The sequence below is a fragment of the Xyrauchen texanus genome, chromosome 7 (assembly GCF_025860055.1).
Source record: "Xyrauchen texanus isolate HMW12.3.18 chromosome 7, RBS_HiC_50CHRs, whole genome shotgun sequence".
Classification (NCBI taxonomy): Eukaryota; Metazoa; Chordata; class Actinopteri; order Cypriniformes; family Catostomidae; genus Xyrauchen; species Xyrauchen texanus.
This window is the reverse complement of record NC_068282.1, coordinates 29298325-29442503: the sequence shown is the minus strand read 5'-3', so window position 1 is coordinate 29442503 and position 144179 is coordinate 29298325. Positions and strand designations below refer to the sequence as shown.

At 38.9% G+C, this 144179-nt stretch overlaps 1 protein-coding gene across 1 annotated transcript; it reads right to left on the bottom strand.

The window, feature by feature from the left end:
* Positions 1-64908: 64908 nt before the first annotated feature.
* On the bottom strand, positions 64909-134612 carry pkn2b (protein kinase N2b). The gene is made up of 22 exons (XM_052130220.1): positions 134229-134612; positions 105450-105750; positions 86722-86876; positions 84020-84143; positions 83772-83926; positions 81839-82052; positions 80138-80323; positions 78160-78269; positions 76149-76292; positions 75959-76034; positions 75545-75710; positions 73987-74113; positions 73493-73620; positions 73331-73406; positions 72441-72532; positions 70341-70517; positions 70165-70227; positions 70000-70076; positions 69689-69831; positions 68487-68594; positions 68206-68286; positions 64909-66031 (listed from the first exon to the last, which is right to left on the bottom strand). The coding sequence occupies exons 1-22, from the start codon at positions 134247-134249 to the stop codon at positions 65828-65830; spliced, it is 2928 nt and encodes a 975-aa protein (XP_051986180.1). The 5' UTR covers positions 134250-134612; the 3' UTR covers positions 64909-65827.
* Positions 134613-144179: the final 9567 nt, after the last annotated feature.

The window sequence follows — 144179 nt, the reverse complement described above, 5'->3', positions numbered from 1 at the left end:
CCTTTGGAATTTCATGATTGGCAGCTGCCAAGCCACTCCCTAGCAACTACACATAGTACCCTAGCAACCGAGTAACAAATCACATATCTCTACACCAGAAAATAGTACAGACTACTGGGTTGATTTATTTCACTCAGGATGGCAAGGAAACTTGATTACTATCACTATGGAAACTGCCTAGCAACCAGATGGGGTTACCCTAGCAACCGAGTAACAAATCACATATCTCTGCACCAGAAAATATTAGAGACTTCCGGGTTGACTTATTTCAATAAGGATGGCAAGGACACTTCATTACTATCACTATGGTAACTGCCTAGCAACCAGATGGGTTTACCCTAGCAACCGAGTAACAAATCACATATCTCTGCATCAGAAAAACGTACAGACTTCTGGGTTGATTTATTTATGACCATGATTTTTGTTCTTTTCAAGCATGCTATTTGACGAGTTTTGCCACGGCAAGCACCACTCACATTTTCTTCAGGAAATGTACCTATCTAGTTATACTTTTTATTAGTGGTGCTTGCAAAGCATCACTATTGTAATCTCACATACTTATTTTTATTTTTCTTTTTAGTGGTGCTTGCAAAGCATCACTATTGTAATCTCACATACTTATTTTTATTTTTCTTCTTTTTATTATTATTCTATCTCCGTACAAAACTTCGGCACCTAACTCGTCCCGCACCGTTTGGCGTAGACCCACAAATGAGGTGTCAAATCGAACGGCCTATTGAGGACACGTGTGCTATGACTTTTATAAGCGATCGGAGTACGGTATTTGCCCCAGGGGCAAAAAAGCGGCCGAAAAATCCCATAGACTTAACATTGTGACAAACTTTGAGGCGTCACAGCTCCGAGCGAGGATTTCACAGAAACGTGTGATTTGCCACATTTGAAGAGGCTGGCAGGCTCTGTAAGAGCATACCTCAATATGGGGTAAAAGTTGCACCCCTGGGGGCAGGAGCTGCCCAAAAATGCCCCAATTGACTTATAATGGTGTAGGACGGCCCATGAAATGAAAAGGCATAGGGATTTGTATTGAACATAGCTCTGGATCACAGTGTCATAGAGACCAGGGGGTGGGCTCATTTTACTCAGACGACCAATCAGTCTCTCAGGATCATTGTGAAGCTATCAAGCCACGCCCTAGCAACCATTAAGAGCACCTTAGCAACAAGTCCCATAGACTTCTATTGAAACAGATCAAAGGGATATCTCCGGATAGAAGTGTCATAGAAACACAAGGGTGGTCTCGTTTGACTCGGGACAGCAAACAGCCAATCATGCATCAAATCAACACTTCCTAGCCCCTCCCTAGCAACCATTGTCGAGCACCTTAACAACCAAAATCCATAGAGGGATATCTTCCATTCTGAATGTCACAGAGGCATGGGAGTTGGTTTATATCATTCATACTGACAAGCAGCCTTTGGAGATTCATGATTGGCAGCTGCCAAGCCACTCCCTAGCAACTAAACAGAGTACCCTAGCAACCGTTTAGCAGTAACTATATCTCTGCACCACAAAATCAGAGAGACTTCTGGGTTGATTTATTTCAATCAGGATGGCAAGGAGACTTGATTAGTATCACTATGGTAACTGCCTAGCAACCAGATGGGGTTACCCTAGCAACCGAGTAACAAATCACATATCTCTGCATCAGAAAAACGTAGAGACTTCCGGGTTGACTTATTTCAATCAGGATGGAAAGGACACTTCATTAGTATCACTATGGTAACTGCCTAGCAACCAGATGGGCTTACCCTAGCAACCGAGTAACAAATCACATATCTCTGCATCACAAAAACATAGAGACTTCCGGGTTGACTTATTTCAATCAGGATGGCAAGGACACTTCATTAGTATCACTATGGTAACTGCCTAGCAACCAGATGAGCTTACCCTAGCAACCGAGTAACAAATCACATATCTCTGCATCAGAAAAACGTAGAGACTTCCGGGTTGACTTATTTCAATCAGGATGGCAAGGACACTTGATTAGTATCACTATGGTATCTGCCTAGCAACCAGATGGGCTTACCCTAGCAACCGAGTAACAAATCACATATCTCTGCATCACAAAAACATAGAGACTTCCGGGTTGACTTATTTCAATCAGGATGGCAAGGAGACTTCATAAGTATCACTATGTTAACTGCCTAGCAACCAGATGGGGTTACCCTAGCAACCGAGAAACAAATCACATATCTCGGCACCAGAAAAGAGTACAGACTTCCGGGTTGATTTATTTCAATCAGGATGGCAAGGACACTTGATTACTATCACTATGGTAACTGCCTAGCAACCAGATGGGGTTACCCTAGCAACCGAGAAACAAATCACATATCTCGGCACCAGAAAAGAGTACAGACTTCCGGGTTGATTTATTTCAATCAGGATGGCAAGGACACTTGATTACTATCACTATGTTAACTGCCTAGCAACCAGATGGGGTTACCCTAGCAACCGAGAAACAAATCACATATCTCGGCACCAGAAAAGAGTACAGACTTCCGGGTTGATTTATTTCAATCAGGATGGCAAGGACACTTGATTACTATCACTATGGTAACTGCCTAGCAACCAGATGGGGTTACCCTAGCAACCGAGAAACAAATCACATATCTCGGCACCAGAAAAGAGTACAGACTTCCGGGTTGATTTATTTCACTCAGCATCGCAAGGACACTTGATTACTATCACTATGGTAACTGCCTAGCAACCAGATGGGGTTACCCTAGCAACCGAGTAACAAATCACATATCTCTGCACCACAAAATAGTACTGACTTCCGGGTTGATTTATTTCACTCAGGATCGCAAGGACACTTGATTACTATCACTATGGTAACTGCCTAGCAACCAGATGGGGTTACCCTAGCAACCGAGAAACAAATCACATATCTCGGCACCAGAAAAGAGTACAGACTTCCGGGTTGATTTATTTCACTCAGCATCGCAAGGACACTTGATTACTATCACTATGGTAACTGCCTAGCAACCAGATGGGGTTACCCTAGCAACCGAGAAACAAATCACATATCTCGGCACCAGAAAACAGTACAGACTTCTGGGTTGATTTATTTCAACCAGGATGGCAAGGACACTTCATTAGTATCAATATGGTAACTGCCTAGCAACCAGATGGGGTTACCCTAGCAACCGAGTAACAAATCACATATCTCTGCACCAGAAAACACTACAGACTTCTGGGTTGACTTATTTCACTCAGGATGGAAAGGAGCCATGTATTGTATTACCTTGGTAACTGCATAGCAACCACATGGGCTTACCCTAGCAACCGAGTAAAAAATCACATATTTCTGCACCAGAAAATCGTACAGACTTCTGGGCTGATTTATTTATGACCATAATTTTTTTCTTTTCCAGTTACAACATGCTGTTTGACGAGTTTTGCCACGGCAAGCACCACTCACATTTTCTTCAGGAAATGTACCCATCTAGTTTTTTATTATTATTCTATCTCCGTACAAAACTTCGGCACCTAACTCGTCCCGCACCGTTTGGCGTAGACCCACGAATGAGGTGTCAAATCGAACGGCCTATTGAGGACACGTGTGCTATGACTTTTATAAGCGATCGGGGGTACGGTAATTGCCCCAGGGGCAAAAAAGCGGCCGAAAAATCCCATAGACTTAACATTGCGACAAACTTTGACGCGTCACAGCTCCGAGCGAGGATTTCGCAGAAACGTGTGATTTGCCATATTTGAAGAGGCTGGCAGGCTCTGTAAGAGCATACCTCAAAATGGGGTAAAAGTTGCACCCCTGGGGGCAGGAGCTGCCCAAAAATGCCCCAATTGACTTACAATGGTGTAGGACGGCCCATGAAATGAAATGGCATTGGGATTTGTATTCAACATAGCTCTGGATCACAGTGTCATAGAGACAATGGGGCGGGCTCATTTTACTCAGACGACCAATCAGTATCTCAGGATCATTTTGAATCTATCAAGCCACGCCCTAGCAACAATTTAGAGCACCTTAGCAACAAGTCCCATAGACTTCTAATGAAAGACATCAAAGGGATATCTCCGGATAGAAGTGTCATAGAAACACAAGGGTGGTCTCGTTTCACTCGGGGCAGCAAACAGCCAATCATGAATCACCTCAACACTTCCTAGCCCCTCCCTAGCAACCATTGTCGAGCACCTTAGCAACCAAAATCCATAGAGGATATCTTCCATTCTGAATGTCACAGAGGCATGGGAGTTGGTTTATATCATTCATACTGACAAGCAGCCTTTGGAGATTAATGATTGGCAGCTGCCAAGCCACTCCCTAGCAACTAAACAGAGTACCCTAGCAACCCTTTAGCAGTAACTATATCTCTGCACCAGAAAATCAGAGAAACTTCTGGGTTGATTTATTTCAATCAGGATGGCAAGGACACTTCATTAGTATCACTATGGTAACTGCCTAGCAACCAGATGGGGTTACCCTAGCGACCGAGTAACAAATCACATATCTCTGCATCAGAAAAGCGTAGAGACTTCCGGGTTGACTTATTTCAATCAGGATGGCAAGGACACTTGATTAGTATCACTATGGTAACTGCCTAGCAACCAGATGGGGTTACCCTAGCAACCGAGTAACAAATCACATATCTCTGCATCAGAAAACAGTAGAGACTTCGGGTTGACTTATTTCAATCAGGATGGCAAGGACACTTGATTACTATCACTATGGTAACTGCCTAGCAACCAGATGGGGTTACCCTAGCAACCGAGTAACAAATCACATATCTCTGCACCAGAAAAGAGTACAGACTTCCGGGTTGATTTATTTCAATCAGGATGGCAAGGACACTTCATTAGTATCACTATGGTAACTGCCTAGCAACCACATGGGGTTACCCTAGCAACCGAGTAACAAATCACATATCTCTGCATCAGAAAAACGTAGAGACTTCTGGGTTGACTTATTTCAATCAGGATGGCAAGGACACTTGATTACTATCACTATGGTAACTGCCTAGCAACCAGATGGGGTTACCCTAGCAACCGAGTAACAAATCACATATCTCTGCACCAGAAAATAGTACTGACTTCCGGGTTGATTTATTTCACTCAGGATGGCAAGGACACTTGATTACTATCACTATGGTAACTGCCTAGCAACCAGATGGGGTTACCCTAGCAACCGAGAAACAAATCACATATCTCGGCACCAGAAAAGAGTACAGACTTCCGGGTTGATTTATTTCAACCAGGATGGCAAGGACACTTCATTAGTATCAATATGGTAACTGCCTAGCAACCAGATGGGGTTACCCTAGCAACCGAGTAACAAATCACATATCTCTGCATCAGAAAAGCGTAGAGACTTCCGGGTTGACTTATTTCAATCAGGATGGCAAGGACACTTGATTAGTATCACTATGGTAACTGCCTAGCAACCAGATGGGGTTACCCTAGCAACCGAGTAACAAATCACATATCTCTGCACCAGAAAACAGTAGTGACTTCCGGGTTGACTTATTTCACTCAGGATGGCAAGGAGACTTCATTAGTATCACTATGGTAACTGCCTAGCAACCAGATGGGGTTACCCTAGCAACCGAGTAACAAATCACATATCTCTGCATCAGAAAAGCGTAGAGACTTCCGGGTTGATTTATTTCAATCAGGATGGCAAGGACACTTGATTAGTATCACTATGGTAACTGCCTAGCAACCAGATGGGGTTACCCTAGCAACCGAGTAACAAATCACATATCTCTGCATCACGAAAACAGTAGAGACTTCCGGGTTGATTTATTTTAATCAGGATGGCAAGGAGACTTGATTAGTATCACTATGGTAACTGCCTAGCAACCAGATGGGGTTACCCTAGCAACCGAGTAACAAATCACATATCTCTGCACCAGAAAACACTACAGACTTCCGGGTTGACTTATTTCACTCAGGATGGAAAGGAGCCATGTATTGTATTACCTTGGTAACTGCATAGCAACCACATGGGCTTACCCTAGCAACCGAGTAACAAATCACATATTTCTGCACCAGAAAATCATACAGACTTCTGGGTTGATTTATTTATGACCATAATTTTTGTTCTTTTCAAGTTACAACATGCTGTTTGACGAGTTTTGCCACGGCAAGCACCACTCACATTTTCTTCAGGAAATGTACCTATCTAGTTTTTATTTTTATTATATCTCTTAACAAAACTTCGGCACCTAACTCGTCCCGCACCGTTTGGCGTAGACCCACGAATGAGGTATCAAATCGAACGGCCTATTGAGGACACGTGTGCTATGACTTTTATAAGCTGATCGGGTACGGTATTTGCCCCAGGGGCAAAAAGCGGCCGAAAAATCCCATAGACTTAACATTGAGACAAACTTTGACGCGTCACAGCTCCAAGCGAGGAATTCGTAGAAACGTGTCATTTGCCACATTTGAAGAGGCTGGCAGGCTCTGTAAGAGCATACCTCAATATGGGGTAAAAGTTGCACCCCTGGGGGGCAGGAGCTGCCCAAAAATGCCCCAATTGACTTATAATGGTGTAGGACGGCCCATGAAATGAAAAGGCATAGGGATTTGTATTGAACATAGCTCTGGATCACAGTGTCATAGAGACGAGGGGGTGGGCTCATTTTACTCAGACAACCAATCAGTCTCTCGGGATCATTGTGAAGCTATCAAGCCACGCCCTAGCAACCATTAAGAGCACCTTAGCAACAAGTCCCATAGACTTCTATTGAAAAAGATCAAAGGGATATCTCCGGATAGAAGTGTCATAGAAACACAAGGGTGGTCTCGTTTGACTCGGGACAGCAAACAGCCAATCATGCATCACTTCAACACTTCCTAGCCCCTCCCTAGCAACCATTGTCGAGCACCTTAACAACCAAAATCCATAGAGGGATATCTTCCATTCTGAATGTCACAGAGGCATGGGAGTTGGTTTATATCATTCATACTGACAAGCAGCCTTTGGAGATTCATGATTGGCAGCTGCCAAGCCACTCCCTAGCAACTACACAGAGTACCCTAGCAACCGTTTAGCAGTAACTATATCTCTGCACCAGAAAATCAGAGAGACTTATGGGTTCATTTATTTCAATCAGGATGGCAAGGAGACTTGATAAGTATCACTATGTTAACTGCCTAGCAACCAGATGGGGTTACCCTAGCAACCGAGTAACAAAACACATATCTCTGCATCAGAAAAACGTAGAGACTTCCGGGTTGACTTATTTCAATCAGGATGGCAAGGACACTTCATTAGTATCACTATGGTAACTGCCTAGCAACCAGATGGGCTTACCCTAGCAACCGAGTAACAAATCACATATCTCTGCATCACAAAAACATAGAGACTTCCGGGTTGACTTACTTCAATCAGGATGGCAAGGAGACTTCATTAGTATCACTATGGTAACTGCCTACCAACCACATGGGCTTACCCTAGCAACCGAGTAACAAATCACATATCTCTGCATCAGAAAAACGTAGAGACTTCCGGGTTGACTTATTTCAATAAGGATGGCAAGGACACTTGATTAGTATCACTATGGTATCTGCCTAGCAACCAGATGGGGTTACCCTAGCAACCGAGTAAAAAATCACATATCTCTGCATCACAAAAACATAGAGACTTCCGGGTTGACTTATTTCAATCAGGATGGCAAGGAGACTTCATTAGTATCACTATGGTAACTGCCTAGCAACCAGATGGGCTTACCCTAGCAACCGTGTAACAAATCACATATCTCTGCATCAGAAAAGCGTAGAGACTTCCGGGTTGACTTATTTCAATAAGGATGGCAAGGACACTTGATTAGTATCACTATGGTATCTGCCTAGCAACCAGATGGGGTTACCCTAGCAACCGAGTAAAAAATCACATATCTCTGCATCACAAAAACATAGAGACTTCCGGGTTGATTTATTTTAATCAGGATGGCCAGGAGACTTGATTAGTATCACTATGGTAACTGCCTAGCAACCAGATGGAGTTACCCTAGCAACCGAGCAACATATCACATATCTCTGCACCAGAACACACTACAGACTTCGGGTTGACTTATTTCACTCAGGATGGAAAGGAGCCATGTATTGTATTACCTTGGTAACTGCATAGCAACCACACGGGCTTACCCTAGCAACCGAGTAACAAATCACATATTTCTGCACCAGAAAATCGTACAGACTTCTGGGTTGATTTATTTATGACCATAATTTTTGTTCTTTTCCACTTACAACATGCTGTTTGACGAGTTTTGCCACGGCAAGCACCACTCACATTTTCTGCAGGAAATGTACCTATCTAGTTATTATTATTCTTCTGAGACTAAAATTACCAAGACTAACTCCTCCTAGAGCTTTTAAGCTACAGGCACCAAACTCATCACAGACCTTCAGACTAATCCCGAATAGTGTGCTATATCTTTTCTAACTGATCGGACTTACTGTTTTCTCAAAGCGGATGATCAAACACTTGAAAAATCCCATTGACTTACATTGACGGAATGTTCAGATGAGCCAACACCAACTGTCAAAATTCAAATATGAGCCACCAACAGAAGGCTTTAACATGCTTCAGGCTTCGTTTCTATCAAATCTCTATTTCTATCTGTCTCTTAAAGTGAAGAGGGCCACTCTGTTCAATCTTTATTTCTAACAAATTCAATCAAACTTTATTTAAATCACTGTTTTTACAATATTGCTATGTCAATACAATGTTTATATATATCTCTCTCTATCTATTTCTTTCTATTCATCCTTTTTCCTCATATCTGTCTATCTGTCTGTCTGTCTGTCTATCATTTAGTGCAACCTAGCAACCAGAACCCATTGACTGCCATTCAAAATTGCTTAGATGGATATCACCTGATCAGTATGTCCTACAGACATGAGAGTTGGCTTGTTTGAATTGGGTGAGCAGTCAGTCTTTAAGTATCATCATGAAAAATACTAAGCCATGCCCTAGCAACCATTTAGAGCACCCTAGCAACCAAATCCCTTTAACTTCCATTCTATCTATCTATCTATCTATCTATCTATCTATCTATCTATCTATCTATCTATCTATCTATCTGTGGGTAAATATCTATCTCTCTCTCTCTATCTATCTATATCTATCTCTCTATATATCTAAGGGTAAATATCTATCTATCTATCTATCTATCTAGCAACTAAGTTAAACTTTTTTAACACTACACTGTAGAACTGGCTCATTACAGTCATTCATTTGGGAATCAGACTACACTGGTCACACTGTATGTTTCACACTGTACAGTCAAAAGAACTGGCTCATTAGAGTCATTCATTTGGGAATCAGACTACACTGGTCACACTGTATGTTTCACATTGTAGAGTCAAAAGAACTGGCTCATTAGACTCATTCATTTGGGAATCAGACTACACTGGTCACACTGCATGTTTCACACTGTAGATTCAAAAGAACTGGCTCATTAGAGTCATTAATTTGGGAATCAGACTACACTGGTCACACTGTATGTTTCACACTGTAGATTCAAAAGAACTGGCTCATTAGAGTCATTAATTTGGGAATCAGACTACACTGGTCACACTGTATGTTTCACATTGTAGAGTCAAAAGAACCGGCTCATTAGAGTCATTAATTTGGGAACACACACAGACAAAAAGGGCCTATCAGCCCTGGATTTTGTATTGAACATAGCTCTGGATCACAGTGTCATAGAGACAAGGGGGCGGGCTCATTTTACTCAGACGACCAATCAGTCTCTCGGGATCATTGTGAAGCTATCAAACCACGCCCTAGCAACAATTTAAAGCACCTTAGCAACAACTCCCATAGACTTCTAATGAAAGATATCAAAGGGATATCTCCGGATAGAAGTGTCATAGAAACACAAGGGTGGTCTCGTTTGACTCGGGGCAGCAAACAGCCAATCATGAATCACCTCAACACTTCCTAGCCCCTCCTTAGCAACCATTGTCGAGCACCTTAACAACCAAAATCCATAGAGGGATATCTTCCATTCTGAATGTCACAGAGGCATGGGAGTTGGTTTATATCATTCATACTGACAAGCAGCCTTTGGAGTTTCATGATTGGCAGCTATCAAGCCACTCCCTAGCAACTAAACAGAGTACCCTAGCAACCGCTTAGCAATAACTATATCTCTGCACCAGAAAATCAGAGAGACTTCTGGGTTCATTTATTTCAATCAGGATGGCAAGGAGACTTGATAAGTATCACTATGGTAACTGCCTAGAAACCACATGGGGTTACCCTAGCAACCGAGTAACAAATCACATATCTCTGCACCAGAAAATCAGAGAGACTTCTGGGTTGATTTATTTCAATCAGGATGGCAAGGAGACTTGATAAGTATCACTATGGTAACTGCCTAGCAACCACATGGGGTTACCTTAGCAACCGAGTAACAAATCAAATATCTCTGCATCAGAAAAACGTAGAGACTTCCAGATTGAATTATTTCAATCAGGATGGCAAAGAGACTTCATTAGTATCACTATGGTAACTGCCTAGCAACCAGATGTGGTTACCCTAGCAACCAAGTAACAAATCACATATCTCTGCACCAGAAAATCAGAGAGACTTTTGGGTTGATTTATTTCAATCAGGATGGCAAGGAGACTTGATAAGTATCACTATGGTAACTGCCTAGCAACCACATGGGGTTACCTTAGCAACCGAGTAACAAATCACATATCTCTGCATCAGAAAAACGTAGAGACTTCCGGATTGACTTATTTCAATCAGGATGGCAAGGACACTTCATTAGTATCACTATGGTAACTGCCTAGCAACCAGATGGGGTTACCCTAGCAACCGAGTAACAAATCACATATCTATGCACCAGAAAATCATAGAGACTTCTGGGTTGGTTTATTTCAATAAGGATGTCAAGAACACTTGATAAGTATCACTATGGTGACTGCCTAACAACCAGATGGGGTTACCCTAGCAACCGAGTAACAAATCACATATCTCTGCAACAGAAAATCGTAGAGACGTCTGGGTTGATTTATTTCAATCAGGATGGCAAGAAGACTTGATAAGTATCACTATGGTAACTGCCTAGCAACCATATGGGGTTACCCTAGCAACCGAGTAACAAATCACAAATCTCTGCAACAGAACAACATAAAGACTTCTGGCTTTGTTCTTGGGACTCAGGGTAGCAAGGATCAATCAATCAATCAATCAATCAATCAATCAATCCATCTATCTATCTATCTATCTGAGGGTCAATATCTATCTATCTATCTATCTATCTATCTATCTATCTATCTATCTATCTATCTATCTATCTATCTATCTATCTGTCTGTCTGTTGTCTATCTATCTATCTGAGGGTAAATATCTATCTATCTATCTCTCTATCTATCTGAGTGTCTGTCTATCTATCTATCTATCTATCTATCTATCTATCTATCTATCTATCTATCTATCTATCTATCTATCTATCTATCTATCTAGCAACTAATTTAAACTTTAAACTACTTTAAACTAATTTAAACTAAACTGATTTAAACTATAAACTACTTTAAACTATAAACTACTTTAAACTAATTTAAACTTCAAACTAATTTAAACTACAAACTAATTTATACTTCAAACTAATTTAAACTACAAACTAATTGAAACTATAAACTACTTTAAACTTTAAAATAATTTAAACTAATTTAAACTTCAAACTACTTTAAACTTCTTCAAACTTTCTGGTCCAAACTTTCACAAGCCAACTTAAAGTTTGTCTCGACGAACTTTTTTTTCTAGTTATAAAATGTGATGCATATGAAAGAGCAAGATTACATCTAACTCAAGCTTTAAGATCTTTGGGAGTAAATGACGTATCTCTTCAGGTTTTGCTAGGAAATGGCCCAAAGCAATCAAGAATTTATCAAGAATTATTTTATTTCTTAAAAGATACAAGATTGATTAATAGAATATAAGAATATATATATATATATATATTTTCCTCTCCCTTTTCTCCAACTTTCCAACCATTTAGCGCTCCACACTCCAATCCAGTAGGTGGCGGGAATGCACCATTTAAGTTGGATTGCCAAACGCCATAAAACAACAGAAGAAGAAGAAGAAGAAGCAGCAGCAGCAGCAGCAGCAAGCTGGGGACAACTACAAAAACTTGAGTAACTGCAAAATTCCTCATGACCTGTTTGTTCTTTCTTTCTGCTGTGTTTGATATCAGCACTCCATCCTTCTGAATACTTTTTAAATTTAAAACATACTGACTTTGATCTTGGTATATTTCTTCAGCACCTGTAAAACATGTGGCACAGTAGTCAGTGCACCATGCCTTTGTTCTCTGAAGATCAAAAGATTGCCAGTTCAAAACGAACTTGCAAGATTTTTAGTATTTTCAAAATACATTATGACAGGACTTTTCTTTCTTTCTGCTGTTTGAAATCAGCTTTCCACCATTTTGAATACTTTTTTTTTTATTTAAAAACCTGCTGACTCTCAGCTTGGTATATTTCTTTGGCAATGTGGTCCAGCGTTGTGGTGCACCATACCTGTGTGCTTTGGAGATCAAAAGGTTGCAGGTTTGAGACCAACTTGAAGCAAATGGATAAACTTTTAGTTATTGCAAAATACATAATGAATAGTTTATTACTTTTTGTTTTGATATAAGCCATATCATCACACCACCATTTTAAATACAAGTTTTATTTAAAACTTGCTGACTCTCAGCTTGCTATGTCTTTTTAGAACCTGTGAAACTTTTCTGTTTCTGTAGTTGTTTTTGGTGACTTGTGAAGTAGTGTGGGTTGCTTTGTATGTCACATTCATGCAATGTGTTTGGGTTGTGCATCGGTTGCCATGCTTGGCCCTGTCATTGCTTTTTGCAGCTATATTTATTATTAGTAGTAGTATTCCTCTCAAATGGGAGTCTATTGCAGCCCATAGAAAAGTACATGGGGAAATTATGAAATTTGGCACACTGATAGGGGTGGGCATGAGATGTATTGTTTTTCAGCTACTGTTGTTTGAAATTGTGTCTGATTTGCCCAAACAATGGCTCAAAATAATGTCCAGACCAAGCTGCATAGTAATGACTTCATTTTGATTTTTGCTATTGTTGAAATGTTATGTCATCGTGAGTTTAATGAGGTTGATGCAAAATAGGTTGTAAGGTTAAATCTCAGCAGCACTTTGTCCTATCAAAACGAAACTTGATATGCTTCATCAGAACCATGATCTGAGGGTACTTTGGAGACAGCACCACCTATGAGTCAAGAAATGTAACAAATTAATACATTTGCCCATAACTTTTGAACTGTATGTTCTAAAATCATGAGGATTATGTGGGTCATGAGGATTTCAACGATACCCCTATCAAATATACTGTCTTTCCACCATATTGAAATGTATTATACAAAATGTTATATCTTTAAAATACATTGTTGGATTTCAAAGTAAATTTGTATGCATCATCGACATCATGTCCTGATGATACTTGAGCAGTTTGGAAACAGTGCCACCTATAGTTCAAAAGATAATCTACAGTACACTTACATGCTGACCCAGGAAGTCTCTTTGCCACTTAATAGGCCGGTCAACTGAGTGGCTCAGTGTGTTAAAGCACTGGTTTATAGTTCTAAGGGTCATGGGTTTGATTTCCATGTGAACCACCTGTGTTCGAGTTGATGTTATATTTATACTGGAGGTCTTTGTATTGTTTACCGAATAGTTTACAAGGCTTATCACAGATAATTTCCATTTGCAGGTATAATTGTTGTTCTTCTTTGTCTTTTTAGTGTTGTTCTGATATAAATCAGAGTGATATCTTTTGAATGGATTGAGAAGTTTGAAGACAGCATCACCTGAAGTTGGTCTGAAAAGCATGGTCCGTTTATCATGCTACATACTATAGCTTAGCATGCTAATTGGTTAGCATGCTAACTGTTGGGGTTTTTGTCTTACAAAGCTATTTGATCACAATGTCATACGTAAGGCAACATTACCCTAGCATGCTAATTAGTTAGTATGCTAACCAATACATTGGTGTGCTCGCTCTAAACTTGTCAAGCCTCTTTGCCATTAAGTATCTTAACTGAGTGGCCAAGTGTTTAAAGTGTTGGACCACTGCTCAAAAGGGTGTTTAGTTTTTAACTTAAATTTTAGTTCTGTTGACCTTTGTTTCTTCATGTTTTGCTTACAGGCCAAATTCCTGCTTCAGTTCAAACCAATATGATGCAGGCCCGTCTCCACAGGGGGGCCTGGCCCACCCAATCATGAACCCACCTTGAGAAATACACATATACCCACCCCTCCAACTGTTCGGCCCACCCAGAGGGTCCTATGACCCATCTTACATCTTAGAGCTGGAGCCAGGCCTGCTTTGATGTATCAAAAACATAATCTCTGAAACTTTTTTTTTTTTACTCTTAACTTTTAATGCAAATACATAGCTGATTCTGGCAACTGTGGTTGTGCTAATTCTCAGCCTGTTATTTCCCATTGGTGAATGTCAGTGTTGTGCCTCTGTGGTACAGTCAATTGGATTGTTGTACAGAAAGTTACAGATCCAAACCCATCCTAGGGCACCTTTTAAATTGTTTTTTTTTCTTTGTCATTTGATCTCTATATGTTCATTGGGTTGTGCTGTGGCCCAATAATTGCTGCTTGCAGCTATGTTTTTACGATTGTTTCTATTTAAGATCATTTTCTGCAGGTTTTTCAGACTATCTATGAAACTTCAAATTCATTGTGAGCGACATTTTAAAGCTTCAAGCAGGTTAGATGTGACAAATTTAAGTTCCAGTAAACTGCAGTTCCCTAATTTTCCCACTGATTTTTTTTAAGATAGTAGAAGGTAGATAGTGAATTTGTGGAACACTTTACAAAGAGAACCAGCAATTTTTGTTTGTTTTATTCAATTTATGGATGTCATTGATAAATGTTCTGGTTATTTTCAGATAAGATGTTTCCATATAAGTAGTGCTCTCATATGTTCTTCAGGCTAAATATTTGCTTTGGGACTTGTTCAGTTCAGTACACTTCAGCTTTTAAGGCTTCCAGATATTTAGCAAGAAAGCCAAGCCATTTGAGTCTACAGATGCAGGTGTAGTCTAGCCATAACTCAATTGTATATAGATAACTTGTACTTGAACTTAGAACCTATAGGTCCCATAGTTAAAGCACCTGAGAAACCACTTAGGCGCATAAGTTGGACCCTTCTTACCTCTTAGCATTTCTTACCACATTCTGAATCAATTTATTGAGCTCAAGATTTGTCAAAGAAATACTAGTCTAAGGGGGGAGTTTCTGATCATCATAACATTTCGGTATCTTTATTGTCTCAAATATGGCTTTTTTCTGCACATCCTATCTCTTGCAGCTGCACCTCAAATTAATGTATTTTTTTTTTTACTTGTGGATGTTCTATCTATGAACAAATGGGTGGAGCCTTGCTTAGCCATTGTCTCTGACAATGCTCTTATAGTCCAATATGAGTCACAGAGTTTTTACAGATGTACTGTAGGATGGAGACAATTTGGCCAGAACTGATTTAGAGCTGGTGCTTGGTTAACTTAACTAAAACTGCTCAAATTTACTAACGTCAGAAACATCAACCAATTTAGCTGATGTTCATAAAATTTATGAGCATATTGCTGTAAACCAAGCTTATAAACCCTTGGAAAGAGGTATCCATTGCTTTAATTCTGGTGATATTTGGATATGTGCTACTAAAGGGACAGTTTGCTTTTACAAAGCTTGTTTGGAGACCAGGGTGATTTTTACCCTCTCAGTCAAAAGAATATTTCTCTGGTTATGTCCCCCCCCCCAACAAAAGATACATTTAATTGACATATATGGTGATTGCAAAGTTGACATTGAGAGGTAATGAGAGAACACATACCACCCGGGCTAAACATATTGTTTACTGACAATTGTCAAAGGCTCACATGTTCTAGGAGCATAGACACCATTACATTCACAATTTTTCAGATTTACAAGGTATATGAAAATGTCTCCATTACTGATGAAACATTGGTTTGTGGGCGATCCTCCTAGAGGCGATGACCTTGAAACCATATACCATTATACTAATTTGATTGGCTGGTGATGCTTGCCGCTCCGCCCTATGCCAGCATCGCGGGCATATAAACTGGAGCCCAGCGCCACACCATTAGTTTTTTTTTTTACAACTGAAGGGAGAAAAGCTCATCTCTCTGTCCCTTAACAGCGAAAAATCAGTAGTGAGGAACACCCACGCATTGTCTCATTTCCTCTTTTCAGGGAACCAAGGTTGCATTCGTAACATAGTACACACAAAGTGGCTGTGACCACTCACCATTCACACACACATACACGCATTAATTCATAATACTCCAAGAAATAGAATTAACACTTACTGCAAGCAGAACACAAACACACATTACTGATTGTCCTGGTTATGTTTATTGTTTGTTTCATTATATTTTTGATCATTTATGTGGCATGTCTTGTGTGTTGCCTGTGTGTATGTTTTTGTCTTCCGGGTTTGCAGCGACATCGGCCAAATGGTGTGTCAGCAGATGGGATGGCTAAAACATACCAGATCCACACTGCGCAACCACACTGTGTTCTGAGAGATAAAAAGAAGATAGTTAGGAATATTCCATTAAATGTTATTTTGTTAAGTATTGAAATGGGTACAGAGTTATAATGTCTGTTGTTATAAGTACGTATGTGGAAGAACGTGGTTTAAAAAAAATACATGTCATACCTGCTTAACCTTTCAGAGTGGTATGATCCGAAGTGTTTGTGGCCTTGGGTATTTAAAGAGAGCTTCATTCACTAAAGAGGATAGACTCTTGATCCTGGATGTAGAAGGAAATCATTTTGAATGCAGAAAAAAACAAAGTGTGTGTTTTGTGTAAATATTAATTTAAATTTAATCATCTCTGTGTTGTTGTGAGTACGTCTATGTATGTATATATGTATGTGTGTGTGTGTGTGTGTGTGTGTGTGTGTGTGTGTATATATATATATATATATATATATATATATATACATACACAAATGTATACATATATATATACACACACATATATACACTCACCTAAAGGATTATTAGGAACACCTGTTCAATTTCTCATTAATGCAATTATCTAATCAACCAATCACATGGCAGTTGCTTCAATGCATTTAGGGGTGTGGTCCTGGTCAAGACAATCTCTTGAACTCCAAACTGAATGTCAGAATGGGAAAGAAAGGTGATTTAAGCAATTTTGAGCGTGGCATGGTTGTTGGTGCCAGACGGGCCGGTCTGAGTATTTCACAATCTGCTCAGTTACTGGGATTTTCACGCACAACCATTTCTAGGGTTTACAAAGAATGGTGTGAAAAGGGAAAAACAACCAGTATGCGGCAGTCCTGTGGGCGAAAATGCCTTGTTGATGCTAGAGGTCAGAGGAGAATGGGCCGACTGATTCAAGCTGATAGAAGAGCAACTTTGCCTCGTTACAACCGAGGTATGCAGCAAAGCATTTGTGAAGCCACAACATGCACAACCTTGAGGCGGATGGGCTACAACAGCAGAAGACCCCACCGGGTACCACTCACCTCCACTACAAATAGGAAAAAGAGGCTACAATTTGCAAGAGCTCACCAAAATTGGACAGCTGAAGACTGGAAAACTGTTGCCTGGTCTGATGAGTCTCGATTTCTGTTGAGAAATTCAGATGGTAGAGTAAGAATTTGGCGTAAACAGAATGAGAACATGGATCCATCATGCCTTGTTACCACTGTGCAGGCTGGTGGTGGTGGTGTAATGGTGTGGGGGATGTTTTCATGGCACACTTTAGGCCCCTTAGTGCCAATTAGGCATCGCTTAAATGCCACGGCCTACCTGAGCATTGTTTCTGACCATGTCCTTTCTTAAAAAAGTGTGGGCACCCCTGACCTACATGATTAATTTAGTTCATACCTTGTATCACCATGTCTACACCGGAGGCGAGCGGTGTGTCGCTGATACGAAGGCTGTTTCACAATACTCGCATCACAGGCTTCAGGGCTTCAACACACCACTCTAGGCAAGCATCATGCAGAGCTTTGTTTTTGTTCATTGGTGTGCATGATAAACATTGAAAAAAATTTTGCAGTTTAGAGTAGAAAAAATAAGGTAACTATTAATGAATAAATAGATTGTGAGCCATCGAATTTCTATTTTTATTTGTACTTTAAAACCATAACCAGTGATGCAAACACTTGTGTGAAAAATCACAATCTGGTGCAAACTTCGACCAGTTATTGCACAGAAACATTTACATTTAGTAACCATGCTTCCAGTATTCTGATAAATGTTAGATTGCTAACGTTATGGGTTGATATCTTTCTTTAACCTTTGTCTTTTTGCATGTTGGAACAAATATGGTTGAGTACCTCCAGCAGGTCTTATCCCCCCCACATCCTACACTCAGCAAAACATGACTGTACATACAGAAGATACGTTTTTAATTCTTATTTTAATTTATAAACCTTACATAGAGTTTTCTAATAATTGTCTATTACTAGAAAACTCTATGTAAGGTTTATAAATTAAAATAAGATTTATAAACTGATATTAAGTAACATTTAAAGGGAAAGTTCACCCCATGAATATCATAATTTACTCTGATGCCATCCCAGATGGTATGTCTTACTTTCTTCTGCAGAACACAAATGAAGATTTTAGAAAAATATTTTAGCTCTTTGGGTCCTTTCAACGCAAGTGAATGGTGACCAAAACTTTGAAGTTCCAAACAGCACATAAATGCAGCAAGAATAATCCATATGTTTCCAGTGGTTAAAAGACTGAAAGTGAGAAATGCATCAATATTTAAGTCCTGTTTTTACTATAAATCTTCACTTTCACATCTGTCACACGTGGCACCGGTTTAGTTTATATTTCAGATGTGAACGTGTGGATTTAGAGTAAAAAAGGTCTTAAATATTGATCTGTTTGTCTACATGTCCACATCTATTATATCAATGCTGAAGACATGGATTTAACCACTAGAGTTTAATTGATTACTTTCATGCTGCCCTTATGTACTTTTCGGAGCATCAAAATTCTGGCCACTATTCACTTGCATAGAATGGACCAAACGGTGCTGAGATATTCTGAACAAAAAACAAATAATTTTAGATGCAGAAGACGGCATTCACATATGGGATGAGGGTGAGAAAATGAGACATTTTCATTTGAAGGATGAACTATCCATTTAATAATACAATGTTTGTTTAATGTTTTTAATGCCTAGTGTATTGAACAATAAAGTAACATTTTAAACACATTGTTTAAAATACTTGTAAAATTGTTTAAATGTACTTATTGCATGTATTTATATTCATCCTAATACAAAGGAGCTACCATGTTTAAATATTTGTTTATGGTGTGGTTTATTGTACAATATTTAAGGATAAAACCATCTGAAAATATTAACCCTCTTATGAGATCAAATTAACCCAGCATTCCTGTAAAAATTAACCAGCATTTAGGTTGAATAAATAACTAATTTGCTGGATTAAAATTAACAACCGTGCTTGTAGTTTCCACAGCTCAGAAAAAGCAGCTGTGCCGCCACGCAGGATATTTTTTGACAAACGTCGCCATTACATCACACCAAGTCGGACAGATTTCTAACCGGCATGCACCTGCTGGTGATCACTGGTTCTGTGCATAACCTTTGTCAAGTTGCGAGTCTGGCCAATCGCAAATAAGCTGTGTCGTCATTCAGAGCTCATGCAGCTGCTCTGAAAAAAAATGCACCGGTTGAGCTAGACGGCTGCTCTCGAATCTCTCTCGCGGTACTTTGATGGCATAAGTCACTGTGATGCCGTGATGGTGCCTTCACAAATCTGACAAAAATTCGAACTGACATGCATTGCTTCAAGTCCAGCACTGATCGGTCTGCACAGCGTTGCATGAAGTTGAACACACCTAATATTTTTACACGTAACATACAGACGACATGCATGTTAGCGTAATTGCATCTAAACATACAATTTGTGTACTGGCGTCCGTATTTTGGCCAATAGCGAGCTATAAAACTTGAACATTTGCATAAAATTGACATGTAACGATGATCTAAACAACTACAAGGCAAGGCAAGTTTATTTATATAGCACATTTCATACACAATGGTAATTCAAAGTGCTTTACATAGAAGAGATTAAAATAAGAATAAAAAAAATAAGAATAATTGAAACAGTTTAGAATATAAAATAAAATACAGTACAAACAGTCGGACACACAGTGGCACAGTGCTCATTCAGTAAATGCACAGCTAAACAGATGTGTTTTGAGTCTGGATTTGAATGTGACTACTGTAGGAGCACATCTGATCTCTTCTGGAAGCTGGTTCCAGCTGCGGCTGGCATAATAGCTAAAAGCAGACTCTCCTTGCTTAGAGTTAACCCTTGGTATTTCTAGCTGATGTGATCCTAATGATCTGAGTGATCTGTTGGGTTTATATTCAGTGAGCATATATGCAATATATTGAGGTCCTAACCCATTGAGTGATTTATATACCAGTAATAATACTTTAAAATCAATCCTAAATGTAACTGGGAGCCAGTGTAAAGACCTGAGGACTGGTGTGATATGTTCATATTCTCTGGTTCTGCTCAGAATCCTGGCAGCAGCGTTCTGTATGAGCTGCAACTGCCTTATGGTATTTTTGGGAAGGCCAGTGAGGAGTCCATTACAATAATCCACCCTGCTGGTGATGAAAGCATGCACAAGTTTCTCTAGGTCTTGACTGGAAACAAAGCATCTAATTCTTGCAATATTTTTCATATGATAGTATGCTGATTTAGTTATTGCCTTGACATGACTACTGAAACTAAGGTCTGACTCTAGAGAGACACCAATATTCCTGACTTGATTTTTAGTTGTTTGACCCCTAGCGTCAAGGTATGCATTCACCTTGAGAACATCATCTTTGTTTCCAAACGCAATGACTTCAGTTTTGTCTTTGTTTAACTGAAGAAAGTTTTGGCACATCCAACTGTTTACTTCATCAATGCATTGGCACAGGGAGTCAATGGGGCTGTAATCGTTAGGTGATAGGGCTAAGTAGATCTGTGTCGTCTGCATAGCTGTGGTAAGCAATTTGGTTCTTTCTCATTATTTGGCTCATTGGAAGCATATACAGGTTGAACAGGAGTGGCGCAAGAATTGAGCCTTGAGGGACTCCGCATGTCATGGATGTCCACTCAGACTTATGGTCTCCTATACTCACATAATAACCTCTCCCTTCTAAGTATGACCTGAACCATTTTAGGACCATCCCAGAAAGCCCCACCCAGTTTTCCAGCCTGTCAAGAAGTATGTTGTGATCGACAGTGTCAAATGCAGCACTGAGGTCGAGTAGTACCAGTACTGATAATTTGCCTGTATCAGTATTTAAGCAAATATCGTTTATTATCTTTATGAGCGCTGTCTCTGTGCTGTGATGCGATCGGAAACCAGATTGAAAATGGTCAAAGTATCCATTTGAGCTCAAGAATTTGTTCAGCTGATTGAAGACAACTTTTTCAATGATCTTGCCTATGAAAGGAAGATTTGAGATCGGTCTATAGTTGCTTAATATGGTCTTATCCAGATTGCTCTTTTTCAAGAGGGGCTTGACAACTGCAGGTTTCAGGGAGTTTGGAAAACTCCCAGAGAGAAGTGAGGAGTTTATCACTTCTAGGAGATCTGCTTCTAAACAGCTGAACACACTTTTGAAAAAAGATGTGGGAAGTGCATCAAGGGCGCAGGCTGATGTTTTAAGGTGCTGTACAGTTTCTTCCAAAATGTTGCCATCAATTTCTTTGAAATCAGACATAGTAACTACTTTCTCAGGTTGTGGTTTGATTTGTCTGACCCCAGCACAACTCAAGGATGTGCTGATCTCCTTTCTGATATTATTGACTTTTTCAGAGAAGAAAGAAGCAAACTCACTGCACATGCTGTCTGAGAGCATTTCACTGGGAATCTGGCTTGGGGGGTTTGTCAGTCTCTCTACAGTCGCAAAAAGAGTGCGTGTGTTGTTTAAGTTGCTGTTTATAATATTCGAGAAGAAAGTCTGTCTAGCTTTGCCTAGTTCCATATTAAAAGCATGGATGCTGTCTTTGTAGATGTTATAATGGACTACAAGTTTTGTCTTCCGTCACATGCGCTCTGCTTTTCTGCATTGTCTTTTCATATTTTGCACTGCTGTTGAGTTTCTCCAAGGTGCTTTTTGTCTGCCACTCTTCTTCCTGACTTTCACAGGAGCAATATCATCAATTACACTTTTAACTTTTGAGTTAAAAGAATCAAGGAGAAAATCAACAGTGTCAGCAGATATACTTGGTGTTAAAGATATAGCCTTCATAAATAGTACACTAGTGTTCTCACTTAAGCATCTCTTCTTGACAGACACAGATCTAGCTTCAATGGCAGGAGAGATCAATATATCAAAGAAAATACAGAAATGATCAGACAGTGCTACATCCTTAACAATCGATGAAATGTTTAGACCCTTACTGATAAGTAAATCTAGAGTGTGTCCATGATTGTGTGTGGGTCCATGTACATGCTGAGTCAGATCAAAAGTTTTTAAAACAGGTTTGATTTGTCATATTGGTTTCTGCATTATCTATGTGAATGTTAAAATCTCCAGCAATGACAAGACAGTCAAACTCTGAGGTAATTGTTGAAAACAGTTCTGTAAAGTCCTCAGCAAAGGCTGGAGAGTATTTTGGAGGCCTGTAAATAATGATAAGTAAAATGCGTGGAGCACCTTTTAACACACTACCCAGATATTCGAAAGACGGGTAATTCTCAAATTATATTTGCTTACATTGACCGACATCTTTAAAAAGAGCAGCTAAACCCCCACCTCTCCTACCTTCTCTCCAGACACTCAAAAAAGTAAAGTTAGGAGGGGATGTTTCATTAAGGACTGTTGCACTACAGCTGTCTTCTAGCCAAGTTTCATTTAGAAACATAAAATCCAGGTTGTATGTGCTTATTAAGTCGTTGACTAGAAGTGATTTATTTTTCAGTGAGCGGATGTTTAAAAGTGCTAACTTAACATTTTTTGTCCCCATAGCAATCTTAGTTTGGTGTGTAATAGGCACCAGATTAGATGGGTTTGCTGTACGGCTTTTGAAGGCCTTAGACTTTCTATCATGTAATCGAACAGCAATAGAGAAAGATACAGGCACACTGGGTTCCCGCTTGTTTTGTAAACATTTGAGAAAGTTACTTTTATCATAGCGGGGACCCGACACATATCACTGAGAGCTGGTATCAGTTGTTTTTGGTTCACCTCGAGCAGATGGAGGAGGGTGTGAGCCCTGGCATTGTGGCAGAGGTCGAAGAGCTCTCACAGGAGGAGGGGGAGGGTGAGCTGGGCCCGCAGGTGGTTGAGTGCCTGCCGTTTTTTGCTTGATATCTGGGGGCTTGCAGCAAAAGAGTGGGATAGTTTGGTTCAGCATACACCAGTTCTTCCATTTTCTCTGAGAAGCACAGATGTGGAGATGCTGGAGAGAGGGATAACGTGTCTGGTGAGAGGGTGCTGTTGCTCTGGTGTTATCGGAGGCTGTAATATGCTGTCCTGGTTTCCCTGGGTGTTTTCCAGAAAGTCGTCCTTGGGTGCTGAATCTTGGAGCAGTTCTAATATTTCACAGTCTGTCTGTGTTGAGCTTTGTGGGCAGGGCTCAGCTGAGATTGTGTCCGTGAGCAGAAATTGTTGTGGCTGAGTGGTGTTATCATTGTCCTTGTGTGATTTGTCAACCGCATGTCCATTCAGGTGCTGAAGTGAAGTCCTGTTGTCATTCATACTGTGTCCAGGTGTGTGTGTGCCATTCAGATTGAGTGGATTGGCACACACTGCAGAAGGATGATTGAGGGAGAAGTAGATATTGTCCTTTAGCACTCTTGAACCAAGTTTGTTTGAGTGGTGGCCATCCTGTCGAAACAGTTGCCTCTGACTCCAGAAAAGATTGAAATTGTCAATGAAGTTCACTCCTTTTATATTGCAGGTTTTTTGCAGTCATGTATTAAGCCCAAGCAACCGTGAAAACCTGGTTGTTCCTCTTGCTGGAAGTGGTCCACTGATGAATGTTTGAATTTTTAGTCTTTTAAGTGTTTCAAAAAGTTAATTGAAATCCTTCTTAAGGAGTTCTGACTGCTCTTTATGAATATCATTCTTCCCCACATGAATGATGAGTCGATTTGCAGTCTTATGTTTCATCAGAATGTTCTGAAGTTCCCTGTTTACATCCGAGGTTGTTGCTTGTGGAAGGCAGCATGTAGTTGTATCCCTGCTGCTAATGTTTCTGATTATGGAGTCACACACTATCAGAGTCCTGAGCCTGGCTGCGCTCTGAGCTGAATACAGCTGTCTGCTCGACCTTGAGCGCCAGTTGGCATCAGTATTAGCTACTGGCTGATTCAGTCTGTGTTCGATCACATTCATCACGTTTGGGGATTCCTCATTCATTAATACTTCAAATCTGTTCTCAAGATGTATAGGCGGTGGTAGAAACCAGTGTTTGCAATCCTTGTCAGAGCCGTATCTGGGGTAGAGGATGCTAATGCGGCAATATGTGATGCTCGTGACAATCTGATGTCTCGAGTGCCTTTTGGTCTTGCTCCCTGTTTGTGCCATCGATTTGTAAGTTGATCAGCTTGTTTCTCTACACTCAGTATGGCCTGTCGAGGAGCACTAGATTCATGGGACTCACTGGCTACATGCTGAGGGCGTCCATGACGAAGCTCTGTTGTGTGTTCCATCTGGTTTGGTGGTCCCGTAATTAACTTTGTTTCAAGAACTGCAATCCTATGTAAAAGTCTGTGGCAGTTAGTGCAGCAAGTATATTCCAGAATAGGCATTTTCCCTTATCCTTTTGAATGTAGGCAGTTGTGTTTTCCCTTCCATGGAATTAAAACTTTCAGTGGGAGGCTGGTCGGATAAAAGAATTATGCTTTTTTTGTAGTAGTAGTCCAAGCTTTTGAGCACTGTGCTGATTTGCTTAAGTTAAAATTAGTTGATAAAAGGAGATCAAATATAAAAATATAAAAGTGATAGAGCAAAGCGCGGAGCAGTAAGCAAGAGCGTCCGAACAGTAGCTGAGCAGGAAATAAAAACATTTAATTCATGAATAATATGTGTTAAATTGAGGTATTGTCCCACGGATTCCTATATCATAGAGATATCCTGAATACGTCATTGATGTGCGAGGTCACATGATGAAGTTGTATTTCGACCAGGAAGAAAGAAAAATACCAACAGCGGCATTGTGAAAATGGCATTGGGGGCTTTCTCAGCTACAAAACACAATTTCCCCAGAATCCTCCTATGTACAGTTCATGTGCAGGGTTACTTTTAAAATGTATTCCACTACAGATTACAGAATACATGTAATTTGTAACATATTCACTCAAAGTCAGTAACATAATCTAATTTTAAGCAATGCCCCAAGGGAGCTACTTCACGGGCTCCATAAAAGTGGTCGTTTTCGCACCAGCAAGTCACATTTTTTGTTCTTCAGTGCACGATCTCATCTGGCCCGTGTTGTACCAACAACTCACATCAAAGCAAGACATTCGATACCGAATGTAATTTAATAAGTGCTTACCTCGGTGCATGCGGCTCATCGCCGGTGAAGATTCCATTACACGTGTGACCTGTCAAGGGTTTTGCCACACAGAGGCCACATTGGAGGGTTCAGATTGCCCACAGTACGATTAAATGAATGTCAGGACTCTCCGTGAAAGGCTTGCCTCTTTCGGAAATTCGGTCAAGACCCATGTTGGTCCATTTGGCTCGTGGGAGGCCCGTGTGGACGGCGAGATGATGGGAGCTGAGCAGCAGGCCGACTGACTTACGCTCACAGATATTCCTGACAAGGACAAGGCCTTTCTAATGAACACCCTCGAGTCAAAATCCGAACTGTTCGTTGATGCAGTCCAGTCGGTGAAGGAAAAAGTCTGTGAAACAGTAGACTGCCACATTCAAGCAAATGCGTCCTCGCAGAGAGAGAGTATCTTCCACATATAGCACCGGAAACAAATTCTGCACCCCCTCAGAAGTCTCTGCTGTAGATACATTTCAGGGCGCTGCTCTTTTATGCCTAAATACAATAAAGGCAAACACATGAAGCGAAGGCTTCCCTCTACTGTGCCGCTGGTTCTGGGGCAGTCGTCAAAAGTAAGCCAAAATACGCCATCTAGTGGTTACAGGTCACACTGCATTAATGCATTAATCCCTCCATCCCATCTGTCAGCTTGGAAGCAGCTGAAGGACATTTCGAACTGGGTACTTCGAAAGATAAAGCATGGCTATTGAATTCAATTCAGGCAAACTCTGCAGGTGTTCAATAGAGTTGTTACAAAAGATGTTTCTGTTCAGGAAGCCCAGTTTTTGATTCAGGAAAGGTATTGCCACTTAGAAAAAGGTGCAATAGAGGACATTCCCCCTTCTCATAGAGAATGAAGTTTTTACAGCCGTTATTTTCTGGTACTGAAAAAAGACAACAGCTTGCGTTCCATTCTGGATTTGAAACGATTGAATTCCACTCTGATGAAAAGTCAATTCAGAATGCTGATGCAGAAGCAAATAATGTCACAAGTGCAGCCAGGGTACTGGTTAATGACAATAGATATGAAGGACGCTTATTTCCATATTCAGATTGCACCAAAGCACAGGTGATTTCTCAGATTCGTTTTCGGGGGCAAAGAGTATCATTTTTGCATCTTTCCGTTCTGACTTTCAAAAAATGCATGAATGCAGTTTTGGTTCCCCAACACAGATATGTCATTCTCAGCCTAACCATTTGAGCAATCTAGGGCTGTGTGTAAACCTAGACAAGAGTGTCCCAAGTTGCCAAGGCAGCAGACTCTGTTTCTAGGGGTGGAGCTGGTTTTGCGGGCGATGCAGGCACATCTGTCTCCAGTTGGCATATGGTTATTCTGGCGGTGTCTAGCATTTAGAGTGGGATGCATTTGGGGCTCATGATCATGGCTTGTGCTGTCATTCCCCTGAGCTTGTTGCATGCGAGACCTCATCAGTGCTGGATGAACTCCTAAAAGACACATGCGTTCTGTCTCTTCAAAATGATGCGTGGGTGCTACCGATCTCTGTTACCATGGAATCAGACTCGCCTTTTGAAGATGGGCATTCCGTTAGGACAGGTGTTTCACTGAAAAGATATAAGGACAGATGTTTCCTCAACGGGTTGTGGCGCTGTATGCAATTGTCGACCAGCCTACGGGGTTTGGATGGGCCAGGAGCAATATTGGCACATAAACTGTCTGGAGGTGTTGACGTTGCTGCTGGAGATTGTCCTCATCTGGTCAGACAAAAGGATGGTGGTGTCCTACCTAAATCGCAACGAATGAGTGCTTTCTCATGCCATGCTGAGGCAGGCACTTCACATACTTCTTTTGGCATGGGGACAATGTGCTCTGCCTACGAGCTATTTATGTCCCAGGCCGGTTGAATTTGGGTCAGATCTCCTGTCCAGACAGGTCTTGAAGCCAGGACAATCGACATTACATCCTCAGATTATGGAACAATCTGGAGAAGGTTCGGCAGAGCGGAAGTTCGCTTCGAGCGAGACGTCACACTGTCTTTACGCGTTCCCACTGACCTCTCCTGGAGGAAATTCCAGTCAGAACAAACATGTTGTCTCAGGCACAGGGCAGCATTTGCCACCCCAGCCAGAAGTTATGGATATGATCCTTCAACGGGGCACTCTTTTGAATGATGGGTTATCCCCCGATGTGGCTGACATTTATTCTGAACCATTCTGAATGCTAGAGCTCCATCAACTAGGAAGCTTTATATGTTCAAGTGCCATACTTTTGCTTCTTGGTGTAAAGCAAGAGGTGAGAATCCAGTTCACAGCCCTGTCAGTACAGTGCTGGATTTTTTGCAAGAGTGTTTTGGAGCCAGGGTTGCCAATGCTTAAAGTCTATGTTGCCGCTATAGCGGCTGAGCATGCACTTATCAGTGGAGTCTCTGTCAGTAGACATTCTCTTAACTCTCGTTTTATGCACGGGGTATGCAGGCTTAAACCTTTTGGTCCCATCTGCATACCCTTATGCGATTTATCTGTTGTTTTAAGGCATTCTCTGGTGCCAAGTTTGACCAATAAAATGGCCCTACTAGCAGCATTGGCATCGTTTACAAGGGTTAGTGATATACATGTACTGTCAATCAATCCTTTATGTATGGATTTTGTGCCAGGGTGTTCTTACCTTGTTTGTGCTATTTGCCCAAGGTCGTTTCTACATCAATTCACTCGCAGACTATTCATTTTCAGGCTCTCTATCCTCTTTTGAGGCAGAGGAGCATGAAAGATTGTATATGATTTGCCCAAACCGGGTGCTTGGAGTTTAAAATATGTTGACTGTACTAGTCAGTGGCGTATGTCAGAGCAGTTGTCTGTGTGCTTTGGTGGCCGCAACAGGGGTGTTTCAGTGTCCAACAAAAACTGTCTCACTGGCATACTGATGCAATTTAAGGTGCTTACGATGCACACAGTTTACCTTTGCCTTTGGGTATTCAAGCCAATTCTATGAGGATAATTGCATCCTCATGGGCTTTGGCAAGAGCTGCATCCTTGGAGGATATTTGTATGGCAGCAGGGAGGTCCTCTCCACATACTTCTGTTCAAAAAGTGAGAACCTGGGAAGCAGAAATGAAATCCTCATCCAGATTATAAAATCTAACAGGAGTAAACTGATAATTTTCTCTCTTTTATTCAGATGCTTTAGCTCGTTTGTGCACAGCTACATGCACATGGGCAGAGACAGTTGGCAGCTACTGTTCGCATGGCGTGAATGTATATCGTAAGCGAATGCCTCAGTTACGTGAAACCGCAACCAGACAATAAATTGTGATTATATAAGAGCTTCAGACCACCCGACAATCATGGCTTGTCTTAATCCGATTATGCAGTGTCTCGTTCCCACTCAGGGTACCAGGGTTACATTTCACATAACCGAGACGATTTTCTTGATAGAAAAAATATAATTGCGCCTGGTAACATGTGCATGTAAAAGGGCTATAAATAGCATTTTGTCTTAGCATAAAGCTAAATGTTCACATGGCAATTTACACAAGGTTAACTATTTCTGCTGCTCCAAACTTCAAAACCCCAGAGAGTGTACACAACAAAATATTTTTCTGATCTTATGTGGATTCTATTTATTAATCTCCCAAAGGAAAAGTTACTCATCCTCACTGATGTCACATTCACCATTTCACTGATAACCGAGTGAGAGCGCCCTCTGTCTGCTAGCATGAATGTAACATCATAAGAAAGCATTTCAATGCTGTTCAAATATTAGTTGGATCACAAATGTTTTCCAACTGAATAGAATATTGAATTAAACAAATGAAAATAAAATGCAGAAAAAAGTAATCTCTTCAGAAAAACTAAATACTTTTTGAATGTAACTGTATTCTGATTACCAACTATTAAAATTGTAACTGTGGAGAAAAACAGTTAAAAATATTTTGAATTTAAAATACATAATCCTGTTACATGTATTCCTATAACTGGTTCTGCTTGACCTGCTTCAAGCTGGATTTGAACCAGGGTCTCTGGCATGGAAGTGGGGTGGTCTATCGAGGAGGCTAAAGGCTATATAGCCTGTTAGGGAAGTGAGGTTTACACACTGCAAAGATACTGTAACTATCAGCTGGCTACCGTTACAATCCGTTACTCCCCAACCCTGTTCATGTGAAAAAGGACTTGGGTTGCCACCTGCCCAGGCTTTTCCAGGATTGAAAGAAAAAGTGCATTTCAAGAGTTATGGGTTTCAATTTCATAACACATTTCCATTAAATTTTATTGTGTGATCTTTAAATTAAATTAGTAAAACTTAATTTTGCTAAGATTACTCAATTTAATTTTATGGAAATTTGTTATGAAACTGAAACATGTAAATCTTGAGCTGTTAATTTTGAAAATATTTTTTAAGTGAATGTGTATGTAACATTTATTTGTTTTCCTTTGGTTTAAATGTATGAATGTTTTTTCAAACCTTATACATAATTTAATTCTTCATTCATACGGACACATCATATGCCATTGCATGGACCTTGGATTTAGGATAGTCCTCAACGAAATTACCGTCCGGTTGAACTATATCCCAATTACACTAATTATTCATGTATAATATTCATAAAGGATAACCGTTTACCTATGACGAATTGTCACACTTTAACATTACAGTTTCACCAGGTGAATTATTGTGCAGTTCCTTGTGATACTCACGAGCTGTTTTGAAATATTGTTGAAAAGCTATGCGTAACAATAGATTTTACTTAAATTATAAAAAATTTAATAACAGTAATTTTTGCTCTTTCACAGAAAGAAAGCTGTTAGTATACCATAAATTGTCATACTGTGACATTATTATTAGCCTAGAAATATCTCATCCAAAATAAGATTTGAAGAACATATACTGTAGCTCTTAAACTTTATATATTTTATCCAGCACTTCTGCAAAAAAAAATAAAAAATAATCCCAAAAAAAGTATCAATCTGATTGAGATCTGGGGAATTGAGGCTAGGGCAACACCTTGAACTCTTCACCATGTTCCTCAAACCATTCCCGAACAATGTGTGCAGAGTGCATTATCCTGCTGAAAGAGACTACTGCCATCAGGGAATACCATTGCCATGAAGTGGTGTACCTGGCCTGCAAATGTTTAGGTAGGTGGCACATGTCAAATTGACGTCCACATGAATGGCCACAGCCAGGGTTTCCCAGAAGAACATTGGTCACATCATCACACCCCCTCCACCAGCTGGTCGTCGTCCCACAGTGCATCCTGGTGCCATCACTTCCCCAGCTAAACGGTGCACATGTACACGTTCATGCGATGTAGAAGAAAACGGAACTCATCAAACCAGACCTTCTACGCAGCTCAATAGTACACAGCAGGGTCTCTTGCAAAAATCGAGAGTTCATGGCACATTTTCCGCAAACTTGTCGCAAACTCGCCACTGATCATTTTCACATTCAAATGGTGCGACATGTTGTCTGTTGTTGCCAAAGGTTCACCACTACCGGCGAAGAGCTGCAAACTTCTGGTAAACATTTTAAGCGAATAAAATGCTAATTTGCATTTAAAAATAAAAAGCGGCAAATTCGCAGCTAGTTTTGATTTTCTGTAAGGGATGCGATCCACTGTGTGTGACACATTCCTCCCGTAACCATCATGATCATTTCCCCTCATCACGGCTGACCAGAAGCACCCAACAAGCCTGCTATTTAAGAGATGCTCCGACGTCTGTCCATAACAATTTTACACGTCAAGTCTTTACTCCTGCTCATTTCTCCAGCATGCGAGAACTGATTGTTCGCTTACAATCTAATCTACCCTTGACGTGTCCTTGTTAGGAGATGATCAACGTTATTTGCTTCACCTGTGAGTGGTCATAATGTTTTCACTGTTCCTTAAATAAAAAGCGATGCAATACCGCCACCTTTCGGACTACTGGCATACACAGGCACACGAGTAAAAAGTCACTATGAAATGCCTGATTAAAAATTATTGAATGTTCTTAAATGTTCAGTGACAAAATGTTGTATGTAAAATAAAAAATAAGTCTTGTTAAAATAAAACGTGGTTTAAATGTTGTGTTGTCTATTGCATACGCCTTGTGCCCATCTATCTTTCTTAGGATTTTGCATATCCCCACCTAATATCAGTGATACACGTATCGTGCATGGCCGCCAGAACAACGAGTAGGCTTTTGACCCGGCATTTTTTCAATCTGCTAACGCGATGCCACAGCACCGTTGAGTGAACTGTTTTTTTTTATTATTTTATTTTAAAAAGGGTACAGAGATTCTCTCTAAACACGCACGGAGCAGCGGGAGCATGACGTGACTGGCAAGATATATATATACACACACATTCAAATTTAAAATATGAAATTGGTCCTTCATTAATTCACAGTAGGCCCACCTACCTCTTCAGACACTACTACACCCCTAAATGTACCTGGATTATGGAAATTCAACCTCTTGAAACAAATGTGTATTAAATGGTTAAATTCAGTGGTGGGCTGTGCATTTAAAGTCTAGGCCTTCAGTGTGATTCATGCCATTAAGAAACCATAGTTTCACAATGAATAAGACACCCTATGCCTTTGGGCATCATACATTATTGTTGCAACTAACTAATAATACCAACTGACATTTTAAAAACAAGTCCACGCACGAAAGCCAGAACTTGAATATCTGCCTAAAATAGTTTACAGACCTTAATTTTAGGCCACAAACATCTAATAAGAAATCTATAAACAAAATCTGAGTTTGTGCAGCAGCACCCCTATCTGTTTTGAGCCCTTACGGTGAACTGTTTTCCTCATTTATAAGTCAAAGCTGCACTTTAACTTTGTGCTCTCTAAAGACATCTGTGGTTGAAACTTAAAATTGCAAGCAATTTGCAGAACACTTTACATCAGTCGTGTTTTGTAACTGCTCTTCTGGTGGATGAATCTCATGATTTGAGCTTGCCTGTACATCGAATGTGAGTTATTGTGACGGGGAGATACTCTGGGACTGGGAAAGCCAGAGTCATGACATGCTATTTTCATGTTTATATTATGTTATACAATTTAACATTTAAAACTGAAGTATTATTTGCTTTAATGCAGATAAAACACTCTTATTTATTTATTTATTTATTTATTATTTTCTCCACAGTTTGGCATGCCCAATTCCCAATGCACTCTAGGTTCTCATGGTGATGTAGTGACTCACTTCAATCCGGGTGGTGGAGGACGAATCTCAGTTGCGTCTGCATCGGAGACCGTCAATCTGCACATCTTCTAAAATGGCTTGTTGAGTGCGTAACCGTGGAGACCTTGTGCGTGTGGAGGCTTCACGCTATTCTCTGCAGCATCCATGCACAACTCACCACGTACCCCAACGGGACCGAGAACCATATTATAGTGACCATGACGAGGTTACCCCATGTGAGACTACCCTCCCTAGCAACCTGGTCAACTGGCTGCATAGGAAGCTTGACAGGAGTCACTCAGAATGCCTTGGATTTGACCTTGCAACTCCAGGTGTGGTGTTCAGTGTCTTTACTTGCTGAGCTACCAAGGCCCCCTAAAAACATTATTTACATATATTGAATGAATGAATTTGACACTTATAGCACTGTTCTACACTCAAAGCACTTTACATTGAAAACAGGGGACTCTCAACCACCACCAGCTACCAGTATATTTTAATTTGATTATTCAAGTGTTTTATCAAATATTAATGTTTGTATTGTACAACACTCATCAATTAAAGAGCTAAACAACTTAGCCAAATGGAAAACAGATAAACATCCATCCAGACTGCAGCGAAGAGGTTCTGAACTGTGTGAATGTGACTGAACTGAAAAGCATAGTTTCCTTAGCCAGAATACGAGACAGCCGGTACTTCTTTCCTGTGTTTACGGACATGCTCTAATGACACAAGAATGAACAACATAAGCCAGCTATTTCAAAAGTTTGGAATAATGTACAGATATTGCTCTTATGGAAAGAAATTGGTACTTTTATTCACCAAAGTGGCATTCAACTGATCACAATGTATCGTCAGGACAAAAAAAATTATGACAGCTTTGCAGATCCTTGGAATTCTAGCTGTCAGTTTGTCCAGATACTCAGATGACATTTCACCCCACACTTATATATACACAGAGTTGGGAGGGTTACTTTTGAAATGTATTCCACTACAGATTACAGAATACATGTTGTAAAATGTAATTTGTAATGTATTCTGTTAATATTCCCAGCAAATTTGTGTGATTTAGTTAGTTAATTTTGACCGCTTAATAAAACGTTTTTCGAGCGATGTGGGCAGGTGAGCTTCATTATATTTATCTATGATTGGGAAGGTTAATGTTTTTAAAATGATTTGTATTACAAAATTCATCTACATGCTACAATATCTCCCTGTAGATGTCCCCCTCTCTTATTTCAAGCAATTTGATAGCATAGCGAAGTCCTTCATTTGGAATGGTAAGCGTCCCAGATTACATTTCAATAAGCTCCATAGGCCGATTGACAAAGGTGGGCTAGGCCTACTCAAGATTTTGTTTTATTATTATTCATACAGTCTAAGACATTTGGCTCATTGGTCGCTTTCTCCTGAAAGAGCCCCTATCTAGTTTTGTATTGAACAGGAATTTGTTGCCCCTATTTTGCCATTGCAAATCCTTTCTATCAAACTAATTGGAGAAGTTAAGGTACACCCAAATGCATTATCTTGCATTTGCACTCAGTATGGACACTTACAGTATATAATTCTGACATTTATTTAAATGTAGCTTCGAGCATATGACTGAACCCCAAATTATGTATTAATAAGTCCTCTTTCTGCTGGTCAGAGTGGATTGTGATGGAGTTTAATACACTCAGTGTCCTATATGAGAGTGGAGTGTTGAGATCCTTTGAAAATTTGGTTCAACATTTTGGGATTACCAGATCTCAGTTCTTTAGGTATTTACAGTTGCGCCACCTGCTCTGAACTATTTTTGGGAGTAGCATACACCCCCCTAAAGCAGCAGATATTCTGGGAGAGGTGAGTACTGCTTTTGGAAAAGGTCATGAGGAATCAGTGTATTACTCCCGGCTAATTACGTGTCTGGAGGACAGAGCTTTAACTTCTATCAAAAGATTAAACTTGGTATTAGAGGAGGGAGTGTGTGCTAGGATTCTAAAAAATGTCAAGTCTATCTAGAGATGCAAGGGTCTTAAAAGACACACCCATCTGCTGGCGGTGCCCTTCAGAAGATGGAGACACAACCCATGTTTTTTGGTGGTGTGCTAAGATCCAAGAATTTAGTTTGAAGGTTCAGTTTTATGTGTGACGTATTGGGCACTTAAATTTAATTTAGTCCCAGACTATGTATTTTGGGTGATGGGGCGGTCATCAATATGGAGGATAAACACATAAAAAAATTGGGTTCTGACCAGTGTTATGATAGGCAGACAGCTTATTTTAAGGGGAAGGAAGTCATCTGGAGTGCCCTCATTTCGGGAGTTGTGTGCTGATTTGAGTTGGGGAGGGTGGCAGCTTTCAAAGAGGTGTCATGTAGAAAGCTGGGGATTTGGGGGGACTCTCTGAGAGGGGTTGTGGAGAGAGAGGTATAGTTTAGATGCATATGAGATATATATATATATATAATTTCTTTATTTTTGTGTATTCTTATGTGTGACCACAGGGGTGTTCATTGAGGGTCAGGGTGGGGTTGGTGATTGGGTAGGGTTAATAGAGGGGATAAATGTTGATTCAATGTGTGTGTATATATATATATATAGTGTTTTTCTGTGTTATATCTACGAATCAGTAAAAAATGTCAATCGTAAAAAAAAGCTGGAGTGACTGATGAAAAGGTAAACATGCTAGCTGGGTTAAGTGCAAAATAAAGCTACTGATTATTTGAGTTGCCACTTCACTTTCAGAAAAAAAAAGAACAAAACTGTACCTTTTAGGGTACAAGTGCCTATCACTGGAGTGGTACCTCTAATTGAGAAACAAATTTGTACCTTATAACTTTGTACCATTTAAGAGGCAACTTTGTATCTGAAGGTACAATCGTGCACTCTACGTAGAAGGTACAAAAATGGACCTTATTAAAAAAGTACAACTTTGTATTTTTAGGGAACCACCCCAGTGACAGAGCACATCTCTCAACAGCAGGTGTGGATCAGTAAGTATTATGACATACATTAAACAGCAACTACACTTCATACAATACAATATAAAGCAGTCAATTAAAATGGGCATTAAATGACAAACATTTAAACAAGAGTTATGTTAAAATGTGAAGAACACAAACATTGTAATATAACTCATCAAAGTCAATAAAGTCAATTTCAAAATTAAATCTCAACATACAGAAAATAAAAACCAATGTTTAATATTGACATACATCTAGCTTATTAAAAAGGCTACATTTGGGACCTGGGTAGCTCAGCAAGTAAAGACACTGACTACCACACCTGGAGTCGCAAGTTTGAATCCAGGGCATGTTGAGTGACTCCAGTCAGGCTTCCTAAGCAACCAATTGGCCCAGTTGCAAGGGTGGGTAAAGTCACATTGGTAACCTCCTCGTGGTCGCTATAATGTGGTTCTCGCTCTTGGTGGGACACATAGTGTATTGTGTGTGGATGCAGTAAAGAATAGCGTGAAGCCTCCACAAGCGCTGCAGTAACATGCTCAAGCCACGTGATAAGATGTGTGGATTGACTGTAGATTCGTCCTCTGCCACCCGGATTGAAGCGAGTCACTAGGCCACCATGAGGACTTTGAGCACATTGGCAAATTAGGGACAAAAAAAAAAGGCTACATTAATACAAGTACTGCACCTACAGTATAGTGCAGTTTATTTCTTCAGCAGGAATACCAAGTGCTAATAAACAATTTGTCATCAACAATAATAGAAATACATTGCCTATATTTAGATATACAGTTGTAAATATACTAAACTGGCTAGATAAGCATAAGTGAACCAAAAATAACATTCATGAGGCCCACTTGCCCGCCAAAACAGCAAAGTGAAATTAAAGAGCAACATGCAGGTCGGACACCCCTATATAGCATAGTGTATGTTGATGATAAAACAACTAGATTTTCTGAACTGGAGTAATATATATTTAGCCATTAACAATATTTTGAGATAAATTGTGATAAAATAACTTCCGCGTCTATAAAGCACTAACCGGAAGTGACGATGGCCGAGGGAGTCTGGTCAAGCTCAAGCTCAGGTTACAATGGATGCGAAGGAAGAAACAGAGTTCTCCGGTGTGGACGAACATGCCTATGATGGCATTGTGCAAACTACTAAATTCATTTCAGAAGGCAGACAATTACGTTACGACAACCTGTCCTAAAGCTCAGTCTCTCTCCCTCTCTCTGTATTATTATACTAAATAAATATTAAATATTATAAAAAATATATTATATAAAAATATTATACTATTATTATTACGAAATTACACAAATTAAGAGTTAAAATAATTAAAAGGAAGACTTACTCTGCTAAGTGCTCGTTTTCGTTGCACAGAATGTCTGCTAACGTTAGCACTTGATCCTCCAGTCCCGCCCGCACCAAAATCCGGTGTAAACTTTGACGGTGGACTTGATTCCATCGAGTGAACCGAGGGAACAGCATCAGTAATCAGCCTCACGTGGTCCTTACTCCGAAATCCCATCCGAGACTCCAACAAATATCCAGGTCGATAATTCCCCGGAGTGAAATGTGCGCCACAAACGACCGAGTGTGTGGTAACAGACGCGGCAGTGAAGTCTGCTCTCTTCACCTGCACAAAACGCACCCAAGACCGAAAAGCCTTGTTTTTCCTAGAAGGAAAATGATGGACACGATGTCCTGACAAGCTGGAATTCGTGCAACCAGCACAAACACAATAATTTACCATTATGGCTTCTCTAAAACTCGATCTAAAACTTTCTGTCTCTCACTACTGCTCTAACTAAATCAACACCCAACAATGAGAGAGCTGACCATGAGCTCTTTTATTTGCCTCAGCCCTACGTCATATGACGCTGCTATAGCGGGAAAGGCGTATTCCAGAGCCTAGCACATTTTCATCAAAATCTCTACATCAAATGAGCTTTCATTAGTAATTTCTACATATGTGTTTTTAAAAGACCTCTGCAGACAATATAAATATTAATTCAGTTATAAATTCAACCTGCATGTTGCTCTTTAAACAACACTTTCATTTCAGCGTCTCTCTTATTTGACGAATAAAGTCATTTTATTTGAGACAAAAATTGCTATAACTGATTTTTTTTTTCTGTTGGCCTTCGTTTTAAGTTCAAGGTTATGTGTCGTTAACTATTTGGTTGAGTTAAAAAGTGGTCAACACTTTAATTTTCCAAGGACGTTTCAGCTTCTAACTTTCATACCCTCAAATGTCTTCCTCACCTCTTCCGTGAATTAGCTCCTTCAGTGTGTGAGCTGTAGATAATGACTCGGTTACTAACGTAACCTCGGTTCCCTGAGAGGAGGGAACGATTATTGCGTAAGTAGCTTACGCTATGGGAAAACTCAGTTTCTCGAGAAATATTGAAGTCTTTATGTAAAACGCATTGCAGCTGCACAGCAGACAGCAATGAGCGAGGCAGCTCGGTCATTGGCTGTGCTGCAGCAACTTGCTCGAACCAATGACGGGGCGACTCTGAGCGCACATTTAAGCGCCCGCGCGCTCAGAGCCAGCCAAGATTAGCATGGCTAAGGCTATATATTAGGCGCCCAGTCATGAGAGTTCTTTAGGTTCAATCGACTGAAGCGAACTGACCAAGCACAAGCACGGCAGCTTACGCAATACTCGTTCCCTCCTCTCAGGGAGCGGAGGTTACGTTAGTAACCGAGTCGTTCCCTATCGAGAGGTCTCTCCTATTGCGTAAGTAGCTTACGCTATGGGAACACCATGCAAAATGCCGTGCGTGCTGACTTCGCTCTATAAAGCCAGAGGCAGATGCCTGAGCCTTAAAGCAAAGTGATTATTCCACGAGCCGGCCAACGGAGAGCTACATAATGGGATAGTATAGAGCGCCTTCGAAGGTGGTCCATGGTGGGGCACTCATAGTACAAACACAAGCACATATCTTATGTACTGAGTTTTCTATGTACTGATATGCATAAAAAAATTCTTTAAGTCAGTCAGAGACGGACCTATAAGGGAGGAGATAATGCACAGCATATACATACTCTAGTCCATTCTATAGTCAGGCTGATAGAATGTTGGAATGCAATGAGGGGACCTGTAGGTTATAAAACCTGATAAATGTCGAAGGTGAGGCCCAGCCTGCCGCCGCACAAATATCTTCAATGGGTATCCCACTCGACCACGCCCACGAGGAGGCCATGCTCCTCGTAGAGTGGTTCATCCTCCTAGCGCCTCTTAGGAAACGAATGATTAGATCGGTTTTCCCTAATGAATGTCCTTGTCCTTATATCAGTATTGTGTGACGCCGCTATGGCAGCCACATAGACTTTGAGCGTGGAGGGTGTGCGGCCCGCCTCCAGCAGCTCCTGCAAAAAGGCGAGTACACTTGGTATCTCGCACGATTTGGGGTTCAAGCTCTTGGTATCACACCAGTCGCTGAACACTTTCCACTTTTGGGCATATAAGCGCCTCGTAGAGGGCACTCGCGCCTCAGTGATGGTTCTCAAAACTCCACTGGGGAGGTTCTCGGGAACCCGTTGAGGGGCCATGCATGGAGGGCCCACAGATCGGGGCGGGGATGAAAAATCATCCCGTTGGCCTGCCTGAGGAGGTGTAGCCTCAATGGAATCGGCCATGGGGCAGATTGCATCATCTGCATCAGTTCTGGAAACCACGTCTGGTTTTTCCAGAGTGGGGCTACCAGGAGCACTGCACATTTCACTTCCCTGATCCGACTGATGACCTGAGGTAGCATCGCGATTGGGGGAAAGCATACAAGGGCGGCTCGGCCAGACCTGGGCGAAGCGTCCGTGCTCTTTGAGAAGAAAAGGGGCAGTGCGCATTTTCCCTGGAGGCTGAAGAGGTCGACCTCTGCCTCGCCAAGGGTTTGCCATAACCACTGAACCGTCAGGGGTGGAGAGACCATTCCCCTGGGAGAACCTTGTCTCTGGACAGCATGTCCGCCCCTGGTTCAGGGCGCTGGCACATGCGCTGCTCTTAGCGAGCGCAGGTGGTGCTGTGACCATAGGATGAGCTCCCTGGCCATAGAGTGCAGGGAGCTCGACCTGAGTCCACCCTGGCGATTTATATACGAAACTACCGTCATGTTGTCCATTCGGACCAGGACGTGTTCGCTTTTCAGGTACGGAAGCAGGGCTCTGAGAGCCAAGGCGACCGCTTTCATTTCCAGACAGTTTATGTGTAGGCGCTTTTCGGGTTTGACCAAAAGCCGGAGACAGGCCTGCCCTCGTAAAGGGCCCCCCATCCTATTTTGGAGGCATCTGTCGTGATCATTTTTCTCCGCGTATTCACGCCCAAACTCACGCCAGTTTGATACCAGTTGATGGCTTTCCAGGGCGTCAGGGCTTTTATACAGCCGTGATTCGCTCTGATCAAAAAGTGGCCCGAGCGCCACGCGTGAGTGGGGACACGGCTCTTGAGCCAGCGCTGGAGAGGACGCATGTGCAACAATCCTAGCTGGAGTACAGCTGATGCCGAGGCCATGAGACCGAGTATTCTTTGAAATCGTTTGACAGGGGCGTGCGCGCCCGTTCTGAATGATGTTGCAAGGCGTCGAATAGAGAGCGCGCGCTCTGATGAGAGGCCCGCTGTCATCTGCACTGAGTCTAGCACTATTCCCAGAAAAGAGATATTCTGGCTGGGGGATAGCACGCTCTTTGCAAAATTGATAATCCAAGATCTGTGCGTCGTTAACTGATCCTCTGATTGTGCTATGATTAGCCAATCGTCGAGGTAATTCAGTATTCGCACTCCTCGCTGTCTCAGGGGGGAAAGTGCCGCGTCCATACATTTCGTGAATGTACGGGGGGCCAATGATAGGCCGAATGGTAGTACTGTGTACTGGTATGACTGTCCCTCGAAGGCGAATCTCAGAAAAGGCCTGTGATGAGTCGCTATCGGAATGTGAAAGTAAGCATCTTTCAAATCCACTGATATAAACCAATCCTCGGGGCGAACTTGCGCGAGGATATGTTTGGTCGTTAACATTCTGAACGTACATGTTTGATAGAGAGTGGTCCGGCTTTTGCGAGACACGTACTCTCTCTTTTTCTTCCTATTGCTAGGAAGACTTACGAGGCTCCGAGTTCAGTGTGATCTTGGGCCGAGGACCTCGTTGCTCATCGCGGCTTTCTTCGGCCAGCGGAACACGAGCGCCGTCGAGCGTCCTTTTCAGGTCTGCACCTTGGCTGGGAGACGGGAGGCGCCGCCCTGGCTCGCTGCTGCTGCTGAGGCGGTTTCTGAGACGAGCTGGAGCGCTTGGGCAGGAAGTGATGCATAGCCTGCGAATCCTTCCGGGCCTCAGTGAAGTGCTCAGCGAATTCTTTCAACGCCGGTCCGAACAGGCCGCTCGGAGTGATAGGCGCGTCAAGGAATGGCGCCTTATCCGCGTCCTTCATCTCCGTTAGCGTCAACCACAGATGGCGCTCAAGGACAGTCAAGTTAGCCATGGCCCGGCCGATGGATTGGGCGGTGGCCTTTGTGGCTCGCAGGGCTACGTCCGTGGCGCTGCGCAGGTCCTTGAAAGCCTCAGGTTCAGATCCAGACTCATCCATGGTGTGGAGAAGTTTGGCCTGATAGACTTGTAAAACCGCCATTGAGTGAAGCGCTGACGCAGCTTGGCCGGCGGCGGCGTATGCGCGACCGGCGAGAGCTGAGGTGGATCTGCAGGGCTTCGAGGGATGAGAAGCTTTGGCCTTCCATCCAGCGGTGGAGGGTGGGCACAGATGGTTGGCCACGGCCTCCTCGAGGGACGGAGTTGCCTCGTAGCCTCTTTCTCTCGCACCGTCCACTGAGGAGAGCGAGGAAGAGAAAGAAGGCTTTAGGCGAGCAGAGTGCGGGGCTTTCCACGACTTCATGAGTTCGTCATGGACTTCGGGGAAGAAAGGAGAGGGTCTCTGTCCGGGGGCCTGCCGGCGCCCCTGCAGGAACCACTCGTCCAGCCGGCTGCGGGCGGGTTCTTCTGGAGAAGACCAGTCAAGCCCGAGGTCTTCCACGGCCTTGGACAGGATATGGACGATCTCAGAGTCCATGCTGGTGCCCGCGCTCGTGTCCGCTGATGTCGATGGCGCAGGGTCGAATGAGCCCGGCCAGTCGTCGGATGCAGCGTTAATAGAAAGGCTGTCATCCTTTTCATCGTCGTCCCCTGACGTGCCAAACGAGACGAGACCCACTGCTCTGTTGGAGGGGTGCAGGTCCGCTCTCGTGAAATGGACTGGCGGCGGGGAGATCTCTGGTAGCGGTGACGCACGCGGGGACTGGGCCGGCGTGACGTCACCGAAGTCTACGTGCTCCGGCAGCCTCTGTGAGCGGCGCTTTTTCTTGCGCGGCTCGAACAGAGGTAGCAGCACGGTGGAAGCAGGCTCGTTTACGGCGAAAGCGGCAAAGCGAGCGCGCAGCTCGGCGAGGCCCAGGGAGTCGCATTCGGGGCATCCGCCCTGAATGAGTGCAGCTTCTGCGTGGTCCGGTCCCAGGCAGCGAGTGCAAATGACGTGCCGATCTCCGTCAGGATGAGGGCCTCTGCACGAGGTGCAGGCTGAAGGCATTTGAAACAACGCCTTGAAAAATTACTCTTTTACTTTAAAAAGCGTCGCGGGGGCGAGCGCTTGCAGTAAAGGATATGCGATGTGCGCCGGATTGCGTAGCAGAAGGCTTCGAAGGCGGCTGAAGGCGCCGGCGTCCTCTTAGTGGTCCTGCTGTAGGCTTTTCGACGGCGGGCGAAAGACTTCAACAATCCAGAGGATCCAGCGAAGAGAAGGTCTTCGCTGAAGGAGATTAAATCTAAAGGAACTCGCATGACGGGGTGCCCATTATATAGCCTGGCTATGCTAATTTCGGCGGGCTCTGAGCGCGCGAACGCGAGGCGCGCGCCCATTGGTCACGCGTTCAGAGTCGCACCGTCATTGGTTCGAGCAGTTGCCGCAGCACAGCCAATGACCGAGCTGCCTCGCTCATTACTGTCTGCTGTGCAGCTGCAATGCGTTTTACATAAAGACTTCAATATTTCTCGAGAAACTGAGTTTTACCATAGCGTAAGCTACTTACGCAATAGGAGAGACCTCTCGATAGGGAACTATATAGACAGTGTTTACGGGTGGGGGTGCATACATTGTAATAGGCACGCACGCCACTTTCATAAAGCTTCCCGCTCATAGCGGGGAGTTTCTTGGCTCGCGCGTCGCATCTGTGATGCTCGTGGCATGAGCTAGAGAACTGTCTGGAACTGTATGGGCAGTGCTTATGGGTGGGGGTGCATATACTGTAGTAGGCACGCGCACCACTTTCATAAAGCCTCCCGCTCGCAGGGGTTTTTGGCCATGCATACAGTGTTTGTGTGTAGGGGTGCATGCATCACAGCAGGCACGCTCGCTACCTTTATAGTATTTCCCGCTTTTACTGGGGAAGTGTGTATAACTGTGGGAACAGTGCTTGTGTGTAGTGGTGCATACATGACAATAGGCACACAATCTACATTTATGGGGCGTCCAGCTCGAGCTGGGGAAGTATTTGGCACTGTTTGGACAGTATTGATATGTGGGAATGCGCACTTTAGTGTGGACACGTGACCCCTTAGTGACACAGGCAGAAAATGTGATTTCTGTGTGTTGCCGTTAAAACGGCGTTTGATTGCAGGTGAGCGAGTTCTGTGACTGGCCCATTGACTGCTGTACAGACATTTCCAGCCACCTGTAAGGGGACTGGGTAATGAGACGGGAGGCGCCGCCCTGTCTCACTGCTGCTGCTGAGGCGGTCTCTGGCGGCTCTGTGACGAGCTGGAGCGCTTGGGCAGGAAGCGCATAGCCTGCGAATCCTTCCGAGCTTCAGTGAAGCTTTCAGTGAACTCTCTTACCATTTTAGACAGGATGCGGACGATCTCTGAGTCCTGGTGCCCGTGCTCGTGTCCGCTAATGTCGACGGCGCGGGGTCGAAGGCCGAGCCTGGCCAGTCGTCGGATGCAGCGTCAACGGAAAGGCTGTCATCCTTTTCACCGTCGTCCCCTGACGCGCCGAACGAGACGTGACCCACCGCTCTGTAGGAGGGGTGCTGGTCCGCCTGTGTTGAAATGGACTGGCGGCGGGGAGTTCTCGGGTAGTGGTGAAGCACGCAGGGACTGGCCCGGAGTGACGTCACTGAAGTCCGCGTGCTCTGGCGAAGGCCGAGCCCGGCCAGTCGTCGGATGCAGCGTCAATGGAAAGGCTGTCATCCTTTTCACCGTCGTCCCCTGACGCGCCGAACGAGACGAGACCCACCGCTCTGTTGGAGGGGTGCTGGTCTGCCTGCGTTGAAATGGACTGGCGGCGGGGAGTTCTCGGGTAGTGGTGAAGCACGCGGGGACTGGCCCGGCGTGACGTCACTGAAGTCCGCGTGCTCTGGCGGCCTCTGTGAGCGGCGCTTTTTCTTGCGTGGCTCGAACAGAGGGGACAGCAGCACGGTGGTAGCAGGCTTGTTCGCGGCAAAGGCGGCAAAGCCAGCGCGCAGCTCGGTGAGGCCCAGGGAGTCACATTCGGGGCATCCGCCTCGAGTGAGAGCAGCTTCTGCGTGGTCAGGTCCCAGGCAGCGAGTGCAAATGATGTGACAATCCCCGTCAGGAAGAGAGCCTCTGCATGAGGCGCAGGCTGAAGGCATTTGCAACAACGCCTTGAAAAATTACTCTTTTACTCAATCAAAAAGCGTCGCAGAGGCGAGCGCTTGCAGTAAAAGGATATAGCAATGCGCGCCGGATGGCGTAGCAGAAGGCTTCGAAGGCGGCTGAAGGCGCCGGCGTCCTCTTAGTGGTCCTGCTGTAGGCTTTTCGACGGCAGGCGAAAGACTTCAACAAGCCGGAGGATCCAGCGAAGAGAAGGTCTTTGCTGAAGGAGATTAAATCTAAAGAACTCTCATGATGGGGCGCCTAATATATAGCCTTAGCCATGCTAATCTTGACTGGCTCTGAGCGCGCGGGCGCGGAGCGAGCACTCATTGGTCGCGCGTTCAGAGTCGCCCCGTCATTGGTTCGAGCAAGTTGCTGCAGCACAGCCAATGACCGAGCTGCCTCGCTCATTGCTGTCTGCTGTGCAGCTGCAATGCGTTTTACATAAAGACTTCAATATTTCTCGAGAAACGGAGTTTTCCTACAGCGTAAGCTACTTACGCAATAGGAGAGACCTCTCGATAGGGAACCCCAACTCCATTCTAGAGTGATAAAGAGATGCCAATGCTGTCGGGACTCGGCTGACGGAACCATGAAGTGCGAATCTCTGACTGAACGGACAGGCGAGCCAGATACATTTTCTTAACGAGACCGCAACCACATGAATTATTATTATTAATATTATTAAATATATAATACATTTTTGTCCTTTTTATATTCATACTGTTGGCTATTTATGTACTTTGTTTAATTATGTTTTTTTTTTTGTAAATGGTATATAAATAAAATATACTTAATTACATATTCTAGATTTTTTTTTAACAAAAGGTACAAATATGGACCTTTAACATTAAAAACCAAAAAAAGTGTACCTTTCAACCTCATCTGGGTACAAAATTGTACTTTTAAGGACTTAAAGTGTACCTTCATAGGCAAAATTATTTATTTTGTTCCTCTGGGAACAAAAATGTACATCTGCAGTACCTTTTTTTCCTGACAGTGTTGGATTAATGCTGTTCTGAGATTATTTTTGGAAAGCTTGTAATGGTAAAATTATAATACTCTGTCTTGCCTGCTGAATATAGATCAGGACCAGGAGATTACGACCCATATGACTACAAGTTTGTTAAATGGAACATAAAAGAGTACTGTAATGGGATTCTGTTTGATGTTTGAAATATTTTTTTTTTTTTTTCAAGACTGAATTACCCTTAAAATGTTTAATTATTTTCTTAGAAACTGGCTGCCATTGCTGTAACAGCATTTGTGGGGGAAGATTCAGTAAAGCAGTTTAAAAAAAAATCAATTTGTTTGTGTGTTATCAAGATAAGAAATTGGTTCACTCTAGGCTTATACAGGAAATCCGTGGAAAAAGAAAGAATAAAAAGAAAATATTTGTAAAATGTTTAACCAGTGCAGCTTTTATTTTATGGATTTTTTTGTCATTTCAGCAAGACAGCACTTTGGATGCAGCAGAGGCTATTCTGAAGATTTGGAACAAAGGCTGATTGCTGAAAATCTGATAATGTTGTGAAACACTGAACAAAATTTGGAGTGGGGTTTACTTGAAAAAACCTAGGAAACAATTTACACGCAGACATTTCTAGTAAATTTAACAGAGCTTAATTTCAAGTAAAGGTTACACACAATTCTTTGAGGCTTTTAATTAGAAATTCTCAAGTAAATGTAACTTTTTAATACTCTGCTTCAAGTAAATTTTACTGACTCTTAGTTTGTACGCTTTACTCAAGCCATGTAGCATTGAATTAAGCCATGAAGACAGCTAAATGTACTAGCAATTCAATGTATTTTTTACTAACAAATCATATTTATCTTTTTGAAATGCCTAAGTAATATTAACTTAATTTTTAACATTAGTTGTATTCATTTGTTTAGTATTAATAATTATACTGTGTTTAATAATATCTGAACAAAAGCAAATAGCAATAATTGACAGACAACATTTTACATAAAAATATTTTTAATTCATTTTTTAAAACTGTGTAAAAAACAGTAATAAATGTATCTTTAAAATACATTAATAGTTTGTTCAACGGATAAAAGAGAAAGAGTAGAATAAAACAACCCCCAAACAACCATCTGTCCACATCTCTTTTAAATCTGTTCAGAGAACCTATATCTGGATTTATCTGCCTTTACATCTCCCTGTCAATTTAGTTTTGTCTCTTTTTCACTATAATACTTGAAGTAAAACTTTTCAGAACACAATTACTTTCTGCACAAAGAAACAAATACAAAGTGTAAAAGTGCAGATATTGAGTGTCCACAACTAACAGACTTACATTAGTAACTTAGTGTGCAAAGAGTGAACTTTTGGAGAAAATCTTAGAACATCCAGCTCAAGAAAGATCTATTGAAACACTTCAAATGTGCTTCTCAGCTTTGAGGGATAGCTGAAGTTCAAGGAGTAAATTAAACCCATGAGATTTTTACATCCAACCAGCACCTCAGTTCCCTCAATGACAATGATCACATCGGCTGCAGTGGAGACTTCTGCTGCAGTGCTGCCAAGTACAATGATCTTCATCACGTGTTTGGCGAAGCCATCTTTGATTATGTCTTTGCTGACATCCTGTCAAATACACATCAGTGTGAAGCGGTCAATATACTGTCCAATATATTGCATGTTGTCTTTGAGCATGAAGTGATTCAGTGGGTGAAACTTACAGTCTCCACAGACAACCTGTTCAGAATGTACACAACTATTTTTGAAATCATAGAAGAAATAAGAAGAAATTTTAAAATGTACCTGGTAGTCTTTGATGAGCTCCTCAGATGATTCTCCCAGAAAGATAATGAGGCAGCGGATAATAGCATCTTGTCTACCTTCGTGTTGCTGTTAAAAACCTAAGTCAGTTAATGTCATGAATAACTGTTTGTATCTACAGAGACAGGAAGCAGCAAGATGTCAGAGCACTCAGATGGTCCATTAATTAGGAATGTTGATGAATAATCGATGATTGATTATTTGTTGTTAATGATTTGATCGATAAAGCTTAGTGATCTAGCCAACAGTTAGAGACATGACTGTCTCTGCACATCATTCACTTAGTTTGTCTATTGATGAACATTATATAAACAGCATATACCATAATAGTGTGTAAAACATGAAAAAAAAGCACTGCTGATCTGACATTCTTCCTGTACCATCAACACCAACAATCATGTTAGTTCTCACAGAGAGTGCACGATGTTAATTCCCCATCACCAATGTAGAGCTGTTCTCCACCTACAGTTTATTCTTGTTAATAAATACAAATTGATTAATTATTATTAATGATTGTTGATTAAGTAAATTTCCTAAAATGTGTATCCCTATACATAACATATGTTCCCTATCGAGAGGTCTCTCCTATTGCGTAAGTAGCTTACGCTATGGGAAAACGCAGTTTCTCGAGAAATATTGAAGTCTTTATGTAAAACGCATTGCAGCTGCACAGCTCAGTCATTGGCTGTGCTGCGGCAACTGCTCGAACCAATGACCGGGCGACTCTGAACGCGCGACCAATGGGCGCGCGCGCGCGCGCGTCGCGTTCGCGTGCTCAGAGCCCGCCCGAAATTAGCATAGCCAGGCTATATAATGGGCACCCCATCATACGAGTTCCTTTAGATTTAATCTCCTTCAGCGAAGACCTCCTCTTCGCTGGATCCTCCGGATTGATGGAGTCTTTCGCCCGCCGTTGACAAGCCTACAGCAGGACTGCTAAGAGGACGCCGGCGCCTTCAGCCGCCTTTGAAGCCTTCTGCTACGCCATCCGGCGCGCATCACTATATACTTTTTACTAAGCTACTTTGCAAGTGTTCGCCTTTGCGACACTTTTTGTATTTAGTAAAAGATCAAATTCGAGGCGTTGTTCCAAATGCCTTCGACCTGCGCCTCGTGCAGAGGCATTCTTCCTGACAGGGACCGTCACATTATCTGCACTCGCTGCCTGGGACCTGACCACGCAGAAGCTGCTTTCACTCGAGGCGGATGCCCCGAATGTGACTCCCTGGGCCTCAACGAGCAGCGCTCGCCGCGCCAAGCGAGCCTGCTACCACCGTGCTGCCGTCCCTCTGTTCGAGCCGCGCAAGAAAAAGCGCCGCTCACTGAGGCCGCCAGAGCACGCGGACTTCAGTGACGTCACGCCGGGCCAGTCCCCGCATGCTTCACCACCACCCGAGAACTCCCCGCCGCCAGTCCAGTTCACGCAGACGGACCAGCACCCCTCCAACAGAGTGGTGGGTCTCATCTCGTTCGGCGCGCCAGGGGACGACGGTGAAAAGGATGACAGCCTTTCCAATTGCCGCTGCATCCGACGACTCGCCGGGCTCGGCCTTCGACCCCGCGCCGTCGACATTAGCGGACACGAGCACGGGCACCAGCACGGTAAGAGAGTTCGCTGAACGCTTCACTGCAGCGAGCAAAACGTGTAAAACATTACCCAGTCCCCTTACAGGCGGCTGGAAATGTCTGTACAGCAGTCATTGGGCCAGTCACAGAACTCGCTCACCTGCAATCAAACGCCGTTTTAACGGCAACACACAGAAAGAGTCATTTTCTGCCTGTGTCACTAAGGGGTCACGTGTCCACACTAAAGTGCGCACTCCCACATATCAATACTGTCTAAACAGTGCCGAATACTCTCCCAGCTCGAGCTGGACGCCCCATAAATGTAGATCGTGTGCCTATTGTCATGTATGCACCACTACGCACAAGCACTGTTCCCACAGTTATAAACACTTCCCCAGTAAAAGCGGGAAATACTATAAATGTAGCGTGCATGCCTGCTGTCCTGCACGCACCCCTACACACAAACACTGTATGCATGGCCAAAAACCCCGCCGCTATCGGGAGGCTTTATGAAAGTGGCGCGCATGCCTACCACAGTAGATGCACCCCCACCCATAAGCGCTGCCCATACAGTTCCAAACGAATCTCTGGCTCACGCCGCGAGCATCACAGATGCGACGCGCGAGCCAAGAAACTCCCCGCTAAGAGCGGGAAGCTTTATGGAAGTGGCGCGCGTGCCTATTACAATGTATGCACCCCCACCCGTAAACACTGTCGTTTCAAACATTTCTCCGGCTCTTGCTGCGAGCATTACGGAGATAGCGCGCGTGCCTGTAATCTCACACGCACCCCTGCACTCAACAAAGCTGCTCAGCGCGCGCCTGTGCCTCTGAGAGCTGTAAGCTCAGTGTTAGCACATTTTCTGCCTGTGTCACTAAGGGGTCACGTGTCCACACTAAAGTGCGCACTCCCACAGTTACAAACACTGTATGCATGACCAAAAACACCCCGCGTGCCTACTACAGTATATGCACCCCCACCCATAAGCGCTGCCCAACACAGCTGCTCAGCACGCGCCCGCGCCTCTGAGAGCTGTAAGCTCAGTGTTAGCACATTTTCTGCCTGTGTTACTAAGGGGTCACATGTCCACACTAAAGTGCGCATTCCTGCAGTTACAAACACTGTATGCATGGCCAAAAACACCCCGCCGCGAGCGGGAGGCTTTATGAAAGTTGCGCGCGTGCCTACTACAGTAGATACACCCCCATCCATAAGAGCTCCACATACAGTTTCAAACAGTTCTGTGTCATGCTGCAAGCATCACAGATGCGACGCGCGAGCCAAGAAACTCCCCGCTAAGAGCGGAAAGCTTTATGAAAGTGACGCGCGTGCCTATTACAATGTATGCACCCCCACCTGTAAACACTGTCTATACAGTTTCAAACATTTCTCCAGCTCACGATGCGAGCATTACGGAGATAGCGTGCGTGCCTGTAAGCTCACACGCACCCCTGCACTCGGCACTCAACAAGGCTGCTCAGCGCGCACCTGCGCCTCTGGGAGCTGTAAACTCAGTGTTAGCACAAGGCAATTTACCGGTGGGCCCATACGTCACTGCGACACGCCCCCAGCCAACATTCAGCCCATATCTGTGCGAGCAAAAGCCTGGGAAAAAATCCCCGACATGCCAAAATGGGTTTTGAACATAATAAAACAAGGTTACTCACTTCAATTCACTCGCAGACCACCCCGCTTTTCAGCGGTGGTCGAGACGAAAGTGAGGAAAGATGTGTCACATGTTCTACGCACCGAGGTGCTCAAACTGATAGAGAAGGGCGCTATAGAAACTGTTCCTCCCTCTATGAGCTAGGCGGGTTTTACAGCCGCTATTTTCTCGTCCCGAAAAGGACGGTGGCCTCCGCCCCATCCTAGATCTCAGACATCTGAACAAAGCTTTAATGATTCGCTCGTTCAGAATGTTAACAACCAAACATATCCTCGCGCAAGTTCAGCCCGGGATTGGTTTCTATCAGTGGATTTGAAAGACGCTTACTTTCACATTCGATAGCGCCTCATCACAGGCCTTTTCTGAGATTCGCTTTCGAGGGACAGTCATACCAGTACACAGTACTACCATTCGGCCTATCATTGGCCGAATCAAGAGTCAAGAGTGCCCCGTTCGAACCTCTCCGAACCGTGCACCTTAAACAGCTCTCGCTCAAAACTGCGCTCTTGCTGGCGCTCGCCTCAGTCAAGAGAGTGGGCGACCTGCACGCTGTCATCAACGCTGCTTGCCTGGAATTTGGACCTAACGACTGCAGAGTTGTCCTTAGGCCAAAGCACGGGTATATTCCTAAAGTGCTCTCCACACCCTTCAGAGCACAGGTGATATCTCTGGCAGCGCTATCGTACCCAGCAGACGAAAGCGACGCTAATTTACTCTGTCCGGTCAGGGCGCTCAGAGTATATTTGGAACGTTCTGCCACAGATTTTGGATTATCAGCCATCTAGAATGCCTGGGTCTGAGAATCAATTTTGCAAAGAGCGTGCTATCCCCCAGCCAGAATATCTCTTTTCTGGGAATAGTGCTAGACTCAGTGCAGATGACAGCGGGCCTCTCATCAGAGCGCGTGCTCGCTATTCGACGCCTTGCGTATAAGTATATAGCCATCATTCAGAACAGGCGCACACGCCCCCGTCAAACAATTTCAAAGAATGCTCGGTCTCATGGCCTCAGCATCAGCGGTACTCCGATATATTTGGAACGTTCTGCCCTGTTCAGACAGACGGAACAATTATTCGTATGTTTGGTGGCCGCACTAAAGGTCTCGCAGTCTCAAAGCAAAGAATATCGCGCTGGATAGTGGATGCTATAGCACTAGCTTATGAAGCCAAGGGCCTTCAATGCCCCTCTACGATGAGCATGGCCTCCTCGTGGGCTTGGTCGAGTGGGATACCCATTGAAGATATTTGTGCGGTGGCGGGCTGGGCCTTGCCTTCGACATTTATCAGGTTTTATAACCTACAGGTCCCCTCATTGCATTCCAACATTCTATCAGCCTGACTGTAGAATGGACTGGAGTATGTATATGCTGAGCATTATCTCCTCCCTTATAAGGTCTGTCTCTGACCGACTTAGAGGATTTTTTATGCATATCGGTACATAGAAAGATGCATTCCAACATTCTATCAGCCTGACTGTAGAATGGACTGGAGAATGTATATGCTGAGCATTATATCCTCCCTTATAAGGTCCGTCTCTGACTGACTTAGAGGATTTTTTATGCATATCAGTACATAGAAAACTCAGTACTACCTCTTAAGATCCTTGCCATTTTTGGGGATTTCCGCCTGGATTTGGCCTACCCAAATTAAAAAGCTTCCCATTCCCACATACTTTGGCCTAAATACACAGTTTTGGTGTCATTTTACAGGAAACCCTTTGAAGTTGCATAAAACACTGCTAAAAATTAAATATATGTTGTCTGAACAGTAATAACCCTCCTAAAAAAAGAGGCGCTTTTTGATTTTTTTTATATAAATTCATTTTTGAAAGTGTATAACTCAAGCCCTGTAAACCCTAGCAGCAAGTAGACAGTTTTGGCTGTTTCCACTAGATGTCAGCAAATACCTGAAAAAGGAATTTTGTCTGTATCATGTTTTATTTAATATCTATTTCAATTTATTTGATGGGAGGAATATTACCTTTTTTTTGGTGTACTTTACACCTACCCAAATCTAAAGTCTCCCCATACCCATATACAGTGCTATAAATGCAAAATCCCAGTGTAATTTTACAGAAAACCCTTTGTCATTACATAAAACACTGTTGAAAGTGGTAAATATGCGCTCTGGTGTCTGGTGAGACGCGTCTGTGTGTTTTGGGCACGTAACCTACCCAGTGATCACTTCACAGTCTGGATGCAATATCACAGCCCCTGATTGGTCTATTTGATCTTGAGGGGGCTTTCACACTAGCACTTTTGGTGCGCACCCCGGTTCGAATGACGTCAGAGTTCGGTTCGTTTGGATGATGTGAACGCTGTCTTCCGAACTCGGGTGCGCACCCGCGAACCGTACTCAAGTCCGCTTAAAAAGGTGGTCTGGGGTACGGTTCATGTGAACTCCAGTACGGTTCGCTGCTGATATGAACGCAATCGAACCAAACCGCGGAAGTGAACCGCTATTGATGACGTATAATGTGGTCGTCCAGTCTCACACGCGTCACTTTCAAAATGAGCGCAAAGGGTTTACTGTCGTGCGCGTGCGCGTGTGTGTGTAAATACACTTACCTTGACGAAAAGCGGGATTGACGCATCACGCGCTGCAAGCAGAGAGATGATTTCTGCTTGCCTTCGCAAAAATTGTCTTCGGCGGACAGCCCGCTGTCTTTGAACGATTTCAGTATTTTTGCGGCAGACAGACGCAAGTGTGTTTCTGTATCTTGATGTTGAAAACAAAACCAAAGGTTAAAAAAAAGAAGAACAAATGTGAACCGAGCAAGTCTATTCATTGAATTTTGACGCCTTTTCATTTCGCGGTTATCAAGCAACACGATTACGCACCAGCTTCAGCTTGATGACGCAAGCGTACCGTGGTTCGGAATCAAATATATAATGTGAACACAGTCCATCGGGGGCAGGGGGGAGGGGGGAGCAATCGAACTCGGGTTCGGAACAGGCAATCGAACCAAGTGTGAAAGCCCCCTGAGAGACATTGCCGGAAAGCGGAGGGTCTAAGCTTTACGGCAATATATGCTTTATCCGGATCGGATGTTTACATATTTTCCTGGATTGTTGAATATCATATAACATTACTTTGTGGTGTTTCTGCACTCGTGTGACATATCGAGGGATTACTTGGGCACACAACCACAGAAAACACTGAAAAACGGCTCATTTTGCAGAGAATAACCTAAGGTAAAGGATTATGTAGCATTTGTGGCTAACTGTGCTGTCTAGTGCGAGTAGCACGGCAAATATTCAATAATTTCACTTGTATGTTTACAAATGTTGAATGTATACTTCATGATTCATTCGAAGTGTTTTAGATATGTGATTATACCTCAATAAAAAGACTTATTGGAACTTCTTACTGGCAATGAGAGCTTTCATTTGATACATGGTTTGTACATGTGCGTCATATTTGAGCGATATGAGACATATGTATTCAAAAGCATACATAATTATGACCACGACTTTTGATGGGTGGAACTAAGTAATTTATTGTAAATAAGTTACTTAGTGTAAAACAAATGCCAAAGTGATGCATATCTCAAGAAAGTAGACGTTCTAAGCTTTCAAATGGTACCAGATATGAGCTCATAACTCCTCCGCATACATTTAAAATTGGAAGTACATTACTGACGTAATTTTAAATCCCGGAACCGGGATCGTGGATTTTAACTGGATAAGATATGTGCTTGTGTTTATACTATGAGCGCCCCACCATGGACCACCATGGACCACCTTGGAAGGGCGCTCTATACTATCCCATTATGTAGCTCGCCGTTGGCCGGCTCGTGGAATAATCACTTTGCTTTAAGGCTCAGGCATCTGCCTCTGGCTTTATAGAGCAAAGTCAGCACGCACGGCGTTTTACATGGTGTTCCCATAGCGTAAGCTACTTACGCAATAGGAGAGACCTCTCGATAGGGAACGACTCGGTTACTAACGTAACCTCGGTTCCCTGAGAGGAGGGAACGAGTATTGCGTAAGCTGCCATGCTTGTGCTTGATCAGTTCCCTTCAGTCGATTGAACCTAAAGGAACTCGCAGTGTTGCCAACTATTTTCAGTGGAAAGTAGCTAAAGCCTGCTCGAAAAGTAGCTAAATGTCGCCAGATGACGTCATGCGTCATTAGCATATTAATGACGTCATCGCGTCGTATTTGCATTCTGCCTAATTTGTCGGTACTGTAGCCTACTTCAGTTTATAATAACGGTTATCTCCCCTAAACCGTGCTCATACTGTTTTTATATAAGTATATAGCCGAATGTCCATTAAAACGGTTCTCAATTACATATTTTCTGTTAGACAACGGCAGCTGCTATGTGATCACTGATTGGTTCCTGCTAACACAGCGTGCACATGCGCAGCTCATTCATGTCTATGTCCGCTGGCGTGCAGTCAACGGAATGTGCTGCTCCTATCAGCCGCTCACTGAACAGAGAAGATGCAGCGGGGAAGTAAGACCTCACGCTTGCAGTACTGGCGATATTTGGAATTTGGAAAGTTGCTAAGGTTTGTCCAAAAAGTCGCTAGATTTGTCGCTAGTCGCTTTTTTGAAAAAATGTCGCTAAAGGGGTCTGAAAAGTCGCTAAAAATAGCGACAAAGTCGCTAAGTTGGCAACAATGGGAACTCGTATGACGGGGTGCCCATTATATAGCCTGGCTATGCTAATTTCGGCGGGCTCTGAGAGCGCGAACGCGAGGCGCGAACGTTCAGAGTCGACCCGTCATTGGTTCGAGCAGTTGCCGCAGCACAGCCAATGACCGAGCTGCCTCGCTCATTACTGTCTGCTGTGCAGCTGCAATGCGTTTTACATAAAGACTTCAATATTTCTCGAGAAACGGAGTTTTCCCATAGCGTAAGTTACTTACGCAATACTCGTTCCCTCCTCTCAGGGAACCGAGGTTACGTTAGTAACAGAGTCGTTTTTCCCTGTCAAGAAAAACAAAATTCTAAAAGAGCACACAGAATCTGAATGTAATTATGAAACTTTTACACTTTACTTGACTGAGTGAATCCAGCACACTTCTTATTTGTGTGCATGCAACCCCACCCTTTATCTCAGATATGACCAGGAGTATAGAAGTCCAGTTTTCCCAAAACTGTTCGCTCCAGGTGAATAGTGGTTATCCACCTGAACTCATCCTTGACCTAAGACAAAGATTAAAACAAAATGTCATGTTTTACAGTAACATTCAAAATGATGTGCACCTTTTGGTAGCAGACTTTATTATTATTAATATATATTTTTAAATAATTACATTTAACTTTTTTGTCAACTATGTACACTACAGTAATGAAATAAACTGGACTGGACAAAGAAATCTAAGGTTTACCTGACAGAGCAGGCCATCTCCGTAAGGTCTGGAAAAGCAAGGCAGTGGTTAACGACTTCTAATCTTCGATATGAGAAAGTCTTTTCCATTTTCTCACCAATAACCCTCTGATTGTTTTTCTTCTGAATTTCACAGAGTAGATCAACTCTCTCCTCCTTTTAAGTGTCCTCAGTTTCTCCAAATGGAAATGGTGGCAAGTAGTTTACTTCAGCCTTCTTGGCCCTTTTCAAGCCTTTGGGGGTAACCTTTACATTTGTAGTCATTTTTTTTTCTTCCTAACTTTTCTCCTCCAGCTATGGATAAGCAAGCTGAAGGCATTTTACACACCCATCTCATAACATGTCACCTAGGGGGAAAGACAAAATATAGAGACTGTGTCATGTTTGTCTGTCTAACTATCTAAATCTGTACTGTCAATTTAATCAGTATTGTATATGTAGTAGAGTGAGTGTTTGTGGTCAACTTACCTTGAATAAGCTGCTTCAACTAAATGGTGAATCCTCAATCTATGGAATGGATATTTAATTGTTGTGCAGCTATTCTTGACAAAACAATGCATACAGAATATTAATGCATAAAATGCATTTTCGGGTTTTGATTAATTAATTTGATTGTAAGATATATCCACTTAATCGATCCTCTGCTGTTTTTGTTCTGTCTTCTAAGGCATCAGCCTATGCGCGAATTGATTCTGACTAAACTGCAAGCCGATTGAGGCTGCTTTAAATAAATTAGCCTACAATTCACTGTGAGATCCGACAAAAAAAAAAAGTGATTTGTTCAGACTTTGAGCATCGGCAGTTCTGATTCTACACAGCTTGCAGTCGGCTTGCATTTCAGACAGTACCGGTCAGCCTCTGTCTCGTTCACTTCACGTCTGTGGGCGTTACGAACAGCTCAGTGTGGCCGCTCCAGTTTACCTTCAATGAAATCTAACCTTAGTGTAATTGACAGAATTACTAAAAAATATTTTGCTACCTAAAAGTTAAAGATTTTTAATAAAACTCAAGAAAGATGGTGGATGTGTGAAATTTCATAATTTATGAGTGACGTAGTCTAGTAGAATTTTCAAAAAAATATTTTGCTACCTAAAAGTAGGCCTACCTAAATATTAAATATAAAACGCATGCGGACTGATATTTTTCCAATGTCTGGACTCCTTTATTAATGGAGTATATAAACAGACGTTTCAATATATTGGTATTAAATGCATTTTCTGAGAATTTATATTTCAAGTTTTTACTGCAAATGTCGAAATGCGCGCTCTTTGTTCCATCAGTCACCATATATCGGAAAACATTTGGAATGGGTCAGACATAATTCTGACCACTTATTGTTTTGTTTTAAGTGAATTTCGTTTTGTATAAATTGTATCTTCATTTTAATCAATGTTTTCATCAACAAATTGACTGGATTAATAAATAAGAAGCAAATATAGTAGACAATATAATTAGGACACGGAGGCGCCGGCGCGTGAACTGGAGCGCGTCTCATAAATGAACCGAAAACTGACAGAAAACACTAGTTTATTAATAAACAATTTAAATGTTTAATGCATAATCCTTACTTTGGCCGGTTCTTTGTGGCAAGCTTTATGCGTGCGTTGAGATGCGGAATAGGCAATATAAAAATGCTGTCATTATAAAAGGTTTCTAGTGTCAATGTATTTGCTTGTTTATCGTTATTTAGAATGTGTCACTTTATGGTTTCCATGGTGACGCATCATTGCTTGTCACGTGACACACCGCAGCAGCAACAGCGCTGATAGAATGATGATCTGCTTTTATGTCATTTTTCCTTTTTTATTCAGAATATTCACAAATGTGTTAGCTATGGAATGAAATATCTGATATTCCGATTGTCTAATACATGCAAGTGGAAGTGTATTGTTGTTTAAACACCTTTATAACGATCGCGTTAGTTCAGCTGTATGCGCGATGGGCGCCGCCATGTTAGTTTGTGCCGCAGACGCAGTTCAGAGAATCGGACTGTTGGATTTACAACACGTGAATTCATCCACTCCCGAAATACTTAAAAGTAAGTGGCTGGTGAACTGGGAGAAGAATAGAGTAAACATTAAAGTTACTTACACAATGTGTATCTGATATGAATAAAACGTGTCGAATTATAATGGAAAGGATTATTATTACCTCTTACATAGACATCAGTCTGTATTTTACAAACTCTTACGTTAAATGTATTGTTTTTTTAGTACCTGGGTGAAGTACTACTCCCCCCCGCCACCCCCATGGCGCCATGCGGTCATATTAAAGGGACAGTTAACCCAAAAATGAAAAATCTCTTCATTCACCCTAATGTCATTCCAAACCTGTATGACCCCAACACAAAAGATATTTTGAAGAGCGTTGGTAACCAAACAACATTGGCACCCATTGACTTCCATTGTATGGACAAAAACAACACAGAGACATTTCTCAAAATACCTTCTTTTGTGTTTCATAGAAAAAAAGAAAGTCATACAGGTTTTGAACAATGTGAGGTTGAGTAAATTATGACAATTTTTTATTATTTTGGGGGTGAACTATCCCTTTAATAGTTGAACTTGGTATGTTCTTAACCTGGTAATTTTAATCGGTATGGTGCTGTCGGTTATCCATGTGCATGAAGAGCCACGTAGGCTATGCTAACGTTTTGTGTAAGAAGTGTGCAGTCTCAGACTTGGTAAATATGTTTAGGTTTATACCACATTTTACTTGAATTTTGTATTGTTACTTCCTCTGACAATGTAACAAATTGTAAGTCACTTTAGAGGTTGTATTTACACTTTGATTTGATTTTAAGGCCTGTTGAGAGTATATTATGAAAACTATCACTAAGTTCATTGTGTATTATTAAAATATTTGGTCACAGGCTACTAGTTTTTTGTATTGCAAAAACTAATGGATGTAATCTGTGTAAATAAAATCCTGATCACAATTTATTTGTGGCTTATTTCAGATACCCCTTCTACTGTGTTTCAGGCAGTTACTAAAAGCAAAGTTTTAAGCCTGAATAGGAAGTTGATTGTTCACGCTATTAAATTTGTAAGAGTTGCTTCTCTGATTTATGGAAACAACCTGTTAAATACTTGCAGTATCTGGTTTGGCAGCATTTCTGATGTCAGTTTCCCTCACTGTAGTTGACAATAGCTTTGATCCTACTAGTGATTCACAGTAAAAAATAGTACTACTAAACTCATGTCAGAGCAGCAGTACAGATGTTAAAGCACATGCTTCTGACAGTCTTCTGAGTCCAGCCTTTGGGGTCCCGTTCCCCCTCTTTCCAACAACGTCCAGTCACTCTCCATACCATCAATAGAAAAGTCAAAAGTTAAAAAAAAAAAAGAAACATTATCAATAATATAAGCATGTGTAGGATATAAGATGCAGACAAATTGCGGCAATATGACTTGGATAGGAAAACCCAACCTTTTAGTCCTGTAATTCCTCAATGTCATAAATTAAAAGATTCTGCTTGACTAAAGCACCAAGAAATCTAGTGAAGCTCACATTGTATTGCAAAAACACACACAATTCTGTCACTACTCACCAGCCTTTTTCATGTTCTATGTGTTAGATTAGATTTATGTTTAGAATAGCAATAAAGTTTGTCTGTATTCAAAGATAATTTGACTGTGGTATATTTTGATAATCTCATCCCTGTTTTAAAATATTTTGCTTCAAAGCTGTACCTAAATATGTGTAATATTATTTTTGATAAGCCATGAGAACAATATTACTCCAATAAGTGAATTAATCATAATTCCCCTTTTAAAGCTAATTCCTTACAATAGAAATTGTGAGCGGATACAACGATAATTGTATTACGATATTAATGGTGGAGAATTTTATTCAGACAAATAATCTAGTTATTTGTCATTTATCAAATTTAAAATGGTTGTCGAACGTGACTAATTCCATTATACATTTCCTTAATAATGTAGAATAATGACAGTTTAATTTAATTCCTAGCTCACACATACTGTTCTAACAACATAATGGTGGAGAATTGTGGCATATTAATCCGTACTGTGTAAATTTATACTACTAGATTTTCTACACATGATTTCATTACATTTAACAAAACATGTAAAAGCACCAGTGATGTGTTCTTAAGCTTTTCTTTTCTTTTTTTTTGACAATAGCATTGATCAACCTCAAGGTGGCATCATTAAACATTACAATTTTCAGTAAAGCTGTAGAATGTTAGGCGTTCTAATTATATATTATAATTAGACAACTGATTTTGAATTTGGCATTTTTCTGCTGGCAGCAAAAATTAAGTGAGAATTCAGTAGAATGTTTGCTAACATGTATGTATGGAAATTAACCACACATCCTTGGGCTTAGACAATAGGCCCTTTTCAAAGGCTTACATTTTTAGAGCAGTTTATTTAGCTCATCATTGGTTTAGGTGTATATATTTACGTCACAATAAGGTGCAAATGCACAATTGTACTGTCACAATAGAGAAATGTAAAATGAATAATAAGGTACATGAGACCTAAAATTGGCATGAGTGTTTTCAAGGTGTCCAAAGTTAGTTTTCCTTTACGAGAACCAACTCAAAGGGAGTGAAATATAAGGAGCCAGAAGATAGTATTTTAATCCACAATTAGGCTGCCTGAAGCATTATGAAAATCTGTACAAATGGTAAACAATATGTTAGTACTGCTCTCTTAAACTTGTATCAGTGCCACATCTAGTTCCATCCTATATTTCTGCCCACTTCCTGTCTAAAGATAAAAAAAAAAAATAGGATTCTCTGAAGCACCAACCCTCAGCCTCTCCTCTTCATCCTATTTTCCCAGCTTCCTCTTCCTGTCTGTAAATCTGCATGTCCCAACTTTCCCCATGAGACCATGTAGCCTACTATTTCCATGACAATTTCCCAAGATACTGTCTAGTCACTGACTTCAAAGGAATAAAATCAGATTTTAGCAACTAATATTTTACCCTGGACCATGAAAAGGTTTTCAAATAAATCCATGTGAATCACAAGTATTCTTTCACTCACAAAGGTCAGTCATAGGTTCATGGAATTGTTTCACATATAACACCATTTTGCACAATAAGGTAGGTTTCATTAAAGAACAACCTTCTAGTGAAACTATTTTTATGATAATACAGTGCAGTTAAGGCTGTTTAAAGGGATTGTTCATCCAAAAATGAAAATTCTCTCATAATTTACTCGACCTCATTCCATCACAGATGTACAAGACTTTCTTCTGCACAACAACGATTTTTAGAAGAATTACTCCATGGGTTCTTGCAATGCAAGTGAATGGTGACCAGGTCTTAAAAGCTCCTAAAATCACAAAGGTAGCATAAAAGTAGTCCAACAGACTCCAGTTGGGTAAATCCATATCTTCAAAAGTGATATAATTGTGGGCAAAAAAAAAAAAAAGATCAATATTTAGATCCTTTTTTACTATAAAGCTCCACTTTTTGTTTTTACATTTTGAAAGTGAAAGTGGAGATTTATAGTAAATAAAAACAAAACACCTTCTCACCCACAACTATCATATCACTTATGAAGATATAAATTAAGCCATTTGAGTAATGGATTACTTTTATGTGGTCTTTGTGATTTTTGGAGCTTGAAACAGTCTGGTCACCCTTCTCTTGCACTGTAAGGACCAACTGAGATAGTCTTCTAAAAATCTTCATTTGTGTTCTGAAGAAGAAAATCATGTATATCTATGATGACATGAGAGTAAATGAGAGAATTACATTTTTTTGGTGAACTATCCCTTTAATATCGTGAGCACAAATAGGAGGGAAGGAGTTATTACAGTTCATATTAAGTGACTAGGCAAAACTAGATCTTGCTGTCTCCAGGAAATCCCTGTTACTTATTTAGTAACAATCAAATACACACCCAGGACCAGTTGGACCAGCAGAACATGCAGCATTAGCTTTATGCCTCTTCACCTTTACAGTCAGATGACTCAAACACACTTCTGCCTTTTCACAGCAAATTGAAAAATGACATTATTAGTAAATCCTCTAGACCAGTTTTCATCTGACAGTGATCCTAAAACACATTGTAATACGGGGTACTCAAACTAGCCCATCAAGTTTGACCAGACAGATACTCTCTACATGTCACCTATAGAAAAATCTCACTTGTGTCACATTATAACTCTATATTAAGAACTGCTAACAACATCAGTTTGCTACAAAGAGGAAAAGACAGAAAACAGATCTCGGTTGGTGTACAGAATGTATTTGAGGAAGGTTTCATGACACTTAGTGACAATGTTGGCAGGAGACAATCAAACCTACCTCTGATTAAGAAATGACTGCTTCATACCAACAGTCACAGAGAGAGATGTGAGATAACTGTAGGAATAAATGTCAAACAAGCAAGAAATAGTGACTGTAACCACAGTTCTCAAGCTGCATATCCCCAAGTATGAAACAATTTCTAGTAAAGGTGGTTTAATGTTGGCATGTACAACCAAAACATTGCTAAATTGTGAGATATTGTTGCAAAATGACAAGATCTGAAACAGTCAGACTACAAATGTCCTTTAAAAAATGTCAACTAATAAAACATACAGCCGGCTTTGGCATAACCACATGCCAAAAATATATATTCTTTTTTGTTTTCATGAATATACATTTTTACATTCCATTTTAAAAATTCTGAATTGCTCTCAACTTTGAGCTGCCCTCTCCAAAATTATAATCTTACAAATCTGTGTACAACCATTGTCATAACATACAGCAGACCCAAAAGGCTAATATTCTAAAAATACAGTATAAAACTATAACTTACATTTATTTCAATGATTAGTGTACAAGGTTGCTTTCATAGAAATTAAGAGATTGGAGAGAGAAAAGTCTCAAAAGATCAGTTAATTGCATCTCATTTACCTTTCTAAAGTTCATATTCATCCATCTGTGCTCTTGGCCAGGGGCGGACTTCGCACTAGGCAAAGTTAGGCAACCACCTAGGGGCCCCAGAAGCCTAGGGCCCCTTAAAAATACAAATAATCTGCTTTTTGATTTTCATTCATGCTAAATAACGTGTGCTGAAATTTTAAATATCACTGTTACAACACTGATATGATTGTTATTGCTGTTATTTTCAGCACCATCAATGCAAGCAACCCCCTCTCAGATCAGGCTGTAATGGAATATTCCAAGGTTTTATGCAGCTAAGCAAGTTCATAAAAAGGTGAAAGTGAGCCAAACCACCAGGACAGTTTTGTGTGATACATTGTTACTAGTTCAGTTTAAATTGAATTTGTGGAGAGAAAATAATTAAACTGAATCAATACTTCCTAAGGTAACATTATCTTTCCAAACGGATCAGATTGCTGCACAGTCTGCACTGCTATCCGCTACTATTTCTTTGAGCACAGCACTCACTAGTCACCGGTACACAGTTGTTGATGATGATGATGATTATGATGATCTTGGAGTTGACACTCATAAATAAGAACTTTCACAGACTTTTGACTTGTTTTCGCTTATCTAGCAGCATAAATCTAACTTTATTTTGTTTTCAAATGTAAAAGTTTATTAATGCCAGCTGGAAACATGCAAAGTCAACTTTCAGTCTAATAATCTGGATATAGTTCATTCAAGGTCAAGTTGATGGAGGAAAAGTGCATTAAGATAGAGGGAGAGCGAGAAAGAAAAAAGGTATTGTAGTGGTATATACAATATCGTAGTTCATAGCAGCCAGATTTAATTTTTTATATAATGTGTCATAGGGCTGTAAATTAAAATTCGAAATTCAAATCTTCGTTGAATTTAAGAAAAATATGCACATTCAAATTTTAGATGTGTGTGCTAAAAGAGACTAGATGAAGAGCAACAAAATACAGTTTAAAAGAAACCTGGTGTCTCATGATGCGTTTTAAAGTTCTTTTAAACTTGACACGGCATCTAAAAAACAGTGCTCATGCACGAGACCCTGAATAAACAAAAACAAAGTGAAACAAAGACATTCTGTCTAGCGTGTTTACATAGAAAAACAAATGGTTAACAGGATGGTTGCAAAAGCGTTTGGTGTGAACAGCCCCTTACAGTAGGTGAAGGTCTTTGCCCATCTTGCTCTCTTATCAGCATTTCTCAGATTAAGCAATGGGTTTTTGTCTGTTAAGTATTTCAAGATGGAAATGTGTGTCGCAAGATACTCGCGTTTTGTTCCTTTCTGTTGTGTTTTGTCTGTTTGACCAGCCCCTGACCAGAGATGATGAGCCGCTTTGTCACGGATTTCAGCCGAATACCACTGCTATCTGGGAATAATTGTACCCTACATACAGCTGTAATTAATGAAAAACTCTGTGGTTATTATGAAGTTTATGTCTGTGGTAATACTGTGGCACCAGTGCAAGTGTAACAGCATGTTAACACAAACCTTCCCTATTGAAGCGTTTCCCCCCTCGTTTTATTTTGTACTTAAAATTTGAGAATATGAACCGACAAAAACTTTATTTTATGCACTTTAACAGCCAGGAATGTTCTTTGCAATAATATAACACGGTGCTGTATGGTTAATGTATTCAACATGCCCTCTCGTGGTCTAAGGATATATAAATCATCTAACTTCAAAATTCAAATGTAGAAAATGTTTAAGGTAAATATTCTCTGCCCAACTGACAGCCTTAACGTGTTGTCAGACATTATTATTCACTCCTTTTTAGAAATTTGGCACAACCAGGGGAAAGACACAACCACACACACATTTTGTTTGCTGTTTGCACAGTCTAGTGCTGTCACATAGACCGATGAGGTATCTCAGGACACTTATTGTATTTAAGTGAAATCTTTCAGGAAGAACAAATATTTTCCCCAAACCATTATATATATATATATATATATATATATATATATATATATATATATATATATATATATATATATATATATATATTAGGGTGTCGATTTAATGCATTAAACAAGCCCTCATAATAAATCTTCAACTGATTGACAAATTTACTTGTGAAATGGATTGTTGTGAACTGTATGCCAATGATTGAGTTATGATCAATAATATGGTAAACAATATATTGTATTCTAAAGCTGCTTTTGAATGGACTTATCAATGATTAATTCTTCTGCCACAAGAATGTAATGCATTTTAATTATCTGAATATTTTTTAATTTTATATATATATATATATATATATATATATATATATATATATATATATATATATATATATTTTTTCATATTTAAAGATAACTATGTATAATTATATATTGATATGAATATGTATAATCATTATATATTGAATTATTGCTACATGAGGGGCTTTCTCAGCAAATATTTGTATATGCGATTAATTAATCGGGACACCATGTAATTAATTTGATTACAAATTTTAATCGATTGACAGCCCTAATATATATATATTTATAACAGAAACAATGTAAATGTGTGCCATTGAAGAGGGCCCCATCCCTGTACTTTGCCTAGGGTCCCCAAATCCGCAAATCCACTCCTGCTCTTGGCCATGGTCTTTTGAATCCAATTTAATATGCAAAGGGTAAAAGAACATTTGGCAGGATGCTTTGGTAGGTTTTCTGTAACTGATAGTTACTGTTTGTGAGCAATTTAAAAAATGTTAGGCATTGGAGAGAATACAAGACAAAATAAATAATTTTAGCGTGTTTGAGAGGGTCCTTGAGCTTCTGTTTCTTCTGATGCTGCTCTTAGACTGAAAAATTTGTAATTTCATGTCTCAGTTGGGTTCAGTTCTTCAGTTCATCTGTGTCTGCCCTCCAAGTCTGGAGACAATGCCAATAGGCACATTTTAGTATTTTAAAACAGCAGAAGAAATGAAAATCAAAAATGTTTTTCCCAGCAGACGTGAGGAGATTGGAGAGGAAAGCTGAACGTTACTGATCCTGTTGAATCCTCAGAAGTGTTTAATAGTTACCAATTGGTGTCCCAGTGCTCTGACGACAAAAAGATGCCACAATGGGCTACCAAGACTCAAAAATGTCATTCTCGTTTCTTAAAGCAAGTTATTGCCAATCCTATAAATGGCATGGATAAGAGCATAGAAGAGGGAAAGCACTTTTTTCTGCAATGGGTCTTAAAGAGAGGGAGCTGTTCGGTTGGTTCACAATGTTGAGCATGTGTGAACAGAGTTTATGATCTGGGTTAACACCAGTCAGCGATGTAGTCAAAATCTGCAAACATCTCCTGCTCATTGACAGTCAGAAACCTTGGCTCACGAGGTGGAGTCAGTATGGGTACCTCTGAGGTAAACTCATCATCAAAATTACTAACGTCCTCACGGTCTTTGATGGTTGGCACAAATGGAGGCCGGATCTTCTTTGCCAGCAATGCAGTCCAATCCATATTCTGAGAGAGAATAGAAGTGGGTAGTGAAGATTTTATTGTTAAGTTAAATTAGAAATATTTGAAAAATTTGGGTCAAATATCATATCTGTGTATTATTAGGTTCTGCAGTGTAAATGCAGCCTTACACCTTGTGCTAACCAGGCGTGACGCAATAAGATTCCAGCAACAGGAATTCTATTACGGCAAACCCAGATGGGATATATAAACTAACACACATATACACACGCACAATTTATGTTTATGTTCACGCAATACTCCTGTTGTTATAGAGTTCAACAGTCTGGTTCATGAAGTAAAAATCCCATTAATTTCTTCCATAGACAAATTGATTTTCAATGCTAATTTATAAACCTTTAAAGACAGATCTATCAGGAGCTCCGAGGTTGTTCATAGATGGTAAATGCTTCCGTTGAAGCCACCTGTCTGCATTATTTCAAATTCCTTTTTAAAAAATCCTCTTTAATAGTGGAATTCCTTTTGAACAACTACTACTCCAGCAGAGAAAGCTTGACCAATCAGGGAACCACGGTCAAAAAAGCCAGCCAAATAAAGCCCGGAAGCGACCGCATTCTCCCAAGACACACTCTGAATTACGCAAACAAGTTGGTCTCCCTGTACTCTCAAAACTACTTATATATATTTGTATATCGGAATATTTCACATTTCTATACTTATAATCAACAGCCTAAAATCAATAGTTTTATATATTTCCATAGTTTTATATTCGATTATGTCATTTGCAATGCTTCATTGGATTGTAGTCCGTGGCCTCATGAAAGACGGTAGGTACACAGACTTGTACCTTTGTCTTTTAGTCTTCTTTTCAAATACTTTTTTGCCTTAAAACACAGTCTGTATTGTTGCGATTTACCTCGGAGCTGGATGTTTGTTTCATGCTTTAATGGAGGATTTTATGAAAAGTCTATGGAAGAAATTAATGGGAAAAATGCTTCTGGAACCCAAATGGCTGAAAAAGTGGTCAGGCACTATTGCGCTATATTTCACAGATCTCCACGTGACAGGGAATTGGACAGAAAGTCTGACCGAGCCAGTATGTCTCCCCTCTGCCATTCTAAGCAGGTGTGTGTGTGTGTGTGTGTGACACCTCCGACTGAAGAAAATGAGACCTCAAGCACAATATTTGGTAGTTGTGTGACTTAGCCAAAATAAAGTTGTTCTGAACCGGCTAGTGAGATGCCGGCTTTAATATACTGTTATAAGAATAATTTTAGACCCACTTGTTGACTGGGCTGCCTGGCGTGACTTTGCAGAAATAGAAACTATTTAAAAAATAGAATGCCTGGCACTTGTCGCAGCTGGTTAGGACAAAAACTCTGTTTAACATGGAAAATATACATTTTATTGTGTGTCACGGCACAGTGTCTGGTTATGACAAGGTGTAATAGACTTACACCTTGTCATAAAATAAAAATGTGATTAATATTGTTGTTATATTTCTTGAAATGTATTAATTTGTTCAACAACATTTTCAATAAAGTAAACATTTGTTTAGGTTTTTCCAAGTAATCATAAAGGCTCCATGCCATGTTGCTTTAAATTGCAGGTTACATGCAATTGCTACAAACAATTTCACTTAATTTACTTATATTAACTTTTTTTAATAAATTATGCTCAATATTAGTTAAAGTTGCTGCAAGCGATTTTAGCCATTCTTACTTCCACGAGCCGTTGAATTAAACACAGCCCTCCAAAGACAGCATTTATACCGACACTGAGCAGAAGAGCAGCATTAGTGCGTATTTGTCAACACAGTTGACAAACACAACAGAGGCAAAATAGAATCTGAATATAGCATTTTGCCTCAATGATCCACTTAAATTACAACACTATGAGAACACGCAGAATAACGGACAGGCAAAACCGCCAAAGGCCGCAGCCCACGGACACATTTTTGTTTGCTGTTTGCACAGTCTAGTACTGTCACAGAGACCGGTGAGATATCTCAAGACACATGTATCTCAGTGATATTATTCAGGGAGTAGGAAAATGTTCTGCATGGTATTCCATAAAACAAATTATTTACAGCACCTTTAAGTATATTAGTATCAAAATTATTATCAACAAATGTGAACATTTTATTGGTATTAACTATTGAAATTTTGGTACAATGATAACCCTAGTAAGGTATAAGAGGTCGAAAAAAAATGACTGACTCTGAAAAACGGATGCCTCTTCACTTCCTCTGCATCTCTTTCCCCTGCACCAAGACGTCGCTCTGGATTTCTTCTTAACAACTGCAGAGGAAAGATAATGTTAAAAGCTCTTAAAAATTGTTAACTGTAATTTAAGAATATAAAATTATTAATATTACAAAAGAGCCTTCTTTAATACAGCTGGGTTCTGATTTTCAGGATACCCAACTGAGAATCAACATAAACAATAACATTTGCTTTAATACTGTGGTTTAACTGTTCCAAGACACTTCCAAACATACCCTTCTCATTATGGAAATGGCTTCTGTGGAGAGAAACCTTGGATAGCGAACTTCATCGTTAACAATACTGTCAAACACCTCCTCTTCATCATCACCAGGGAATGGGGACTGTGAGTACAAAGAGAAATGTGTCCTTTCACCACTGTTCTGACACCAATTACATTATTTACATTTAAATGACTTTAATGCAGAATTTCGACATTTTCATTTACATTAATTAATTTAAAAGAAAAGTTCCAAAGCAACTTACAAAATAAGGACATGAATGATACAGAACTTTAACAATAATTCATTTATTATTAGTATTATTAACATTAATTCCATTAATGTTATGGCCCCTTTTTGGGCCGTATTTGTTTATCTTTTGTGTTTGTATTCTATGTTGCATATTGGTGGCGAATGGAGTCGTTTGGCTCATCAATATTGATGTGATACACCTGTGCCAATGAATGCTACATGGCATTTAAGTGGCTCTCGCCCAGTCTTCACTCTCGACTCTTCCCCATTTCAGACTTGGACTCGCAATGGACTACTTGCTATGAGCCTCATGACATACTTCCGCTTTGAAATAGTGCAGCCCACTAGTTTCCGGTTAAATGGGTTTTATGCGCCATAGTTGCCTAGTTCCCAAAAGGCAAAAAGTGTCCGAAAGAGGATCTGAGATATTTCTTCTAAAAAACTTTTTGTTCCGCAGAAGAAAGAAAGTCATTAACATCTTGGATGGCATGAGGGTGAATAAATTATGAGATCATTTTCATTTTTGAGTGAACTATCCCTTTAATCCCTGGATGTGCAGTTGTTACTCAGAAATATCACACTGCTTGATAGAGACATTGACAAATAAGAAAAGAGTATTTCAGAGACCCACGTAATAATTTGTGATGAAGGCCAGCAGACTGTACGCAATCCTGCTTATTATGCAGCGATTTAACAAATGAATAAATAAAATGGACATGAAGTATTAATTTGTGTTAAAATTATATGAGTTCGTGAAAGAGACCATGGACTGCTATGAGAAGCATGGAAGTAAAGGAAACTGGTTGCCACAGGGAATGGTCAATTATATAGTTTAGCATCATTATACAAAATTATTTGGCTGGAGAATGCCACACAAAAAAGTAATCCTTATTAACTAATGTTAATAAAAGTTCCCCTTCAAAATCCATTTAGTATCCTTCCATCAATCTATTAATTTACCATACCTCTCCAACCAGCATCTCAAAGATGAGAACTCCCAGACCCCACCAGTCCACCGCTCGTGTGTATGATGTCTCGGTTAACACTTCAGGTGCTAAAAACTCAGGAGTGCCACAGAACGTACTAGTGCGATCTTTAAAGCCCATTCCTAAATGAGGAGAGATGGAATGAGTTACACTCACAGCAGTTGGCAAACAACTCAAAAACCAAGATTAAAAATTGAACAGCAGTGATATAAATACTGTAAATATGCACACACACACGCATGCACACATGCACATACACACACACGTATATACAAAAAAGAGGTACCCACCTTCTTTGCAGAGACCAAAATCAGCAATCTTGACATATCCTTCAGTATCTAGCAAAAGATTGTCTAGCTTCAAATCCCTGCAAAACATGTCCATGACAGTCACATGGCTGGTTTATAAAACTTTAATAAAGTCTTCTGTTTTTTGCTCCCAGTACTGACACATACCTGTACACAATTTTATGATCATGAAGAAACTGTAGCCCCAAGACAACACAAGCAGCATAGAAACTATGAGGAAACAGAAACAAAACATTTCAGAAGGAAATACAAATGTATTCAACTTTTAACTGAGCAACATAATCATGTCACTTGACAGTAGTACAGTAAATTCAGTCACTCACACTGCACGTGGTTCATTGAACACATCTGCATGAATGTGCATCATCAGATCTCCTCCTGCCGCGTACTCCATGACAAAACACACATGCTCCTTGGTCTGGAAACACGCGAAAAGATTCACCAGGAACGGGTGCCGAACGCTGTTCACAGTCTCAAATATTCTCTTCTCACACATAAGGCTGTGGATACATTTCAGTAGTTAATAATAAACGTTATATATGGTGTATATTAACAAGGAGGAAACTTTTTATTATATTTTAAGTTTTGTTGGATAGATATGGCATGAAATTATTGGAAAAAGCTCTGACACCTTTTAACACTAAGGGATCGTTCGCCCAAAAATGAAAATTCTCTCAAAATTAATTCCCAAATGTAGATGACATTTTTTGTTCTACAGAACACAAAAGAATATCTCAGCTCTGTTGGTCCTTTCAATGCAAGTGAAATCAGAAATCTAAAGGTCAAAAAGGAGATAAAAGCAGCATGAAAGTAATCTATAAGACTCCATTTGTTAAATTAATTTCTTCTAAAGTGATATAATAGGTATGTGTAAGAAACAGATCAATATTTAAGTCATTTTTAAAATAAATCTCCACTTTCACTTTCAGATGTGAAAGTGGAGATTTATAGTAAAAAAAGGACATAAAAATGTATCTATTTCTTATCTACACCTATCATTCCACTTCCACAAGATATGGATGTAACCACTGGAGTCTTATGGGTTCGTTTTATGCTGCTTTTATCTGGTTTTTGGACCTTCAGATTTCTGGTCATCATTCACTTGCACTGAAAGGACCAAAAGAGCTTAAATTCTTCTAAAAATCTTTGTTTCAAAAAACTTTTATTACAGACTCAAGGTCCAAATCTTACCCACAACAATACATTGAATACACCATAACACACATACCTACATACCTACACTTAAAAACAAACAAAACAAAACAAAATAATAATAGAGAGTCATTGTTCTACCAAAAGACAGTTATACCAGTGCTTCCACATACGAGATTGGTAGCGTGTAGTACTTAGCCGTATGTTAGTTAAGCCCATTATTATTTCATTTTGTGACCCATGAAGCCGGCACATGAATTTAAACATTAGGTTTCTTAAAACAGCATGAAAGGTCCTCACTCTTGCAGCCACAAACATCTCACTTGCACTACACCATCTTGGTCTTGTGAGTAACATTCTCATTGCGTCGTTATATGCTACTTTCAATTTTAAAAGACTTGTCTTTCTATAATTTGACCACAAGTGAGCAGTATAGAACGGTGTGCAATATGCTTTAAAAAGAAATATCTTTACACCAACCGTACATGCCCTAAATTTACGTAAGAGAATATTGGCTTGTGCGTACATCATGCGACATTGCCTGTAGCATTGCCTCTATCAGTGATAAAATGACCAAGGTATTTCACCTTATCACAGACACTAAGCTGATTGTTAGCCAATTTAAAATCAGGGTACTTCAAACATTTATCCTCTTTAGTTCTACAGATCATGACGACACTCTTATTGGCGTTATATTTGATATCATGTTCCACACCATATGCCGAACAAATTTTAAGTAGCTGCTGTAATCCAGCACTACTTGGACTAAAAATCACAAGGTCATCTGCATACATCATATGGTTCACTATTGAATTACCAATCATGCACCCAGTATTACAGGCCCTCAACTGCCTAGACAGATCATCCATATAGAGATTAGAGATTGTTTGTGTTGTGCAGAAGAAAGAAAGCCATAGACATCTGGGATGGCATGAGGGTGAGTAAATGACGAGAGAATTTTCATTTATGTTCAAAAATGAATATTCTGTCTTCATTTACTCACCCTTATGTTGTTCCGAACCCGTATGACTTTCTTCTGTGGAACATAAATATAAATGTTGGAAAGAACGTTCATGCATCACTCACTTTTATTGTACAGACAAAAAGATGCTATGAAAGTGAATGGTGACCGAGACATCTCATTTTGTGTTCCATTAAAGAAAGAGGTTTGTAACAACAGGATGGTGAGTGAATAATGACAGAATTATACTACCCCTTTAAGGATTGTCATGTAGATTAAGTTCATTATAAAAAACATGTATAGCCTTTACCTGTCCACTTCATCCCTGGAGACGATGTCACCTTTCTTCAAAGCTTTAATGGCAAACATTTCCCCAGTGGTCTTGTACTCGGCGAGTAAAACCTGTTTGAGAAGATTAAACAGTACTTGAAACAATGCAGCTGCTGCTCCTGCCAGCCACTGTGGCAGGCGAACTGCAAGACATCTATGAATGAGTAGCAATGATGCGTGTTTGATGAAACACATTTGATTACATCATAACGAACAGAAAGAAAAGCCGCCAATGTGCGTGTCTAGTTTGCAGTTTGTTTGGCAATTCAGTGGCTTTCTTCCACTCACATGTATAGGGCTCTTAGAGTTCTTTTCATGGAGCGTGCATGCAAGAAGTTATTCTTCATTTTAGCAGTTCAAAGAGCAGTAAGCAAGACTTTTTTCTTTAATGTGAACACTATAAAATAAATCAGACCTTCTCAGGAGTCAATCTGTGTATTGCTCGCTTATAATGTGCACTGTGAATGCAAAGCTCTCCAGATTCACTTAATTTTTCACATTGCGTAATGCAAAAAATGTGTGGCTGCGTACATTACTAAAAAAATATAAATGTAACAACAACATTGGGGTTGTGAAAAAAGGCCACTTTCAAGGCCAGGGAATGTAGATTCTAAAGGCTAAACAATATATTTCCTATATATTTCACATGAATGTTAACTGTAATTTTACATATTTGAGTTAGAATAATAAAATGGCTGGTAGACCAAAAAGCTAATTTCTCACAGCCTACATTAAGTACAGATCATCTGCAATACTATCTACTACCAAATTGATAATGGAATGTATAGCGCATTTGCATCACTCACTGTAAGAATCTCCATATTTGTTGCCAATGTCCTTATTGCTCTATAGTGAAAGCACAAAGTTTACCTTTCCAAAGTGGCCACGCCCCAGAACAGCAACACATTTGAAATCTGTCAAGCTGAATTGAACTTCCTCTTCTTCCCTAATAGATAACACACTGTAAGCATTTGACTATCTATAATGTATGCATGTTTATGTGTTGCCATTGCATGATGGAGAACAGACTACCTGATTTCATCTTTCTTTTGCACTGTAGGTAGTTCCAGGGCAGGCTGCTCAAACTCCTTTTCTGCCAGACTGTTATAATCTGGTTTATCTACTGTGTTGTTCAGGAAGTTGAAAGTTGCTAGGGCATCCTGAGGGTGAGAGGCACTTAAAAGTCATTCCAAACCACTGCAAAGAACTCCACATATAAATCACACTTAAAGGGAGAGTTCACCTAAAACATTTAAACTCTTGACATCATTTACTCACCCTGTTTTACTTTCTTTTTTTCAGAGGAACACAACAGGAGATGTTAGACAGAATGTTAGCTTCAGTCACCATTCACTTTAATTGTACAGAAAAATGATGCAATGAAAGTGAATGGTGACGAGTTAACATTCTGCCTAACATTTTCTTTTGTTTTATTATGGAAGAAAAAAAACGACATAACATGAGGGTGTGTAATTGATGATAGAATACAAATTTTAGGGTAAGATATCACTTTTCCACTTCTTTACCTGCACCTCTTTTCCATCAGTGATCTTTTCTGATGGTTCCGTATCCTCTATATCCACTGAAATAGAGTGTCGTTTTGAGGGAGGGGTGGCTCCTTTGTCAAAGTCTAATTTGGTCACAGTGGGGTCACTGAGGGAGATGATACAAAAAAAAAGAAGAAAGAATTCACAACAGTTTTCCACATGTTTGTGGAGATTTACAGAATAAGCAATAAGCCACATTACAGAATTTATACACTCAGGACTGTTGAGTCATCTCAATATCTAAATATAGAGCACCAATTATGTTTCTGGACAGATTAGTCATTGTTTATCAAAGACAGACTGCAGAATAATTCAGAGGGCTTTCCACTACCAGATGCTTTGTAAAGGAATGAGTCTGGGTAGAGTATTTAGAATGAGTTAGGGATGTGCAAAACTCGCAATTTTCATAATCCACCAACCGGTGGGTTGTCTGAGCAACTAGTCAACTAGTTGGTGTTAAAGGGATTGTTCACTCAAAAATGAAAATTCTCTCATCATTTACTCACCCTCATGCTGTCCCAGATGTGTTTAACTGTCTTTTTTTCTACAGAACACAAACAAAGATTTTTAGAAGAATATTTCAGCTTTGTAAGCCCATACAATGCAAGTGAATGGTGACCATTCCTTTCAAGCTCCAAAAATCACATAAAGACAGCATAAAAGTAATCTGTATGACTCCAGTGGTTAAATCAATGTCTTCAGAAGCGATATGATAGTTATGGGTGAGAAACAGACATCGAAGCCCTTTTTTACTATAAATCTCCACATTCATTTTTGCATTCTGAAAGAGAAAGTGTAGATTTATATTAAAAAGATTTTGAAATATCAATCTGTTTCTCACCCAAAGTGACTGCATCGCTTCAAAAGGCATATATTAAACCATACATGGATCACTTTTATGCTGCTTTAATGTGATTTGTGGAGCTTCAATGGTCTGGCAACCATTCACTAGCACTGAAAAGGACCAACAGAGCTGAGATATTCTTCTAAAAATCTTTGTGTTTAGCAGAAGAGTCATTCACTTCTGGGATGGCATGAGGGTGAGTAAGCTGAGAGAATTTTAATTTCTGGGTGAACTATCCCTTTAAGGAACCAATGAATAGATAGGCTGCATCATGAATATGAAGAAATAAGAAAGGCTTTAAATAAAGTGCGGAAAGAAAATTGCTTATGCACATCCCAGGCGCAGAATGACACACTTCAGCGTAACAGAACCTTGTTTCACATTCAAAAGTGCATAGCTGTAAAAGTTTCATAAACTAAGATTATTGTGAGTCAATCTCTTAACACCTCACAAATAAAACTCACAAAACTACACATTATAGTGTGAACATTTCTCACAGCAGTGGATTTATTGTTAAACGTGAATTTTGAACACAAGTTGTGCTTTTGATTGCTGTAGAAGTGATGCATTATAGTACTAAACCTTAAGCATTAAAGAGACATGACTTCTCAGAGAGGGATTTCCCATGCTAACTGTTAGACAACATTAAGCAAAGTTAGTTATCAACAGGAGTGAATTTGTGTGCATATGTACCTGGTTAAGGAGTGGGCATCTGGGTGGCCGATGGGTGCCGTTTCAGAGCCCAGTTCAGCCACCTGAGGGCTGAAAGAGGTGTTGATTGATGGAATGGCTCTTCTCACCAACCTGCCCCAGGTGGCGATGTTAATGTTCATCTGAGGGGCACGCAGGAATGTTTTACCTGGGAGGAACAGGGTTTGATTATGAGATAAAGCAAACAGAATGCAACAATGCATGAAGTCAAGTTTGTATAGCTAGTAGCATCTGTGTTCACATACTTCTCATATAGAGTATGTTTCAGGCCTAAATATCATGTTAATGTTATTCTTTAAATAACAGATATTTGCTGTTCTACTTTATCTAATATGTTTGAGAGAAAATGTCAACCCTTCTCAACATTGAGGCATATTTGGCACTTCATAAACATACCTTGCTGTTTGGAGAAGATTTTCTTTTGCCTTTGTAGTTTAGGTCGCCTCTCAATAACTGGGTTGAAAAATGTAACCTGTATCCAAAGAGGTAATCATAAATTGCATAAAAATATCCACAAAAAAGCCATCAATCTTGTTAACTGCGTGTGTGTGTGTTGGGGAGAAAAAATTAATTAGATTAAAAGCACCTCAGCAAACAGTGTTCCTTGTGGTTCAAGGTAGAGGCACATGCCATGACGCTGGTTGTCCAGGAAGTCCTCCAGCCGTAAAAACTTAACAGCACAAAGCGAGCGCCAGTCTCTCCAGTACACTGCTATCTCCAGCTCACGAGACTACAGCACAGAGCAAAAAAAACATTTTTAAATGTGGTTTAAGGACAGCTACAAACCATATCAATTAGGGCTGTCAATTTAACGTGTTTATTCAGAACACATTCTCGCATTCAAACACAGCTTGATGGAGTGCAAATCTGAACGCAGGGATCTCAAAACGTGTTTCAAACTTTGTGTAACTTGACACAGCGACCTAAAAACTGTATGTTTATAACGCAATGCAACCGATACGCTCCAAAAGCATCCGTCTAATGCAGGTGTTAGGTGCAAATTTTCTTTCTCACGTTAATGTTAATGCCATAAATGGACGTGACAGTTGTGAAAGCAGCACTCAAGTACACAAGTATAGGGTAAAAGATAAGGCAAACCATCTAAACTGCTTTGAAACCAGCAGACTTTAACTTCTGAGAGATCGGTACGTTACCAATTAATTCTTGATTGATTAAATTCAAATCTAAAATTGCAGTATGGCTAAACCTAAAAAGACTGCGATTATAAACATATCGATCATCATGTTATCCACATTTAGTTATTTTTTGTATCTTTTTATCTTCCATTTATCTTTCATTGTGGCTCTCTTAAAATATTTGGCCTTTCATGTGTTCAACAGATCCAATCCATGTTCAATGGAAATCATTTATTGTTAGAACGATTAAACACACTTTTATACATCTTTGTAGATTTTTAAAGCATAATTCCTGAGTAAAACAGATCTGTTGACAAAATAATGTAAGTGGCAAAATATCGGTATCGGCCTATAGTTTTTTGTTTAAATTGGTATTAGTAACGGCCAGAAATTTTCTTTCTTGTCCAAGTCAAAAATGCCTACAGCCAATGTGTCCAACATTTAATGTACATTTTTCACGTTTTCTTATACACCATTAGAAAATCTCAAGTCCAATTACTAAGAAAAGTAATAGCACACCTCTCCACAACAAATCGCACAATATAAGTCCTGATTCATGTCCACAGCACAAACAGTGCAGGGTCCATTTGTGCTGCAGCCATGAATTTGTTTGTTCAAATAGAAAAACCCAAGCATAAGTTTGCCTTAGCAAACACTACTAAATATTGCTACAGTTTACAGCCAACAATTTGACATTTACAGTACAAATAACAAACCATGAGGAGTCTGTCTGACATATTCAGGCTTAATTGCACAACAGATGATTAGTGCTTTCACATTGCCTGCCATGAGATTAATTTGCCAACAGCAAGTCCAAACCCACAGACATGTAAATTAAAGATCATCCAATAATCAACCCTTAATAATAAGTACAATAAAATTACAATACACTAAATAGTAAGCATCCATATCAGCCTTGCAGGAATCATTTTAATGAAGTAACTGAACTGTGCTCACTGTTTTCCCAAAGGAGTCATTAATTTCACAGTCATTTAACTTGTGCTCCTTTGTGAGATCTCAAGAGGAATCCTTAACAATTCCCTCAAAAGTAAATTAAAAGTGCTTGAAAACTAATGTAAATCAATGTCTCTTTCTTAACACTACAATGTCTCCATTCCTCCACAAACTGAACAAAACAGTAGGCAACTAATGTTGATTGTGTTTATATTGACACAATCTTTCAAATTCGATTCAGGTTTGCTTGTGGAACTGTGACTAAATAATAGATACTGCCATCATAAAAGAGGGAACAACTACATTTGTGAGAGTAGAGAGATTGACATTACTTATGAAGCTGCCTGATGAAGTTTCCATAAGAACTGGGTCAAATCTGGGATTAAACTTTCTACAGTTAATTGAAAGACAGGCTTGGATGGAGAGCATGTGTGCACATTTACTCATGTGTTGAGAGGATTATGGGATTAGTGCGTGTTTTTGACCATGTAATTTAAGATTTGTTACCCGGTCAAGTTCCAGCGTGAACTTCTGGTCCCAAGACTGATTGCTAAGTGGCTTCCAATGGGTCTGTCCCACAACTGTGTTGTCCAGCTTCAGAACAGCACTGATTTCATCTGCCATAACAACACAAAGAGACTCTTTAACTATTAGTCTTGAACATGGACGTGAATATACAGGGTAAAAATATTTGGAGATGTTCAAGTCAATCACATAGAAGATGTTCAAGTCAATGGCAGTGGGAGTCTAAGCCAGTGTTAGTGTCACATTGTGGCTTGGTTTGAGTTTACATTTACTTGAAGGAATAACTCACCCAAAAATAAAAATACTGTCATAATTGACTCCAAAACCGTATGACTTTCTTTCGAATGCGGAATACAAAATGAGATGATATAATGAATATTGCAATGTATTTTCATTACAATGGCGCTAAAAACGACGCAATTTCTCATGTAAACATATGTTCCATGGTTTGAACGTGCAAACGGACATCAAGATTTTCACTGAAAAATTACTACAATTATGGGTTGTTTCTTGCAAAAACCTTTTGTATGCCTTCAGAAGACCAGGAGCCTCATGTATAAAATGTAAAAAACATAATATAATTTTAGTAAAAATATAAAATGAAAAAAACACGTCTAGCAGAAAATAAATTTTTTATATATTTATGAACACTTTTTGCAAAAAAAAAGATAAAACAAAAGATGGAATTAATGCGGAGCACATCTTTTGGCTTTCTTAATATTCTTTAGCATGCTTCATTTTAAAGTGTTAAAACGGATTGTTCTATTACCACAAGTGATTATCATTGGGCGACAGTTTGCAGATTAAATCAGTGTCAGTTTTTGTGAACCAGATGTTGCACCTGAATTAATAACAAGCTCCCCTTAATTTTCTTAAATTTTCTTTTGATCACATCAGCAAAAATTATCAACTGATGGAGATGTAAGATGTGCCATGTAGTCAAAAGCACCTCAGCATGATAAAGAGATGATCCAGGTGTCTGGATCACAGTGACACTGTCCCTTTTACCTGGGAGGGTACCTGCATCCTCCGCTGTAGCGTGCTCAGAAACAGCCCACAAAATCAGAATAACAAGAATCAGCCATGAGTTTGTGGGTGCGTTTGCAGCATTGCCTAATCTGCTTAATTCCTTTAGTGAATCTGGTGTTAAGCCAGCACGCGCAAATAACCAACAAATTAATTCCCCACTCAAGCCTGGTTTCAGTTTCACGAGAAGCGTGCAGACTGATAGATACTGGATATTTACATATCGCGATATCCACGATATAGGAAAATCTCAGTCAATTGACACTTTATATCATTGCCATATATATATATATATATATATATATATATATATATATATATATATATATATATCTCGTCATATCGATCAGCCCTACTAACTGCACAAGAACATTCCATTTGAATGAATGAACAAATTAATAAAATGTGCATGCACTTATGGTATTCTGGCTTACCATATTAGGATATTTGTGGGCGTTCTGTAGGTGGAGTCTATGCGCAAGTTTGTAAGATGAATTGGGATATATTAAGTTAGATGCATTACAGTTTTTCATGTGTACGGACGTTTTATAAATCGTTTGTAGGAACATTTAAGAAATTGCCGTAATTTCAAATTTACGTTCACAAGATTATTTTACAAAAGGTTTTATAATATTTTGGGTAATTTTTTAAACTTTAAAATTATGTCCACTGCCACTGTACTGATGAGAACAGTTTTTTGTGATCCGCATTAGAAAGTCATACAGGTTTGGAATGACGTAGGGGAGTACATTTTGAAAAAAGTTAAATTTTTGGGTCAAATATGACTTCAGTCTTGAGCAGAACAAATTAGAGCACTACAACCATGCAAGTTCCATAGGAATGATCTCATTCTAAATGAATCAAAGAACCCTGACTTTTAAAAAACTGCATTGACATCTGAATGCAAAAGTAATAAATGCTGAAGCAACTCAACTGGACAGATCGTCAGATTTGGAGAGGGTTCGGCTGCTGCCAGATTTGTTCTTGTTTCCTCGGCTCATAAATGAGGAGCGTGCCTCACCGGGGCTCCAGCCGGGCAAAGTAACAGATACTGTCTTCGAGCGACCCGGGACGTTCTCCAGGAGGTCCTGACAGCCCATGAGCCTCACATCTAACGTGCCTGTGGATTTACAACACAAACCCCACTGAGAGCCAGAACACTGCGCTATCCCAGATGTAAATAACTAAACATTTATCACATCTGATTCACATAAGATAAATATGAATGCAAATAAATACAAAAGTCTTTTTAAAGACACATGCAGTGGTTATACAGCCTTACATAGACAGTGCTACTTCTATAATTTTAATGAAAGCTCCCTATATCTCTCCTTATGAGTAAAGGTCAAAGTTGTGTGTGATTGATAAAGCAGAGGAAGGAGAAAGGGAATGCTGGGAGAGCATGTGTTGACCAGTGTGAAAAGTCGAATGTAGATCCTACATGCCTTCACTCAAACAGCTGTTCTCGCTGAAGGTACAGTACTGTGTGTTTTAACATAGATCAAGGGGCCTATTCACAGTGGGAGCAAATATTGGCTGTACAAGACATTATATATTTATTTTTTCTTTTCTCCCCAATTTGGAATGCCCAATTCCCAATGCGCTCTAAGTCCTCGTGGTGGCGTAGTGACTCGCCTCAATTCGGGTGGCGGAGGACGAATCTCAGTTGCCTCCGCGTCTGAGACCGTCAATCCGCACATCTTATCACGTGGCTTGTTGAGCGCGTTACTGTGGAGACATAGTGTGTGTGTGGATGCTTCACGCTATTCTCCGCAGCATCCACGCACAACTCACCATGCTCCCACAAAGAGGGAGAACCTCACATTATAGCGACCACGATGAGGTTATCCCATGTGACTCTCCCCTCCCTAGCAACCGGGCCAATTTGGTTGCTTAGGAGACCTGGCTGGAGTCACTCTGCATGCCCTGCATTCAAACTCGCGACTCCAGGGGTGGTAATCAGCGCTAATACTCGCTGAGCTACCCAAGCCATACAAGACATTATATTGTTATATTGTACTATTAATCCGAATAAAATTTAATCTGACAAAAGCAAAGGTCAATATTTATTTTATTTATCCAGTAATAATAAAAACGAATCTAAAAGTAATATATATATATATAAGCCATTGCATGTGGAATTGATCATGGACCCACTACTATGTACATACTCCACCACACTTGGTGGCGCTAAAGCACAGAAAGCTACATTAACAATCACCATAAACACCAAAAGGAAGAATTCAACATAGCCATTACTGCAACTAAAAGAATTAAGAACATTTTTCTCCTCCTTTTTCTTTGTGGCTTGTTCCCTAACAATAAACTAGAGCTTTACTTGCTCGTCTTTCATCTTTTTGTTCAATAGCTTTTAGCACATTTTTAATTAGTGTTTGGCTTTATTAAAGTTGATGGTAGACCAGCTAAAGGTACAATATGCCACCTATGATACTGCAGCTAATTTGGCTTTAGTTCAGGCCAAAAAATATATATATTTTTCGCTGTGTGTGTAAAACGCTTTTTGAGATTCCAGGTGTCATTACTAAAAACATGCTACAATAGGAAGAGTCAAAAAATTATATAAAGTTTTGAAACCCCTTTTCTACTGTGTGACTGCATGGCATTGTTTTGTTACCGGTCAGGGCAGCAGGTTTGGCTACAGTGCTGTACTGATTGCTGGTGGACATGATGCTATGGCGAGGACTAAGAGGTGGAGAAGACACCATGGCTAACTCCTCCGTGATAAGACTGGCCTTCAGGTGGTTTTTGGGCAGCTCACTGAGTCTCTGCTCCAGAGAAAACTTCAGTAGGTCTAACTTCTGACTGGACTCATTCAAACGGGCCAGAGCCTGCAAGACAGAGTTTAACAGAGCTTACAAGTGCAAACCAACAATTTTATTAAATTTTTTTAACAAAGCCTTATACTGTCATTTAGTAGCAGTACAAATACAAAATAGAAGACCTCTGAAAGATGGGCAGGTTTTTGAAGCCAACACAAAGATAAACACTGGTGTATGAAGAACTTTGGCAGAGTGAGTGGAAATCTCCACGGTACATCTATGGGACAATGTCTGGTCATATGCCATAGTCCAACACATACATTTCTTACTAACACTGCTGCTGCAGAGAACAGGGATTCACATTTCTCTGTGACCAAACAAAATGCATTACATCAGATCAATCTCAAGAAAACTGTTGCAGTTAGGCTTTTGTATTTTTTGAGATTGTGTGCAATTAAAGGTGAAGTGCGTAATTTTTTCTATGGAAACATACTTCCTCCTATCTCAAGTCAAGTGTCAAGTCAAGTGGTTTTTATTGTCGTTTCAACCATATACAGTTAGTACAGTACACAGCAAAACGAGACAACGTTCCTCCAGGACCATGGTGCTACATAAAAACAACAAAGGACCAACACAGGACCACATGAGACAACACAACGAAATAAAATACCTATATAAAATACCTATATAAAGTGCACATGCACGTGCAAACATATGCAAAGTACGGGACAGTACAACAAACTACTGACAATGAACAGGACAATAGACACAGTGCAGCGCCGACCTCTCAACTTAATGTGGATAGACAACTATAAGTAAGCCACTTGTAGGTCGACTTCCTTGAAAATTGTAAACACTGTGGCTTTGTACCACTTTCAAAACAATGCTCTGCTTGTTTGAGCATCCTGACTGCCCCCCACAGCAACACTGGTTAAACCAATGGTATATTGGGGGAGTTATTATTTTGCAATTCCATGTGTTGCTGCTAGTGGCCCAGAAATAAATGTGTTTTAAGCGAGCTCAGTTATTTTGCTAACTTAAGCAATTTTATTAACTTCTACCACACACCAATCCCTCCAAAACCCCACTGTTCAAAGACATCAAGCAAACCCATGGTGCAAGTTTCAAAATCCACTGATATCTGCCAGGTAGTAGACATTTTATTCATGGTTTTCAAAAAGAAAAAGAAAAAATTGCCTTATAGCACCTTTAAAATGAAAAATGAAATTTCTCATAATTTACTCACCCTCTTGCCATACAAAGATTTTTTAGAAAAACAAATCTCAAATATATCACACCTATAAGCAATATAGTAGGTGTGGGTCTGAAACAGATTAATATTTAAGTCCTTTTTAACTAAAACTCAACTTTCACTCTCTTCTTCTTTTGTTTTGGGGATTCACATTTTTGTGCATATTGCCACCTACTGGGCAGAGAGGAGAATCTATAGTAAAAAAGGACTTAAATATTGATCTGTTTCTCACCCACACTTATCATATCACTTCTGAAGATAATTTTATACTGAATTTATGTGCTTTGTGGACCTTCAAAGTTGTGGCCACCATTCACTTGCATTGTAAGGACCAACAGAGCCAATATATTCTTCTAAAAATCTTCCATTGTTTTCAGCAGAAGAAAGTAAGTCATACACATCTGGGATGATATGAGGGTGAGTTTTGGGTGAACTATCCCTTTAAAGGCATATAGATAAATGAAAAACTATAATGATTTAATTTGAAACCGTATACTTATTTCATTGTTGACATACAAAAAGGAAATGGAGCTTACCTCTGAATGAGCTTTTTTTTCTGTCACCTTCCCTGTTCCCAGCAATTTCATCACATTCTTTGCACCTTCAGCCACAGCAGACTCTATCCGGAAGTGATGTCGTAGCTCCTCTATCCTCAGGTCCAGCGGACTGATGATAGGCTTGCTTGTAGACACTGTAATGTCAGGATTAAAGCCTCATTTCCACAGTTCTGCCCATTTAAAGTGAAAATGTATAATTAAAAGAGTAAATCAGTTAGACCACAAACCATCGTTGTTCTCGTAGTTTATTTCGCTTGTCTGGCTGGCTTTGAGGATCTGCATTCGAATGAACTCTATCTTTGTCTTACTGTCCTGAAGCATCTGTTGAGCTGCGGAGAGCAGTTTGCGGTCCTGCAGAAAACATCACCAAAGGAAAATAAAAATAGGACAAGGAGTATATGAATCAGAAAAGGAAAAGAGCAAAATATGCTGTTTTGAAAATTCAACAAGTCTACAAATGGGTAAACTTTATTAAGTAATAATTAACCTACAACGAATTGGTAGTTCATGCACTATCAAATATGAATTAGAGTTTCATGGCATTTCAAAATAACATCAACTAATGAACTGTTATAACACAATCTCAATCACTCAATACAGCATTCCAGAGGTACAGAAGTATGTAACAACAGCTTTGACATTATTATATTATTCTATCATGCTGTGAATATTCACAATTTAGCTACTTGGTTAATGTTAATAAATGTATTATAAATTGACACAAATTAAAATTACAAATTAAATTAAACAATCCAAAATGTGTATTTAAGCAATACACCTATCATTGCAGCCATTTCACTACTCAATGCAGTATAAATGTTTGTTTTTCTCCCTGTAGTTCGATATGATATGTCAAGGAGTTAACATGTTTCCCCGTCACACAATGTATTCAAATCCAGTGACTGTGAATGCGTCATGAGTCTCTGTGGACTTAACTTCCTGTAAGCAGCCATTAAAGGCTGACTTTACCTTTGAGGCCTTTCCTCTGGATATCTAAAGCAGCTGGGAACCTGCATACAGGACTCACCACTTCACAGAACTGCCAATTCATGATGGACCAGGCAAAAAGTTACATGCATTCCCAGTAAGATATTTTGTACACATTAAAGCTGACATGTGTAATTATTTATAATTAAATAATACAATACATTTAACCTTTTTCAACAAAAGGTATACTAAGAAATTGCTCCCACATATTATATATATATATATATATATATATATATATATATATATGTGTGTGTGTGTGTGTGTGTTTCATTTAACATGGAGCAGGTCGCCTCATGGGGCATGGAGAGGGGTTTGAGATCACATGACCAGCCAAACGGCATTCACTTTTTCTTGGTAACCCCCTTTTATTTGAAATCATTCGCTTGTGGATTAAATCATGGCTGACTGTGGATTGTGGATTTATTCTATAGCAACTGAAAAATCTTACATGATTCTGCATACACACCGCTAGGTGTCAGTATAAAGGAGCAATCACAAATACCTTTGCATGGCAAAATATAACGACATGTGAAGAAGACATGGGCGGATGTATAGCGAGTGTGAAACCGACAAAAACTACTTTGGTAAAGTTATAAAGAAACGCACGCACCACTAACATGATTTCATCATCCATTGTGAATATTCAGTGTTGCTTTACAACGCACTGACCACACAGAGAAAACTGTCAAACCAAGCAACTTTCTATTGGTCAACGATGTGAATTTGCATGTCAAAATTTACCAAAATTGTATTCGCATAGGGACATTTTTCACCTCTGGAAATCCATCAGGCCAAATTCCTTATTGCGCAAATTCCCATTGAGATGACTGTAAAAGTAAATGTGATTGCACCTTTAGTCCAAGATGCCATATCGACTAGCTCAACAAAAATATCAAGAGTGCACCTTTAATGTGTAGAGACAACACTAATTAACTGTAAGCCTTTTGTGAATAAGTTTAAACATTGTGGCTGTGTGGCACTTTAACACTGCTCTGTTAGTGTGAGCATCCCAACATGCCAATATTGGTTCAACCAATGGCATAAGTGTGGGGCGGGATTACCTGTTTGTTGAAGAATGACAGGGGAGTGTTTGAGAACCCAGTTTAGAAATAGTCATCCTTTTTGAAATTCTGTATCACTTAATCGGTTTGAGTCAAATAAAATGATGTCATGAGCATGTTTTTGTGACATGCTTTAGGGAGGGTACAAAACTGTTTATACGTCTAGAAATGAATCATATTTTCTTGTTCTTAATCGCTGTGTTAATCACTCCATATATCTTTTATTACAGGCTGTGATGATTTTACAAACTTCCCTTGTGAATCCAAGATGCTAGTTTTAACAACAGAGGCGCTGTAATTAATGGTGTCATTCTTGATAAAAGCAGCACAGGGAGGGGAGGTCACTCCAGACCAAAACCCAGCCAGAGAGCAATTTTGCTGATAGTATATATTTAGACATACAACATGTACAGTACCGAAGCCTTAAGATTTTTTTTGTTTGTTTTGTTTTTTGAAGAGGGAAAGGGTGGTGGAACTGCACTGTTCTATTTGAGTTCTCTTATTGTCAGCTGCACCCCTGGAGGCTACAACCATGACATTGGCACATGTGTATAAATAAATCTGTTCAGTCATTGGTTTGCTTTACTACTTTTGGAGAAAGGAGAGGAGATATTTCAGTTTGCTCACATCTGTTTTCATTTCTTGGGATGAATCCTCTCACACAAACACTTTTATAGACCAGATAGCCTCATCTTCTCTTGGAGTAAGAGGGATGAATGCCATTTAGTGCAATTATTTTTAATAATGCTCCTGAATGTTCTGAAACTTTTGCTAAAAACACACTTAGTATTTTTTCCTTTCTTTCTTTATCATAGAAAACATCAGGCAAACAAAAACTACACAAGCCACAAAATGACTTGACACTGAAGCCATTCTACCTTGGAAGAGCCATTGGAATACATCTGTATCATATTTTCGGCTCCCTGTTTCACTTTGAGCTCGATGTCGGCCTGTTTCTTCAGAGCGGCCAGTCGGCTACTGTTGGTGGACGTCCGGGCTTCATTCTTGGGGGTGTCTGGGGTTAGTGGGTACTCTGACATGAAACAAACACAAACCAACATCAAAGACTTATTATACTGTATACATATACATGGAGTTTTTAGAGAAAATTATAGCGAACATAAACACGTGGGCAGGAAATGTAAACAAGATTAGCGAAACCATGCTTCATTTTGCAGGGTGGATAGGAAATGCAAAAAAACAGGACAGCTAGTGTGAGGAACATGTAGAAACAGTATTTTAAATAACTTATAACTGCACTGAAATACAAAAACAAAAGAGTGGCTGAGGATGCATGCTAAACTGAGATTAGCATAGCAATAAATCCTGAGACATGTTCTTCCTTTAAACTGTAAGATATTCCTGCATTCTTTGTGAAATACTTCACACACTGTTGGGAATTTTTTTTTTAAAGGGTCATGTCATGAGGAATCAAATTTGCCTTGGTATTTTGGCATACAAGGAGGTCATTTTACTATAAAAACATTATCTCCAGTCCAAAGCATCTGTTGATTATACTCTGCAAAAAAATACTTTTTTTTTTTTTAAATCGGCCACATTGTGACGTCAACATGTGGTGTTTATTTGAATAGCCCCACCTCCAAAAAATACTTAATCTGCACAGTAAAAGAGAGTGACTGAAGTAATCCAACACTTAAAGTGGTAATATTCTTACTGTAGTTTGCTTTTAAACAACAAAAAGTGTAAGACTTTGAGAAATGTCCCCCAGACGTTGTGCTACTAGTTGTGGAAAAACTGCATCTCTTTGCATAGCCTTCTGAAGGATCGCCATGTTAGGAATGAGTATCATATTCAAATTTCCTTAACATGTCTATGTCGGATTATACATTTGTTTGACACATTTCTCTATGGGTTCTTTTAAAAACCATTATGGCTTTGCAAAGAAACTTGTATAGAAAGATCGAGCATTGCCAACTATATTGGACATGGCAGTAATGCCAGTGAGTAACACATTTAACACTAATGTTTAATTTGTCTGTCTTTGTTTGACATGTAGGGGATTGTATGGTCAGCCTTTTTAATAGCAAAATAAACCATGAGAAGGACTCCAACATTAAGTCAATCATGCTTATTACTTTCACATTTATGCATTTGGCAGACACTTTCATCCAAAGCAACTTTCAGTGCACTTATTAAAGGGACAACTTTACTCCTTGCCAATGCGCATATCGATGCAGCTGTATCTGTATTGATATTATGCAGCTGTATATTATGTATACTGTAAAAATCAAGGTGGCTGGTAAAATTGGATAAAAAAATGCTAGTTTCTTACCCTGCGCTCAACTGAGGTGTGGAAAATGCCAAAGATCTGCAGTGAAGCAAATTTCGCACTATGTGATTAAAAATGTCCGTGATTCCTCTCACCAGTGATTGAGTAGTATACTGATGAAGAAGTTATTAGCAGCGAGATTGTTCACTGTGTGTTGAGAGTCAAAGTTTGGTTTAACCTGTTTTGTGTGTTCAAAGACAAGATACAGGTAATCTATTTGTCACTGCATAAGGTCTCTTAATACCCAACTTTCTTGTCTTTAGTCAGTTGTTGATTTAAAAACAAACAAAAAACTAATTCTAAATCACCCATGGATGTGCTAAAAAAACATCTCACTAAATGCTCTCAAGGGCTGATGCCAGTACTCTTAAAGAGACTGTACCGATTTAGCATGCGTTCTACATATCAATGTAAAATACTTGTAAAGACTACTATGCTCCCTCCTGAAAGAATAATTCAATGGTACATTCAACACTTTGATAACAAAGAACTTCACTTCCTTTAAACCAAAATCATAAAACATGTTAAGAAATGTATAGTCAAACAATATGAGGATGATTTTTTCTTCTTCTTTTGATTAACTTTAACATTTTGATAAGTTGTGTAATAAACAGAAATTACAATGTATAATAACACACAGTGATGGACTTGTGCAGGCAGGAAGAATGCAAATATTCTCTCAGGTGACAGCATGCACCAGTTTCTCAAAGACTCTCTATGAGGACAGAAACGATCATGGAAAATCTTGCACAAGCTTGCGCAAACACCAAAATGAACATAAAATACCAAAGGAGAAAACCTACATATTGTCAGTAATAACGGTTTGACTTTTTTGGTCACCTAACTAAATAGAACTTATAATAATAGTTGACACAAAATCATACAAAATATATTACAACTTTGACACTAAATGTTGCAAATTTGTATCAGACTCCACAAACTACTAAGCAATTATATGATTTGCTCCTTCTGAAACACATGCACACAAAACAGAGTAGATTTCAGGCTTATTTTATGATAATCTGAGGTTCAGAATGATGAGATCATCCACTCACGTCCTTACAAGAAAAGTTAACCACAAATTATGCACCTGTGCAAAGGTAAAGTGGAAGCCCTATTTCTGTTCCTCTCATGTTACAAACATGTAACACAAATTAGTTACTCCAAATTCAAAACACAGAAATTAAGCAATAAAGATAGCAATTCTTCAGCCAACTATGGGTAGATTTTGGTCAAAAATAAAATAATTTGCATTATCTACAATAATAACTTTTACATAGCAATGTTCACACAGTCAGTGTTTGTTTTTGACAACTATATTTACTCACAGGTGAGACTGACAAGAATGTCTCAAATACTGTCTGTATGAAACAAATTTAATTCTCACGATAAGCTTGAATAATAGCAGTAACTAGAGATGCACTGATTGCAATTTTCTTGGCCGATTCCGATTTCCGATTTTTTGCAAGTGTGACCTGCCGATACCGATTTTTTTCAGATTCCGATTTTCTTTCTAAGAACTATTATTGACCGCATATACAAACAAAATCTACCTTTCTTCAATCCAAAATGTTATTTTCATAATAAAATAAATGATTAAACATTACAATTTCCCCCAAACTGCACTAAGTTACAGGATCTTCTCTCACTTAAACAACTCTCAAAATAAAGTGCTCTGTGACTAGAAAGAGGTAGAAATAACAATTAACTGCAAATGAGTTGCTTTATATAACAGATGTCATTTCCCACTATTTTTATAAATGGACCTTTTTCTCTTTATTACTCGTCTAACAAAACAATTCCAAAGATCTGAAAAACTGAAGTGTCCAATACTCTCAACTTACCTTAGATGTTCAAATATCAGTTGTAAAACTGAGCACTGTTTCGGGAACGGCTTGAAACTCCCGTAATTTGTATGGCCCAAACCACGTTATATGAATAATCACATCAATATATTATTCCAAGGTGGTCCAGTTGCCAGATCTTGTATGAAATGCATCCTACTCACACAATCGACACATCATACACATTTCGAATAATTTGTGACCTCAACCTGGCAACCAAAACCCAGCTGCGCTGTTGATATCTGCGCAGGCAGTAGACGCGGGATGTTAAATCAAGCATCACTGATAGATGGGAGGAGAATATTCAGCTGGTGCTCCGGTGAAAAAAAACAAAATATACATGTAAATTTAACAACAGCTGGATGGAAAAATTTAATTTGATATCCCGAAGCCGTATTGACAATGCCCACGCCTTTTGCAATGTGTGTCGCACTGATTTTAATATCGGACACGGTGGGAAACATTACGTTACTCAGCACATTAAATCACAATGGCACAATTTCTATAGTATTTAGACTGCCTCTGCCATCCAGCACACCACTTCCCCTCTCCCTTATTTGTGTACCCAAATGTTGACCGATAACAGGCTGCGTGTGACATGACACGAGATTAAACAACTCGGGCAACGCGACGTCGGAAAGTACCTCCTACTCTGTATCGAGGAAAGTTATCAGATTTCTGATCCCTCTGTCCTCAACTATGGAGAACAGCTGGTCATCCAGGGCCATGAATTCCATAATTGTCCTCGTAATTGCTTTGGTCTTTTCGCTGCTCATACCAAGGAATGATAAGAGAGGCTGCTGACTTGTGACTGGCTCTGAGCTCTGGCTAGCTTTAGCCGATTTCCCTTTTTAGCTTCTTTTTTAAAATGGGCATTTTCAGCTGGGTGATGTTGTTTTAAATGTCTAATTAGGTTTGTTGTTCCGAAAGTTATTGTGGTGGTTCCCCCGCGGTTTACTTTGGCCTTACAATTATTACACATTTCAAACTTTATGTATTATTCACAGTGATGATCTTCCACGCCAATGACATGTTTACGTGCGGCTGTGACGTTATTGCCTACGCCGCTGGCAACAAAACCGACTGGCTTGGAATCAGTCACCGGTCCGACCGATCATGCGGAAAAACAGCTGATTCCGGTCCCTGGCCGGTCGATCGGTGCATCTCTACCTGTAACCATTGCAACAGTAACTACAGGAAATATTCAACATGCCGGCGTTGCTAGCTCTGAAAAGCAAACGTTTTGCAGAACTTTGCATAGTAATGACTGGGAGATTGCAGTAATCTGTACAGTTTTTGGACAAATATTCTCATAAAAGGAATGGATAATATTCTTATGTGGGCTGGAATGAAGAGTGACATTTTAAGCCATATTTATCTGATGTTTGTTTTATGGTAAATAAATATGCCTTATTTACCATAAATAAGTAATTATCGAATTACACAGTAATTCGGTAAAATGGAGACTGTGAATTAGGAAAATTATTATCAATCACTTTAAAAGAGAAAACATTCATTTGATAGCGATACACATCGGGTACATTAGCGTAAACATAATGAACAGAACTGCTCATAACGTCTTCTAACACACTCACTATGATGCTGTGAAATCTTTATTTACTGTCTATCGCCTTTCCTTAGACCTGAATCAATACATAAATGAAATGACACAAGTTATTAGCTTTAATTTACCTTGGAGCAAATGTAGGTGTCCTTGCTGATTTTATACATGTTAATTTGGGAATGAGGGCTGACAGTTTATTCCATAACATGTTCTTCTCAATATTTATTTCAAGATAAAAAATTAAATAAAATACTGCTTGTATTCTCTACGTGTCACCCATTACAAGTGACCCAGTAACGTTTTTTTTTTTTAATTTTATAAAATTAGGCATAAAACTACTCAAATGCAAATTACTCTTGTATAATCTAAATGGAAAAATCAAGCACTTGTCAGAGAAATGGTGGACGGAAACGAAGATGTTCAGGATTGGTCACTCTTTGAAGGCAGGCCTTAGTGAAGGGTCAATTGACAATGCATTATTTAATAAACAAGTTAATACTGTGGAATATGTTGTTAATTGTGTATTCCCCTCATATTTGTGACATTAACATCTCCTGAAACTGATTTTTTTTTAAATATCTGTTCACGTATAACAATGTTATGGAGGCACAAGGTTTCAAGCAATTGAGCAATATTAAGCCCACATTTTGCGTTTAAAATTAAATACAAACATTAAAAGAAATTAGAATAAATCAATATAGCCTACAAACAGGTAAAAGCATAATGAGTCAATCAGGAAGTTTTATTATACACTTGAGGCTGATTTTGTGTGAACATATTTTAACTTAAAGTTGAGAAAATTAAAAGTTAGTTTATTAAATGGGCAGAATTAGCAAAATGCAGTGGAATAAATGGCAAGAGCGACTCTCACTAGAACATCCAGAAGAGAACAGTGAGGAAAAAAATTATCATGTTTGTGGATATACAGGTGAAACACGAAAAATTAGAATATCGTGCTAAAGTTCATTAATTTCAGTAATTCAACTTAAAAGGTGAAACTAATATATTATATAGACTCATTACAAGCAAAGTAAGATATTTCAAGCCTTTATTTGATATAATTTTGATGATTATGGCTTACAGCTTATGAAAACCCCAAATTCAGAATCTCAGAAAATTAGAATATTACATGAAATCAATAAAAAAAAGGATTTTAAATACAGAAATGTCGGCCCTCTGAAGCGTATAATCATGCATATGTACTCAGTACTTGGTTTGGGCCCCTTTTGCATTAATTACTGCCTCAATGCGGCGTGGCATGGATGCTATCAGCCTGTGGCACTGCTGAGGTGTTATGGAAGACCAAGATGCTTCAATAGCGGCCTTCAGCTCTTCTGCATTGTTTGGTCTCATGTCTCTCATCTTTCTCTTGGCAATGCCCCATAGATTCTCTATGGGGTTCAGGTCAAGCCAGTTTGCTGGCCAATCAAGCACAGTAATACCATGGTCATTGAACCAGGTTTTGGTACTTTTGGCAGTGTCAAGTGTCAGTGTCAGTGTACTTTTGGTGCCAAGTCCTGCTGGAAAATGAAGTCAGCATCTCCATAAAGCTTGTCTGCTGAAGGAAGCATGAAGTGCTCTAAAATGTCCGGTAGACGGCTGCGTTGACTCTGGACTTAATAAAGCACAGTGGACCAACACCAGCCGATGACATGGCTCCCCAAACCAACACAGACTGTGGAAACTTCACACTGGACTTCAAGCATCTTGGATTGTGTGCCTCTCCATTCTTCCTCCAGACTCTGGGACCTTGGTTTCCAAATGAGATGCAAAATTTGCTCTCATCAGAAAAGAGGACTTTGGACCACTGAGCAACAGACCAGTTCTTTTTTCTTTAGCCCAGGTAAGATGTTTGACATTTGAAGCCCATGTCCAGGACCCGTCTGTGTGTGGTGGCTCTTGATGCAGTAACTCCAGCCTCAGTCCACTCCTTGTGAAGCTCCCCCACACATTTGAATGGCCTTTTCCTGACAATCCTCTCCAGGCTACGGTCATCCCTGCTGCTTGTGCACCTTTTTCTTCCACACTTTTCCCTTCCACTTAACTTTCTATTAATGTACTTTGATACAGCACTTTGAGAACATCCAACTTCTTTTGCAATTACCTTTTGAGGCTTTCCCTCCTTGTGGAGGGTGTCAATGATGGTTTTCTGCACAACTGTCAGGTCAGCAGTCTTCCCCATGATTGTGAATTCAACTGAACCAGACTGAGAGACCATTTAAAGGCTCAGGAACCCTTTGCAGGTGTTTAGCTGATTAGAGTGTGACACTTTGAGCCTACAATCCTGAACCTTTTCACAATATTCTAATTTTCTGAGATTCTGAATTTGGGGTTTTCATAAGCTGTAAGCCATAATCATCAAAATTATATCAAATAAAGGCTTGAAATATCTTACTTTGCTTGTAATGAGTCAATATAATATATTAGTTTCACCTTTTAAGTTGAATTACTGAAATTAATGAACCTTTGCACGATATTCTAATTTTTTGAGTTTCACCTGTAAATATGGTCAGCATTAAGAAAAAGCCAGACAAGCTCTGATGTAAAAATCATCAGGTCAGGAATTCAACATTGCGTTCGGGTTGGTTTTTGGATTCAAGCATGTGAATTCTTACGTTAGAATCGTGTGAAATATTAACACACATTTCAAAAGTGGAAAATGTGTATGATATAGTATCTTAGTTAATTACTCTTGACAAGCTCAGATTAATGAGACGTGCAAAATAAATACTGACTGCAACGCGGCCATTCAAATTTAACTTGAAATCACAACATTAGCGTTTTCATTCTTAAAGTTGACAGTTTAGTCATACTGACTGTAAAGACTCACCAATGCATTGAAATTGTATTAATGCTTATTTAAAATACTGCTTCATCTTTGTGCTTGTTGGACATTCAGTCTAACAAATACATATATATATATATATATATATATATATATATATATATATATATATATATATATATATACACACACATACACTCACCTAAAGGATTATTAGGAACACCTGTTCAATTTCTCATTAATGCAATTATCTAATCAACCAATCACATGGCAGTTGCTTCAATGCATTTAGGGGTGTGGTCCTGGTCAAGACAATCTCCTGAACTCCAAACTGAATGTCAGAATGGGAAAGAAAGGTGATTTAAGCAATTTTGAGCGTGGCATGTTTGTTGGTGCCAGACGGGCTGGTCTGAGTATTTCACAATCTGCTCAGTTACTGGGATTTTCACGCACAACCATTTCTAGGGTTTACAAAGAATGGTGTGAAAAGGGAAAAACATCCAGTATGCGGCAGTCCTGTGGGCGAAAATGCCTTGTTGATGCTAGAGGTCAGAGGAGATTGGGCCAACTGATTCAAGCTGATAGAAGAGCAACTTTGCCTGAAATAACCACTCGTTACAACTGAGGTATGAAGCAAAGCATTTGTGAAGCCACAACATGCACAACCTTGAGGCGGATGGGCTACAACAGCAGAAGACCCCACCGGGTACCACTCATCTCCACTACAAATAGGAAAAAGAGGCTACAATTTGCAAGAGCTCACCAAAATTGGACAGTTGAAGACTGGAAAAATGTTGCCTGGTCTGATGAGTCTCGATTTCTGTTGAGACATTCAGATGGTAGAGTCAGAATTTGGCGTAAACACAATGAGAACATGAATCCATCATGCCTTGTTACCACTGTGCAGGCTGGTGGTGGTGGTGTAATGGTGTGGGGGATGTTTTCTTGGCACACTTTAGGCCCCTTAGTGCCAATTGGGCATCGTTTAAATGCCACGGCCTACCTGAGCATTGTTTCTGACCATGTCAATCCCTTTATGGCCACCATGTACCCATCCTCTGATGGCTACTTCCAGCAGGATAATGCACCATGTCACAAAGCTCAAATCATTTCAAATTGGTTTCTTGACTAAAATGGCCCCCACAGTCACCAGATCTCAACCCAATAGAGCATCTTTGGTATGTGGTGGAACGGGAGCTTCGTGCCCTGGATGTGCATCCCACAAATCTCCATCAACTGCAAGATACTATCCTATCAATATGGGCCAACATTTCTAAAGAATGCTTTCAGCACCTTGTTGAATCAATGCCACATAGAATTAAGGCAGTTCTAAAGGCTGCCACTTTGCAAGTGCACATGGGGACAAAGATCTTACTTCTTAGTCCTCTGGTCTGATGAAACAGAAATGTTACTGTTTGGCCATAATAACCATCATAATGTTTAGAGGAAAAAGGGTGAGGCTTGTAAGCAGAATATCACCATCCCAACCGTGAAGCATGGGGATGGCAGCATTATGTTGTGGGGGTGCATTGCTGCAGGAGGGACTGCTGCACTTCACAAAATAGATGGTATCATGAGGAAGGAAAATTATGTGGATATATTGAAGCAACATCTCAAGACATCAGCCATGAAGTTAAAGCTTGGTTGCAAATGGGTCTTCCAAATGGACATTGACCCCAATCTGACAGCTGCACTCTCCTAGAAGCAGATATATCTCTCATCTTGGACCAGCAACTTCCATTAGTGCTTAAAAAAGAAAATGAATAGCATGGCATAGATACATTTTAAATAATAATTAAATACTATTAAATAATTTACAATGCTTAAAGAAAAATTATAATAATAATAATATAATCAGTTGAAGTAATATTATTCAGTGTGTTTTGATGGAGAACCAATATTCTTTTGTGCTTTTAAGAGATTTTTTTATAAGGTTCTTTAAAGAAAGAAACTGGAAAACTGAGATACTCTTTTAAACTATAGAACCATTTATTTAATCTTGTGGATGTTTCATGTTTTGTTCACAGCTCATACTGAATGTAAAAGGCCGGTTTATGTAATGTGACTGATTTTTAAAACAACTTTTAAATAAAAAGCTGAAAGGGAAAAAAAAGAGGGAAAAAATACATTTTGAAGAAACTGAAAAAAGAAAGGTGTTGAAGGACAAGATGCATCGTGATGCATCGAGAATCGTTTTATAATTGAATCGATACCCTTTGAATAGTAATCGAATCAAAGCGTGAGTCCAGTGAAGATTCACAAATAAGTACATACAAAAAATGTATGCATTTAATCGCAATGCTTTCCTAAGAGATTCAAGCTTGTAGTACCACCTGTTTACTCCAGAGGGCAGTAAGTGAAATGTCAGCTGTGTGAGCAACACATTAACAACTCTTCAGCGGACACACAACATAAACTTGAGAACCAAGGGATCTCAAGATGTGTTTAAAGATTGAGTATTAAACTATATTTAACTTGACACAGTTACCTAAACATTTGACTTTTATGACAACACACCCGAGACGCGACACAAGCATGTCTGACGCAGGTCGTATGGTCTTTACCTCACAAATATTTAATTACCAACAAGGTTAAACTGTTACACCGTTTTTACCCAGTCAATCTTTATTTAAGAAACATGCTCCCTGAAATAGATCCACTTTGCTCCTTCTGTAATGCTGTAGATAAATCTGCCCCTCACCTTTTTTGGGAATGTGGTATTTTGGAGAAAATGTTGTTTGTTTGTATGTACCTCTATTTTAACTAGTTTTTCTTTGCTTTATAAAGACGTTTTATTTGGTTTTCACAATTTTGATAACTTGAGTTAATATTTTCTGATTAATCTGTTTATTTTTATTGCCAAGTTTTTTATACAGAAGTGTAAATTTATGTCTATAAAGCCCCTATTTGCACTTTTTTGTAAAGACTTAAAATATTATTTAAATACTCTTTGTACCACCAACAACTCCAAAGCATTGAAAACCATTGCACTATGTAATGAATATAATGCCTTGGCATTATTGTAAAATATATCTGTAGTATTGTGTACTATGTATACCCCTGGCTTGTTTAAAAAAAAATATGTATGACGCAGGTGTAGATTGACGGGTCCTTAAACAAGCGCTCATAATAAATCTCCAACTGATTGACAAATTTACTTGTGAAATGGATTGCTGTGAACTGTATGCCAATGATTGACTTATGTTCAATAATATGGTAGTAAACAATACATTGTATTCTAAAGCCACTTTTTGAATGGTCTTATCAATGATTAACCATTCTGCTAAAAGAGTGTAATGCATTTTAATTATCTGAATATTTTTATTATATATATATATATATATATATAGAGAGAGAGAGAGAGAGAGAGAGAGAATTTTTAAATATTTAAAGATAACTATGTATAATTATATATTGATATAAATATGTATAATCTTTATATATTGAATTATTGTTATATGAGGGTTTAATCGCGATTAATTAATCAGGACACGATGTAATTAACTCGATTAAAAATTGTAATCGATTGACAGCCCTAATATATACTCTTATGGCTAAAATGTTTACAGTGTTCAGTGGCTAAAATATCAATATGACTAAATGTTACTAAAATATGACTAAAATGTCAACAGTTTTCATTGACTAAAACTACATTAAAAAGCCCAGTAAGCCAAACAAAACAAAGCACAATTACAGATGTGTTTGCAAGTGTCACGCCATATGACAAGTCTTCACAGAGATATAAAGAGACATGACGCACCATTAGCAAAGTGGGATTTCAGAAAATGATCCACACACTAGACAAGAGGTACCAGCGATAAGTAGAACTTTTTAGAAAGAGGATTTGGAAATACCAGTTGGTCATTTAAAAAAAAAAAAAAAACAACAGCAACAACAGTTTTAGTGGTTTGATTTAGTGATTAGGGTTGGAGCTAAACTCTGCAGGACAGTGGCCCACCAGGAGCAGGGTTCCCCACCCCTGATCTAGCGCATACTTGCATAGAAAATATATTTTACTGCTGCTGTGTAAATGTAGCCTATGTAAACACTTTAAAGTGACTGGCCTACAAACACTAAAGCATTTACACTCACTGAGTGTAACACCTGTTCACCTACATATGCGATTAATCAGCCAATCAAGTGGCAGTGCAATGCATAAAATCATGCAGATATGGGTCAGGAGCTTCATTTAATGTTCACATCCACCATCAGAATGGGGAAAAAAATATATCTCAGTGATTTCGACTATGGCATGTTTGTTGGTGCCAGATGGGCTGGTTTGAGTATTTCTGTAACTGCTGATCTCCTGGGATTTTCACGCATAACAGTCTCTAGAGTGTAAAGAGAATGGTGCCAAAAACAAAAAAAATCCAGTAAGCAGCAATTCTGCAGATGGAAATGCCTTGTTGATGAGAGAGGTCAATGAAGTCCAGACTGATTCGAGCTGACTGAAAGGCTACTGTCAGCATAAATAGCATCTCAGAATGCACAACACGTCGAACCTTGAGGCAGATGGGCTACAATAGCAGAAGGCCATATCGGGCCCTTTATTGGGACCATAGCGTTCCTAATAAAGTGGTCAGTGAGTGTATATGGCATATTGTGATCTAACTAGTCATTTAAAAAGCTGAATGACAGACAGCGCATAAAGAGCAAACAAATTGAAATATGGCTTTCATTCAACTGATTATCATGAAATGTTTGGAACTGTCCAGCAAAAACAAAACAAAAAACACTTCGACAGCTTCCCCACTAGGAGTGAGGAAAAGACACACTTCCTGTCCTATTTCTCCCCAAATCCATATCCCCCTCTTAAAGATGGAGTTTGTCTACAGGTTGCTTCTGCTTAACCTTATCTTGACAGAAAATATAAAATCTCAAACAGACACATTCAAGTTAACACATGTCTAGGCTTCACATACTGTATATTTGCATAGACTAACCAAGAACAGACAGCCGGTAAGATGCTAACCAATGTATGTTTATGCAGAAAAAGCAAAGATATGATTAAAATCACAAAAGAGGTCTCTTGAAGCACAACTTGAGTAAATTGAGAACAATTTAAAACATAAAAGGCTTGTATTCATGAGTCACACCATGACATATTGCACATATCACAATGCCAAGAGCACAATACATAACTCAAACACAAAAAGATGAAAGACAGAATTCTATCCATTCATGTCATGCTATTTCTTTGCTTTGTTTATGATTGATTTTATGAAGTTCAGTCACATTATAGGCTTGCAATAAAATATAAGTGCTGAGAGTAAAAACAAATGGGGGAAAGGAGACTGTTGCATTTAAATGAACAGCATTATTCATTCTATATGCGACTAATGGTTCAAATAAGCTGTGATATCAAGGCTCAAAAGCAGCAAGTAAGCCTTTTTTTGTTTCACCACAGGGAAAATACAATACCTTATATTTTGGACAATAATCCTCTTAAACCTCTGGCAAATAACAACATGGTTCTTTGTTTTGTTGGGGCAGTTTTTTTTTTGTTTTTGTTTTTTCTTCAAAAGCTATTTTGATCCCTCTTTGTCTTGCGACTTGCAAATATGAACTTGTACATCTTTTCAGGAAGCCACATAGTACAAAAATCTAGATTTTTAGGGGCCAAGCAAAGAAGGTGCTGTGGCACCTATTGTTTCCATTAGCATAGTTATTATTATTATTAGAGGCCCAGCACTGAAGGTGTGTAGGCACCTATTGTTTTTGTTAGTGTTCTTTTATTAGTAGGGGCCAAGCAGCGAAGCTGCTGGTACCCTATTGTAAATGCACTCATTTTCTTATTGTTCTTTTTTCTGCCCTAAAAGTGTCAGGAGACCAAGCCATGGAGACACCAAATTGGCAGGATGATCCCAAATCCCCACCTCTACTCAGGCGCACAAAAGCACACCCATCTGACCCTAGGTGGCACTATAATAAACACTTTTATGTTTTCACTCACATCTCTCAAAGAATCAGAATTATTTTTCCTCTAATTCCTTGAGCAAAGCCCTAAAAATATATATCTCTGATTACATTTCCATCTATAACTGTTTTTCCGCCATTTTGAATTTTATGAAAAACCTACTTTTTCAAATTTCTCCTAGACCATTTGTCCATTCAGCACACCATTTGGTATACATCATCTACAGATCCCCCAGGAAAGGATTTGTTAAAAGAATTTCGATGTGTGCAATTGTGGACTCTTTTTTAAAGAAGACACAGGGAGATTATTGTGCAAGTGAAATCAGTTAAAGTTCATTTAAAAAATATGTAGCACAAAAAAAAATAATAAAAAAAATACTTAAAATTAAAGCATACATCAAACCAAGTTGTGTCCCAAATTTCAAGAAAATAAATGATAAAATACCATATTTATCAAACATTTATTAGGCACAGTACCAAAAGTGGCTAGTTGATGAAATCAGAACATTGGTGCAAGAGTGAATAAAAGTAATTTCAGAATTTGTTTGTAAAACTAATTTCAGAAACACCACTCAAACCAGAAATGATGACGCACTATTTTATTACAAAACAATTATAAAATTATAAAAATTAATTACAGATTATAATTACATTTATAATGTATGGTTACAGTGTAAGTATTGTTAGCAGTGGAAGCCAGTAATTGTTAACATTTCTAACATCATGTTTTTTTCTGCCATTAATTATATATAGTTTATATACACCACTAAATAAAATAATAAATGACCCAAAGAGCCCATTCATTCACAATGATCAGCGCATGTGCATGTATCTTTAGCCCTATAGCTGCTATGAGTCCAAATACAGAATATGCGCCATTTTAGCATTTATTCCTCCTCAAAACTGCATGGAACTTATTCCAAAGTACTCAAATCTAGCTAGAATGTGGTGTTGTTGCATAGATCCATTGAAAGAAGCAGCGAAAATGTTAGATTTCCGCTCTGATTGGTCATCAGAAATGGAAGAATGCTCAGAGCGTAATGGTGGGCTTAGGTTCTCTTTCCAAACAAACACTATGATGACGTCACTGTTCTGTAATGAACAAGGCCAGCCCCTGTAACCACAGAAACCTCATATCAATAGCTACATGACCTGTTAATCAAATCTTGACTAGCAATCTACTGGCTGGATCTTTTCAACCATTGATATGGTTTCATTGATAGCTCCGGCTGTGAATCATAGAGAGACTTGTGGATGGGCTCAAACAATGCAGAAGTTTCACAATAATAGCCGAGACCTCAAGACCTCGATGCTGATTGATAAAATATTTTGATTAATATTTTTATTGATAATAGACATTTTAATTTACGTGATGACGCAAGCAAAGGATGATCAGTCCTTGAATGAATCCTAAATTATCGCTGTTTTGGATAAAATGGTCGAGTCTACTTTCAATTGTGGACATTTACCATGGATTGTATGCTTGAATCTTGGACCATTTGTCCAAGAAATAAAATGTGTTTTTGCCTGATTACTCAATGTTTCAAATGATATAACTCCGGCCATTACAGTAGCTGCCATCTTGGATAATGATGTTTACAGTTTAAATGTTTCACATCCTTAAAACTTTGTCTGATTTGTCCATACAATGGCTCAAAGTAATCTCCAGACTGAGAGACACAGCAATGATAATAAAGAATTTAGATTTTTGTCTTTGTTTAAAAGATACAGCAGCGCAAAATTAACAAGGTTGATGTAAAACTGGATGTGAGACTGTATATAGGCAACGATTTGTCAAAACAAAACTTGGTATGCTAATCGTGGACATTTACCATGGATTGTATGCTTGAATTGCATGCCATCATCCGATCGGATCATGACCAGAAGATATGAAAGATAAGTAATACCGCTCAAATGTTGCATGTTTTAAAATCTACTCTTTCAGTATTTTAATGCATTACTGTAATGACGTCATTCAGATTGCAAAACAGTGAACATATTTCAAAGCTAGAGATTGTAGCTTTCAAACGATATAAGGTTTGTCAAGATTTAAGTCAGATATTAAGGTAATATTATCCAATAAACATAAATCTTAAAAAAGCAGAAAAATATCCCATATATGGGACGCTGCCAGTTAACGGGATAAACTAGCTCTTTGGTATAAATTAGCAATCTGCCTCATGCTGCATTCCATTCAACAAGGAAAGTCAGATTTTCCAACTTCCTACTGGGAAAAGTGCAATTGAACACCACTTGAAGTCGTAATTGCAACTTGGAAGTTGTGCGAAAATTCCAATTCCGAGATGCAGGTGCGTCACCCAAACTTGTCAGCACCCAGGATGATGTACAAAATCAGTGATAAACATTCATTTATATTAAATAATATTGATAAATAAGTCAAAGCTTCTACATTACATGATATTAAAGCTTGATTAGCAAACTTTAGTAGACTAGCAGGTGTTCAAAACATGGTAAATTATACTCTCTTTTGATAATCGTACACCTGTAGCACAAATGATAGCGTTGCTGATTGTTTATCAATTGGATTGATAGGAGACATTTCTGGTGAAAGACAAACACCTTTTAAGCTAACGGAAGTGTTGCAGTTGTTTCCTTTAACGTCATCTTCCGAACAGCTGGCATTGGAATGCCTTCAGTCGGAGATCAGAGATATCAAGTTGAATATCCCACATCCGATTTGAATGGAACGCAGCTTCTGTACCTAAACTCATCTTCACCCCTGACAAAAAGAGATTTAGAGAGTATACAGGTGAAACTCGAAAAATTAGAATATCGTGCAAAAGTTCATTAATTTCAGTAATTCAACTTAAAAGGTGAAACTAATATATTATATAGACCCATTACAAGCAAAGTAAGATATTTCAAGCCTTTATTTGATATAATTTTGATGATTATGGCGTACAGCTTATGAAAACCCCAAATTCAGAATCTCAGAAAATTAGAATATTACATGAAATCAATAAAAAAAAGGATTTTAAATACAGAAATGTCGGCCCTCTGAAAAGTATAATCATGCATATGTACTCAGTACTTGGTTTGGGCCCCTTTGCATTAATTACTGCCTCAATGCGGCGTGGCATGGATGCTATCAGCCTGTGGCACTGCTGAGGTGTTATGGAAGACCAAGATGCTTCAATAGCGGCCTTCAGCTCTTCTGCATTGTTTGGTCTCATGTCTCTCATCTTTCTCTTGGCAATGCCCCATAGATTCTCTATGGGGTTCAGGTCAGGCGAGATTGCTGGCCAATCAAGCACAGTAATACCATGGTCATTGAACCAGGTTTTGGTACTTTTGGCAGTGTGGGCAGGTGCCAAGTCCTGCTGGAAAATGAAGTCAGCATCTCCATAAAGCTTGTCTGCTGAAGGAAGCATGAAGTGCTCTAAAATGTCCCGGTAGACGGCTGCGTTGACTCTGGACTTAATAAAGCACAGTGGACCAACACCAGCCGATGACATGGCTCCCCAAACCAACACAGACTGTGGAAACTTCACACTGGACTTCAAGCATCTTGGATTGTGTGCCTCTCCATTCTTCCTCCAGACTCTGGGACCTTGGTTTCCAAATGAGATGCAAAATTTGTTCTCATCAGAAAAGAGGACTTTGGACCACTGAGCAACAGACCAGTTCTTTTTTTCTTTAGCCCAGGTAAGACGTTTGACATTTGAAGCCCATGTCCAGGACCCGTCTGTGTGTGGTGGCTCTTGATGCAGTAACTCCAGCCTCAGTCCACTCCTTGTGAAGCTCCCCACACATTTGAATGGCCTTTTCCTGACAATCCTCTCCAGGCTACGGTCATCCCTGCTGCTTGTGCACCTTTTTCTTCCACACTTTTCCCTTCCACTTAACTTTCTATTAATGTGCTTTGATACAGCACTTTGAGAACATCCAACTTCTTTTGCATTTACCTTTTGAGGCTTTCCCTCCTTGTGGAGGGTGTCAATGATGGTTTTCTGCACAACTGTCAGGTCAGCAGTCTTCCCCATGATTGTGAATTCAACTGAACCAGACTGAGACCATTTAAAGGCTCAGGAACCCTTTGCAGGTGTTTTGGATTAATTAGCTGATTAGAGTGTGACACTTTGAGCCACAATACTGAACCTTTTCACAATATTCTAATTTTCTGAGATTCTAAATTTGGGGTTTTCATAAGCTGTAAGCCATAATCATCAAAATTATATCAAATAAAGGCTTGAAATATCTTACTTTGCTTGTAATGAGTCTATATAATATATTAGTTTCACCTTTTAAGTTGAATTACTGAAATTAATGAACTTTTGCACGATATTCTAATTTTTCGAGTTTCACCTGTATACATATTAGCTACCTCTGTATTTACTGCTTGCCAGCTATTTGCCACCTAGCTAGGTGCGCAAGCTACCTAATTTAGTAAAAATATATTGAGGGATGTAGCTAATGTAGTGTTAACTTTGTGAGAGATTGAGGGGACAGGGCATGTAGTGACAAATTGTTGTTCCCAAGTTAAGTTTTTGCTTGTGATAAACAATGACGAGACAGGCCACATTAAGCTATGTATATAATGTATATAAAGTTACATTACATCAACATTAGCTAATGTAAGCTCCAACATAAACGCTACACACAGCAGTAACACTCCCTCACTTGGGTGAGAGCTAGAGATGTAACAGCAGAGAATGGAGACTGAGAAATGTATCCACTTATATGAACATTTTCAATTTTAAATAGGCTGATTTTGCTTATGTTTGGCATGCTTTGTTCTATTTTCTAGATTTAGCTATGTGGTTAGCAAATTGTACACATTTATAGTTTTTGGTTCAAAAACAACCAAACACTTAACTATATTGTTTAAGAAAAGTCAAAGCAAAGTGAAGACTTAAGAAGTGAATACTTGTTTGATATATTCTGTACTTAATGATAGTTTCTAGGGGAAGAGTCAGATGCAATACTTGCACAAAAATTTTACTGCTTTAGGTGGATGGTAAAACTTGGAAAAGGAGTGTTGAATAAACACTAAACCTTAGAGTTTGTTTGTATTAGTTTGCTCATAGAAAACAATGGAAAATTCACACACATAAAATTCACCTCAGCAATGCCTTTTGATTATTTTATCAAGACATTTCTCGTGGTACACTGACACACACACACACACACACACACACACACACACACACACACAAAAGTAGATGGAGAAGTGGAGTCAGCCATACCTACGAGCTCCTCCGGATCCTTCACCACTATATGTGCATTAAGTTCCTGAAGCTCCTGGTGCAGTTCCTCCACCTTCTTGTTGGACTTCTTTAGCATGTTGTCCACATAAGCCAGGCTCTTTTTATCTGTGGTGACCTTCCTCAAGTTCTCTGCTCCTTCTTTGATCTTCAGCTCTTTGCGAATCTCTCGTTTGATCTGGTCCTTGATCTCATCCAACTTTTGTTGGACCATGGTGTCTGAGAGGTCCAGATTATTACCCAAGCCCAGCCGTTCTGAAACCATCTGAACCCGAGTATCATCCTGTGGAGCAGGAGAAAGTGAGATAGCAGAAATGTTTCAATTTAACGGATGGCGTTCAATGGCATGAAATGCACCATTGAATATAACATCATTCTCAAAATGCAATGTAAAGACAAGTTATCAGAATAATTAGTGTATTGCATTCTGAGCGTAATATTCCTCTACACTGCATTATGAGAGGAATTCACTTTCAAAGGTGGTGTGTATGCTGGTTTAGGTTATGTAATGGAATAAATATTTCTAATCAGCTTGAGGACACCCAGAAACCTTTCAAGAATAATTAAACAACTTCAGATCCACAAAAGAACAACCCAAAAGCCCAGTGGTCACAAGGGATAACAATGTTGAAACACAACATATCATCAACCATTATGCTCCTCCCCTATTTGTATTAACTACATACTAAACAATTTTTGTATTTCTGGAAAGTATTTATTTTACTTGCATTCACTTTTGAATGCAAGTAAAAGAGTTTGGTGAATACATGTTTACACATTAGCTTCCACTCAGCTGACAAGGTATGAAAGTAGCTACATGGTTAGCTAGTTAGCTATAAGCTCATTGTCACAAAGTAAAATATGTACATTGTATATTTACTTTCCAGCATTGCATCTCACCACCTAGGTAACAACATAGCTTGAAATTTGAAAACAACACTCAACAGACATAATCCACCACCGCACCATTCTCAGCTGAGCTGCAAAAAGATTATGTCGTATGAACAGGTTTATAGATCTGTAACATCTTGGGTTAAGTTAACATAAGTTTCATCACTGTGCACGCTTCCCCTAAACTCAACATGCATTTAATGAGCAGCCGAAAGCTGCATGAGAGAGAGGGAGATGCAGAAAAGCTGAATTATTCGTCCAAATTGTGGAATTACAGTTTGATACAAAGATTATTGATTTGACATGTTACATGTTAAAATTTATAAAATAGTGCAGAAATTCCACGCAATATAAACGTGGAACATGTGAGATTGAATGTGTGTGCAAAACCCACATTCATGCTGAATTTCAGGCTCTAATAAAAATAATAATAATTATTATAATAATAATGGTTATTATAACTACATTAAGAAATTACAGAAATATATGTACGGAGATCGCTACTGAATAGAGGTACAGGAAACACTGATATACAGTATCTCACAAAAGTGAGTACACCCCTCACATTTTTGTAAATATTTGATTATATCTTTTCATGTGACAATACTGAAGAAATGACACTTTGCTACAATATAATGTAGTGAGTGTACAGCTTGTATAACAGTGTACATTTGCTGTCCCCTCAAAATAACACAACCATTAATGTCTAAACCGCTGGCAACAAAAGTGAGTACACCCCTAAGTGAAAATGTCCAAATTGAGCCCAATTTGGATCTCCGCCAACAGGGAGACCGTACCGTGGAATATACATCACAGGGGTTACCGGAGTAATCGGCACCTGTGGAGCACCTATCCCAGTACAGGGCATATTAGACCCTGTAGTGGGGCTGGCTGCAAACACCTCCGCTGAGTTCGCTAACCATAGGGCTAAGGAGGAAGCACATCCAGGGTCCACGACTTTGTGAGTCCACGTTTTCGACCCTATACGCAGCTATAACATGGGCCGCCATATATTGATTGTTTTGGGTTGAATGGATCACATGACTGCGTCACAGGACAACAAATATGTGATAATTTTCAGATATCTCTGTTTTCCCTGTCCACACTACAACAAAAAGACAGCATTTTCAAATGTATAAACTTGGGAGTGCTTTTTGAACAGCTCAGTTTTCGCTGGACAAAAATGCCATCTCAGTATGGACAGTAGAACTTTGTGATATATCTAATATTAACTACATAATCAAGATAATTAAGTTGATGATGGAAAATTTACCAATATTGTGAATATCGCAATGATTTTAATGTGCTTTCATTTGGCCATTAAGTTTCACAAAGAACGCATCATTATACTAATTTCACGATCCTTCAGGGCTGCACAATTAAACAAAATTACATCTAAATGGAAAGTTGGTTATATTTGATTATTAATCCACAAAAGGCTGTGATTTAAAAACAGATAAACATGGTCTGTGTGTGATTCAGAACAAACCAGTGACGCTCTCAGATCAGTTCACGTGCATTTTGAAATCAAAGTAATGCAGGTTCAAACAATTCCAAACATTAGTAACAGTTACAAGTTATTATACAAATCTACAAACAAGGCACAGATAGGAGGAGATTACAGTGTTTCAGGAAATGCAGAACATTGTAAACTTGCCTTTTCAGTGTCGAAATAAAAGCTCCTTGTGAAGCTGAAGTAAATATGACAGCACTTTCAGTGTCAAAATAAAATCCCCCCGGAGACGATGAAGTAAACAGGACGTGATTATAATAATCAGAATAATAATGATAATTCAGCATTATATTTAAATAATCAACCTGACGTGTCCCACCGTAATAATTTAGTATTATGCAATGTTCAACTAGGGTTTCAAAAATAAGTCAGTGAAGTATCTTTACAGTAAAAACATTTAAATAATGCTTTTTATTAAGCTACTATGTATCATTGTGTTAAATATAAAGAGCATATCAATTAAAATATTTTAATTTCATTCTACATTTTGCTTATATAATGAAAAATGAATTATTTGATTTTTATTTAATGTCTTTAAAATATTTAATCTACTTGGCTACAAAAGCTGTTTGATGAAATGATGGTTCCTCTGATTAAAAAAAAATCTAACACTTTTGAGCCATTTTAGAACAAATCCACAATTATCGAGATACATACTGAAAATCGTCAATAGGCTGAGAAATATCTGAAGAGACCAAGAAGCAAATGCACAACTGAACTTGAGTCTGGTGCTATAACAATGTGCTTTGTAGCGCAAAATCCTAAAGTCTCTAAAAAAAAATGGAAAATGAATATGTCTGTATCATGAAGATTCGACAACACAGTAACTAAGGATCTAGCCTAATACGTCACTATACTCATATGCTATTATTACATGAATTTATTTCAGGTTTTCGTGTAATCTCATAAATTGATACATTTACATGCACATCCCCGCCAGTGGAACTCTACCACTGCGGTGGATGTCACGTTGATCCTAGCACCCCTACCATCAAGCTTTCTACTGGTAAGGTCAAAACATAATACATCAAAAACAAGTTCATCTGAGAACCTTTTCACTTAAGGTCAGTTCAGTGCACAGCAATAAAACTACGACATGGCCTGTAGTTCACACAAACATGTCTGCATGTTGTATGAAGAGACCCCTTCTGAGGAAGATTTATAGACATACAGCAAAAAACAGGGTTTGGCATTCAGAATGTGTTATCAGCAGGGTGGGATCAGCACACACAGATTCCAACTGCTTCAAATCAGCTAAATGTGGCAACACAGAGCTAAAAAATCCAAGCTGTGTGATTTAAACTGAAGGCTTCTGAAAAGAAAGGTTAGCATAAACTTCTGGAAGGTCACCACAAGCTTTTGTGCTACAAACCATAAATTCTAAAGCAACAGTCCATATCCTGATGAAATAACATCAATGCATTGCTTAGGCCAATATAACAAATAAGGCCAGTAAAATGGATATATGGCATAATAACCATGCAAACAATCCATAACTGGTTTCTTACCAAATTATTAATGATTTCAGCTGCACACATTTTGATAGCAAAAAAATTTAAAATTAAATCTTGATAGTACAAACTCTTTTTCAAACAATCCTAGGCATCTGGACTTATTCTGAAACATACCAACATGTCTACTCTAAAAGGTAAAGCAGCCCAAAAAACAAGCGCATGAAATCAGTAAGATCAGCGGCAGGTCCCACTGCAGTTAAGCCTGATGTTGGATAAGCGTTGGGTTAACCTTCTCATGGTGGCTATAATGTGGTTCTTGCTCTCGGTTGGGCACTTGGTAAGTTGTGCGTGGATGCCGCGGAGAATAGCGTGAGCCTCCACATAAACTAGGTCTCTGAGGTTATGCGCTCAACAAGCCACGTGATAAGATGCGCGGATTGACTGTCTCAGACACGGGCAACGGAGATTCGGCCTCCGCCACCCGGATTGAGGCAAGTCACTACACCACAACGAGGACTTAGAGTGTATTGGGAATTGGGCATGCCAAATTGGGGAGAAAAATAAATAGAAACAAGATAGAAAGCCAAAGAAAAGGACGCCAGCTGATAACCCATTCATCGGAAGTTTATAAACAATATATATAGTTGAGAAGATAAGTTTGCATTTCCTTTTGTCTCATAATTGTTCACACACCTTTCATATTTTATAAATATATAAGAGATCAAATATTTTTTTGTTTAGTACTGCTCTTCAGAATCTACATTAGATATTGCCTAGACACAGAAACTACAAGAGGTGAAATTGAATGAAATCCCAGATGCAGTTTATTGTGCTACGCCAATCCCAATCAATAATTGCCAGAAGAAGAAAAAACTGGTAAACAATACATGACTTTTAATTATAAAGACCAAAATACATATGGGTCTCTTATTTTGAAATGTCTGCACTCCCAGTTGCAAGATCACTGATGGCTGATTCGCTGAGAAATTTAATCTGATCCAAACTGCTAACCTGAGATCAAACCCTCTGTTCTTTTCAGGTGCTGAAAAGAACCGGTTCAAAACATGAATTTGTTTATGACTCTCTCGCGCTGGGTTTTTTGTTGCGTGTAGTGCAGAAAGCTAGTGAAAAACAAGACAGGTGAAAAGCGGCATGAGACATTATTGTCGCTATCAATTATTTTTAGTCGCATTTGCGACCATTTTAGTCGCAGTCGGGAGCCCATACTGATTTTAAATTCTCAAATTCTCTCATATAATTAAAGAGCAGACCTCATAAGTAGTCCTGTTTCTCTTTAAAACTAATAGTTTAAATGTGGCCACATTAGGAAGTGGTTTGTTTTCGTTAGAATGTTTAGGAGGACAAGCTAATATAAGAAAAGCACAGGAGTCAAATCTCATCAATCCCTCCCTTGAGTCGCTTTATTATTTTTATTCAAAAGTCTCATGGAGTCAGGATTTCATCCATTAATTAATGGGGAGGGAGTGAAAGATGACTCATACACAGGTAAATTAAATGTAAACTCTGTTTTATGAGCCAAGAGTCTAGCGTGGATGGAAAACATCCCTGCTCAGATTTCTGATATAGAGCAGTCAGAGACAGTGAAACTTCTGTGTGCAGTCTGTTGAGAGTTGTGTAAAAGCTTTGGCTGAACACAGAGTATTCTGGCTAACAGAGAATCCAGAAACTGATACTCCTCGATCAGGGATTGTATGTATTTTTTTATTTAGCCTTAAAAATATACCTTTTTGGTGACTAATATATATATATATATATATATATATATACACACACATACTAGGGCTGTCGATTTAATGCGTTAATTCAGAGCGATTAATTTTATTAAAAATAATGCGTTAAAAAATGTACGCAATTAATTGCAATGCCCCCGGACCGTAATAAATGCAAGCTTGTAGTACTACCCGTTTTCTCCAGAGGGCAGTAAGTGAAACTTCAGCTGTATGGCAATGCGCAGTTTATACAGTGAACAAAACAACCCTTCAGCAGACAGTACAACACAAACATTCATTATGTTCTTGCATTCAAAACACTTGGAGAGCAAATTTGAACTAAGGTATCTCAAGATGTGTTCTAACAATTAAACTATATTTAACTTGACACAGTGACCTAAACATTTTATGTTTATGGCGCAACGCACCCGAGACGCTACACAAGCATGTCTGACGCAGGTGTACATTGACGGGCCCTTAAACAAACCCTCATAATAAATCTTGAACTGATTGACAAATTCACTTGTGAAATGGATTGCTGTGAACTGTATGCCAATGATTGACTTATGTTATAATATGGTAGTAAACAATACATTGTATTCTAAAGCCGATTTTGTATTGTCTTATTAATGATTAACTCTTCTGCCAGAAGAATGTAATGCATTTATTTATCTGAATAAATATATATATATATATATATATATATATATATATATATATATATATATATATATATATATACACACACACACACACAATTTTAAAATATTAAAAGATAACTATGTATAATTATTTCATCATTATATTTAGAATTATTGTTATACGAGGGGCTGTCTCAGCAAATATTTGTATATGCGATTAATTAATCGGGACACTGTGTAATTAATTCTATTCAAATGTTTAATCGATAGACAGCCCTAATATATACACAAGATATAATTGAAAGGTTAATAAAGGTGTTATTTAATCATTCCTGAGGAAACATCCTCAGTGTGATCTCTTCTCTCTCGCAATAGCAACAGGTAAGCAAGCTTGACGGAGTTACCAAAAAGAGCGAGTCTTAGCAGAGGGTCAGCTCCACACTAGAATTCCAAATGCTGACCGACATTTTGACAGATAAAAACACAGAAAAACTAGAAAGAAAACCATTTAGAAGGCATGAAATAGAACTAGCGCATCAGTTTTCATTTTAACAGTCTTCACATTGCTTAACTCTCTCTCTGAACCCACACTGTATGTGAGAGTGTGAGATATAGTGTCAAGTGACCATGAAAAAGGCACTTTTACATTCAAACATAACGTAAAAATAACTAATGATCGATAAGTGCTGTCAGTTGATAATACTTTTTAATCGTGATTAATTGCATATTTCTTTGTAATTAATAAATTCACTTTTCAATCATGTGAAAAGTGCTGAAATTTGACACTATTTATATACTTATTTTTTTGTGGTTGACCGATATATTGCAGAGGCAGATAAATCGGCCGATATTCTGACTTTTTGAATTATCAGTATCTGCCGATATATTTTCCATTTTGGCCGATTTTTTTTCTTGAGGGCACTGAAAATCTCCAGATTGCATGTGAAGCATCTGAGACATGTAAACAACCAGTCACGGTTCGGTTTGTTGTTGCATGCCATCGAGCATTACTACAAAAATTGACCGGTGTGCAACACCCTCATTTAAATGGTCTGTATGTCAGAGCCGCAAGAGATGCATTTAAGCTCATAAAGATAAAGTGCACACCTTCACTCTCCCTCTCTCCTCAACAGTTCCCTGTAACTTTTCAATAAAATAAACAAATATCAATAAAACTTATATTATATACCATCTGCAAATATGCAGATATCTCGTTTAAAAAGATTTCTTCCCATCGAGCACTCATCTACTATATTCCTATGAAGCGTATATTCTATCAGCCAGATTTAAAAACTTCAGGATCAGGATCAAAAGTCTCTCTCATTCACAAATCATGATGGTCCGTCTGTAACAATAAAAGTAGGCAATCCAGGCCATTTAACTGTCAGGAGATTGAGGCTCGCAGTGGATCCAAATGAGCGCCTGAGTACAACTTCAAGGCTGCGCCCGCAACCAGGAAAATGCTGCCTCCGGAGGCTGTATACGGAGGTAGGATGAAGTAAAGGTGCTTTTCAAACTGTTCAGAGTCCAGTTTCCTTAAGAATTCCATTCATTCAAAACAGTCAGTTAAGCCATTAACTGATTAGGCAGCAAGGTAGCATGTCAACTGTCTCAGTTTTTGGATTTTTCGGATGCTGCCCAAGGTAAAAGAACGTCACAAGTAAATTTCTTATTCACTAACACTGTATGTGCAATTGGTTTGATTCAATGTTTTTTGGAGTAAATATAATTGCTAACGTGGACATACAATGCATGGTTGCTGGACTACTGTGAGTACTGTTATTTCCTTCTTCCTAATATAATAATTTCTTCACATGTCAAAATCTAATGACTAAACAGAAATCAGAAGAAATTGCTATCTATCATTTAAAATACAATATTATTTTTACTTTTGTGTGCAATTGAGTAAATATAGTGCTAAATTTTAAATAAATAGTTTATTATTTATTTTTTTTAGCAATTTAATGTTTGTTATTTACTATATTAAATTGAGAGACATATCGGCATTGTAGTGGCCACCCTGCTCTCTGTATATCTGCATCAGCAATTAAAAACCCACATTGGTCGACCACTACTAATGTTCTTGTCAAAATTCATTTATTTCCTTTTTAGGAAAGGAAACAAAACAATATGTAGCAATATAATGCTTTATTTTAAAAACTTTATCCAAGCAATATCTTCCACAGTATAAAAGGTAGAAATCCACTAAAATATCACCAATTCAAGTAACATTAAATGTTTCCCAAAGTCTAAGGGAGTTTGACTAATTGAAAGAACTAGTTCCCACATAGGTTGCATATTCAATGCAATGGACATTAAATCTCATCATCCACATCCACATCATCAACAATATGAATCTGCTGGTACACTGTGGCTATCTGCTTTGTTAAAGCAGTCGTGAAGCTGCATTCATGATTCGGGACAGTGCGCTAATTTGAACTCACCATGAAAAGCACTTGCAAACAAACACGTCTCATTCTGCGTTTTGGTAAATGTTAAGAGTTGATGTGCTTCTGTGGTAATTAAAATGCACTTTACAAAGGCTAAAAAAATCCTTGATTTCTATCACTAGTTCAATCTGGGCTTGTTTTGTAATGCTTAGAGCTCTTTTCTCCATCTTTTTATCACTGACAGAAAGCATAACACTCAACTAGCGTGTTAAGACTGTCTATAAGACATTCTATAAGAGGTGTTATGCTGTTTTATGCCAAGGTTTTAGGCTCTGTTTGGCAGATGAGCTCTGGCACTGTGGCATGTGTGTCAGTGTAATGACTATTGGTGGACACATTACAATGGTTCCGCCTTTCACACCAGTGTTTATGCTGTATTATTGGTAAATGTGTTAATCGCAATTAACAACAATGAATGCATGAAAGCTTTTTAAATTAACAGCATGCGCATGAGTTAATTCAGACAGCTCCGAATACAGAGTATGACAGAAATTTTACAACTCCGATCTGTTCATATTTTAACTCGTTTATCGCCAACCCCTAACTAAAATGCACAATTATTAACAATAACTGAACAGGGCTAACAATATGCAAAATTATAAACATGACATATGATGATATTAAGAGCCCTTATTTCAGTAAGAAAATTTACAATTTGTAAAAGCATACATTTTGTAAATGGAATAAATGATTCACTTCACAAAACTAGGGATGTGCATGGATAGTCAATGGATAATTCAGTTATTCCACATATGCAACAGAGGTCTGCAAACTGAACCAAGCAAAAAGTTGGGTTTTGGGCCAGGTTAGGGACAGTTTTTCAAGTTTATGGCAAGTTAGGGGCTGTTCACACATGTTTATTGTGTGCGTCTGCACTGTTTATCTATGTAAACGCGCTGGACGGACATCTTTGACTGCTGCACCGCATCTCACTTTAGTTTTTTTTCTGTGTCGTGTGCAGGACCACCGCATTTTTTATAATTTTTAAAAGCATATTTCTAGAGACCTGCATTCAGTTTCATCTGTTGTACTACGACTAGCTTTTTTTTTAGCACAGCTGTCATAAAGATGGACATCATTAAGTTGTTCACATTGCAAAGAGGACTTTGTGACTGTTACATCAGATTCCAGATTGTTTTTCACCCAGCACTTGATAAACATTAAGTACATTTTTTCCCATTTTGCTATGGTGTGCACACTTGAATACAATAATGAGACAAGCTTAATGTTAAATCGTTTAAAAATCAAAGCATCCCGAAGAGACAAGCAGATTAACTCTTGTCTAACTCAAATGTGAACTTGACCGTGCAGAGCACTTATCAGGCTTGGCAATAAATTATGTATTTTACATTTGTTAAAATACTATGTTAATGACAGCTTGACTATTTTTGTATGACTTTAATGTAAGTGCTTTTATCATTTGAAAATCTAGCTTATGTATTGTGCTTTTTAGGCTAAAATCTCACTTCACCGAATATTACAAATGTTACCATGCACATCTCTACACAAAACACTTTGTGGTTGACACAACGTTTATTCTCCTTGCAAGTCAACTCGTTTTTCTGCAATCTGGTTCATATTTCCTTATAACTTAAACAGTTCGGATGACATAGGCATGTCACACAACCTGTCCATGTTGGCATCTGCTCATTTTGGTTAGCTTCTACCAAGTGACAGATACATTTGCACTAAAATACCATATTTTGTGTTTTATTGGTCCAACAGCCTTTGATGTCAACAACAAAACAAATGGGAAGCATTTTAAAAGTTGATGAGCCTACTTTTTACCAGGGCTGAAATTATTAGTTGACATAATCGACAACGTCGACAATAAAAAAAAATTGTAGACAAACATTTTTGTCGTTTGATCTCATTTAACTTGTGGACAAATTAAATTCTAATGATGATGTGCAAGAGCAGCACAGAAGCTTGCGCCTGTTTGAGGAGAGGAAGAATTACACAGCTCACAGTCCAGATGCACTCTAAACATTCCAAACAGCTTCAGATGATGTAGATCACAAAGTATGAGGAAATTATAATGCAAAAACAAATAAGTAAATACTGAAGCACTCTCATTGTGGAATAAGTGGAGCAGGAGCTCTTTAAAGAAAACATCTTGGCATTACATCTTAAATACAATTTTATTTAATGCGTTATAGCTTTATTAAAGTTCAAATAATACGGAAGCAGATCATGTAAATAATTACTAACTCCGAAACAGTAATTTCTTAGTGTGGTCAGTGCCCAAAGTGTCCCGATCTAAGGGGGAGAGAACTGCACCCAGCTGACGCACACTCAGTCACAGGGACGCTCATCCCTCGAGCGTGCATGCTTAATGCAGCTAGATTATAACGTGATGGTTTGCGACTTATTGAATCATAATATATGTCACTGTGCATTTTTTATCATGAAGAAAATTGGCAATACACAGTTTTATTAATAAGAGAGAGTTTGTTTTTTGTGAGTTAAAGAAAGTGAACAGAAAGGTGAGAGAGGTTTTTGATTTGTTTTTGTTTTGGCTTGTGTTTCCCAATCTAAAACTCCTTTAAAACAACATATATTTTCTTTAGCAGCTATACTGCAGAATAAAAAAAAATTATCTGAGAATGTTGAATATAATATTACAAATTTTAATATTTTTAAATATCTAAAAATCCTAATAAAAAAGATGCATTCACATGCGAAGCATCATAAAATATATTTAGACTTGCTTTTATAGAATAGAAGTATATTTTGTCTTTACTGCACTTACAGAAGTTTAAAACACTTTTATACAAAATACAATGTATTTATGTATACATTCTCTTAAAACAAGTCTAATATCGTATATGTTGCCTCTCAAATAAATGTATCTTGTTTTAAGGATTTTAGACAATTTTAATGGAAAACAAGACAAAACACTTGATTACAAGAGGATTTTTGCAGTAAATGTCTTTGCTTTCTTTTCTTGAATTGTTTCCCCCTTTAATTCGGTAAATTTCATTTAGAGGTATTTTTAAGAGATGATTTTGTCATCTTTATTGTTTAGTAGCTACGTTTAATACAACCTTTTATCTTGGGGCACAAGCTGAATAGTCGGTTAAGAGCTACGGATTAATCCATCTAATAATTGTTAGATTAATCGATTATTAAAATTATAATTAGTTGCAGCCCCACTTATTCCTAAAAACAATTATATGGTTAGCTGCATTTTATATATTGCATTTAACATTGTTTTTACCTTTTGTCTATGAACATATCAGAACAGAACTGCAACTAGGGCTGCCACCTAATAGTCAACAAAACGTTAGTCAATGAGAAGAGTTTTAGTCGACCAAGTTTTCATTGGTCGGTTGGTCGCAGAAATAGAAAAAACTCCACAGAAAGTGGTGAAGTCACGCATTCAGTGACCGACAGACATGATTGTGTACATGGTTGGTCCATGCGGAAATTAATTATGTTGGGCAAGAAATCCAAAAACTGGGATCATTTTGAGAGGGTAAAGGATAACCCCAAGATGGTGACATGCAAATTTCTGGGGTAACCATAGTTTAAATGTATTTAGCTAAGGTGTATGAAAACTTCTGATTTCAAATGTTTGAAAGAAGAGACAGCCTAAGACTTTTGGTTGTGCCTTTCTCCTGTAACAAAGGCCCCACCCTGTGAGAAGGTCCTGGCTGTGGGACAAGTCCACTCATCGGGAACATAGTGGCCATATTGCATAACAAACTAACTCCAAAACTGCTGACAGAAGGTTGCCATATGGCCTGCAACATTGAGGTTAAAAATACCATTATTCTGTACCAAATTTCAAACAAGACATTTTGTGAGAAATATACTGTCACTAACAATTTGTGGTCAGCCAACACATATTGCAATTACAAACTGTATATTAGGGATGGGCATGAGAACTCGGGTACTCGGACGTGGCAGCAATGATCGATCATGAAAACGATGATCGATGGTGATCATGCATGATGTGACTTTTCACTTAATTCGAAATTACAATTAAATGACAACTAAACACAAACTTGTCAAAGAGGGAGCTAATTTTAAATTTTGAGATTGATTACATTGTCATTTTCAGGGTTACATTGATTGTCAGAGACTTCTCGTAGCAACCAAACTGATATGTGACTGTAACAGTTCAAAGTTGTGTGTGGAAGTAGGACACAGGGAACTTGGGATTTCAACTCAAAGGTAAGACTTTAATTAAACAAACTAAAAATAGCTTTTCAGCATCACACTCATTAGGTCACAGTTCAACAGAGTCTCTTTCTGACTGGTAACTCTCTCTCGCCTCATCTATGGCATGGTCCATTTTTATCACTCTCCCCAGTGCTTACTGCAATCAGAAACAGGTTTTAGACATTATAATGCTCAGGCGTGTGCACCCTTACCACTTTCTCTCTCTCCGGACGAACGCTCTACCATGCCCCAGCTGCCACAGCAATGCCATCATTATGATAATCAAAATAGTGTGTAATTAACTGTGTTATGAACACCTGTCAGAGAAAATATTTAAGAAGTTTGACTCATTCATGGATATTATTTAATAAAAGTGAATGTTTGACACTGACTTTAAACTTCCCTGCCCTGGGTGCCGAAAAGTTTGCATGACGTAACACACCTGCATGTCGGCTTAATGGGAGTTGAAGATTTCCGCACAATTTTCCAAGTTAGAAGTCCGACATAATGCGTCATTCCTTTGCACTTTCAGTTGAAAGCTGGAAATTCTGACTATCCGAGTTTAACGGAATGCTTCATGACTTCATGCTTCAGGCTTTCCCCACAGGCGCGAACACTTGGGGAGACATACACACATGTTTTTCAGACATGTTATTATACAATGATCAGCCACAACATTAAAACCACCTGCCTAATATTGTGTAGGTCCTCCTCGTGCTGCCAAAACAGAGCCAACCCACATCTCAGAATAGCATTCCGAGATGCTAATTCACTCACCACAATTGTACAGAGTGGTTATCTGAGTTACTGTAAACTTTGAACCATTCTGGCCATTCTTTGTTGACTTCTCTCAACGACAAGGTATTTCCATCTGCCGAACTGCCGCTCACTGGATGTTATTTGTTTTTGGTACCATTCAGAGTAAATTTTAGAGACTGTTGTGTGTGAAAATACCAGGATATTAGCAGTTACAGAAATACTCAAACCATTCCATCTGGCACCAGAGGTGGTTATACGATTTATTTATCACTTCGTTATTTGTATTGCTTTTTTATTTAGTTTAAAGTGCTATTTGAATTTAAAAATGTCTTTAATTTTTTTGCTAAATAAATTAATAACATTTTTAAAGCAAAATCAATAAAGCTAAAATATTCACAAACTTGGGGATTGACCACATATTCGGATATTGATATTTTAAATGCAATTATCATTAAAGTGTTTTTACATATCTCCCAGCCCAAGGGAAGTTCCCGACCCCTGTGCCAAGTCCTCCATAGCACTTTGCTGGATCTCAGCTCGGCACAGTTCTCTATGAATCCACCCACTGCAAAGACCCATGAATGAGCTTGGAGCCAATGAGGTTGAGCCTCATCCTTTCAGTTTTATCTCAAAGCTTATCCTATTATGGCTTTACCATGACCCCTAGAACCCAAGACACACCTCTGACCCCCTACCTTATCTGCTCCATTGCCTTATACCTCTGTGGTTAACTCAGACTCACAGTACACATAAGCCAACAGACCTTGTGCTCCAGCACAGATTACTCAGTACATGTCTTGCCAGGGTGATTTATAGAGCTAGATTAAAGTGTATAAGGTGACTTAGTAAAAATAAGGGGAAAAGGGCAGATAAGAAAACAACAAAATGATCACTTGTCATGGAAATTTGACAAGTCCATTATAGAGAATTAGTACTACATAATGCAACAATAGACAATAGACATGAAGTCTGTAGACCGGAACATAAACTTCAGTTGTGGGAGCGGCCTTATTTAAAATATTTATGATTCACTCACATTGATTTTGCTGGCGATATAAAATTATTGTGACTATCGCAATTATTTTATAAGCTCTTTTTTTCTGATCATTGAGTTTCCTCAATACTATGTCAGACTATTGTTGGCCCCCTATATATATTTTCAAATAATTAGAAATGCATTACATTCTTCTGGCAGAAGAGTTAATCATTAATAAGACAATACAAAAAGTGGCTTTAGAATACAATGTATTGTTTACTACCATATTATTGATCGTAATCCATTCATTGGCATACAGTTCACAGCAATCCATTTCACAAGTGAATTTGTCAATCAGTTGGAGATTTATTATGAGGGCTTGTTTAAGGACCCGTCAATGAACACCTGCGTCATACATGCTGGTGTAGCGTCATAAACATAACATTTTTAGGTCACTGTGTCAAGTTAAATATAGTTTAATACTTAGAACACATATTGAGATCCCTTAGTTCGGATTTGCGCTCCATCAAGTGTTTTGAACGCAAAGAACGTAACACATGTTTGTGTTGTTCAGCTGCTCAAAGGTGTTTTTCTTCACTGTATAAACTGTGAATTGCCACGCAGTTGAAGTTTCACTTACTGCCCTCTGGAGTAAACAGGTGGTGCTACAAGCTTGCATTTCTCAGGAATCTTCCATATTACGGTCCGGGGGCATTGTGATTAATGGCGTAAATTTTTTTTAACGCGTTATTTTTAGTCACACATGACATGTCCGTAAATGATCTCTCTCTCGTCGCACCACTATCTGCCATCGGCCTTTATCCCTCTCGGAAACTTAATTAGCCTGATAAGGGACCGGGTGTGTATAATCACAACCCGGCCCCACCCTCCACCCTGCCACACACGCATATTAAAACGAAATGGTCATGGCATCTCCAGTTATTTGAAAATATACTTTTCAGACAGTCACTAAAAAAACTGGTGCGCACATACCAAGATTACTATGGTGATCTGAAGGAAGAACAGACAGACGGGCGTTGTGCACATTCTTTCAGAATTGGGCAGCGAATCTTCACAAAATTACAAAATATGATGCATTATGTTTTGATTATGCAATCTTTTGTACATTTTGTAACATACTATTTTATAACAGCCTATAATAATGAATAGATGATACACTGGAACAACAAGACCCAATGCAGCAGCCATAGATGTATCTCAGATGTATGCCCCTTGAGTACTCGAGTAATTAGTCCGAGTACTCGAGTAGACAAAATGACCAAAATGCCCATCCCTAATATCGTGAAGAAGGGAACAAAACAAATGTATTCACACACAAGATGTATTTTCATGGACAATAAAATACCCAACTGGTAGAGAATGCACAGATGAAGTAGGTTCTTTGCCAGAGAGATGTTGTCACTTTACAACTGTTGTAAAGCCACCTTTCAAAAAGTTGAACAACACACATTTTAATTGCACTTAATTTTTTTCCGGATTCATTTAAAATTTTGTTAAACTAAATAAACAAAGTGCAAAGTTTGAAATCAAGGTGTCTTGCTTTATTGTGTAGGCTTAACCCTAACCCTGCTTAATGAAAATTACCCCATAGTACCAACTAGTGTCTAACCAGCGGTAATACCAGTGTTCGTCAGTTTCCTGTGGAGTTTTTTTTTCTGCGACCAACCGACAATCAAAATTTGGTCGACCAAGACTCTTCTCCTTGACTAACGTTTGGTCTACTATTAGAGGGCAGCCCTAGTTAAGACATGCTTTGAGAGTGTCTCTGATTTAAACTTCAATAGCAAAAAAGATGTGGTAAATTTCATTCATTTCCATGAATCATTTCAGACTGTTCACTTCAATAAATGAATCAAAACTGTGATTTAACCATTTGTTTGTGTTATCACTCAAAACATTTTACAAGTATAAAACATACTTTATACATAAGTAAATTGTGGCAGGGCGGAGGGCGGGACCGGGTGCGTACGATCACGACCCGGCCCTCCGCCCTGCCACATAAATGCTCATGTTTATTAATTGATATTGCTATTTTGGGGCATATAGATAAAAGCTAAATTAGTGTGGAAAACATACCTTAAAAAATAGATTTTAACTGTACTGTAATTTTTTACAATGTTGTTTGGTAAAAAAAAAATGGTTCTGACTGGAAAAAATATGATCATATAAAGATATAATTTAAAAAGGTATAGGCAATTGCACAGCCCTAATTCAGTTCCAATGAACTGACATTGTTCAGTTTTGCCCCATTTTATGACAACACAAGCATACAAAAGCATGCGTTCCATATAAAAAATTAATAAATTAAAAAAAAAAAAAGGGTACAAAACTACTGTCAAATTAGCAAATAGCCCAAACACCTTAGCCAAATACATTTAAACTCAAATTAAATGTCAGGAAACTTCACAATTCCTGACATTTAATTGTAGAAAACGTTCCATGTCTTAAGTTAGTTAAGATCACTACTTTATTTTGATAATGTGAAATGTCAGAATAATAGTAGAGAATTTTAGCCCATTCCTCCAGACAGAACTGGTGTAACTGAGTCATGTATGTAGGCCTCCTTGCTCGCACACACTTTTTCAGTTCTGCCCACAAACGTTCTATCAGATTGAGGTCAGGGCTTTGTAATGGCCACTCCAATACCTTGACAATGTTGTCCTTAAGCTATTTTGCCACAACTTTGGAGGTATGTTTGGGGTCACTGTCCATTTAGAAAACTAATTTGCGACGAAGCTTTAACTTCCCGGCTGATGTCTTGAAATTTTGCTTCAATATATCCGCATAACTTTCCTTCCTCATGATGCCATCTATTTTGTGAAATGTACCAGTCCCTCCTGCAGCAAAGTACCCCCACAACATGATACTGCCCCCATGCTTCACGGTTGATATGGTGTTCTTCGCTTGCAAGCCTCACCATTTTTCCCCCAAACATAACGATGGTCATTATGGCCAAACAGTTCAATATTTGTTTCATCAGACTATTGGAAATGTATACAAAAAGTAATATATTTGCCCTCATGTGCACTTGCAAACTTTAGTCTGGCTTTTTTATGGTGGTTTTGAAGCAGTGGCTTCTTATTTGCTGAGCAACCTTTCAGGTTATGTCGATATAGGTCTTGTTTTACTGTGGATATAGATACTTGTCTACCTTTTCCTCCAGCATCTTCACAAGGTCCTTTGCTGTTGTTCTGGGATTGATTTGCACTTTTCATACCTAACTACATTTGTCTTTAGGAGACAGAATGCATCTCCTTCCAGAGTGGTATGATGGCTGTGTGATCCCATGGTATTTATACTTGCATACTAGTGTATGTACAGATGAATGTGGTACCTTCGGGCCTTTGAAAATTGCTCCCAAGGGTGAACCAGACTTGTGGAGGTACATATTTTTTCCTGAGGTCTTGGCTGATTTCTTTTGATTTTCCCATGATGTCAAGCAAAGAGGCACTGTGTGTGAAGGTAGACCTTAAAATACATCCAAAGGTACAGCTCCAATTCAGTACACCTCCTATCAGAAGCTTATTGACTATTTGTCTACAGGCCTGACATCATTTTCTGGAATTTTCTAAGCTGCTTAAAGGCACAGTTAATTTAGTGTGTGTAAACTTCTGACTGGAATTGTGATAGTCAATTAAAAGTGAAACAATCTGACTGTAAACAATTGTTGGAAAAATCACTTGTGTCATGCACAATGTAGATGTCATAAACGACTTGCCAAAACTATAGTTTGCTATTATGAAATCTGTGGAGTGGTTAAAAAATGAGTTTTAATGACTTATAAACCTAAGTGTATTTAAACTTCTGACTTCAACTGTAGGCCCCATTTACACCATATGTAGATGCATCTTGGGCGATCCGATCACATGTGGTCAGATGAGAAATATCACTGTTTACACCTGGTCACTTAAATGAGTTTCCTGTGACCACTTGTGTTTGGATTTGGAGGGTGAGTCTATATCATGATGTCATCAATCACTCTGTAGTCTGCTACTGTATGATAATAAGGTGTTGTTGCGTGCTGTTTCCCCAGATGCGGTTAAAATTGAATCTAAGCACAAACGCAACATGTCAGGAAGAATTATCAGTTATTTAAGTGGATTATCTGTATTAAAGGAGTTTTAGGTATTCATGTTTGTCATTTGTGTTGATATCAGACACACTAAAAAAAGACCCGTGAAGCTCTCGTGATTGTGTACATCCGCTTCTTAGAATTTTACCATAGTACGGTTATTTTCTTTTAATGCTGCTCTTAAAGAGTTACTTGTAAATAGAGTTTTAGAGCATCGGTTGATTGACACGTGAGGGTTGGAGCTTCATTGCTGCCAGGATGCATACAGGACGGATTAGCATTTACACCTCAAATGCCATCTGGTCACATATGTTTTTGACCACATTTGCATGAGGTATTTGTGATCCGATCACAAAACAGTTTACATGCTGTTTAGACCTGTATTTATGACTAGTGTTGTCAAAAATACCGGTACCAAGTCGGTACACAAACAAAAAATTATTTACGATACCAGAATTTCTGAAGCCCAACTACCCATGCAGAGGCGGGAACTTTCGAACGCTCACAACAAGCAAAAGATTGCGGCAAGTAAAGCTGAAGGAGCCTCAACTGAATCTTGTCGAAATGAAAAGTGGAAAAAGCCAGGTTTGGAAATGATTTGCATTTGAGGCTGATGAAAAGGGAAACATCATAGATCAGCAAAAACCTTTTCTGTCGAAAGGAGGAAAAACATCAAACTTAATAAAGCACATGAAAGACAGATACCTGGATTTATACAAGCAACTAAAGCAGGTGAGTTTAAAAGCATATTATCATTTGCATTAGGGCTGAAACGTTTAGTCGACATTATCAACTTCGTTGTCGAATAGCCGTTTGATCTCATTTAACGTAACATGAAATCACAATAAACTGTAACGATATCGCGTGAGAGCAGCAATTCACGCCTGATGGAGGAGAAGAATTACACAGATCAGTCTAGATGCACTCTAAACTTTTACAATTTATTTTATGTAGATCCCAAAGTATTAGGGAATGATAAAAAAAAAGGACATTCAGAAGCATGTACCGTTGTGGAATAAGCGGAGGCGGAGCTCTTTAAAGGAAACATTCCGGCGTAACATCTTAAATGCAGTAAAATTGCTTTATTAAAGTTCAAATAATACAGAAGCAGGTCATGTTAATAACTATAAACTCAGAAACTGGCATTTCTCTGTGTGGTCGGTGCCTCTTCTATGAGTTGCGCGAATGTCCCAATCTAAGGGGAACAGATTGAAACTGTACCCGGCTGAGAGAGACTCTGCCTCGGGGATCTCCTCCCTCGAGCACGCACGCTAAATGCAGCTAAATTAGAACGCGATTGCTCGCGACTTATTTAATCATAACATACAGTCAGGTCCATAAATATTGGGACATCGACATAATTCTAATCTTTTTGGCTCTATACACCACCACAATGGATTTGAAATGAAACGAACAAGATGTGCTTTAACTGCAGACTTTCAGCTTTAATTTGAGGGTATTTACATCCAAATCAGGTGAACGGTGTAGGAATTACAACAGTTTGTATATGTGCCTCCCACTTTTTAAGGGACCAAAAGTAATGGGACAATTGGCTGCTCAGCTGTTCCATGGCCAGGTGTGTGTTATTCCCTCATTATCCCATTTACAAGGAGCAGATAAAAGGTCCAGAGTTCATTTCAAGTGTGCTATTTGCATTTGGAATCTGTTGCTGTCAACTCTCAATATGAGATCCAAAGAGCTGTCACTATCAGTGAAGCAAGCCATCATTAGGCTGAAAAATCTAAACAAACCCATCAGAGAGATAGCAAAAACATTAGGTGTGGCCAAATCAACTGTTTGGAACATTCTTAAAAGGAAAGAACGCACCGGTGAGCTCAGCAACACCAAAAGACCCGGAAGACCATGGAAAACAACTGTGGTGGATGACCGAAGAATTCTTTCCCTGGTGAAGAAAACACCCTTCACAACAGTTGGCCAGATCAAGAACACGCTCCAGGAGGTAGGTGTATGTGTGTCAAAGTCAACAATCAAGAGAAGACTTCACCAGAGTGAATACAGAGGGTTCACCACAAGATGTAAACCATTAGTGAGCCTCAAAAACAGGAAGGCCAGATTAGAATTTGCTAAACAACATCTAAAAAAGCCTTCACAGTTCTGGAACAACATCCATGAAGCATGGTGGTGGTAGTGTCATGGCGTGGGCATGTATGGCTGCCAATGGAACTGGTTCTCTTGTATTTATTGATGATGTGACTGCTGACAAAAGCAGCAGGATGAATTCTGAAGTGTTTCGGGCAATATTATCTGCTCATATTCAGCCAAATGCTTCAGAACTCATTGGACGGCACTTCACAGTACAGATGGACAATGACCCGAAGCATACTGCGAAAGCAACCAAAGAGTTTAAGGGAAAGAATTGGAATGTTATGCAATGGCCAAGTCAATCACCTGACCTGAATCCGATTGAGCATGCATTTCACTTGCTGAAGACAAAACTGAAGGGAAAATGCCCCAAGAACAAGCAGGAACTCAAGACAGTTGCAGTAGAGGCCTGGCAGAGCATCACCAGGGATGAAACCCAGCGTCTGGTGATGTCTATGCGTTCCAGACTTCAGGCTGTAATTGACTGCAAAGGATTTGCAACCAAGTATTAAAAAGTGAAAGTTTGATTTATGATTGTTAATCTGTCCCATTACTTTTGGTCCCTTAAAAAGTGGGAAAGTAAACATATACAAACTGTTGTAATTCCTACACCGTTCACCTGGTTTGGATGTAAATACCCTCAAATTAAAGCTGAAAGTCTGCAGTTAAAGCACATCTTGTTCGTTTCATTTCAAATCCATTGTGGTGGTGTATAGAGCCAAAAAGATTAGAATTGTGTCGATGTCCCAATATTTATGGACCTGACTGTATGTCACTGTGCATTTCTTATCATGAAAAAAAATGGCAATATGCAGCTTTATTAATAAGAGAGCACTTTGCACATTAGTTTGGAAATAGTTTTTTATTCATTCTATTGTATGCTTGTTTATTTAGGCTTTTTTTTTGTACTTGGTAAAAACTTAAATCAAAAGTTGCAAAAGTTGAAGCAAATCTTATATAAGTGTTCAAAAGCATACATTGTTCAGTTTTGTTATAATTAAAAAATAATATATTTAAATTAAAGTGTTGCTCAATGGCATATTTTTGTTCTTAGTTCTGCTGCTAATGTTTTGTAGACTTTGTTATTAAAAGTGTGTTGTTTAGTAACCTGTTTTGCTTTGGTACCGAAAATGGTATCGAGTACCGTGAAATTTCACTGGTATTGGTACCGACTACTAAAATGTTGGTACCGTGACAACACTATTTATGACAACACTAACAGGCACAACACATGAAAGGTTTCTTTGTTGCCCTTTAGCCCATATTTTCCATCATTCATATAGCTACTTCCAAAATATCCCTGAAGTCAAGTTTGGCACATGTCTTTAAAATGTAACCTGGCTGGATTTGATTGAAAAATCAGAACCGCAGAGACAATCTACCACACTACTATAGCTATTTTCTCCAAGCTCCAAATTACATTACAATTATGCCTAATTGTTTTCCTCAGTTTAAGGGTGCTTTCATACATGGTTCAACTGTTTGGTCTAAATATAGATTCCTTGCCACACAATTTTTGTGCCACATTGAATTTCTCCCCTATTTGTGAGGTGCTGTGGAGATATTAAAGTCTTGTTGATTCTGTCAGACACTGCATATATAAATAGTTGCAGTAAAAAAAAGGTGTAAACTGATTGATGCTGTAAACTAGATGTTTACCCACAGTATTTTCTTGCAGATCTGTGCTTTTGAATGAGCGAGGACTGGCCTGAAGCACTCTGGTTACACTGACCACGATTACATGCACTTAAGAATATGGTTTATTCTAGAGGTCGACCGATACATCGGTTTTGCCGATTAATCAGCACTGATAATGATTTCTGGACCTATCAGTTATTGGCAAAAATCCACACCGATAATTTCCCCCCATTGTGTCCCGTGCTGGAGCGGCTGGGAAGGGCAAGCTGTCATTATACAGTATGAGAGCGGCCTCTAGAGGCGAAATAAAAACTATAACTGATGCCCCATGGTGGTTGTTTTGACACGGGAAACTGCACGTCGAATGCAGCGGAACACTGCACGGAGCTGAACAATGCAGATTTAAAACGCCAACAACTAAAAGTCTGCAATGAAGAGAAACATAAACAAATCAGAAACGCATCTGATTTGAATTAACTGTTTTTATTCTCACAGTAATGTGTATTTTTTCATTTTGATTAGATAATCATCAAGTGATCGGTGTCTATTTATGAGGAGTTTCTTTGAGAATTTAAATGAGTGTAACAGTGCAAAATACAAACAAAAATATCACTGAATCATATAGAAGCTTTAAAAAAAGCATAAGACATTGCAATTCACCACTTTGCCCTAGTTTCACATTAAAGACCCCTAACCAGAAGTGAAGTGATCAGCCACTTGAACACGTGCAATAGCTCTGTGAATCACAAAAGGCTGCGCATATTAAGTTAATTTATAGTATATGCAGCGCATTAGTGAATGGTGCTTCTCTGTTGACACAAACTCACACACAGACTGGTGATGCACTCGCTGCTATTTTTAACCTTCATGCATTGCGCAATAATTGAGAGCTATCTCATATGTAGATGCTCAATAGTTCGGAGTTCCGAATTTGAATAAGAAACTAATTAAACTACTGTGAACTTGCCTACAAACAGACACACTTACAGGACTTCCTGGAGAGTTTGGATGGAATGTCAAAATAAAAGTGTGATGGTTTAAAACAATGCACGATATTACTGTTGTATTTAAAATTAAAAGTCAAAAATAATAATATTAATAACTATTTATTATTATTTCATCATTAGTATTTGTTTACAATTTATAACAATATTTAAATTGAATGGGTTCCAAAAAATAACTGTGTGAATGAAAAGTGGACTGATGTCTTACAACTTAATTGAACAAAAAAAAGAGATCTGAATACTTTAAAGTCCAGATGTAAGTTGAAAAATTTTGGGAAAAAGAAAGAAAAATAAAACACTGGGATTGGGACATGAAGACTGGAATTACTGTTAATTTTTCTGCTACATTATCCAGTATACTAGTTACTGGTATCGGTGCAAACCTACTTTAAATGTTTTTTTATTCAGTATCAATTCTAAAAACTATCCGCTGATTAATCGCTAATCGACTTGTCTTCCCAACTTAGTTTTTGCAGAAAGCGGCATTGTGAAGCGGCATGTAAATGAGAACAACGTTTTCCTGGCGGCATTTAAGGGATTAAGAGAAAGCGGTTTTACACACCTGGGTTTCTCCCGGAGAACGCGATGTATGTGGTCATGTAAATGAAAAAACTGTGTTCTTACATGTTTTTGAAGAGTCCACATATGCATTAACAAACTGGAAAACAAACGTCAAAGGATGGAGCCCAACAACAAGTCAACACAGTGGAAATAATTAAACATTTCCGAGAGTACAGTGGGAAAAGGGAAATGCATGTACACTATAAACGTTACTCTTATATATACACACCAATATAAAATATCAACTGTCCCTCACATTCGTGTATATGCACTGGAACATTGGAGGAATCCCAGAGTTTTAAGAGGGAAACCCCACAATTTTCAACTGCAGGTCACCATAGAAAGTTAAGGAAACAGAAACAAACAGAAACATCTCTGAAATATCTGGAAATAATGCAAAGTAATGGAATATAAAATAGCGAAGTCTTCCTTGGATACTATGTTTGTTATTTACACAAGCACCGCTGGGAAATTATGTTACTGTAGAGAAAGCTGCATTTATACAGAGGTAAAGAGTATGCTGCTTACACAGTGCGTGTAAATGGGAATGCCATTCTCGCAATAAGTTGCGTTCTTGCAATAAGCCACTATCTGGTGTCCATGTAAATGTAGTCACGGGAACGCTTCATTCAGCATTCAGGATGCACATAAGCCTTTTTGTGCCGCTCTGTATTGGAGCTTCTTAATTTAATTTTCTTACTTTGATAGTTTTGTGCAATAAGATGTTATAGTTGTTTCATCTATTTATTTGTTGAATATCTGTATATCTCAAAAAAAGGTGTCTGATCGGGGTCAGGTTAACATAACGGAGCCCAATTATGCATTATTATCCTTAACGCCAACTAGCCAGTCAAACAACCAACCAACTTGTCGATTATGAATCTTGGATTCCTATTTCACACCAACCAAAAGAACCTAAATAGTATGCCGAGTGGTATGCAAAACAAACCCGGCTTAAGGCCCAGGTATATTTTGTTTTTGAGCATTCCAGATCGGATCGCGCCTGGCCGACTGCGTTGCTTTAGTGAGTATACTTTTTGTGACACTTTTTTAGTACAGACAATACACAGACAACTCGCACAGCCAAGGACCAAGTGCGCGAGTCAAGATACGCAGTCAAGCTGCGCTGCTGTACTTAAGACAAAATTGGCACCATGCCTACGGTTCATGGAGTGATCAGCAACGCAGACGAGTGAAGTATCCTTTGACCTTTAATATGCAGAGACAACAAGTAAGCAGGGGCGTGTCTAGGGGAGGCTGGGGGAGGCAGTGCCTCTCCTAGGATAAGCTCTGCCTCCCCTGAGAATTTGAGAAATAATCTGTCCATCTGATCAGAAGCGGCGGCAGCCGATTTTGCCGGGGCTTCAGCCCCGAATGTTTTGAGTGTAGCCCCGAATGTATTTTGAATAGTTGACTGACAAATATGAAACCGGACAAAAGCCTATGTAAACCCCCAAAATCATAAGTTGCCTTATTTCATTGTGCTTTGGCTTTGCACATACTGCATACAGCCTGTAAAAATAGACATAGGCATAATCTAGCCTATAGAATAAGTTCCTTTGCTGTCGGTAGCCTATGGGCGACTCCGTTTCTTCCTCTCTGTTGAATATGCAGCAGGTAGAGGAGGAGCTTGCCCAGTCGTTGACATCAACTAACGTTACTTAGTGGTGAGTTAACGCAATTAGCAGGAAAGACAGCAAAAATTAAGCAAATGAGGCTTTGGGGATTTTTCCGAAAGAAGTCAGTGGGTGAGAATTCACATTTGTTTTTGTCCTTAAAGTCTTAAGATCATCATCTAGCTGGCTTTCACCCACAGTAGGCTAAACCTCAAGAGTTGTAGCCTCTAACCAATTTAGATTGACGCAGCTTGGTAGCTCCGAGTTAACGCAGTCGCCTCTCACGCCGGAGACCGCGGTTCGAGCCCCGTTCGGGGCGTACTTTTCTTGTTTATCAGGTGTTGTTTTCGCTAAGGATAACCAATAAGCATTAACATAAAATGTATGTGTGACTTGTTTTGTGATATTAGTTTGTAGGAAATATACACTTTGATTTGATTAAATGGGTTTGTAGAGTGTAGCAAAGATGAGCAACAGACTGAGGAGCAGCAGCAGCAGCTGTGCCAGAATCAGGCATGGAAACTGGTAACAATTAATAAGTCACTTTACTTTAGAGAAAGTTAAAAGTGAAACATTGTTTATCTCAATGATCCTAATGAAAGGATTTTGACAGATGAATTATTCTCATAGAGATGATGAGAATTATATACAGTTCGATGCCATAGTGTGTCAATGAACTTAGACTAAAGTCATTCATGTATTGCTTTAACTTAGGATCTTATACATCATTTTGACTATTTATGTCAAAAAATATAAATTATTTAAATTCAATATTTTTTTTACCTCACTTTACTCACTATAATATAACTCTTTTGTGATGACTTTATGTTAATGTACATGAAAATTCAAGAATCATGATAGATCTAAGGGCAATCCCACTGATCTGCTCTTCCCAATACATTTTCTTCAATGGTATTGGTCCACAATTTGACATATGTAGCACTTGATGAATTAGTTGTTTGAAGCTGATTTGCAATAAGTTATGTGCTGTATCTGTTCTTTTGCATCACAGATGATTCAGGGAGGAGAGAGGATAGTACTAGAGTGGAAGATTTAGGAACTCGTAGAAACAGGCCCAACCAGAGCAAAACTCAAAGAATACCCTCTCACCAGCTTTGGACGACAGGGAAGTGGTTGCTAGTGTGAAAATAAAATTGTCTGGGCTAAGCCCCGGATGTCCTTCAATGCTGAAAACGCCTCTGCATCTGATGATAAATTACAATTTAAAAGTGGATTGTTTTGTGCATATATTTCCATCGCTAGCAGATGAGTGAGGTCTGACACAACAAAAATCCAGTTTAAGCCCTATAGTCTAATAGGGGCCCTGTGCCTATCTCTGGGTTCCTGGCTTAGAAAAAGATATGCACTAAAACAGATTGTGTGTAGTATAGCTTAATTTTGCGCCGATTGTTTATGTTGCCCCCCAAACAAGCCAAATGCCCCCCCCAAACATGATATCCTGGTAACCCCTCTGCAAGTAAGGCATTTGCAGGTTCGTTCCGCCCAAAAGTGTAAATACTGTTGTTTTGTTGCACTTTCAAAACATTGCTGTTTGTTGGAGCATTCTGACCAGCCGGAGAGCAACATATAACTTCCTACCCTGAGGCTGTGACATTTCTGAGCTAATGCCTCTTACTCTCTCCATCAGAAACTCAGGTGTTTAAGTGCTAGATAAGGGCCAGGCTGAAGAGCATACTTGTCCCACACTCCAGCCAAAACCAACCAGTCGGTGTCCCTCTGAACATTCAGGCTGAGAGAATCAGTTAACCTACTGAGTTTCAGTTGTGACCCAATGAAATTAGAGTGCTTGATTCACAACCATTTACACTGTCTATACTCCTTGATATAATCTGATGCTTATTACATAAAAATACTACTCTCTCTACTCACTACTCTCTCCATTTTTCTGACCAGGATTGTTTTGAAGCAGTTTTTGTCTCCTTATTAAAAAACGTTTGTTGTACTATGGCTTACTATAATTCACTAAAGAACAAATGTAAACTAAATGAATAAATGTTTTATATTCATTGTTGTTACGGACTCTTTTTGCTCCATTTCACAAGAGGAAACAGACCTGTTGTGACAGCCCAAGCTGGACCAGTTTTTGGACCAGTTTTTTTTGACAGACAAAAGGTGAAACTAAGCAAAATAGCATAAAATGCCATTATATATGAGGGAACAAGCCTTTACACTTTACAAAAGACTCATTAAGACGACAATATCCAAAAACAATGGTTACATGAAGTTAAGCTGGTCTAAAAAAACCTATGCATGGCAAAAGAGACATTTACATGTCAGGAGGTTCCATTTGCAAGAAGCCTCAGGTTTTTGCTTCTGGGAGTTCTTTCCAAACTAAATCAAAACCTTAATACCATCTAGTGCTGGCTTTTGACATATTTTGAAGCAAACCACTAGGCTATATGTTTATGTATATGCTAGAAGCCTTGAAAGCTGACTTTATTTATGAGGTAACTTACAAAATAAGTTAAACTAAGAACTTTTTAAAAGATAATCTTAAAATAAAGCAACAAAAACGGACATCAATGTCTTGCCTTGTATCAGTGTTTAAGGGAGTTGCCAGTCTGGAACGGTTCAGGATATGTTACTAAAAATAGATTTTTACTCCAGATTTTCACCACTCAGACACCAGATTTTCTACATTTATATCGTGTATACATGTAACAGACACACTCAGTTTAAATCCTTCAGTGTCCTTTTTTATAAAACAAGTTAACAATCAATCCAGTTGGCAGATACTTGAAGAGGCAACAAAGTAACATTTAAGAACGAATCAGTTACACACGAGAGCCACATTTAAGCCAACAATCGCTACAAAAAAAGCTACCAAACATTTTGAAATGTGAAGAATTTATCGAAATCGCTACTCTGCACGCTATTAGATTTAGTCAGGTAAATACAATGTAATTACATATGTAATGCAATCTATTTGTAATGAACCATGGGTTGGGATTGAAGCAACAGTTGGTCTATGTGTCGTTATTTCTAGGCCACATTAACCCTTTCAGACACAGTTAAAAGTCATTAACTAATCCGTAAAATGACTATTGCTATTTTACGGTATGAAAAGATAGATTACGCTATCAAAGTGTACTTTAACGATGCTGAAGTGTGTGTTTAGTAAATAAGAGAAAATAATTTTCTCACCTGCACGGAATCGGCCGCCATCTTCCCTCTTAATAACTTTGAATCAAACTCAAGAGAGCAAACAGGAGGAATGTCAGTAAGAAGTTACACTTCTTTACTTCTCTCCAAATGAGCTCTTCTTTCTTGCTGATACTGAAGAAAACAACATCAGATCCACCATTTATTCCATCGCTCAGCCGGCAAACTTCCCAATTCTCATGACGGAGCCGATGTATCCTTGTTTAAATTCCTTGTATGAAAAGCAAGCATATACTAGATTCGAAAATATCGGGAAACCAATGCAGTGTTTTACTCGTGACAGATCCACGTCTAGTGAAGTGGAAAGGCGAGTGTTTTGAATGCTTGTATTGTTGAACACGAAACACTCCACTCCACTCCACTCCTCTCTCAGCTGGAGTCAAATCCTACACTTCAAGTCATGTGATCAGTAACTCTATGCAAGCATTTTCCCATGAGTATCCTTGCACACTGCCAAATATAGTTTCAACATTTCTTGTATAGTTACTAAACCCTCGTTTCGAATTACATCTAAACCAATAATGTTTAATAATTGCAAAAACACACAACATAACACATCAAACAGTAACAGGAGGTAACAGGACACTATAGCCCATATGTATGGAGTTAAACTTGTACATGACTGATAATGGGTGGGGTTTAGTGTTATCTATATAACCTTCATGAAATGCCAGTATAGTTGTGGTAGTGTCCAAATATGTTCTTTATATTTACAAAGGAATTGATAAGGCTCCACGTTCTTTAATGTCAACCATCATACGACTGACACATGTATATCTTAAAGTTTGTTGGTCCTCCTGAGACAGTAACACAATATGCCAGGAAACACACTATGCACAGCAGAATATGAGTCAAAATAATTTGAAAAATATGTTGAAATGACTAATTTATTACAAGACCTTTACCAAGAAATAGGCAGATAAAGGTAGAAAAAACATTACTTCCCCATACAAAAAGAAATACCAAAAAATACAAATATAGCATGTATTTATGTATGTAAATAATTTGGTTTGATAGTCACATAGTGAAATTAGACCAAAGAATAATAGACCCATAAGGAATGTGTGTGTGTGTGTGTGTGTGTGTGTGTGTGTGTGTGTGTGTGTGTGTGTGTGTGTGTGGTTGGGACTTGTGAGGGTTACTTTTGAAATTTATTCCACTACAGATGTAATACATGCTGTAAATTTTATTTGTAACGTATTCCGTTATATTACTCAAGGTCAGTAAAGTATACTAAATACTTTGGATTACTTCTTCAGCACTGGTAGATTTTTTCACTTGTTTTCTTTAGAAACTCTGCCAGTACAGTAAGACAAAATACAAATGTTAAAAATACATTCTCTGAAAAACTTTAATATCTTTTGCAGTGTTGTTTCTAAAACAAGATAAATCAAATAGATCTTGTTTTCAGGATTTATTGATATTTTTACCAAAAATAAATAAATACACATATTATCAAGAATACAATTTTTTCCCTAATATCAAAGGTCTTACTATAAAAAAAGAAATTATGATCTAACGTGAATTTTCTTGATAAAAAATCAAGTTATCATGTCTTGTAACATGTGCATGTAACATGACTTGAAATAGCACTGCTGTTCAAATGCACTTTGGATCGTATCATTTATATGTAGCCTATTAATGTTTTGCATCATGTGCATACTAAAAATCCTCTCTTTAATTCCACCTACATTGTCAAGTAGCTTCATAAAGGGAATCTGCTCACTACTTATTTCCCTGGTTTTCTTATATGTCTTTGGGTTTCTTAAATTTGCCTCATACCATGGGGAGTCGTCTCCTGTTTGAAACCTCAGTAACCACCATTGACACCCCAACTCCCAAGGATCTACAAGCTAGAAACTTCCTGTGGTAACAATTGGGCTTCCTGTGTTAGACCATGTGTTTCAGTATCAAACATGATAATCTTCAGTAGCTTTTCATATAATAGGTTACACCAAAACCATGAGTACGTGAGGTCAAAAATTTTAGATTGAAGCATGAAAAGGCAATAGCATCCCTATTCAACAATTACAAGAGTTCCTCGTTTAGAGTGATAGTCTCTTAAAGCAAGTTAAAGTGTTAATAGTCCAATGAAAGCCAAAACATACTGTTCCGCTGTATGAGTAATTGCGCATTTCATTTTATCTGTTTTCAACTGTTGATATAATATATTTGTTATATTATTAATGTTCAACATATGGTGCTGTTTACAACATTATGGGGAAGAGAATATTGGCAAAAAAAGGTGTTAATGTCTAATTAGTTCTGTGCACAGACTGATTCACAAGGCAAAACCAGTAAAACCAGTCTCTGGGTTAATCTAGGAAATAATAGCAACTGATTTGTGCATTTGTGTTGCAATGGGAACTGGTTGGTAGTGACTCATCTCTAGAGCAAACTCAGGGATGCATCATATGTGAAGGAGGGATTTTCTCAGTGTCTTGTCATACCTGTGGGAGACAGTACAAGGGAGGTTTCCCTTTGTTATAAGCTTCTGACACACTAACAAACAACTGTAATGTTTTGAGTATCATTTGACAAAAACTGTTAAAATAGCAAACAATTAACTTGTTAAATTCAAGCCATAAGTGATGTACAGTCTACTAAAATATTGATTGATTGTCTGGTTGGATCATTGCATTGTATCATTTTTTTATTGATACAGTGTATCCTGATTAAACTTCAGGCTGTGTAAATATTGCTGAGTGCTGTTTACAATACTTTATATATATTTACACTTGTGGACCAAAGTTTGGAATAATGTACAGATTTTGTTGTTTGGAAGGAAATTGGTACTTAACCAAAGTGGCATTCAACTGCTAAAGTCAGGACATTACTGTTGTAAAAAACAGCACCATCAATATTTGAAAAAAGTATATTTTGATCAAATCTTGACAGGCCCCATTTCCAGCAGCCATCACTCCAACACCTTATCCTTGAGTAATCATGCTAAATTGCTAATTTGGTAACATCACTTGCCATTATATGAAACACAAAAGTTATTTGGTGATTGTTTTTGAGTTGCGACAGTATGCAATAGACTGGTATGTCTTAAGGTCAATTTTAGTTCAAAAATGGCAAGAAAGAAACAGCTATCTCTAGAAACTCATCAGTCAATCATTGTTTTGAGGAATGATGGCATACATGCTTGAAATTACCATTGAAATTAAGATTTCATACAAAGGTGTACACTACAGTCTTCAAAGACAAAGGACAACTGGCTCAAACATGGACAGAAAGAGATGTGGAAGGCCAGATGCACAACTAAACAAGAGTATAAGCACGTCAGAGTCTCTAGTTTGAGAAATAAATGCCTCACATGTCCTCAGCTGACAGCCTCATTGAAGTCTACCCGCTCAACAACAGTTTCATGTACAAAAGTAAAGAGAAGACTCAGTGGTGCAGGCCTTATGGGAAGAATAGCAAAGAAAAAGCCACTTTTGATAAACAAAAAGAAAAGATTAGAGTGGGCAAAGAAACACAGACATTGGACAACAGACAATTGTAAAAGAGTGTTATGTATCTTAACCTCATTGAGCTTTTGTGGAAACAGCTAGACTGTAAATTGTGTGAGAAGTGCTCGACAAGACTACAGGAAGCATGAAGTCATTTGAGTATCTGGACAAACTGACAGCTAGAATGCCACCATAGGTGAAACACTTTCTTAAGATGTGTTACATTCATACGAGCAGACAGATAATTAAGTTGAAGTAAATGTGGAGCAGAAGAAATAGAAATAAATCTTGTGTAAATTGTCAGCTTTACGCTAAGCTAAAATGCTATATCTAGCCATTTTACATTTTACACCAGACACAATCATATTTTTTTTAACAAGTAAATTCACATTACATCATAATTTCTTTTTTATAGTAAGACCTTTGATATTAGGGCACAAATCATATTCTTGATAATTTTTGTATATATATATATATATATATATATATATATATATATATATATATATATATATATATATATATATATATATTTTTTTTAAATATCTAAAAATCCTGAAAACAAGATCAATTTGATTTATATTGTTTTAGAAACAACACTGCAAAAGATATTGAGGTTTTTCAGAGAATGTATTTTTAACATTTGTAATTTTTCTTCCTGTACTGGCAGAGTTTTTATAGTCAAAACAAGCGAAAAAAATCTACCAGTGCTGAAGAAGTAATCCAAAGTATTTAGAATATTTACATTTACATTTATTCATTTGGCAGACGCTTTTATCCAAAGCGACTTACAAAAGTGAATCATCTTTAGGAGAGAGTGGTACGAAAAGTGCCATACTACAAAGTTTCACTATCATCAGAATAGTATTTAAGTGCAACCAGAATTGTAAATATTTTTTTTTTTTAGTTAAGTGCTTTTGGAAAAGATGTGTTTTTAGCCATTTTTTGAAGATAGAGAGTGCGTCAGCTTCACGGATTGAGTTGGGAAGGTCATTCCACCAACGTGGCATGATGAAACTGAAAGTCCTGGAAAGTGTTTTGGTGCCTCTTTGTTTTGGTACGACAAGGCGACGTTCCATAGCCGACCGCAGGCTTCTGGTGGGAACGTAGCTCTGCATAAATGTTTTTAGGTATGCTGGAGCAGACCCAGTGACTGTTTTGTATGCCAGCATCAGGGCCTTGAATATAGTATGTGCATGAACCGGCAGCCAGTGGAGAGAGACAAAGCATGGTGTAAGATGTGCTCTTTTAGGTTCAGTAAAGACCAGACGTGCTGCTGCATTCTGGATCATTTGGAGAGGTCTAATAGCACATGTAGGAAGGCCTGTAATGAGAGTGTTACAGTAGTCCTGTCTCGTTATGTGACTGAACTGAACAAGCAGTTGTGTGGCATGTACAGAGAGGAAAGGTCTTATCTTCCTGATATTGTAGAGTGTAAATCTACAAGATCTTGCAGTTTTTGAAATGTGGTCTGTGAAATTTAGCTCATCATCAATGGTTACCCCTAGATTTCTGACCATTTTGGAAGGCAAAACTGTAGTTGGACCCAGCTGCACGGTGATATTACTGACTTTGAGTAATCTAACGGATTATGGTATAAATTACATCTTCTTCTTCTTCTTCTACTTCGGTTTTATGGTGGGTGGCACCAACATTAAGGTGCATTATCGCCACCTACTGTGTTGGAGTGTGGACCAGAGTTTACACATTGCGTGAAAAAAAAAAAAAACCCTAACTAAATTCTCTTAATTAACTCTGTTTTCTTGAGATAATGGAATAAACTCTCTATTCCATGAATAAGTATATTTTTAAGCTTTATTTCTTACACTCCCTACTTTCTAAGTTCCCTTTTCATTATTTCTCGTTCATTGAAATACTTTTGGCAGACACAAATAACATGTTCTACTGACTCCTCTATTCCACAATGCTTACACAGTCCTGTTGGATGTTTATTAATTAATTTTAAAGTTTTATTCAGCATGGTATGCCCAACTCTTAACCTTGTTAAAATATTTTCCTCTTTGGTGCTTCTTTTTCCTATCCTAGATAAATTACATTTTACAGCATGTACTCTTTAATCTGTGGTGGAATACATTTAAAAAGTAATCCTCCAAACCCTGTATATATACATATTATTTTGAGGCTGTCTCAATGTTCAGTGGGGGGCTCTGTGGGGGCAATGCCATCTCTTGCAGAGCATCCTGTTCTTCTATTCTAATCTTTTCTATTTGCAAAATAGTGTTTGGAAGTCTAAACTGTATGAACAATTGACACACTAAAGCTGAAGATATAAATAACCATCTTAAGACAAATGTTTTTGTGAAACATCTTTATTGCCTAAAACCTTTGCACAGTACTGTATTGCTACTGATACTTTCCAATAATTTCAGTATTAGGAAAAATTCAATTTGGGCGACTGATTACTTTCATTTGGATTTTACCATGTATATGGCGCTATCTAGTGGCTATATGTAGTATTACAACGTGATATTCTAAGTTTGGACTGTGGTTGCAGTCATCAGCTGCTTTAGAAGATATTGGTGAGTTACATCATTTTGTACTAATGATCAGTTTTGAACACAATACACAGATATATATCCACTGATAATGTTATAGATAATGTGCATGTTCCAAAAATAAAGGCCCTACTAATATCAGTTATCAGGCTTTGTGGTTCATCAGCAACAATCTTGAGCTTAGCATAAAATATCACAAAATTCGTAAAAATTATTTTGCAGTTAGTAACATTAGTATATGCACGTTTGTCTTCAATGGTACCAAATAGCGCTAATGCACCATTTTTTTTTATCCATAATTGCCTTTTGTTTTTCTTTTCAGAGCTTTGGTAAAGACTTACATATTTGTAATTTCCTCATATATGTAATTCCCCCCCCACCATATTCAAGCTAAATCTATGGCCTTGCACAGGTTACATTGTTTAATAACAAAATAAGTAAGAACAACAGTAAAAAACAACAGTAAAGTTGTCCTTTATGAATAAAAGTAGCTTTTAAACTGAACTAGATTAAAAATATCAATATTTTGTACATCTGAAAGTCACCATTTTTTTTAAAATTACCCATGGACTACTTTAATGATACTTTTACTATACTTTATGGGATGTTTTTTTTTTTAATTATTATTATTTTATTATGGAGCTAAATAGACCCATTCCCGATTTACTTTTATTATGTATAAGAGCAGCCAGGACATTCATAAAAAAAATCTCCTGAGAGCCTAAAGAGAGGATCATGTGGGTTTGGAACAACACAAGGGTGAGTAAATTAGTAAATCAAGTTTCTGACAAGTAATATTAACAACATTACACTTTAAGTAAGAAGGCCCGGTTGCTGAAAAGACTAAAAATCTCACAAACAGCAAAGCTGAAAATGTGTCACTGACAAATATTTTAATCTTCTCCATCACCGTGTGTTTTTTTTAAATTGAACATTACATTTCAACACATGAAATATTTCTTTTGTTGTTGCATTGTGCCTTAATTTTGTTTTGTTGTACCTTAATTGTGTTGTGACTGATTATGTTGTGTTTCAGCTTGTTTCCTTTGTGCTGTGGCTTTTCCATTGCGTTGTAATTTCATTTTGTTGTGGATAATTTTTGTAGTGGTGTGGGCTGTGGCTTATTTTCACTTTTGCTGCAGCCTTTTTGTTGTGTGGTGGCTTAATTTTGTTGTGTTGTAGCTCAATTTTGTTGTGTTGTGGCTTATTTCCTGTTTTGCTGCATTTTCTCGATGTTTTGTGGCTTCATTTCATTGTGTTGTAGCTCAGTTTCATTTAGTTGTAGCTTAATTTAATTGTGTTGAAGTTCAGTTTCTTTGTGTTGTAGCTCAGTTTCATTTAGTTGTGGCTTAATTTTGTTGTGTTGTAGCTTCATTTCATTGTGTTGTAGCTCAGTTTCATTTAGTTGTAGCTTAATTTCATTGAGTTGTAGCTCAGTTTCATTGTGTTGTAGCTCAGTTTCATTGTGTTGTAGCTCAGTTTCATTGTGTTGTAGCTTAATTTTGTTGTGTTGTAGCTTAATTTCATTGTGTTGTAGCTCAGTTTATTTGTGTTGTAGCTTAATTTCATTGTGTTGTAGCTCGGTTTCATTGAGTTGTAGCTTAATTTCATTGTGTTGTAGCTCAGTTTATTTGTTTTGTAGCTTAATTTCATTGTGTTGTAGCTCGGTTTCATTGTGTTGTAGCTTAATTTCATTGTGTTGTAGCTCAGTTTCATTGAGTTGTAGCTTAATTTAATTGTGTTGAAGCGCAGTTTCTTTGTGTTGTAGCTTAATTTCATTGTGTTGTAGCTCAGTTTATTTGTGTTGTAGCTTAATTTCATTGTGTTGTAGCTCGGTTTCATTGTGTTGTAGCTCAGTTTCATTGAGTTGTAGCTTCATTTCATGGTGTTGTAGCTCAGTTTCATTGAGTTGTGGCTTAATTCTGTTGTGTTGTAGCTTAATTTCATTGTGTTGTGGCTCAGTTTCATTGAGTTGTGACGTAATTTCGTTGTGTTGTAGCTCAGTTTCATTGTGTTGTAGCTCAGTTTCATTGTGTTGTAGCTCAGTTTCATTGTGTTGTAGCTTAATTTCGTTGTGTTGTAGCTTAATTTCATTGTGTTGTAGCTCAGTTTATTTGTGTTGTAGCTTAATTTCATTGTGTTGTAGCTCGGTTTCATTGAGTTGTAGCTTAATTTCATTGTGTTGTAGCTCAGTTTATTTGTTTTGTAGCTTAATTTCATTGTGTTGTAGCTCGGTTTCATTGTGTTGTAGCTTAATTTCATTGTGTTGTAGCTCAGTTTCATTGAGTTGTAGCTTAATTTAATTGTGTTGAAGCGCAGTTTCTTTGTGTTGTAGCTTAATTTCATTGTGTTGTAGCTCAGTTTATTTGTGTTGTAGCTTAATTTCATTGTGTTGTAGCTCGGTTTCATTGTGTTGTAGCTTAATTTCATTGTGTTGTAGCTCGGTTTCATTGAGTTGTAGCTTCATTTCATTGTGTTGTAGCTCAGTTTATTTGTGTTGTAGCTTAATTTCATTGTGTTGTAGCTCGGTTTCATTGAGTTGTAGCTTAATTTCATTGTGTTGTAGCTCAGTTTATTTGTTTTGTAGCTTAATTTCATTGTGTTGTAGCTCGGTTTCATTGTGTTGTAGCTTAATTTCATTGTGTTGTAGCTCAGTTTCATTGAGTTGTAGCTTAATTGTGTTGAAGCGCAGTTTCTTTGTGTTGTAGCTTAATTTCATTGTGTTGTAGCTCAGTTTATTTGTGTTGTAGCTTAATTTCATTGTGTTGTAGCTCGGTTTCATTGTGTTGTAGCTCAGTTTCATTGAGTTGTAGCTTCATTTCATGGTGTTGTAGCTCAGTTTCATTGAGTTGTGGCTTAATTCTGTTGTGTTGTAGCTTAATTTCATTGTGTTGTGGCTCAGTTTCATTGAGTTGTGACGTAATTTCATTGTGTTGTAGCTCAGTTTCCTTTTGTTGTAGCTCAGTTTCATTGAGTTGTGGCGTAATTTCGTTGTGTTTTGGCTTACTGTATTTCCGTAGTGTTTAGTTCGTAAAGTTTTATTTTCTTTTCTAATTTGGATGTGTTGTGCACCCCTGGGCCACCGTACATACCTAACATCAAATTAATGAATGATTTTCATACTACTCATACTTTTTATGCCATAGACACATATGGCAGAGTAGTAAGTGCAATATGGTAGTATAATATCCAAACTCAGCCATGGATAACTCTTTGACAAAATCTTCCTTTCAACTAACCACAAACAACATTTCCCTTAGAGCTGTTAGCACTATGACCCTTCTTTGTTTATGCATGATGATGATGGAATCTGTACCTTACAATTAAAAGCAGTAATCAAGGTCAATTCATATACACAGAAAAAGTGTGGGATACAAAACATAGCGAAAAAGTATTTGTGCACCCCCTTCTAAATAACATGTTTGGCTTGGTCACTTAATACCAGTGAAGGGTCTGAACACAAATCTTAATGCTATAATGTGCAGTGACATTCTAGACTTTGCTTCTAACTTTGTGGCAACAGAGGTCCGTGAAGAAATGGTTGACTGTTGTGGAAGAACTTGACTGGCCTGAACAATCCTAGACCTGAAACCCATTGCACCTTTTGGATGAACTTGTATGACAACTATGAGCCAGGCCTCACTGATGCTGTTGTTTCTTGGAGAAATTTGCCACAATCATGTTCCAACATCTTGTTGAAAGCCTACCCAGAAAACCAGAAGCTGTTAAGGGAGACCCACTCCCTATTAATGCACATGGTTTTGAATTTAAATTACATTTAATTACAGTAAATGTTCAACAAGTACATAAATGTTTGGGCGTCCACACACTTTTTGCCATAGCGAATGTTTGGACTCATGTGTCATACTATGGCTGAGTTTGGAATAGAATACTACCCGTACTACTCTTACTACTTCTGCCATTTCAATCTAAGGCAGAAATAGTAGGAAGGTAGTTTGCCA

What these genes read in the sequence shown, in the direction of transcription:
- pkn2b (XM_052130220.1), bottom strand. Translation starts at nt 134,249, where the DNA reads ATGGCGGCCGATTCCGTGCAG. An exon ending in ATTCCAATGGCTCTTCCAAG is followed by an intron (nt 84,144 to 86,721) that starts GTAGAATGGCTT and finishes TGTTTTCTGCAG; the next exon opens with GACCGCAAACTGCTCTCCGC. An exon ending in AAGGAACACTGTTTGCTGAG is followed by an intron (nt 76,035 to 76,148) that starts GTGCTTTTAATC and finishes CTTTGGATACAG; the next exon opens with GTTACATTTTTCAACCCAGT.